This window comes from Haliotis cracherodii, unplaced genomic scaffold, assembly GCF_022045235.1.
Source record: "Haliotis cracherodii isolate W230 unplaced genomic scaffold, xgHalCrac1.p SCAF_11, whole genome shotgun sequence".
NCBI classification, from domain to species: domain Eukaryota; kingdom Metazoa; phylum Mollusca; class Gastropoda; order Lepetellida; family Haliotidae; genus Haliotis; species Haliotis cracherodii.
Window position 1 is genome coordinate 13,522,767 of NW_027266266.1, and position 144,179 is coordinate 13,666,945.

At 40.1% G+C, this 144,179-nt stretch overlaps 7 protein-coding genes and 4 pseudogenes across 7 annotated transcripts in view; 1 reads left to right on the forward strand and 10 right to left on the reverse strand.

Annotated features, from left to right (window-relative positions):
• Positions 1 to 6,442: 6,442 nt before the first annotated feature.
• LOC139454852 (uncharacterized) lies at positions 6,443 to 7,817 on the reverse strand (annotated as a pseudogene).
• A 2,851-nt stretch (positions 7,818 to 10,668) lies between these two features.
• On the reverse strand, positions 10,669 to 15,501 carry LOC139454853 (uncharacterized). Its single transcript, XM_071236472.1, has 4 exons — positions 15,345 to 15,501; positions 13,886 to 14,570; positions 11,824 to 11,957; positions 10,669 to 10,847 (listed from the first exon to the last, which is right to left on the reverse strand). The coding sequence occupies exons 1-4, from the start codon at positions 15,499 to 15,501 to the stop codon at positions 10,669 to 10,671; spliced, it is 1,155 nt and encodes a 384-aa protein (XP_071092573.1).
• An 8,378-nt stretch (positions 15,502 to 23,879) lies between these two features.
• Positions 23,880 to 30,551, reverse strand: LOC139454854 (uncharacterized). Its single transcript, XM_071236473.1, has 5 exons — positions 30,407 to 30,551; positions 28,936 to 29,602; positions 28,168 to 28,289; positions 25,509 to 26,220; positions 23,880 to 23,929 (listed from the first exon to the last, which is right to left on the reverse strand). Exons 1-4 carry the CDS (start codon positions 30,549 to 30,551, stop codon positions 25,520 to 25,522), a joined length of 1,635 nt encoding a protein of 544 aa, XP_071092574.1. The 3' UTR covers positions 23,880 to 23,929; positions 25,509 to 25,519.
• Positions 30,552 to 33,816: 3,265 nt separating this feature from the next.
• Positions 33,817 to 39,473, reverse strand: LOC139454855 (uncharacterized). Its single transcript, XM_071236475.1, has 5 exons — positions 39,329 to 39,473; positions 37,854 to 38,520; positions 36,709 to 36,834; positions 35,226 to 35,311; positions 33,817 to 33,833 (listed from the first exon to the last, which is right to left on the reverse strand). The coding sequence occupies exons 1-5, from the start codon at positions 39,471 to 39,473 to the stop codon at positions 33,817 to 33,819; spliced, it is 1,041 nt and encodes a 346-aa protein (XP_071092576.1).
• An 11,329-nt stretch (positions 39,474 to 50,802) lies between these two features.
• LOC139454856 (uncharacterized) lies at positions 50,803 to 52,113 on the reverse strand (annotated as a pseudogene).
• A 735-nt stretch (positions 52,114 to 52,848) lies between these two features.
• LOC139456235 (uncharacterized) lies at positions 52,849 to 59,684 on the reverse strand (annotated as a pseudogene).
• Positions 59,685 to 59,922: 238 nt separating this feature from the next.
• On the reverse strand, positions 59,923 to 75,572 carry LOC139456234 (uncharacterized). The gene is made up of 2 exons (XM_071237840.1): positions 75,489 to 75,572; positions 59,923 to 61,044 (listed from the first exon to the last, which is right to left on the reverse strand). Exons 1-2 carry the CDS (start codon positions 75,504 to 75,506, stop codon positions 60,196 to 60,198), a joined length of 867 nt encoding a protein of 288 aa, XP_071093941.1. The 5' UTR covers positions 75,507 to 75,572; the 3' UTR covers positions 59,923 to 60,195.
• Positions 68,742 to 73,280, forward strand: LOC139455960 (uncharacterized). Its single transcript, XM_071237495.1, has 2 exons — positions 68,742 to 69,058; positions 72,733 to 73,280. Exons 1-2 carry the CDS (start codon positions 68,932 to 68,934, stop codon positions 73,278 to 73,280), a joined length of 675 nt encoding a protein of 224 aa, XP_071093596.1. The 5' UTR covers positions 68,742 to 68,931.
• A 25,954-nt stretch (positions 75,573 to 101,526) lies between the features above and the next one.
• Positions 101,527 to 125,613, reverse strand: LOC139456237 (uncharacterized). The gene is made up of 6 exons (XM_071237842.1): positions 125,496 to 125,613; positions 108,783 to 109,920; positions 107,623 to 107,793; positions 106,414 to 107,092; positions 105,297 to 105,391; positions 101,527 to 104,925 (listed from the first exon to the last, which is right to left on the reverse strand). Exons 3-6 carry the CDS (start codon positions 107,777 to 107,779, stop codon positions 104,567 to 104,569), a joined length of 1,290 nt encoding a protein of 429 aa, XP_071093943.1. The 5' UTR covers positions 107,780 to 107,793; positions 108,783 to 109,920; positions 125,496 to 125,613; the 3' UTR covers positions 101,527 to 104,566.
• An 11,401-nt stretch (positions 125,614 to 137,014) lies between these two features.
• On the reverse strand, positions 137,015 to 138,341 carry LOC139454857 (uncharacterized; annotated as a pseudogene).
• Positions 138,342 to 139,098: 757 nt separating this feature from the next.
• LOC139454858 (uncharacterized) overlaps positions 139,099 to 144,179 on the reverse strand; it is a 5,830-nt gene continuing 749 nt past the window's right edge. Inside the window, exons 2-5 of the mRNA XM_071236476.1 lie at positions 143,313 to 143,997; positions 141,272 to 141,384; positions 140,708 to 140,824; positions 139,099 to 139,121 (exon numbers count right to left, since the gene is read on the reverse strand). Of these exons, the coding sequence (XP_071092577.1) occupies positions 139,099 to 139,121; positions 140,708 to 140,824; positions 141,272 to 141,384; positions 143,313 to 143,997 (938 nt within the window). The remainder of the gene's footprint in view (positions 139,122 to 140,707; positions 140,825 to 141,271; positions 141,385 to 143,312; positions 143,998 to 144,179) is intronic.

Below are 144,179 nucleotides of genomic sequence, written 5' to 3' on the forward strand. Positions count from 1 at the left end.
TCTGAAATACCAGGGGAGACGTGTGTTTCTGACAAAATATGGAACATATGTGTGTTTCTGACAAACTGTGGAACACATTTGTTTTTCTGACAAACTGTGGAACACATGTGTGTTTCTGACATACCAAGGAACGCATGTGTGTTTCTGACAAACTATGGAACACATGTGTGTTTCTGACAAACTATGGAACACATGTGTGTTTCTGACAAACTATGGAACACATGTGTGTTTCTGACAAACTGTGGAACACATGTGTGTTTCTGACAAACTGTGGAACACGTGTGTTTCTGACATACCAAGGAACGCATGTGTGTTTCTGAAATACCAAGAGAGACGTGTGTTTCTGACAAACTATGGAACACATGTGTGTTTCTGACAAACTATGGAACACATGTGTGTTTCTGACAAACTGTGGAACACATATGTGTTTCTGACATACCAAGGAACACATGTGTGTTTCTGAAATACCAAGGGACACGTGTGTTTCTGACAAACTATGGGACACATGTGTGTTTCTGAAATACCAAGGGAAACATGTGTGTTTCTGACAAACTGTGGAACACATGTGTGTTTCTGACAAACTGTGGAACACATGTGTGTTTCTGACAAACTATGGAACACATGTGTGTTTCTGAAATACCAAGGGAGACGTGTATTTCTGACAAAATATGGAACATATGTGTGTTTCTGACAAACCATGGAACAAATGTGTGTTTCTGAAATACCAAGGTACACATGTGTGTTTCTGAAATACCAAGAGACACATGTGTGTTTCTGACAAACCATGGAACACATGTGTGTTTCTGAAATACCAAGGGAAACGTGTGGTTCTGAGAAACTGTGGAACACATGTGTGTTTCTGACAAACCAAGGAACGCATGTGTGTTTCTGACAAACCAAGGAACGCATGTGTGATTCTGACAAACCAAGGAACGCATGTGTGTTTCTGAAATACCAAGGGACACGTGTGTTTCTGACAAACTATGGAACACATGTGTGTTTCTGACAAACCAAGGAACGCATGTGTGTTTCTGACAAACCAAGGAACGCATGTGTGTTTCTGAAATACCAAGGGATACGTGTGTTTCTGACAAACTATTGAACACATGGGTGTTTCTGAAAATCTATGGAACACGTGTGTTTCTGACAAATCAAGGAACGCATGTGTGCTTCTGAAATACCAAGGGAAACGTGTGTTTCTGACAAACTATGGAACACATGTGTGTTTCTGACAAACCAAGGAACGCATGTGTGTTTCTGAAATACCAAGAGACACGTGTGTTTCTGACAAACTATGGAACACATGTGTGTTTCTGACAAACCATGGAACACATGTGTGTTTCTGACAATCTATGGAACACATGTATGTTTCTGAAATACCAAGTGACACATGTGTGTATCTGACATACCAAGGAACATATGTGTGTTTCTGACAAACCAAGGAACACATGTGTGTTTCTGACAAACCATGGAACACATGTATGTTTCTGAAATACCAAGTCACACATGTGTGTTTCTGACATACCAAAGAACATATGTGTGTTTCTGACAAACCAAAGAACACGTGTGTGTTGTGGACATACCAAGGAACACTTGTGTGTTGTCGACATACCAAGGAACACTTGTGTGTTGTCGACATACCAAGGAACACTTGTGTGTTGCCGACATACCAAGGAACACTTGTGTGTTGTCGACATACCAAGGAGCACTTGTGTGTTGCCGACATACGAAGGAACACTTGTGTGTTGTCGACATGCCAAGGAACACCTGTGTGTTGTTGAAATACCAAGGAATACTTGTGTGCTGTCGACATACCAAGGAACACGTGTGTGTTGTCGACATACCAAGGAGCACTTGTGTGTTGTGTTACTGACGATGCAAGGTTCTCATATGCGTTACTGACGATCCAAGCTTCTCATTTGTATTACTGACGATCCAAGGAGCACATATGTGTTACTGACGACCCAAGGAGAACATATGTGTTACTGACGATCAAAGGAGCACATGTCTGTTACTGACGATCCAAAGAGCACATGTGTGTTACTGACGATGCAAGGTTCTCATGTGTGTTGCTGACGATCCAAGGAGCACATGTGTTTTACTGACGATCCAAGGTTCTCATGTGTGTTACTGACGATCCAAGGAACACATGTGTGTTACTGACGATCCAAGGTTCTCATGTGAGTTACTGACGATCCAAGGTTCTCATGTGTGTTACTGACGATCCAAGGAGCACATGTGTGTTACTGACGATCCAAGGTTCTCATGTGTGTTACTGACGCTCCAAGGAGCACATGTGAGTTACTGACGATCCAAGGTTCTCATGTGTTTTACTGACGATCCAAGGTTCTCATGTGTGTTACTGACGATCCAAGGAGCACATGTGTGTTACTGACGATCCAAGGTTCTCATGTGTGTTACTGACGATTCAAGGTTCTCATGTGTGTTACTGACGATCCAAGGTTCTCATGTGTGTTACTGACGATCCAAGGTTCTCATGTGTTTTACTGACGATCCAAGGTTCTCATGTGTGTTACTGACGATCCAAGGAGCACATGTAAGGCCGGTGTGTATTGGATATCCAGCATGTAATAGGTGAAATACTGTACACCCTTCTGATGAGTTATCGAAAAAAGTAAGCTGCCACTCCTTGTTATTTCTTCTTCCGGAAATATCTCTTAGATGTACACGTTATCTTTAATCAGTTTGACAAACATTTGTCTTGTTGACAAGACGAGGATAAAAATTCGGTGAATGGAAATTGAGATTGGTTCCAAAGCATATAAGATCCTATGGGACGCAATTCTGCACAGTACTTGTACCGTCTTAGAACCCTGTGCTCCCATATTCCGATACAACCTGTAACGTTTCACTGTTTGTTTGTTTGTTTGTTGTTTAACGATGCACTCAGCAATTAATGACGATGACATGACCACCCGATCCCGATCCCGAGCCTCTTACGACAAGCATGTACGCAATCATGTGTCACAGTTGATGTTTCGGATGACACTACCCAACGTTCATCACTGACCCAAGTGATGCTGTACTTTTTTACATTTCTTATTAAGTGATGCATACTCTGATGTGTCCGCGTCTTCTCTTAATTACAACACTTTTCAACTCATACACTCTTTGTAATACATGCATATGTAAATATATATTTACATTCATATATTTGTTAAATAGCTGATGTTTCATCTTTTAGTATTGTCAGAGGTCACATGATGTTGATATCCCCAACAGTACATCGAGACAAACTTGAGCAGCAGATACTTCCGAGCCTGGTGGTGCTGATCTTCTTACCAGTTGGTGCCTACTTGATTACAAGAGATCTCATGGTCAGCATTGTCGCACTGATAGTATTTCAATTGTATAGTTATTGGATACGGTGAGGGTTATTAGAGAATAATCTACGATCTATAAAGAATTACTGATTCTTTGTTGCGTGTGAATTGAGTGGGTCCCAAGCGAGACCTGTATAATCCGTAATTCGTAATTCATTTCGAACCCATTCCAACGCCCCAAGAACAATTGCTTTCATTTATATCATCTATATTTCATATATATCTCCAACATAAGTGCAACGTTATCATGTTACCTTCGTCGATTTCACCATGGAGGGCATAAACGATTTTACGAGAGCTTTACAGTATAGCAATCATGACATTTTTGAAAAAGTAAATAGATGAATAGAAAGACACTTTGGAGCTGGTGTTCAAAAGATGAATGGTAGTATTCAGAATGTGTTTTCATGTATTGATGCATGTTTCAAGGGCCTGGAATGTTTTTGCATGTAAAGAAGATCATTAAGAGTAAAAAGGAGTTTTGGTATCAAACGAGATGCTTTTGTAGTCAATGTATATATATCTTGGGAGTCCGAACCCCGTACATCCGCTGCCAGGAACGCTTACACGTATGAAAAGGGGCTATTCGTTGATAGTCCGGATTAACCAGGTTCAACTGTATTTTATAGAATGAACGTTTTTACTGTGTCCCTATAAGACACACGAGATCACGTTTAAGAACACGCCAATGGATCTAAAGAAACTTTTGGAATCATGTCAGAGTTCATATATACTCAACAACAAAAGTTCCTGTGACACCAATATTTTAGTGTATTTTTGAAACAAGTAAATGTTGTAGTACATGTTTTGAATCAAGTCACACAAAACGCAACTGCTACAGAAAAGCATGCATTCCATTCAAAAGTTGACTTTTATGCAAGCCCCATGCATTTCACTACCCAAGAATGGTATAAAAACATGTGCGTTAACGGGATTCCATATGCATTGTTTAGCATCGTGCTGACAACCACTCAGAAAAACAACAAAATTACGCAATTATTCAACATTACGAAATGCCATGCCTGTCCGAAAATGAGCGTCTGCGAGCCATTGGTATGCTTGAAGCAGGATCGAGTCAACGTGATGTTGCAAGACAATTTAACGTCCACAGAAACACCATTTGGTTTTTATGGCAACGTTGGCAACAGACGAATGCAGTCAGAGACCATCTTCGGAGGGGCAGGCCACGTCCAACCGATAATCGACAAGACAACTGGATTCGAACAGCCAGCAACAGTGACTGCAAGAAGCATCCCTGGCCTTCGACAAACGGTACGTCGCCGCCTCAGATGTGCAGGGATTGTCGCCAGAAGACCCGTCAGACGTCCCATTTTGACAGGAAACCACCGTCAAGCACGTCTACAGTGGTGGAGACAGCGTCTACGCTGGACGGCCATGCAGTGGGGACAAGTTCTATTCACTGACGAGTCTCGTTTTCACCTCAGCCACAGCGATGGACGGATTCGAGCGTACCGACGTCGAGGTGAACGTTACGTCAATCACTGTGGTTATGGAAGAAGATCGGTTCGGGGGCGGCAGCGTTATGGTACGGGGTTGGGATTACAGCAAGACAGAGGACCCGTTTGATAGTGGTAGAAGGAAAACTCAATAGACAGTGCTACCGCGACGAGATCATCGGCCCTGTTGTTCTACCGTTTTGTGCGTCGTCATGGCCCAGGCATTACCTTTCAACATGACAACGCCCGGCCTCATATTGCTCGACTTGTTCAGGATTCTCTGCAACAAAACAACCTGAATGTCATCCCATGGCCGGCTCGCTCCCCTGATCTCCCACCAATCGAGCACATGTGGGATGAGATGGATCAGCGCCTTCGACGTCAACCACGTGTTCCACAGACACTCCAGGAACTTCGAAACATGCTCCAGCAGATATGGACAGATATCTCACCGGACTTTGTGCGACGCCTGGTCCATTCCATGTGACGAAGATGTGTTGCTTGCATCGCAACCAGAGGTGGAGGTAAAAAGGAGTTTTGTCACTGAATCTTCATGCATTCATTATTAGATAATCAGCATCATTTGTCCGATCTCAGTATGTATTTCGCCATAAAAGGCTATTTCATTTGGTGCTTAACTTTTTTACAGGGGCATATAATTGAATGCGTTGGATGATTTTGTCTTGCATATTACAAATATTCTCAGATGATGATATCGAAGAGTGTTTTAATCGTCAACCTTTTCAAATCAACTTTCAACGTTACCCCTGTAGTGTACATCTATACTATTGTTAATATTCAAAATTACTTCATGTCAAAGACCCTGTCGTCTATGACGTCCATTTGGCCTATAGGGAACCGATGGTTCTGAGTTCGAATCCCACATAGGCTCGGACTATGGTTATTGGTAAGTCAGAATTGTTACCGTGGTCGTGGGTTTCTCTTATGTGATAAACGTCTAAGACCTCTATGACTTCCGGTTTCCTCACACATGAAGTTGACACGTCATGGTAAAACGTAACTACCTGGCACGTTGTGGTGCTTCTTTGATACCGTGATCAAAGCAATACTTGTTTATACCGCAGGTTACCGAGGTGTCACTTCCGGCCAAGAACACCAAAACCCTTGCATACACGAATATGCAAATATTCGTAATTAGGAATGTAAAAGGTACCTTGACATCTATTGACGAACTCAGGCCACTGCGATCGACTTTCATTTGTTTAAGCAATAGGTAGGGGGCATTGAGATTTTTCCGACTCTCTTGTATTTTATAACATAATTACTTAGCAAGCTCTAAGCGTGCGGTGATTGGTTTACAACTGTAATGCATTAAGTTAATATATATTTCTTCTAAAAAATATCCATTTGACCACACTGAAACAAAACAGACCTCTTTCAGAATTTGGCATTCATCAGCCATTTATGTGCACACAAAATGTGACGTCACCTTGATTCGTGAATTCCGTGGTAGATTATTATATCTCTACGTACGAAAGCCCAGTACCGTTACTGTGTAATATGTTTTTATGTATTCGAATCTATAACGACCAGCATTTCTGTGTCGGCTGATAACAGTTGAAGAGCATAGTTATTTAACACACAACTCCAAAACGAATCTTGTCAATAAAGTTATGTACACTATTTACAGGTAAGTTCGTGTCCTCTTTCAGTCCTACTCTTCCGATGGTTTGCATGGCAGGCCATGGCAAGGTCAATAAAACGTGTCATGAGTCCGAAGCACGCGCACTGGACAACAATACTGTAAGTGCACCCAGTGGGTACAGTCATGATACGTGCACTGCCCCCACTGTACGAAAAACAGTGATGTGCATTGGGCCAGTTCAGCGGGCTGAAAGTGATGACACACGCAACATCTTTCGTCATCGGATATTGGCGAATCCTCACCGTCACTGCTGTATAGTAGATTAATCGCACCGGATGGTCCCGCTGCTGGCTCGGTGGTACTTTTATGTTTCTTTTGAGATTGTTCACCTGATGTATGTGACTTTGCTTTTCGTTTCTTGGTTGGTACTGGCTGTTTAGAAGTTGAACTTTTAACATAGTTTTTGACTTGAATTTCTAACTCTGGTTCAGTTATGGCTTTGCCGCTAACGATCTTGTGGATAGATCTACGCTGTTTTATTTGCTTCTTCTGAATGACGTGAGGCTGGTCGTCAAAGAATTGGGTTTGGTCAAAGTTAGTGACGAGATTTTCCTTCTCCTCGTTTGTGTTGAAACGTGGGCTGTGTACGTCGTCAGTGGCTGGTACTTGCTGCGACTTGTCTTCATCGTGTGATGCGTGGATACGAGCAGCTGGTTGGAATGCAGATTTATCAATCATATCTGGCGAAAAGGGATAGATTCCTGACTTTCTGAATGCCGACTGCAAGTGACCAGGCGTTAAAGCAGCAGATGCCTTGCAGGCTACGGAGGCGACGTTATATCTGTTGACTGTGGTACCATCAGGCTTCAACGGTTTATGACATTCGGCATTGTAAATCTTTGTAAACGGGCCGAAACATCCCACGTCCATTGGCTGCAAAATGTGACTTGTGTGAGCCGGGAGGACAAACAACACAATATTGTGATCTTTTGCCCAGTCTATCAGAGACGGAGAAATGTGCGACTTGTGGCCATCGCACAAAAGAAGGAAAGGTCTATTCGGCGTTGCTTGAGTTGCATATCGAAGGAAATGCCTGTCCAAGTAATCTTGGAATATAACACCATTTGACCATCCCGATTCAGAAACAGTTCCGTCACTTCCCGCTGTACAGCCTTCAAGTAATTCACTGCGCATTCTAGCACCCGCAAATACAAAGAAAGGTGGAATAAATGTGCCCAGAGCGTTTCCACATCCCAAAAGTGTGACGACAGACGATCTCTCTGAAGAAATCTCGTAGGCCACGGACTTTCTTGAGACAACAATTTTCGGTGCGACATGGGACTGGTTGATTCCTTTCTCATCTACGTTATAAACTGCTTCTGGTCTTGATTGGAAACCGTATTTGTCCATAATCATGGCAAGTTCATCAAAATATCTATTGATGCAATCCTCTGAACTAGCTTTGGCACGAAGTTCCGTGAGAGACTTGGCACTTCTAACTTTCAACTCCGGACATCGCTCCAACAGACCATATAGCCCCTTGACAGATAATGGATGGCACAGGTCACGTTTTCCTAACTGACAAGCAAAGCTAGACCCTAATTGGACAACCTCTTTCCTGGTTTATCCGTATCCGATGGATGCCATGTATGTTACATGGTCAACAAGTCTAGTTTCTTGCTCTGCATCAAAAATTGGAGTCGCACCTGAATGTGTCAACATCGATCTTGCCTTTTATTCTGTCTCTCAGTGTTTTCTCGGGTACAGAGAAGTTTAATGCCGTTTTATGAACTGCAACTTTATTGTTTTTGACTTCTAGGTAAGCATTAGTCAAAGCTGTAGGCGAATACATTTTGTATCCCTGTCGTGAAGGCTTCGGTGAACCCTATGAAAATGAAAAAAGCTGTACGAGATGGCCCGAAAATGATTCCATAGATATATAATTTTAACAGACAGCAGCACCTCAAGGCACGTGACTTATGTTTATTGACATCTAGACAAGCAGACGACGAGAGGTGAGAAGGGTGGTGCTTACGGTATATATTTTATTTGATGTTTTGTAAATATGAAATTTGGTATTGGTGATCTAAGGCTATTTATCTCAGTGTTGGACATTTGGTTTTTCTGTACTTACATGTAATGCAGCGATTCGGAACATTTTTGTCAGCAGGGCGTGGCAGTGTGTGTACATCAAAAGTACCGCTGTGTGACATCATACGAGACTTAATTTACGAGATATCACGATAATTACCCCGATCCGCGAATCAAGGTTATCCACGAATTTAGGTAACGGTTTTGTATATGATAAATTATTAAACATTATTATGTACATAGCATATTTTGTCAAAACATGTTCTATTTAATTTTAAAATCGATATTATTATTATTATTATTATCATTATTATTATTAATATTATTATTATTATTATCATTATTATGTCACATGTCTTATGTCATCGTTCGATAAAATGATGTTGTGTCTATAAGTAGGAGCTAAAGGTGATTTTATTAAATACTTCATTCTGATAGTGCATATGTTTCGGAATGAAGTGATGCCCGCATTACAAGTATCACATTACTAACTTTTCTTGTGCCCTGTGTTCTGAAAAAAAACGACAAACATCGTTGGAACACACGTTTAGGCGACAGTAACTCATCCTTGCACTCGGGCGTTATGAAATACGGAGGAGTTTCTGAACTTTGTGACATATCAAGCTGACACGTCGTGATTAACTGAACTACTATTCAAATCCTCGTTAAACCGAAATCACTCACTCAATAGAATCTATAATATTTACGCTGGTGGCTGTGATTGAAATCCAAAATAGTCATGCGATCATTGACAGCACTGTTGTAATCATGTGCACTCAAATCAAAACTAAAAATAAACTTAAAATCTTACATTTATTCACGTTTTAATCAATAGAAAAAATCATGTTCAAGCAAGCAGACAATTGATTAGGCGGCTGTGATTAAAATCAAAAAGAGTCATGCGATCATTGACAGCACTGTTGTGATCATTTGCACTCATATTAAAACTAAAAATAAACTTAAAATCTTACTTTTATTCACATGTTTTAATCAATAGTGAAAATCACGTTCAAGCAAGCAGACAATTGATTAGGCAGCTGTGAATGAAATCCAAAAGAGTCATGCGATCATTGACAGCACTGTTGTGATTATGTGCACTCATATTAAAACCAAAACTAAACTTTAAATCTTACATCTATTCATATGTCTTAATCAATAGAGAAAAGAAGGTTCAAGCAAGCAGGCAGTCTGAGAAATAGGAACAGACTGTTGATCAATACAAATGTCATAACATGAGTACTTTCATATTGGACTAGTACAAGTCCTAGGTTTGTCATACTGGAAATCGGCGTTGCATATGAGAGACCTTGGTACCTTATCAAGCCAAAATGAAAACGCCAATATAATAACACTATAATATACACATATCAAAGATCACGTTAGTACATACACAGTGAAAACATGACTAAAGCAGAAACAAAACCTGCTTTCTAAATATAGTTGTTTTAGCTTCTATCTTTACTAATGTATCAATTTGAAAATAGGTTTCTAGGGATGACACAATTGTGGACAACGTTTCATACATGCAGACTCGATTCTAGCGAGATGTAACGTTCAAGTTCAACTCAAATGCACCTTCTTAATTTCGAGTATGTATATGAATTAGCATTTCAACTGCTTAAAACCATTACAGTGTGCAAAACCATGACTCATGACCATGATGTTTTCGACCTCTCGAACCTGACCATATGATTGGTCGTGAAGGAACGTATGGCAGAACACAGTATTACTCCACTGACGTAAATCGCGGACGCCATACCGCGGTAACGTGGGTAACGTAAGCGTCTATGCCCATTTGCCATTCTGATGACTGACACATTTTTGAGACTCGCTGATTTGAGGCTCTAACGGTCTGTGTTCACCTGTGAAGAGGATTTGAAGCTATCCCATAAAGCAAAGAGCTTTATTTCGCATCTCATCACAACGTCCTCAGTTTACCTGTAGAAGTTGCCCAGTCGTGACACCACACTAAAAGACTTCTGCTGCAGCGTGTCGCATAACTTTTCCGTACCACGAATACTGGCATGCAAAATCACTTGTATCATTCAATAAACTGTACACTGTCAGGATCAGACAGTAAAATGTCGAGAGGGGCTGCAATTGTGCCCTGATCACCACTTAAGTCTAAAGAATAATCTTATGAAGGATCTGTGTCGTTGTCATTATTTTCTTAATGGAGTTGTATCCAGTTTTTGGTCCTGACATTCTCATCTTCACTGTTGACAAATGAAGGCAACTTCACCGTCGAAGGAATCTCCTCTGGTTGTCCTGGGTCAGTATGATGAGGTGATGTTTCTGACTCAGTACACTGTACATTGTCACGATCAGACAGTGAACTGCCGACAGAGCCTGCAATTGTGTCCTGATCATCACTCAAGTCTAACACATAATCTAATCGCGAATTTGTGCCATAGTCAAGATTCAGACAGTGAACTGTCGACAGAGGCTGCAACTGTTTCCCGATCATCACTTGAGTCTAAACCAGAATCTGATGAAGGAGACATGCCGCAGATATTCACCAGATCGACATCTGGATGTCGTAGGCCTGTACGATGAGGTGGAATAGTTATGTTGTCTGACCTTGTGTTTTTTTCAGTTTCAGCACTGAACAAAGTACATGTAGCCACAGCGCTAGGTGTCTGAAGCATCTTACAAGTACAACGAAAGTTAATGTCATGGTCAGATATTAGCTTCCTGGCTATGTCTTTTGAATATAATTTGATGCTGTCTATGAATTCCGATCTCAGTTCTTCAGCGAAATTGACATAACGCCAGAGGCACTTCCAATTAAATGTACCAGTCAGTATCTTTTCTGGCAATAACTTCCTGTTAACAAGCACCCGTCCAAGTTTTTCACAATCTACAGATATTTCCAAGGAGCAGACTCCACACAGATTACCTACAAGAGAGGGAACAATGATAACATAAGAAGTAGTATAGATGTGCAGGTCTTAGGATTTGGAATAAATTGAATAGCTGTGCTTCAAAAGTGATTGAAATTGTCGTATTTACAATTCACATACGATATCCTATATATCACTCTGGGTTTCATCAGTTGTCGCAAGTATGTTATGACAATGTTGGAGAAGAACGCATTTAATTAGAACTTAATGAGAACAGTTAAGTACAAATGAATGACACTCCCCCCCCCCTCCCCCCCCAACTTTCCGTGATATCACTTTTCGATCAAATCTGTTCAGTAAAATATTGAGTCATGTCGGTATACACAACTCGGCTGATGAAAATGTGCTTACACCAATGGGATATTTGTCAACCCAGGTGTGTGCTGGTTTATAATAACATATTCAAATACCATTTGATTTACCTCTGAACAACCAACATTTGCCTTTGATGATTGGCAGCTGACAAAAATCAGACACATAGTGGAAGGTATCATCTTCAAGACAGTCACCTACATGGGGTGTAGCAAGCTCGGTCTTGTGCGGGATGGTCTCTTCTCTGAAAAGTAAATAACAATAAGAAAATATATAGAGCCAAAAGCAAATATGCTGATGAATTGTATATTATGATGCTCAACAATTATTGTATGGTATGCCTTCATTTTACAGTCAAATAGAGAAAATAAAGAGATATAGAGAATGCTAAACGAGCCCCCGTGTCATACCCATTTTATGAAGCGAGTGTAGTTTTCCTGGTGATGGGGGTGGGCGAGTTAGCTGATATAGATGTAAGGTATATATAAAAACTTTACGAATAGTAAATAGTGGATATTTGTCTTTTTGTCAATAACAGTGTTATCTCATCGAGTGACCTGACCCATTGATAGTTTTATTAGTAGCCTCGAGTAAAACTATACTATGAGATGATAAAAACTTGTTATTCAACAAAACAACACAGATGTTATACATATTTAGATGATCGTTTTCTTGTTGATTCTTATTGCTATTTCTCTGAAAACCATTGGGGCAAACTGAAAGTAGTTCTTGTGTTATTTCACTCGATTGAGATATCAAGTTTATGCTTTCAGATATACACAGTATTTCTCCACTTATGCGTATTAAATGTTTACCTTACTACAGTGACAGTAGCATTTTACAAGAACTACTACTACTGGTAGTTATTAATATGACAGCGCTTCCTTGGAGAAGTCCCATTCACTGTCTGGTCTGCGTGGAGAGGGGGCAAGGGCCCTGAGCTCATGATGACTGACAGTGCCAGGATCACCCAAACACTCTTCCCTGCATTTATTTATTTTAATCTGTTTATCACAATAAAAGGGACAAAACCCTTTCCACGGTAATAACATTACCCGATTCTGACCAAATCACGAGCAAGTGTTTATCATTCATTTACAAATAGTGGCAGGTGTATATTACCCCAACTGCAGAATTAGGCAGAAAAGACAACTTCACGTCGCAAACATATTTTGTGTCAGCCAAAGTGTGATCAGAAGGGCATGGAATCGATAGGAAATGTTTGGATCAGCTTCCCAGCGACTTGCAGGGCGGATGGGTAGCCTGGTGGTTAAAGCGTTGGCTCATCACGCCGAAGGCCCCGGATCGATTCCCCACTTGGGTACAGTGACCATTTCTGGTGTCCCCCGCCATGATGTTTCTGCAATACTGCTAAAAAGAAACACCCCAACATCCTGCAGGTGGTCGACATCGTTCCAACAGCCGGGAGACTGGTTTCTTCTGATTGCAACCATAGACCAGGACTGGACTCCACTACTTTTCATTGATGTAGCGTGATACTGTCTAGACATCACAGATCGTCGTGAGATCAGTAGAGCGAGACCAACTGATCTCCATGTCCTACATCGGGGCTTGGTGACAGCTCTGTGCTGCAGGGATGATATGCTTGATGTGTAAGTGAGACCGTATCTTGGTGCAATCAGACCGGACTTCATCCTCATCGCTGATGCCTTCTTAGAGCAGGGGACTTTTGTCTGCATGGATGGTCAGCCCGGTAACCAGAACTCAACCCAATCATACATATGTGGAATGATCTGCAGACTGCCCTCTCACGACGCCCTGTCCTTCCGTCAACTCTACATGAACTCGGCAAAGCTCTTACTGAAGAGTGGAACAATTTTCCCTTTGGCAACCATCCCGATACTTATTGGTGGCCATGAGACGATGGTACCAGGCCGTGATCGCATCACGTGGATCACATACGCAACACTGACATTTTTATTTCAATGAATTTGTTTTCGTGATTATTTGACATTTCAGTTTTGATCAAATGCGGTTATTTTGACTGTTGATCTAGCTGATTAGTTGGTCACATGTTGTTTGTTGGCATTGTGTGTCACATGAAAACGGACTTTTGTTCATTAAACGCAATATTGTCTTTGGCTATTTCAACAGATGCACACAATTTGACGTATTACCAACCAAATATCGCCTGTGTGATAAAACTCTCACCTTAGTGTTTTCATTCTCAGCACTGTTTTCCCTGATCTTGATAACCTTCTGGCGACTTCCTTCATCAGAGTAATTGCTCTTTCTTTGGATGCGTAATTCACAATTACATTTTGTTCATCAAGGTATTTTTCAAGAAGCTGATAGACATCCCATTTCAGCAGAACTATTTTGTCTGATGATGTAGGGTTAGATGTGTGATCTACAGCTGCTGCCACGAAGAAGGCTTTGCATAAATTTCGGCATTTGTTGGGATTCATGTGAAGAGATCTGGGATTGACATAACGACCAGACTTCTCAAAAATGGTATTTCTTTTGTCTTCAAAACCTGCACTGTCTTTCAAATCATCTATATCAAATACACCATTCAAAATGTTAAATTTTTCATTGGTAAATTCCCTTAAAGAATACAGGACACCTTTGGACAACTCGTCATTTCTTTGAATCAAGGTATCAAATTCGTCTTTTGACACGCTTCTGACAAAGGTAAGAATTTGAACTGGATGATCACATACGATAACGCATGCATCAAATACAACTCCGTCAATGCTTGTGTCTTTCAGTTGCAAATCTAATGTCTCTGCAAGAGATGTTGCCGTGTATATCAATCCAATCTTTGAGCTACCAAGAAGGATTTGCATTTCTTTGTTCCATCTTCTTACTGCACCCTCTGGGAGCATATGGACATCTAGAACATATGTTTCACATGTTAATCCTAATTGAACAACATACAAATTAAATAAAACAAGAAACAGTTACATTTTATGAAAAACGACATAAACAGAACACGGCTAGATGTGAAAATTAGTTTTTTTTACTAAAACCACCACCTACATTCATAAAAGTTGTCCCCCTTAAATATAATGAATCCAAAGGTTAAATGATGTCACCTAGAATTTGACCTTGAAGTATTGTACGGTTGTATGCGCATTACTTGAACAATTGTTATACTGCAAGTACACATAAAAATGACAAACCATGTAGACTGTGAATACTTGGCAAATTAGAAGTTCTGACTTTTACCCCAATTAGAAGATACCATCTCACAATCTGGACAAACTCCTTTCAGATAAGGAAGAGGATAAGCTCAGGGGCCCAAGGGCTACAGTCAGGACCCTCATTCATTCTATACAATGTAAGACAGTTGTTCAGGGGGGTCAAAGGGGATTTTTATGTTCACTCACATGACACATTCCTGATCTTACATTGCAGTACCCATACAGACGGGATATCCAGCGATGCAAAGCACATTTAACATACCAAAGCTTTCCGAAGAAGTTCTTTTCCTCATTTCTGGCAATATGTTTATTCTTACTATAAGAGTAGCAACAATGTTATATTTTGGGGGCAAAGTTATTCTGAAAAGGTAAGGTATGCTCCATCACTCATGTTGAATATATCATTGTGTTATTATGTAAGAATATGACATTAGCAACCTTAAGATAATGAGAGCAGTTCAAACCATTTTGAAGTCGGTTAGACAGTTCCTCCAAAAAGTTTTCAGTTGCATATACTGTTGGGCGGAAAGGATTGCTTGTAGCTATGGGGACTTCGGCAGTTAAGTCTTCCTCGATGGCGTCTGTTAAAACTACCTTGACAGGTAACTTCTCAGCTGACATATCTGTAAATATATCTGTTAACAGAGAGTGCCTGATTATCTATACGAATTGCATAAGTAAGTGCATATATGTAAAACATATAGGATGATAAGGATAATTTCTATTGAGATTGGCAAAATCAAAAGACGGTAATAAGTCCAAGAAGTTTAACTTACGCTTCAGGTATATTGATGATCTCATATCGTTCAATAACAATCAAGTAGTCAATTCCCTTCCACTGATTTACGCGTCTGGACTAGAAATAAAGGAGATCAGTGAGACCGCCTCACCTGTTTCATATTTAGACCTATGCATAAAGATTCATCGTGACAAAACACTCTCCATAAGACTGTATGATGAGAGGGATGACTTCAACTTTCCAATAGTCAACTTTCCCTTCAAGCCTAGCAGTATTCCAGTAGCTTCAACCTTTGGTGTTTACATTTTTGCAACTTTTAAGATACAATCGAGCACGTTCTATCCACCAAAATGTCAAAGAACGTCATACGACTCCTGCTCAGAAGTTGTTTGATCAAGGTAACAACATTCACGGCACCAGTAAAGCTTTCAAACAGTTTTATGGTAGACATGTGGAGGCAGTTCCAAATGTGAAGCATATGTTCCCATATTTTTCGGGTGAACAACTGACTCGCCTGTGCATGTGTTTGTGACGGGTGCCACCTATGGGGCAGGATACGCTCACCTTTTCGCGAACACCTGGTATCATTACTATTTGAAAGTGATTCATAAACATATGCTCATGTTATAGTCGAAATTGTACAATCAACTCTGCTTTATGTAGAGATTTCTATTTAAATATGGAAAGGGCTTTGTCGCTTAATTCACATTGTATACAGATTCTTTAAGGTAATGAATATGCAATATAAGCTAAGGATAATGGTATCTAAGACCCACTTGGTGATTTCTTCAGACATTAACGCCATGATAACTTAAGTGCTGTCAAGATGGTGTTAAGCTAAACTCATTCACTCTGAACATTTGCGTTGTGTTCCTCAGTTGATAATAACTTAATTCTATAAGGGTTACAAGGTAAGGACAACAATACCTTTCTAATGTTTTGTAACTGATGTTATTATGACCTTGAGCTCACACCGGGTATACTGCAGAAATGGTTCCCTATGTTCCACCTTGTATGCCTCTGGTCCCGTGTTATCATAAAACAATACACCTGCGATTGGATTTACTACAACTTCAAGCAATGCATGGTCCTTTCCAGTGATTTTATGAAAGTGAGCAGTGATGTGTTTGTCATTCCAATCTAAAATATCTCCCTTGTTGTCAATGTGGCACATACCACCTTTCAAACGTTGCTCTATTAATTGTTTTATTTCAGGATATTTGTCCGTGGGCAATTCGATTCCATGATCTTCAAATGTTTTAGACAAATATTGGACTGGCTTTCCTTTGATCTTGGTTTGAAATTTCTTTTCTTTTTCTCCTATGCCAAGAATAAATGACCCGCCTTCCTTTAGTTTTGCAAGTGCAGTTACATACAGAGGAAGACGCAGATCCCACAAGTGGTCAACAAATTGTTTTGTGTCTCCTAAAATTGCCTCCTTCTTCTTCTGTTCTTGCGTTGTGAAAACAAATCCTTTCAGCTGAATATCTCTTTTTTCAGTTATGGTTTGTAATGTCCTGTCATTTAAGAAAGGCTGTCTATGCTTGACCTCTGAATGATTTGAATTTTGCTGATCAGAGATGTGTTTCAGGAAGAACCGCAGTGCTTGTGCACTATCTTGTGTAAAGCCTTTGTCTATGATAAATTTAGTCTTGGGATCTGTTATGATTATTGTAGATGAAGGCTCAATGTCAATAACCACAAATTCCGGATCCTCCTGGAGTGTCTTTTTGTAGTAAACATCATCAAATGTTTCATCAGCATTTATGATAGTTTGAAGGTCATCATCTATGAACTCGTCAAAATTTCGCTTACTCCGGTCTTCTGGACTCAGGCCTTCTACGTGAACTAGAAGTTGTCCTCCTGAAGAATTCCTGAGGGCCGAGACAGACCGTTTTATCTCTTCTTTCTTCTTCCTTTTCCGTTCTGGGTTAGGGCGTCGAGATTTGTTTGTTTTGTAGTCCCAAATGGAGTTGAAACAAGTTACTTCAAGATGCACACAAAGACTGTTGTTCCTTTTGTTGAATTCTTTACTGTACTGTTCGCATTTTGTACATGTCTGAAATAAATAGTGTAACTAAAAAATCAGGAGTAACTGGTCAACATGAATGTGATCTTCACATATTCTATTTGTTAGAACCCCTGATCTTACTACTTCATTAATTTATTCAGAGGATTTGATTATATTTAACTGCTCAGGTTTAGTTTGATAGTTAAATATATATAAACGGTATGATGCGTGTAGCCATCCTAAAAATTGAATAATTTTCATTGTGTGAAAACGTACCTTTTCCTGCGAGATTACGCATTATTTACCTTTTGTTATTAGAAAGTACTCTGTGATCGCAGTTATGTACACATTGTACAGTCGTAACGTGTCCCAAAGAAGAAACCACATAGCTGACAGTTGGGGACATCTACACTCTTCAAAAAAAGAAACGCACAGGGAGATTTTTAGTAAATTTATTGTCATAGATACAAATATGAAATTTTGGAGCTCAAAAGTCACATGATGTTGTACAAATGCACTGAAAACTGTTCATTGTCATGTCACATAAGGCCACAAGTTTGCGCTGAACTCAGTATTTCGCATGACCGCCCCGGGCGGCAATCACGGCTCTGCATATCCTCGGCACTGACTGGATAAGAGTACGAATTCTGTCCTGCTGAATTCTGCGCCATTCTGCATGTAACGCGTTGGCCAGTTGTGGGAGTGTCCGCAGCGTGTTCTGACGTTGACGTACACGTCGATCGAGTTCATCCCAGAGGTGTTCAATTGGGTTGAGATCTAGAGCTCTCGACGGCCAGGGCAGGACGTTGACGTTGACCTTATGAAGGTAGTCTACCGTGATACGAGCTGTGTGCGGTGGAGCATTGTCCTATTGAAACAACTCCCTCTGGTGGTCAATAATTGGAAGAAGGTAAGGTTGAAGAATTTGTTTCATGTAGCGATTTGCTCTCAAATTTCCCTGAACCACAACCAAGTCAGATCTCGTTGTGTAGGATAGTGCTGACAAACCTAGAAACATAATCGTGGCGAACGATGATTCGAACCTACAATCATAGGTTTCTGGCGTACCCAAGGGACGCAACTCTGCACAGCGAATCGCGGCGCGTCAGACGACTGGGCCACCCGTGCCCCTAAACAGGGACGATAACTGGTCTTCTAGGTCGGATTCCAGCCTCGCGAAGATGGTTCCTGACAGTCTTGTCCGATATCCTCCTCAAAACAGGGATGCGTCCTGCAGTCTCCGTAGCTGTGGCATAGTGATGAGGAAGGTGGAACAGTCGAATGTAGCGATCCTGTGCAGGGGTGGTAACTCTTGGTCGGCCCGTTTCTCCGACGGTCTGCAGTTAAATTGAACTGTGTGTGTCGGTCCCAAAGGCGGCAAATGGTGCTTTGGTGGTCGTTGAAGTGGCGTTGAAGTGTAACAGAAGACTTCGATACCCCTCTTTGGATACGTCCTATGGCGATGTTCCGATTGGCAGCGCTGAGTCGCGGCCTTTTCGAACTTGAAACATGTTGACAATTGAATGACAAATTATTAACTTATGCTGGCCTTTTTTAGCCACTACCACGAGTTACGAATGCCATAACTTGCGCGTGCATTTTGCTTTACTGTTTTTTTTCTCCTTGACATTTTTGAATAAGTGTGAAAACAATGCCATTTAAGACATTGCAAATGGGAAATGACTGCGTTTTGACGTACCGTTGTCAAATATCGGGCCATCAATATTTTCCAAAAACATATATCCAATTTATATACCGGATTTTTTGTGTAGTCAGGATCAATGGACTACATACTACCTGTGCGTTTCATTTTTTGAAGAGTGTACATGTACCTATTTCAGTATAGGTATGCTTGCTACAAAGATTGGGGCGATGGGGTAGCCTAGTGGTTAAATCGTCGGCTCGTCACGCCGAAGATCCGTGTTCGACTGATCACATGGGTACAATGTGTGAAGCCCTTTTTCCGGTGTCCTCTGTCGTAGAATTGCTGGAATATTGCTAAAAGCGGTGTAAAACTACCATAATCATTCCCTGGTACAAAGATTGCAAGTGCCACATTTTTATAATCATTACTGAACAGCTATCCTTTGAGAGTACTTGTAACTATATTGTTTGAAACATTATCTATTTATGATAGAACATATCAGTGCAATGACTGAAGCGTCACATACTTCCTGGTCAAGACTCATCGTTGGAATTCCATCTACATTACTCAAGGTTTTGACTACTGCGCTGTTCTTTCACTGACAATCTATTGCACACACAATATTTTTTCCAGGACACTTTGATGTTACAGAAATGACATTAAATAGCGTTCATCTTGCTATCAGTACACACCAGGGCTTTATTCACTGGCGTGACTAGTTCGATAAGACTTAGTGGTGCTGGGAGATATACGCGACCGCTTGCGAGTCTTATTACTCGATCCATTAAGTCGGCACGTTCTTGATGGGGATCTACTCTAACCGGTGACACGAACATTTTGAACAATATGTCATGCTGACAACTGCACCATTTAAGCATTATATAAACTTCGAGTATACATGATCGGCATACAATTATTTTTAGCAGAGCGTAGAAAGCGGCAAATGTATCTGTATGCAATTTGATTTACATAGATTCATCATCACAACACTTTAGTTGATATATGTAGTTGAGCCGTTACATCGGTGATTCGTTTAGAAATTGATCGACCAGGTATTATCAAACAAGCAACCATGTATTGTGAAGTAGGACATTGAGATAAAGCTTTTGTTTGAGAAAGTTCAATTACAGTCTTCGCGTGGTAAAAGACAACGAACTTCAGTTATAATTTGACCGCTGTCAGTGATATTATGATTATTATCAAATACTATAGGTAATCTTGCAATCTTTGTAACATGCTAACAAACAACAATATGCTCAGGGAGAATTCTGTATTCGAACCCTTGCGGGATTCTCACTATTTAAGGGTGACAAATTTTAATATTTATATTCAATATATAAGAGTATCAAGCACTTTGCGATGGGTCCCAGAAAAATGAACAGAATCCACAAAAAATCATACATGTTTATTGTAAAAATGATTTATTCAGAAAACGTATAAACTAGGATCCAAAATACCTTTGTAACAGCCCATGTAAAAGTTCAGATATTTGTTTCATTGAAAGTCCATAAGTCACGTTAAGGATAAAACCCGACTCCGGGGTTTTGGTTGAAAGTGCAATAAATACCAGAATAAAAAAGGGATAAAGGGCGTCGACCAAAGTTGGAGCATGCGCACAAACTGAAGTCATGACATGTAAAATTTAACAACCTTTTACCAGTGTCCCCTTTTTCTTTTGTCAATAAACATCTGGAGGCAACCTCAAATTACAACCTCAATTAACAATAGTAACACAGTTATTGTGGATATATTCTGTACATGTACAGTGCACACTTTTGTTATTTATCGAGATGTATGACGGTCGAAATGCGTATAACGAACGACGAATATAACGATCTAAAATTAGCGGTCTTTTTGAGTTCGTTATAACCGTAGTTTACTATACTTTCTAGTTATTATACGTGTCACGTGTCACGTTCTCGACAGCTATTATCAAAACATCAGTAGTATAGTGCGAATATCACTTTTATAAAGCGCAGAGACCTTTATTGGATGGTAAAAACCCATGATAGTATACAGAACATTAAATAGTACATTAATATATAATTACTTTACTAGTTTAACGTTTGACATTCAGTGACTTACCTCATGGTCAAGACTCATCTTCCTTTGGCTGCATGTATATCATGGTTCAGGTCACATGACGACAGAGACATTAGCCTGGTGTATCGTGTGTTGACTCACGACGGTGCAGACTGTGAGCGGGGTGCAGTGTGACTGGGCTGTTTGTGACGCCGTAGAAACCACATATACGACAGTATCGCACTGCGCATTTTGTATGGGGTTATTTTTGTGTGGTGTAAGCAAGATAGTATGTGGTAACTGCGGTAGTAAAGTACCTGATCCATTATACTGAATATCGCGCCCATGGCGAGTTATTATTAACCATAAATTCTTATGTAAATCCTTCCTTGCACCAATATCTTACAGATGCAGGCGGCAGTACCAACTGCTGCACATATCCTGAATATATATATATATATCTGTCAGGTTAAGTGAGTGTGTATGTAGTAGGGTGTGTCAGATTAATGTGTCAGATTAATGGTTGTAAACGTTACTCACTTTTGACAAGCCCAATGTGCACTTGTTTGTTGCTGACAAACAAAAGAATACAAGTGTACATGTGTTGCTCATAAACCAAGGAACATATGTGTTTCTGACAAACCAAGGAACACTTTTCGGTTTCTGACAAACTATGGAACACATGTGTGTTTCTGAAAACTAGGGAACACATGTGTGTTTCTGACAAACTATGGAACACATGTGTGTTTCTGACAAACCATGGAACACATGTGAGTGAGTGAGTTTGGTTTTACGCCGCTTTTAGCAATATTCCAGCAATATCACGCCGGGGGACACCAGAAATGAGCTTCACACATTGTACCCATGTCGGGAAGTGTGTTTCTGACAAACTATAGAACACATGTGTGTTTCTGAAATACTATGGTACACATGTGTGTTTCTGAAATACCAAGGGATAACATGTGTGTTTCTGACAAACTATGGAACACATGTGTGTTTCTGAAATACCAAGAGACACGTGTGTGATTCTGACAAACTATGGAACACATGTGTGTTTCTGAAATACCAAGGAGACGTGTGTTTCTGACAAACTATGGGACACATGTGTGTTTCTGAAATATCAAGGAACACATGTGTGTTTGTGAAAAAACAAGGAACACATTTGATTTTCGGAAATACCAAGGAACACGTGTGTTTCTGAAAATAAACAAGGAACATATGTGTATTTTTGACAAACCAAGGAACACATGTATGTGTCTGACAAACTATAGAACACATGTGTGTTTCTGAAATACTAAGGGACACATATGTGTTTCTGAAATACCAAGGGACACATGTGTGTTTCTGACGAACTATGGAACACATGTGTGTTTCTGAAATACCAAGGAACACGTGTGTGTTTCTGAAATACCAATGAGACGTGTGTTTCTGACAAACTATGGAACATATGTGTGTTTCTGAGAGACCATGGAACACATGTGTGTTTCTGAAATACTAAGGGACACGTGTGTATCTGAAATACCAAGGGACACTTGTGTGTTTCTGACAAACTATGGAACACATGTGTGTTTCTGAAATACCAAGGAGACGTTTGTTTCTGACAAACTATGGAACATACGTGTGTTTCTAAAATACCAAGGAACACTTGTGTGTTTCTGAAAAAACAAGGAACACATGTGTGTTTCTGACATACCAAGGGACACTTGGAGGTTTCTGGAAAAACCAAGGAACACATGTGTGTTTCTGAAATACCAAGGAACACTTGTGTGTTTCTGGAAAAAAACAAGGAACACATGTGTATTTTTGACAAACCAAGGAACACATGTATGTTTCTGACAAACTATAGAACACATGTGTGTTGTCGACATACGAAGGAACACATGTGTGTTGTCGACATACCAAGGAACACATGTGTGTTGTCGACATACCAAGGAACACATGTGTGTTGCTGACATACCACGGAACTCTGTTCAGTGGGTATACTAGGGAGAGAGACAAAACCTTGGCATTCTTCTTTGGAATAAAACTATTCGAATCATTCGATAAATTGATGTTGTGTCTACAAGTAGAAGGTAAATGAGATTTGATTAAACAATTCATTCTAAAATGACATAATTTTCGGAAGGAAGTGATGCCCGCATGACAAGTATCCGATGACAAGTAACTTTTCTTGTGCTCAGTCTTCTGGAAAACCCACAAACATCGTTGGAACACAGGTTGCGGCGACAGTAACTCATCCCTACACTCAGTCGTTATGAAATACGGAGGATTTTCAGAACTTTGTGACACATCAAGCTGACACGACGTGATTAACTGAAATACTGTAAAAAGTCACTTAAACTAAACTCACTCACTCAATACAAGCTATAATGTTTACACTGCCAGACGTGATTGAAATCAAAACGGAGTCATGCGACCAATGACAGCATTGTGATCATGTGCGCTCATATTAAAACTAAAACAAACTTAAAAGCTTACATGTATTCACATTTATTAATTAGAAAAGTAAATCCCGTTTCAAGCAAGCACAATACATATGTTATAATATTGGTGTTGGTGTTTAATATTGGCCTGTGTAGGTCCTCAATTTGGCATATCGTCCCTCGGCTTCAGCATATGACAGACCGTGATCCTAAACCAGGTCAAAATGAAAACGCTCATATAATTACATAATAATTTACTCATATCAAAGTTCACACAGTTGAAAGCATGACTGAAGTAGAAACAAAATTTGTTTGCTTAAAATAGTCATCGCGGAATACATCTTTAAAAATCAATTTGAAAATCTGTATCTAGTGATGACACAATTGTGGAACCGTTTCAGTTCAATTGAAGTTGGGATTTTTGAGGAACAACATGCAGAATCAATTCTAGTGAGATGAAGTTGAAGTTCAGTTCAAACGCCACCTTTAAGATTTCAAGTACAGGTATAAGTTAGCATTTATATGGTTTCATATCAACTTTGCATGATAGTGTTGTACAAACAGTCTAAAATACAGCATAACCACAAATAACGGTAAACGTTAAAACTTCATCAGCACATCACAATACCAAAAGACAATACTAAACGATAGAAGTAAAACAATTACGAACAAAGCTTTTTTTTGAAAAATTAGTTAACAAACACGCGGTATTAATAATTGAACAGACCGTAATTCATTTGATAGACCACACAAAGAAATTGGCTTTGAACGCCATGTGAATTGTACACAACGAAATTACTGACCTGACATAATCACCATTATGCAAGACAGAATTTCTAAAATTGCCTGATATGGACAACCCTGTGATATGACATTAGTTCATGCCAAAAGTCTTGTTTAATATTTCTCTTTCCTTCCTAATTTACCACAAATTTACAAATAGCTACCTATCAGTGACTTTTAAATCCGGTTTGTAACTTTTCCGTAAAGATGGCCCGATTGTCTTGTTGAAAATTCTAGTCATTTAATATATATATTTCTACCAATCATCAATTCAGGGTCAGGCTCCATTTAATGTCAAAGTCTGTTATCATTTTCGAAATTTATTAGAAACTCTCGTGAAGTAGTACAAGGGTTATTGATGTACACTGATTTTGACTGATATTCACGTACAGGCGTTATTAGCGATGCATGTGAAAGTATAAGAACCACCACAAACATATGTTATTACATACATAAATAAGGATAAGATATATAGATGAACAACTTTTTTCGCCAATTGTAGCCTGTCCAGAATTGCACGGAATGTGGTACACTGTCTTCTAGCTTGTGGCTGGATGGTGGTTTTCCTGTGGTTTTATTGGTGTTCTGAATGCTGTGATTTCTATTGAAAACCACATCGATCGATGTTGGCCTGTTTCCTTAAGAGTCTCAGCAATTCCGTGCAATTGTGTACAGGCTTATATTGGCGCAACACCAAGGCCCCTCAAAAAACGAACTAAAGAACATCAAAGCTCAGTCTCCAAAGATGGTTCTAAGTCAGCTCTATAAGACCACGTCCGTGACAACCCAAGCAACAGCATCCAGTGGGACAAAATCAAAGCCCTCACCACCAACCAAAGACTTCCAAATCAGAAAACTTCAAGAAGCCATCAACATCAAAAGACTACAACCTTCAATCAACTGTGAGCAAGGCTATTACATACCCCCTGCATACCATCAACTCATAAAAGACCCTGTGATACTCCTTTTGTTAATATCAATGGCTTCACCGGTCAATATGTTTACCCTGGTTATTGTTACTTCCGTGGCGATTCACGTTCTTTATAGAAGAAACCAGTGACAGCTGCGTCCGCATCTAAGCTATGGTCTTTCCATAAATCATACCCCCCTGTGAAGGTCTCGGACTGTGTACTGTCGCCAGACTCTGTGTCTGAGTCAGATTGGTATGATTCCTGATCAGGCCCTGAATCTGATTCGACTGTTGATCTGACTGTTTCATTGTCATGGCTTGTTCCTAAACCAGAATCTGATAAAGGAGTGACACCATCCAACCACGTGTTGATACTTTCTCCCTTGGACATTTCTTCAACACTGATGACTGATGTGGAAAACCTGTCCGTGAAAGGAAAGGCTTCTAAATGTTGTAAGTCGGTAGGATTAGATGATCGAATCGTTGTGGTTTCTGAGTTTTTTTCTGTTTCTGTAGACCCATCACAAGGTATCCGACGTGTGTTACAGGTACAGTAAAATGTAGTTTTATGTGCAGATACAAGCTTCCTTGCTATTTCTTTTGAATGTGATTCTATGGTTTCTATGAAATCTGATCTTATTTCTTCAGCAAAATTAACATAACGCCAGAGACGCTTCCAGTCAAATGCACCAGTCAGTATCTTTTCAGGCAATAACTTTCTGTGAACAAGGACACGTCCAAGTTTTTCACAATCTTCAGATTTTTCCAAGGAGCAAACTCCACACAAATGATCAGCAGAAAGATTACCTACAAGAGATGAAACGATTGTTACACAACAATCAGTAAACATGTTGTAGGTTTGGAATATGGAATGAACTGGTCTGTTATCCTCTAACAGCTGCGTTCTAGACACACATGCAAACATATATAATTACCGCGAATATCCCATCTTTATTACATCATTGCCATACTTCCTATATAATCTCGGCTGTTGTCACACTCTAAAATCTTCATATTTTCAACAGAAGTCCTCTTCATTGTCAACTATCCACAATCAGTTTTGCTAGTAATATTATGTTGTGCAAGTGTCAACGAAATTGGTGACATGGCACATTTCTTTGTTGTCAAGCTATAATTAGATCTTCAGTTTAAAAAAAGATAATGGTTCAGCTGAAGAACATTATATATTTTTGTGTTTACCTCAGTTTCACGTCGTTACACAGTCGCTAAGGTTGTCATATTTAGGATCGTTATGGCGCTACCGACCCTATCTGCATCGACTTCGTGCAAGAGTGATATCTTCATGGTCATTGTGGAACCACACCGGTGCAGGACTAGGTGTTGCACAGAGGATATTGTCCTCTATGTCTGCGTTTTGGTAGAGACCCAGAAGCAGCTCCCGGCCAGGAGAGGGACAGTTGGATTTGAGGTCAAGTGCCACTTCCCAGAACGACCCTGAAGAATACCCCTCCAAGGACGCAAGACAGACACGGCCTTTGGTCGGGATGGACCGTTGGGCGTGGGTCGCCGAGAAGATATACTTTTCATCACTGATATGGGAATGTCCGCTCCTCCAGTACAATCTCCATACGGCAGCCGAATGAGTAGGATTCCTGACATTTTAGCCCATCAGGACCTGCTTGGCGAATAGTTGTTACAGAATGGTCTTTTCGTCCTGTTTTTTTTCAATTGGTGTAGGACACACTTCACCGGGGCTTGTTCGCCATGTCTCAACAAGTTTCTTGTGTATAGTAGCTTGTATCAGAACCCCAAGCTCTCATAAAGAGTCCCAGAATGTCTTCCACTACTTCAGGATAATCTCTCAAACGTTATGTACAGTAGTTTACACAGTATCCATCTTCTTGCCTACACCAATTCAGTCTTCGTCGCCAGATCCGTCCTCTTAAGTTATATATATCTCATGTCAAAGTCGCAGGAAGTAACGTAATCAGATCCGGAAGTGACGACATCAAAACCGGAGATGGCATCATCAGAACAATAAATGACGTCATATATGTTTTCGTGGGATCACTCGAATTTATAACATCTGACAACACAAATATAACGCTCAAGGTTTATAACGCAGTTGCTTGCTCCATAACATTCTTCCGAATTGAGTCACTGCTGATAAGGCAGTAAACAATCTGAAAGGTGCCATGATGACGTCACAAGTGGAAACAGGATTCACATATTACGGTAGTACAGCGGAAGTACAACCTCTATTACATCAGGAGTACTCCCAGCACTCTCCGTAATTATTTGCGTCAAAAGAACTGATGTTGGAAAGAAGTGAGGTTTCCCGCATTGCTTATGTGCAAGACGCTTGGGTAGCCAGATGCTATTGCTGACAAGATTGATTATGGCCATTTGACTGTGAATACTTCTGTTGAAAAGCTGGCGACATTATTCTGTGACGATAGCCAAAATACGAGTTTTATGGCAATGATGCTTGATGTTTTAACTCTTTGGGTTGTATTAGTTTACACAGTTTTTAGGACACCGTATTCTTTGGGGGACATTGAAAATAACTGGTATTTAATTAGAACTTCCTGTTACACCCAAAAGAAAGATTCCTTCTGTATTATTATTTTTAAAGCAATTGATTTCATTAAAGCATTCAAATAAGTCGGACAAAACAATCCGGATGATGAAATTAACTTACGCCAAATGGATAAATGTCAACCCATGTGTATGATGGTTTATAATAACCTATTCAAATACCATTTGATTTACCTTTGAACAACAAACGTTTACCTTTATTGGGTGGCATCTGCGAAGATGCACAAGAATCAGCCACATTGTGCATGGTATCGTCTTCAAAACAGTCACCATCATTTGGTGTTGCAAGCTTGTTTTTGTGCGGGATGGTCACTCTTCTGACAGTTAAAGAAATGAAAACCATAAAATGACATGTATTATGACATTTTGTTATTGTTAAAACTGATGAACTATTTATTATGATACTCACCAATTACTGTAAAGTACACCTATATGTTTCAGTCAGAGATTTAGAAGATATTGTTTGTATCTCATCGAATGACCAGACAGTTGATATTTTCATTTGTGACAATACAAATGTTCTTATCTATTACCGCTTTTGTATTGATTTGTAAGTCCCCGTGATCCCCAGTGAGGTGGCCTAGCTTTGGTTACTGGTGGCCTATAGCCCGTGTTTTAAAACTGTATTCATGATATTGTTATGCTGAAATATGTTCTGTAAATTGTTTTAAATATGGCTTTCCATAAATGACTCAATTGTAAACATATGAGCCTGGTCTCGTCGCAATATAGCTGAAATAATGTCGAAGCGACGTTAGATATTAACTCACTCACTCACTGCACATACGAAATGTGCCCTGTTGATTAATGTTATATATATCTGACTGCAAAAACAATTACATTCAGTCTACCTCAATGACTATTATCAGCACGAAAATACAGAAAAATATACATATTACGTTTCTTGTCAAATAACATATCTCTCTCATCTACTCATCTAGTGACTAGTAAATGAATTGTCACCTTTTTGTTTTCACTGTACTTCCTGATCTTGATAACCTTCTGTCGACTTCTTTCATCGCTCTTTCTTTGGATGCGTAATTCACAATTACCAGCGGTTCATCAAGGTATTTTTCCAGAAGTTGGTAGACATCCCACTTAAGCAGAACTATTTTATCTGATGATGTGGGGTTAGATGTGTGATCTACAGCTGCTGCCACGAAGAAGGCTTTGCATAAGTTTCGGCATTTGTTGGGATTCATGTGAAGAGATCTGGGATTGACATAACGACCAGACTTCTCAAAAATGGTATTCCTTTTGTCTTCAAAACCTGCACTGTCTTTCAAATCATCTATATCAAGTACACCATTCAAAATGTTAAATTTTTCATCAGTAAATTCCCTTAATGAATACAGGACACCTTTGGACAACTCGTCGTTTCTTTGAATCAAGGTATCAAATTTGTCTTTTGACACGCTTCTAACAAAGGTAAGAATTTGAACTGGATGATCACATACGATAACGCATGCATCAAATACAACTCCGTCAATGTTTGTGTCTTTCAGTTGCAAATCTAACATCTGTGCAAGAGATGTTGCCATGTATATCAATCCAATCTTTGAGCTGCCAAGAAGGATTTGCATTTCTTTGTTCCATCTTCTTACTGCACCCACTGGGAGCATATGGACATCTAAAACATATGTTTCATATGTTAATCCTAATTGAACAACGTGCAAACTACATAAAACAAGAAACACATACATTTTATGAAACACGATATAAACAGAACACAGCTAGATGTGAAAATTAGTCTTTTTACTTAAAGCACCACCTACATTTATAATAGTTGTCGCCCTATAATATAAAGAATCCAAAAGCTTTTCTTCACATTGATTTAATGATGTCACCTAGAATTTGACCTTGAAGTAGTGTACGGTGGGATGCGTATTACTTGAATAATTGTAATACTGATTTTATACTGCTAGTACAAATAGAAATGACAAACCATGTAGACTGTGAACACTTGGCAAATTAGAAGTTCTGACTTTGACCCCAATTAGAAGATACCACTTTACAATCTGGACAAACTCCTTTCAGAAAAGGAAGAGGATAAGCCCAGGGGCCCAAAGGCTACAGTCAGGAACCTCATTCAGAGACTGTCTATACATTGTAAGACAGTTGTTCAGGGGGGTCAAAGCGGACTTTTACATTCACTCACATGACACATTCCTGATCTTACATTGCAGTACTCATACAGACGGGATATCCAGCGATGTAAAGCACATTTAACATACCAATGATTTCCGAAGAAGTTCTTTTCCTCATTTCTGGCACTATGTATATTCTTACCATAAGAGCAGCAACAATGTTATATTAAGGGGGCAAAGTTATTTTCGGAAAAGGTAAGGTAAGCTCCATCATGTTGAATATATCTTTGTGTTATTATGTAAGAATATGACGTTAGCAACCTAAAGATAATGAGAGCAGTTCAAACCATTTTGAAGTCGGTTAGACAGTTCCTCCAAAAAGTTTTCAGTTGCATATACTTTTGGGCGGAAAGGATTGCTTGTAGCTATGGGGACTTCAACAGTTAAGTCTCCTCCGATGGCATCCTTGACCGGTAACATGCCAGCTGACATCTCTGTAAATATACCTGTTAACAGAGAGTGCCTGATTATCCATACGAATTGTAAGTGCATATGTAAAACATATAGGATAATGAGGATAACTTCTCTTCAGATTCGAAAAGTCGGAAGAAGGTAATTAGACCAAGAAGTTTAACTTACGCTTCAGGTATATTGATGATCTGATATCGTTCAATAACAATCAAATAGCCGATTCCCTTCAACTGATTTACCCTCCTGAACTAGAAATAAAGGAGACCAGTTTTATGGTAGACATGTTACAAGGCAGTTACAAATTTGACGCATATGTTCCCATATTTTTTTCGGATGTACACTTGACTTGCCTTTGCATGTGTTTGTGACGGGTGCCACCGGTGGGGCAGGATACGCTCACCTTTTCGCGACCACCTGGAATCATTACTATTCGATAGAGATTCGTAAACATATGCTCATGATATAGTCGGATTTGTACAATCGACTCTGCTTTATGCAGAGAAATCTATTGGATATGGAAGGGGTTTTGTCGCTTTATTTACTATCTAAACAAATTCTTTAAAGTAACGATTATGCAATATAAGCGTAGGATACTGTTAGCAACGACTCATTTGGGGATTTCTTCAGTTCAGACATTAACGCCATGATACTTTAAATGCTGTCAAGATGGTGTTAAGCTAAACTCATTCACTCTGAACATTTGAGTTTTGTGCCACAATAGAAATAAGACCATACCTTTCTAATGTTTTGTAACTGATGTTACTATGTCCTTGAGCTCACAGCGGGTGCACTTCAAAAATGGTTCTCTATGTTCTACCGTGTATGCCTCTGGTCCCTGGTTATCATAGAACAATACACCTGTGATTGGATTCACTACAATTTCAAGCAGTATACGGCCCTCTTCAATTATGTCGTGAAAATGAGCAGTGATATGTATGTCGTTCCAATCTAAACTTTCCCCTTTGTAGTCAATGGAGCACATACCACCTTTCAAACGTTGCTCTATTAAATGTTCTATCTGAGGGTATTTTTCTGTAGGCAGTTCGATTCCGTGAACTTCAAATGATTTAGACATATATTGGAATGTCTGTCCTTTGATCACAGCAGAAAATTTCTTTTCCTCCTCTCCTATGCCAAGAATATATGATCCACCTCCCTTGAGTTTTGCAAGAGCAGTTACATAGAGGGGAAGACGCAGATCCCACAAGTGGTCAACAAATTGTTCTGGGTCTCTCAAAATTTCCTTCTTCTTCTTCTGTTCTTTCGTTGTGTCGTTGAAGACAAATCCTTTCAGCTGAATATCTCTTTTTTCAGTTATGGTTTGTATAGTCTCATCATTTAAGAAAGGCTGTCTATGCTTGACCTCTGAATGATGGGGATTTTGCTGATAAGAGATGTGTTTCAGGAAGAACCGCAGTGCTTGTGCACTATCTGGTGTAAACCCTTTGTCTATGATAAATTTAGTCTTGGGATCTGTTATGATTATTGTAGATGAAGGCTCAATGTCAATAACCACAAATTCCTGATCCTCCTGGAGTGTCTTTTTGTAGTAAACATCATCAAATGTTTCATCAGAATTTATGATGGTTTGAAGGTCATCATCTATGAACTCGTCAAGGTTTCCCTTACTCGGGTCTTCAGGACTCAGGCCTTCTAAGTGAATTAGAAGTTGTCCGCCTGAAGAATTCCTGAGAGCCGAGACAGACCGTTTTATCTCTTCTTTCTTCTTCTTTTTCAGTTCTGGGCTAGGGCGTCGCGGTTTATGTTTTTCTTCGTCCCAAATGGAGTTGAAACAAGTTACTTCAAGGTGCACGCAAAGGCTGTTGTTCCTTTTGTTGAATTATTTACTGTACCTTTCACATTTGGTACATGTCTGAAATGAAAGTGCAACTAACGTACTAAGACCAACACGTCAATGTGAAATGATGTTCATCTGTTTTTATAATTGTCAGAAACCCTTAATCTTACTTCATTTGATATATTTCTGACAAATTGAACAGAATTCTTTGGTCAGATGTTGTATTACAGTAAAATAAACATACATGTATGTGTGTGAAGACATACTTGTATCCTAAGGATTATATACTTATTATCATTAGAATGTACACATTGAAAAAAACAAAACGTCATGTGTACCTAAAAAGAAAAGTAATTGCTGTCGACCTAGTTCAGTGAAGTCAGGCTTACTACATGCATGCATGCGCATTTTTTAATATTTATTTTAGGGCTGGCAATCGTTTGCACACACAACTGACTTTGCCAAGGCACGTTGATATTACAAACTCAACATTGAGTTGTTATCACCAATTAGCCAGTACAAAATAGGAAGTTATTGACTCAAGTGACAGGTTATCAAGTTGATCAGGAAGATATGCGTGGTCATGTGCTGATGGAGGGCGCTTTATCTGGTGTCATGGGCTGGCAATCGTTTGCACACACAACTGACTTTGGCCAAGGCACGTTGATATTTCAAACTCAACATTAAGTTGTTATCACCAAGTAGCCAGTACAAAATAGGAAATTATTGACTCAAGTGACAGGTTATCAAGTTGATCAGGAAGTTATGCGTGGTCACGTGCTGATGGAGGGCGCTTTATCTGGTGTCATGTCCATTATATCGCTTCGTATGGCACGTAGATATCTTTAGGGATCTACTGCGCACATAACTATGATGCATCGTGAACAATATGTTCTGCTGAAAAAACTGCACCATGCAACAATAACTTTTGTTTATTACTGACTAGCAATATCTCCTGCTCAGTGTAGGAACCTACATGCAGTTTTCTTAGCACTTCCATCCAAAGTCCACCATCCACGTTTAGGCCCCATTACACAGGGCTGCGACTTTTGTGCCACCCTCGAGGGATAAAAAACTGGCCAGGACGCTCAATGGTCGCCTGAACCCAGAAAATCATGTTTCTATGTAACAGACCACTGGGCCTTCATTCAGCAACAACGGCAATGCTTGTGCCTCCCTTCTGCCTCCTTTGAGCAACTAACCTCCTCGGCGACCTTTGTGCGACTGTTTTGAACATGTTGTCCGAACCTCCTGTGTACCACCTTGGAACCACCTAGGCAGCCATTCTGCCTCCTTTGAGCCTCCAACGACGACCTGACAAATTCTATGGTCGCACACGGGAGGCACAAAGGTCGCCATCCTGTGTAAAGGGCCCATTAGCATCTGGTTCCCTATTAATACTTTTATTATGAATCATTAGAATATAACTGATTATTTGTTCCATCATCCATTAATTGACAGTTTATCCCCTTTAGATAATACGTACCATCATTTACAAATCAGGACTGAAACAGGTATCACATGTTGGCTCATGTTCTCAAAACTAGTTCTAGTTTGGTGTAACACATATAATGAATAAAATGATTATGGAATCCTAGAGAACAAGGAGTGAGTTTGTGAGTATACTTTTACGCAGCTTTTAGCAATGCATGTATATTTCAGCAACACCACGGCGGGAGACATCAGAAATGGGCTTCACACGTTGTACCCATGTAGAGAATCGAACCCGGACCATCGGTGTGATCAGCCAACACTTTAACCACTAACCTGCCTAACCCTACCACCCAATAGCAAACAGGGAACCATTCTGTGTGTCTTTCAGATGGTTGATGTGACCGGGTTGAATACCTTTTGTTTCAGTTAACAAGCATCTAAGGAACCGCATGAACAGTATGCCATGCAAATACAATATACTGCCTTATGACTGCATCTGAACTAAAGAATACATTCTAGTTGTTGAACGGCTCACGTTTAACACAGCTTTTTTCAACATTTCAAAAGTAATATTTGAGTATCATTTTAAAAATGCGTAGAGACGTTTATTGGGCTAATTAAACCTATGGACGTGACGATCCTGGTAAGAAATGGCCATGAGCAACCCATGCGTCGTAAGAGGCGACTAACGGGATCGGTCTGGTCAGGCTCGTTGACGTGGTTGATGCATGTCACCGTATCCCAATTGCATAGATCGATGCTCATGGTGTCGATCACTGGATTGTCTGCTCCAGACTCGATTATTTACAGACCGCCGTCATATAGCTGCAATATTGGGGACAGCGGCGTTAACTAACAAATAAAAATAATAAAACATATGGTAGTAGTCTGAACAGTTATAACACACAACTACATAATTAGAATTAGGACACGTTTGACATTCAGGGACTTACTTCATGGTCAAGACTCATCTTCCTTTGGCTGCATGTATGTCATGGTTCAGGTCACATCACGAGAGAGACATTAGCCTTGTGTATCGTGTGTGGGTTGCAGTATTTCGGTGCATGATTATCTCCGTCTGGTCTGTCTGAACGTGTATGTAGCATGGTGTGTCAGCTTATCGGGTATATAGGTTGTAGACTTTTATCAGTTTTGATAAACCCGATGTGCACAATTTGGAACACAAGTGGTTTGCTGACAAACCAAGGAACACAAGTGTGTTTCCGAAAAACCAAGGAACACATGTGTGTTTCTGACAAGCCAAGGAACACATGTGTGTTGCCGACATACCAAAAAAACAAAGGTGTTGCCGACAAGCCAAGGAACACAAGTGTGTTCCTGACAAACCAAGGAATACATGTGTGTTTCTGACAAACCAAGGAACACATGTGTGTTGCCGACATACCAAGGAACACAAGTGTGTTGCTGACAAACCAAGGAACACAAGTGTGTTGCCGACATACCAAGGAACACAAGTGTGTTGCTGACAAGCCAAGGAACACAAGTGTGTTGCTGACAAGCCAAGGAACACAAGTGTGTTGCTGACAAACCAAGGAACACAAGTGTGTTGCTGACAAACCAAGGAACACAAGTGTGTTGCTGACAAACCAAGGAACACAAGTGTGTTTCTGACAAACCAAGGAACACATCTGTGTTGCGGACAAACCAAGGAACACATGTCTGTTTCTGACAAGCCAAGGAACACATGTGTGTTGCCGACATACCAAGGAACACACGTGTGTTGCTGACAAGCCAAGGAACACATCTGTGTTGCTGACAAACCAAGGAACACAAGTGTGTTGACGACATACCAAGGAACACAAGTGTGTTGCTGACAAGCCAAGGCACACAAGTGTGTTGCTGACAAACCAAGGAACACGAGTGTGTTGCTGACAAACCAAGGTACACAAGTGTGTTGCTGACAAACCAAGGAACACAAGTGTGTTGCTGACAAGCCAAAGAACACAAGTGTGTTGCCGACATACCAAGGAACACAAGTGTGTTGCCGACAAACTATGGAACACAAGTGTGTTGTCGACAAACCACGGAACACTTGTATGTTGCCGACATACCATGGAACACATGTGTGTTGTTGACAAACCAAGAAACACAAGTGTGTTGCTGACAAAACAAGGAACACAAATGTGTGTTTCTGACAAACCAAGGAACACAAGTGTGTTGTCGACATACCAAGGAACAGTTGTCTGTTGTCGACATGTCAAGGAACACTTGTGTTTTGCCGACATACCAAGGAACACAAGTGTGTTGCTGACAAGTCAAGGAACATAAGTGTGTTGCCGACATACCAAGTAACACTTGTGTGTTTCTGACATACCAAGGAACACAAGTGTGTTGCTGACAAGCCAAGGAACACAAGAGTGTTGTCGACATACCAAGGAACACTTGTGTGTTGCCGACAAACTATGGAACACATGAGTGTTGCTCTCAAGCCAAGGAACACATGAGTGTTGTTGACATACCAAGGAAAACACGTGTGTTGCCGACATACGAAGGAACACATGAGTGTTGCTGTCAAGCCAAGGAACACAAGAGTGTTGTTGACATACCAAGGAACACAAGTGTGTTGCTGACAAGCCAAGGAACACAAGAGTGTTGCTGACAAGCCAAGGAACACAAGAGTGTTGTTGACATACCAAGGAAAAGATGTGTGTTGCTTTCAGGCCAAGGAACACAAGAGTGTTGTCGACATACCAAGGAACACATGTGTGTTGCTGACAAGCCAAGGAACACAAGTATGTTGCCGACAAACAATGGAACACGTGTGGGTTGTTGACAAACTAAGTAACACATGTTGGTGTTGACAAACTAATCAAAAACAAGTCTGACAAAATAATCCGGATGATGAAAATTAACTTACGCCATGTGTATGATGGTTTATAATAACCTATTCAAATACCATTTGATTTACCTTTGAACAACAAACGTTTACCTTTATTGAGTGGCATCTGCGAAGATGCACAAGAATCAGCCACATTGTGCATGGTATCGTCTTCAAAACAGTCACCATCATTTGGTGTTGCAAGCTTGTTTTTGTGCGGGATGGCCACTCTTCTGACAGTTAAAGAAATGAAAACCACAAAATGACATGTATTATGACATTTTGTTATTGTTCAAACTGATGAACTGTTTATTATGATACTCACCAATTACTGTAAAGTACACCTATATGTTTCAGTCAGAGATTTAGAAGATATTTGTTTGTATCTCAGACAGTTGATATTTTCATTTGTGACAATACAAATGTTCTTATTTATTATTTTTTATTGATTTGTTGTCTTTCTCTGAAAACCATAGAGGCAGACTGAAAGTAGTTCTTGCATAAAATATAATTTCACACGATTGAGATATCTATCCTATGTTTTAAGATAAATACAGTATTTCACCATAAAATATATAATCATTAGATTTAACTAATGCAGTCACAACATCAGTTTGCCTGATTTTATCATACATGACTAGTCTTAACTTCCTCTGAGGTCTATACTCATTTTAGTTTCATTTCAACTATTGTATTCAAATGTCAATCTTAGCATACTCTCACAATTAAAATCTTAAAGCGTCATTGTTGGTTATGTTAGTTTAAATGGTAACATATACTTCCCAACGTCAACATATACGTAAATCCTGCTGGGGTATCATGCAGGAAGCAGAGGTACTGTAAGTCCCCATGATCCCCAGTGAGGTGGCCTAGCTTTGGTTACTGGTGGCCTATAGCCCGTGTTTTAAAACTGTATTCATGATATTGTTATGCTGAAATATGTTCTGTAAATTGTTTTAAATATGGCTTTGCATAAATGACTCAATTGTAAACATATGAGCCTGGTCTCGTTGCTATATAGCTGAAATAATGTCGAAGCGACGTTAAATATTAACTCACTCACTCACTGCACATACGAAATGTGCCCTGTTGATTAATGTTATATATATCTGACTGCAAAAACAATTACATTCAGTCTACCTCAATGACTATTATCAGCACGAAAATACAGAAAAATATACATATTACGTTTCTTGTCAAATAACATATCTCTCTCATCTACTCATCTAGTGACTAGTAAATGAATTGTCACCTTTTTGTTTTCACTGTACTTCCTGATCTTGATAACCTTCTGTCGACTTCTTTCATCGCTCTTTCTTTGGATGCGTAATTCACAATTACCAGCGGTTCATCAAGGTATTTTTCCAGAAGTTGGTAGACATCCCACTTAAGCAGAACTATTTTATCTGATGATGTGGGGTTAGATGTGTGATCTACAGCTGCTTCCACGAAGAAGGCTTTGCATAAGTTTCGGCATTTGTTGGGATTCATGTGAAGAGATCTGGGATTGACATAACGACCAGACTTCTCAAAAATGGTATTCCTTTTGTCTTCAAAACCTGCACTGTCTTTCAAATCATCTATATCAAGTACACCATTCAAAATGTTAAATTTTTCATCAGTAAATTCCCTTAATGAATACAGAACACCTTTGGACAACTCGTCGTTTCTTTGAATCAAGGTATCATATTTGTCTTTTGACACGCTTCTAACAAAGGTAAGAATTTGAACTGGATGATCACATACGATAACGCATGCATCAAATACAACTCCGTCAATGTTTGTGTCTTTCAGTTGCAAATCTAATGTCTGTGCAAGAGATTTTGCGATGTATATCAATCCAATCTTTGAGCTACCAAGAAGGATTTGCATTTCTTTGTTACATCTTCTTACTGCACCCACTGGGAGCATATGGACATCTAAAACATATGAATTATATGTTAATCCTAATTGAAAAACATGCAAATTACATAAAACAAAAAAACAGTTACATTTTATGAAACACGACATAAACAGAACACAGCTAGATGTGAAAATTAGTCTTTTTACTAAAACCACCACTACATTTATAAAGGTTGTCCCCCTATAATATAAAGAATCCAAAGGCTTTTCTTCACATTGATTAAATGATGTCACCTAAAATTTGACCTTGAAGTAGTGTACGGTGGGATGTGTATTACTTGAATAATTGTAATACTGATTTTATACTGCTAGTACAAATAGAAATGACAAACCATGTAGACTGTGAACACTTGGCAAATTAGAAGTTCTGACTTTGACCCCAATTAGAAGATACCACTTTACAATCTGGACAAACTCCTTTCAGATAAGGAAGAGGATAAGCTCAGGGGCCCAAAGGCTACAGTCAGGACCCTCATTCAGAGACTGTCTATACATTGTAAGACAGTTGTTCAGGGGGGTCAAAGCGGACTTTTACATTCACTCACATGACACATTCCGGATCTTAGATTGCAGTACCCATACAGACGGGATATCCAGGGAGGTAAAGCATATTTAACATACCAATGATTTCCAAAGAAGTTTTTTTCCTCATTTCTGGCAATATGTATATTCTTACCATAAGAGTAGCAACAATGTTATATTTTCGGGGCAAAGTTATTTTCGGAATAGGTAAGGTATGCTCCATCACTCATGTTGAATACATCATTGTGTTATTATGTGAGAATATGGCGTTAGCAACCTAAACAAAATGAGAGCAGTTCAAACCATTTTGAAGTCGGTTAGATAGTTCCTCCAAAAAGTTTTCAGTTGCATATACTGTTGGGCGGAAAGGATTGCTTGTAGCTATGGGGACTTCAACAGTTAAGTCTTCTTCGATTGCGTCCTTGACAGGTAACATCTCAGCTGACATCTCTGTAAATATACCTGTTAACAGAGAGTGCCTGATTATCAATACGAATTGTATAAGTAAGTGCATATGTAAAACATATAGGATAATGAGAATAACTTCTGTTCAGATTAGAAAAGTCAAAAGAAGGTAATTAGGCCAAGAAGTTTAACTTACGCTTCAGGTATATTGATGATCTGAAATCGTTCACTAACAGTCAAATAGTCAATTCCCTTTTACTGATTTACCCATTTGAACTAGAAATAAAGGAGTCCAGTGAGACCGCCTCATCTGTTTCATGTAAAGATTCAGAGTGACAAAACACTCTCCATAAAACTGTATGATAAGAGGGATGACTTCAACTTTCCAATAGTCAACATTCTCTTCATGTCGAGCAGTATTCCAGTAGCTCCAGCCTTTGGTGTCTACATTTCGAAACTTTTGAGATACAATCAATCATGCTCTTTCTACCAAGATGTCAAAGAACATCATACGACTCTTGCTCAGAAGTTGTTTGATGAAGGTTACAACATTCAAGGCACCAGTAAGACTTTCAAAAAGTTTTATGGTATACATGTGGAGGCAGTTCCAAATTTGACATATATTTTCCCATATTTCTTTCGGGTGAACAATTGACTTGCCTTTGCATGTGTTTGTGACGGGTGTCACTTATGGAGCAGGATACGCTAACCTTTTCGCGATCACCTGGAATCATTACTATTTGATAGAGATTCGTAAACATATGCTCATGATATAGTCGGAATTGTACAATCGACTCCGCTTTATGCGGAGATTTCTATTAGATATGGAAGGGGTTTTGTCGCTTTACTTACTATCTAAACAAATTCTTTAAAGTAACGATTATGCAATATAAGCTTAGGATACTGGTAGCAACGACTCATTTGGGGATTTCTTCAGTTCAGACATTAACGCCATGATACTTTAAATGCTGTCAAGATGGTGATAAGCTAAACTCATTCACTATGAACATTTGAGTTTTGTGCCAAATAGAAATAAGACCATACCTTTCTAATGTTTTGTAACTGATGTTATTATTTCCTTGAGCTCACAGCGGGTGCACTTCAAAAATGGTTCTCTATGTTCTACCGTGTATGCCTCTGGTCCCTGGTTATCATAGAACAATACACCTGTGATTGGATTCACTACAATTTCAAGCAGTACACGGCCCTCTTCAATTATGTCGTGAAAATGAGCAGTGTTGTGTATGTGGTTCCAATCTAAACTTTCCCCCTTGAGGTCAATGGAGCACATACCACCTTTCAAACGTTGCTCTATTAAATGTTCTATCTGAGGGTATTTTTCTGTAGGCAGTTCGATTCCGTGAACTTCAAATGATTTAGACATATATTGAAATGTCTTTCCTTTGATCACAGCAGAAAATGTCTTTTCTTTCTCTCCTATTCCAAGAATAAATGATCCACCTCCATTGAGTTTTGCAAAAGCAGTTACATAGAGGGGAAGACGCAGATCCCACAAGTGGTCAACAAAATGTTCTGGGTCTCTCAAAATTGTCTTCTTCTGTTCTTTCGTTGCGTCTTTGAAGCTAAATCCTTTCAGCTGAATATCTCTTTTTTCAGCTATGGTTTGTATTGTTTCATCATTTAAGAAAGGCTGTCTATGCTTGACCGCTGAATGATTTGAATTTGGCGCATCAGAGATGTGTTTCAGGAAGAACCGCAGTGCTTGTGCACTATCTGGTGTAAAGCCTTTGTCTATGATAAATTTAGTCTTGGGATCTGTTATGATTATTGTAGATGAAGGCTCAATGTCATTAACCACAAATTCCGGATCCCCCTGGAGTGTCTTTTTGTAGTAAACATCATCAAATGTTTCATCAGCATTTAGGATGGTTTGAAGGTCATCATCTATGAACTCGTCAAAGTTTCCCTGACACGGGTCTTCTGGACTCAGGCCTTCTACGTGAATTAGAAGTTGTCCTCCTAAAGAATTCCTGAGGGCCGAGACAGACCGTTTTATCTCTTCTTTCTTCTTCCTTTTCCGTTCTGGGTTAGGGCGTCGAGATTCTTTTGTTTTGTAGTCCCAAATGGAGTTGAAACAAGTTACTTCAAGATGCACACAAAGACTGTTGTTCCTTTTGTTGAATTCTTTACTGTACTGTTCGCATTTTAGACACGTCTGAAATAAATAGTGTAACTAAAATATTAGGAGTAACTGGTTAACATGAATGTGATCTTCACTTATTTTATTTCTCAGAAACCCCTGACCTTACTTCATTAATTTTTTTCAGAGGATTTGAACATATATTTAACTGCTCGGGTTTAGTTTGATAGTTAAATACAAATGAATGATATGATGCACGAAGCCATGCTAAAATTTGAATAATTTTCATTGTGTGAAGACATCCCTTTTCCTGCGAGATTACGAATTATTTACCTTTTGTCATTAGCAAACAGTTGGGGATATCTACACTTTTCAAAAGAAGAAACGCACAGGTAGATTTTTAGTAACTTTATTATCATAGATACAAATATGAAATTTTGGACAGTCACATGTTGTTGTGCAAAGGCACTGAAAACTGTTCATTGTCATGTCACATGAGGCCACAAGGTTGCGCTGAACTCAGTATTTCGTGCGGCCGCCCCGGGCAGCAATCACGGCTCTGCATCTCCTCGGCACTGACTGGATAAGAGTACGAATTCTGTCCTTCGGAATTCTGCGCCCTTCTGCTTGTAACGCGTTGGCCAGTCGTGGGAGTGTCTGCAGCGTGAACTGACGTTGGCGTGTTCGATTGGGTTGAGATCTGGAGATCTCGACGGCCAGGGCAGGATGTTGATGTTGGTTATATGAAGGTAGTCTACCTTGATACGAACTGTGTGCGGTGGAGCGTTGTCCTGTTGAAAGAGTTCCCTCTGGTGGTCAATGATTGGACGAAGGTGAGGTGGAAGAATTTGATTCATGTAGCAATTCGCTCTCAAATCTCCCTGAACCACAACCAAATCAGATCTCGTAGTGTAGGATATGCCCCCCACCCCGCCCCATGACACTACCGCCATCGAAATTATCGAATTCACGTACACAATGTGGGGCAAAACATTTATTTCGACGACGATAAAGACTTTGTCTTCCATCTCGTCGCTTTTAACAGTATGCCAGTTATACCACGGTGTGTCAGCTTAATGTAGGAGGAAAGCCCGAAGTGATACAGGTCTGATCTCGTAGTGTAGGATATGCCCCCCACCCCGCCCCATGACACTACCGCCATCGAAATTATCGAATTCACGTACACAATGTGGGGCAAAACATTTATTTCGACGACGATAAAGACTTTGTCTTCCATCTCGTCGCTTTTAACAGTATGCCAGTTATACCACGGTGTGTCAGCTTAATGTAGGAGGAAAGCCCGAAGTGATACAGGTCTGAGACGCTTACCACTTCGGTGAAACCCACTAGCACAGGTTTAGTGCTGACAAACCTAGAAACATAATCGGGGCGAACCGGGATTCGAACCTACAATCATAGGTTTCTGGCGTGCCCAAGGGACGCAACTCTGCACAGCGAATCGCTGCGCCTCAGACGACTGGGCCACCCATGACACCAAAACAGGGACGATAACTGGTCTTCTGGGTCGGATTCCAGTCTCGCGACAGTCTTGTCCGATATCCTCCTCAAAACAGGGATGCGTCTGGCAGTCTCCGTAGCTGTGGCATAGTGATGACATAGGTGGAACAGTCGAATGTAGTGATCCTGTGCAGGGGTGGTAACTCTTGGTCGGCCGGTTCTCGGACGGTCTGCAGTGGAATTGAATTGTGTGCATCGGTCACAAAGGCGGCAAATGGTGCTGTGGTGGGCGTTGAAGTGGCCTGCAACAGAAGACTCCCTTCCCTTCTTTGGATACGTCCTGTGGCGATGTTCCGATAGGAAGCGCTGAGTCTCGACATTTTCGGCAACAAAATGTTGACAATTGAATGACAAATTATTGGCTTATGCTTTCCTTTTTTTAGCCACTACCACGAGTTACGAATGCCATAACTTGCACGTGCATTTTGCTTTACTGTTTTCCTCCTTGACATTTTTGAACAAGCGTGAAAACAATGCCATTTAAGACATTGCAAATGGGAAATGGCTGCGTTTTGACCTACCGTTGTCGAATATCGGGCCATCAATATTTTCCAAAAACATATATCCAATTTACATACCGGAATTTTTGTGTAGTCAGGATCAATGGACTACATACTACCTGTGCCTTTCATTTTTTGAAGAGTGTACCTATTTCAGTGTAGGTATGCTTGCTACAAAGATTGGGGACGGTGGGGTAGCCTAGAGTTTAAATCGTCGGCTCGTCACGCCGAAGATCCGTGTTCGACTGATCACATGGGTACAATGTGTGAAGCCCATTTTCCGGTGTCCTCTGTCGTAGAATTGCAGTGTAAAACCACCATAATAATTCACTTGTACAAAGATTGCAAGCGCCACAGTTTTTTTGTAATCATTACTGAACAGCTAGCCTTTGAGAGTACTTGTAACTATATTGTTTGAAACTATCTATTTATGATAGAACATATCAGTGTAATGACTGAAGCGTCACATACTTCCTGGTCAAAACTCATCGTTGGACATACCATCCACATTCATGTTTTACTTAAGTTTTTGACTACTGCGCTGTTCTTTCACTGACAATCTATTGCACACACAATATATTTTTCAAGGACATGTTGACATTACAGAAATAATGCTGAACAGCTATCACTTTCCTACCAGAAAACACTTCAATATTGACTGAAGTGAGCGGTTTGACAAGTGTTTCGGGAAAATATAGGAGACCCCTTGCTAGTCTAACCACACGTTTTTGCTGGGGATCTACTCTAACCGGTACCACACACATCATAAACAATATATCATGCTGAAAACCGTCACCATTGAAGTGTTGTATAAACTTTGAGTTTACATGATCGGTATACAATTATTTTTAGCAGGGCGTAGAAAGCGGCTGATGTATCTGTATGTAATTTGATTTACATAGATTCATCATCACACCACTTTAGTTGATTTATGTAGTTGAGCCGTTACATCGACGATTCGTTTAGAAATTGACCGACCAGATATTACCAAACAACCAAGGAATGTTACAAAGAATAGAAACCCCAGCAACCATGTATTGTGAAGTAGGATATTGAGCTAAACCTTTCGTTTGAGAAAATTTAATTATAGTCTTCGCGTGGTAAAGACAACGAACTTCAGTTATAATATGACCGCTGTCAGTGATATTATGACTATTATCAAACCTTGTAATCTTTGAAACATCCCAAAGGGCCATGGCGAACAGTATCGTCCAAAACAATGGCCAATATAAGTGATTTTCTGATCTTTCCTTTCAATCATTTTTGTATTAATTGTAAATATTTACACCTATATTTATGGCAGAGGGCATTCTAAGTTGTGATAACTTGTGCCCACTTTCCATGGCAATAAGACATGTTTAAACTAAATCTAAAGTAACCATCACTGCTGAATATCTGCATATAATTTAATTGAGTGAGTGAGTGAGTTAAAACTTTACGTCACATCGGCAATATTTCAGCCATATAGTAACGAGAACATTAATAAAATTTCAACTTAGACGAATAAAATCCTGTCAACGACGTACAGTATAATAATTAGACTATCACAGTTTATAAGTGAAACTAGTTGTGAACAATTAAAAGAATAATCTATGATTCGACAACTGCTGGTGATTGTCGTCAATTTTAGTCACTATTTAAAATTAACAAATATTCTGCGATTAAAAATTACGGTAGGAATAACAAACTGAATGATTTGGTCTTATGATATCCTCTCAGGAGGACGATAATTTTACGCTACTTCAACCCCCTTCGAGGGCACAGCCACAAACAATCTAGGTTAATAATTATACTCTACTATTACGTAAAAAAATGATTATGTACATCAACATTTATCAATTAATTCTAGTTCTTTTAAAAAACTTATGATTGATTTAATTGAAGAAACATTTCTTGTAATCAAACGTCTCACGTCTACACATCTATTTTTAACTCAATTGGTAGTAATATGCAAATATCCCACGATAGTTTCCAGAACAATAAATAGTACATTAATACATGATAATTATTTTATTGAGTAACACGTTTGATATTCAGTGACCTACCTCATGGTCAAGACTCATCTTCCTTCGGCTGCATGTATATCATGGTACAGGTCACATCCCGAGAGAGACATTAGCCTTGTGTATCGTGACGGTGAGTTGACTGTTTGTGACGCAGAACAAACCCATATATTTGGACAGTAAATATGACAGTATCGCGGTGCGCATTATTTATAGGGTTATTCATGTGTGGTGTAAGCAATATAATATGTTGTAACTGCGAACTGTAAACCGTTTAAAGTAGTAAAGTACACTATCCACTAAACTGAATATGTTGCAAATACCAAGTTATTATTAACCATATATTCTTTCCTTTCACAGATATTTTACAAATGCATGATGCAGTACCAATTACTACACATTTCCTGAATATGTTAAGTGAGTGAGTATGTAAAGCAAGGTGTGTCCGCCCAAAGGGACGTAGGTTGTCAACGTTACTCATTTTTGACAAACCCAATGTGCACTTGTTTGTTGCTGACAATCCCAGGGAGGAGGTGTGTTGCTAACTAAGCGAGGAACACGTGTGCAGCTGACAAACCCGGGGTGCACATTTGCGTTGCTGACAAACCATGGGACACATGTGTGTTTCTGACAAACCATGGAGCACATGTGTGTTACTGGCAAAGCAAGGAGCACATGTGTGTTGCTGGCAAGCCATGGAGCACCATATTCCAAGGTTCTCATGTGTGTTACTGACAATACAAGGAGCACATGTGTGTTACTGACGATCCAAGGAGCACATATGTGTTTCTGACAAACCAAGGAGCACATGTGTGTTACTGGCAAAGCAAGAAGCACATGTGTGTTGCTCACAAACCATGTGACTCATGTATGTTGCTGGCAAGCCATGGAGCATTTGTGTGTGGCTGACAAACCAAGGATTATATGTGTTTTCGCCGACAAATGGAACACATATTCCAAGGTTCTCATGTATTACTGAGGATCCAAGGAGCACATGTGTGTTACTGACGACCCAAGGTTCTCATGTGTGTTACTGAAGATCCAGGGAGCACATGTGTGTTGCTGACGATCCTAGGTTCTCATGTGTGTTTCTGACTATCCAAGGAGCACATTGTGTTACTGACGATCCAAGGTTCTCATGTGTGTTGCTGACGATCCAAGGAGTACATGTGTGTTACTGACGATCCAAGGTTCTCATGTGTGTTGCTGACGATCCAAAGAACACATGTGTGTTACTGAGGATCCAAGGAGCACATGTGTGTAAGTTACGATCCTAGGTTCTCATGTGTGTTGCTGACGATCCAAAGAGCACATGTGTGTTACTGACGATCCAAGGTTCTCATGTGTGTTACTGACGATCCAAGGGACACATGTGTGTTACTGACGATCCTAGGAGCACATGTGTGTAAGTTACGATCCAAGGTTCTCAGTTATTGGATACGGTGGGGGTTATTAGAGAATAATCTACGATCTTTTAAGAATTACTGATTCCTTGTTGCGTGTGAATTGAGTGAGTCCCAAGAAGACCTGTATAATCCGTAATTCGTAATTCATTTCGAACCAATTCAAACGCCCCAAGAACAATTGCTTTCATTTTTATCATCTATATGTCATATATATCTCCAACATAAATGCAACGTTATCATGTCACCTTCGTCGATTTCACCATGGGGGGCATAAACGATTTTACGAGAGCTTTACAGTATAGCAATCATGAATATTTTGAAAAAGTAAATTGATGAATAGAAAGACACTTTGGAGCTGGTGTTCAAAAGATGAAAGGTAGTGTTCAGAATGTGTTTTCATGTATTGATGCATGTTTCAAAGGCCTGGAATGTTTTTGCATGTAAAGAAGATCATTAAGAGTAAAAAGGTTGGTTGGTTGGTTTGTTGTTTAACGCCGCACTCAGCAATATTCCAGCTATATGACGGCGGTCTGTAAATAATCGAGTCTGGACCAGACAATCCAGTGATTGATATCATGAGCATCGTTCCACGCAATTGGAATCGATGACATGCATCAACCAAGTCAGCGAGCCTGACCACCCGATCCCGTTAGTCGCCTTTTACGACAAGCATGGGTTGCTGAAGACCTATTCTACCCCGGAATCTTCACGGGTCAAGAGTAAAAAGGAGTTTGGGTATCAAACGAGATGCTTTTGTAGTCAATGAATATATACCTCGGGAATCCGAACCCCGCACATCCGCTGCCAGGAACGCTTACACGTATGAAAAGGGGCATCGCTTTGTTACAATAACAAAGATACACGAGATCACGTTTAAGAACAAGCCAATAGATCTGAAGAAACTTTTGGAGTCATGTCAGAGTTCATATATACTCAACAACAAAAGTTCCTGTGACACCAATATTTTAGTGTATTTTTCAAACAAGTAAAGTTTGGGTTGAAATATTGTAGTACATGTATTGAATCAAGTCACAAAAACGCAACTGCTACAGAAAAGCATGCATTTCACTACCTAAGAATGGTATAAAAACATGTGCGTTAACGGGATTCCATATGCATTGTTTAGCATCGTGCTGACAACAACCACTCAGAAAAACAACAAAATTACGCAATTATTCAACATTACGAAACAACACGCCTGTCCGAAAATGAGCGTCTGCGAGTCATTGGTATGCTATAAGCAGGGTCGAGTCAACGTGATGTTGCAAGACAATTTAACTTCCACAGAAACACCATTTGGTGTTTATGGCAACGTTGGCAACAGACGAATGCAGTCAGAGACCATCTTCGGAGTGGCAGGCCACGCGTAACCAATAATCGACAAGACAACTGGATTCGAGCAACACACCTACGAAATCGATTCCAGCCAGCAACAGTGACTGCAAGAAGCATCCCTGGCCTTCGACGATTATCTTCACAAACCGTACGTCTCCGCCTCAGATGTGCAGGGATTGTCGCCAGAAGACCCGTCAGACGTCCCATTTTGACAGGAAAACACTGTCAAGCACGTCTGTAGTGGTTGAGACAGCGTCTACGTTGGACGGCCATGCAGTGGGGACGATTATGATTATGTCTTGCATATTACAAATATTCTCTGATGATGATATCGAAGAGTGTTTTAATCCTCAACCTTTTCAAATCAACTTCCAACGTTACCCCTGTGGTGTACACCTATACTATTGTTAATATTCAAAGTTTACTTCATGTCAAAGACCCTGTCGTCTATGACGTCCTTTGGGCATGCAGGGAACCGATGGTCCTGGGTTCGAATCCCAGATAGGCTCAGACTATGTTTATTGGTTAGTCAGAACTGTTACCGTGGTCGTGGGTTTCTCTAAAGTGATAAACTTCTAAGACCGGCATGACTTCCGGCTTTCCTCACACATCAAGGTGACACGTCATGGTAAAACGTAACTGCATGGCACGTTGTGGTGCTTCTTTGATATCATAACGTGATCAGAGCAAAACTTGTTTATACCGCAGGTTACCGAGTTGTCACTTCCGGTCAAGAACACCAAAACCCTTGCATAAACGACTATGCAAATATTCGTAATTAAGAATGTAAAAGGTACCTTGACATCTATTGACTAACTCAGGCCAATGCGATCGACTTTCAGTTGTTGAAGCAATAGGTAGGGGGCATTGTGATTTTTCCGACTTTTATTGTATTGTATAACATAATTACTTAGCAAGCTCAAAGCGCGCGGTGATTGGTTTACAACTGTAAATCATTAAGTTAACATATATTTCTTCTAAAAAATATCAATTTGACCACACTGAAACAAAACACACCTCTTTCAGAATTCAACATAATTAGAAATTTGAAGACTGATTATAACTACATAAATTTTAGAAATAAATTGAGTGTTTTGCCGAGAATTGATGACAAGATATAACGATATAATTTTTTTGTGAACTACAATTTGTGCAAAATCTGTGAGAGGATGATGGCTCTCGTCAGATTAGATTTTCTTGAACCCTTCATTATACAATACTTAGCAAGAATAGCTAAATTAGTCAGTTCCATGCAATAAACATATGAATTATACAGAAACGAATATTACCCTCGAGTAACCTTGATTCGTGGATATAATGAAAGTTCACCCAAATTCGTGGTTTAAATGTCCGATTTTGTTTTGTATACTCACTGATTATTTAAATCATCTATTAAACTATAAGAAAATGACGAAGATTCCACTCGTGACTGAAAAGTTTGTTTACCGAAGCCATTTGCATTCATCAGCCATTCATGTGCACACAAAATGTGACGTCACCTTGATTCGTGGATTACGTGGTAGATTATTGTATCGCTATGTACGAAAGCCCAGTACCGTTACTGTGTAATATGTTTTTATGTATTCGAATCTATACCGACCAGCATTTCTGTGTCGGCTGATAACAGTTGAAGAGCATAGTTATTTAACACACAACTCCAAAACGAATCTTGTCAATAAAGTTATGTACACTATTTACAGGTAAGTTTGTGTCCTCTTTCAGTCCCTACTCTTCCGATGGTTTGCATGGCAGACCATGGCAAGGGCAATAAAACGTGTCATGAGTCCGAAGCACGCACACATGACAACAATACTGTAAGTGCACCCAGTGGGTACAGTCATGATACATGCACTGCCCCCACTGTACGAAAAACAGTGATGTGCATTGGGCCAGTTCAGCGGGCTGAAAGTGATGACACAGCAACATGTTTCGTCATCGGATATTGGCGAATCCTCGCTGTCACTGCTGTACATAGTAGATTAATCGCACCGGATGGTCCCGCCGCTGGCTCGGTGGTACTTTTATGTTTCTTTTGAGATTGTTCACCTGATGTATGTGACTTTGCTTGTCGTTTCTTGGTTGGTACTGGCTGTTTAGAAGTTGAACTTTTAACATAGTTTTTGACTTGAATTTCTATCTCTGGTTCAGTTATGGCTTTGCCGCTAACGATCTTGTGGATAGATCTACGCGGTTTTATTTGCTTCTTCTGAATGACGGGAAGCTGGTCATCAAAGAATTGAGTTTTGTCAAAGTTAGTGACGAGATTTTGCTTCTCATCGTGGGCTGTGTACGTCGTCAGTAGCTGGTACTTGCTGCGACTTGTCTTAATCGTGTGATGCGTGGATAAAAGCAGCTGGTTGGAATGCAGATTTATCAAGCATACGTGGCGAAAAGGGATAGATTCGTGACTTTCTGAATGCCGACTGCTAGTGACCAGGCGTTAAAGCAGCAGATGCCCTGCAGGCTACGGAGGCGATGTTATATCTGTTGACTGTGATACCATCAGACTTCAACGGTTTGTGACATTCGGCATTGTAAATCTTTGTAAACGGGCCGAAACATCCCACGTCTATTGGCTGCAAAATGTGACTTGTGTGAGCCGGGAGGACAAACAACACAATATTGTGATCTTTTGCCCAGTCTATCAGAGACGGGGAAATCTGCGACTTGTGGCCATCGTACAGAAGAAGCAAAGGTCTATTCGGCGTTGCTGGAGATACATATCGAAGAGATCCTGGAATATAACACCATTTAACCATCCCGATTCAGAAACAGTTCCGTCACTTCCCACTGTACAACCTTCAAGAAATTCACTACGGATTCTAGCACCCGCAATACAAAGAAAGGTGGAATAAATGTGCCCAGAGCGTTTCCACATCCCAAAAGTGTGACGACAGACGATCTCTCTGAAGAAATCTCGTAGGCCACGGACTTTCTTGAGACATCAATTTTCGGTGCGACATGGGACTGGTTGATTCCTTTCTCATCTACGTTATAAATTGCTTCTGGTCTTGATTGGAAACCGTGTTTGTCCATAATCATGGCAAGTTCATCAAAATATCTGTTGATGCATTCCTCTGAACTAGCTTTGGCACGAAGTTCGGTGAGAGACTTGGCACTTCTAACTTTCAACTCCGGCCATCGCTCCAACAGACCATATAACCCCTTGACAGATAATGGATGGCACAGGTCACGTTTTCCTAACTGACAAGCAAAGTTAGACCCTAATTGGACAACCTCTTTCCTGGTATATCCGTATCCGATGGATGCCATGGATGTTATATGGTCAACAGGTCTAGTTTCTTGCTCTGCATAAAAAAAATGAGTCGAATTTGGCTTGACTGTGTCAACATCGATCTTGCCTTTTATTCTGTCTCTCAAGTGTTTGCTCGGGTACAGAGAAGTTTAATGGCGCTTTATGAACTGCAACTTTATTGTTTTTGACTTCTAAGTAAGCATTAGTCAAAGCTGTAGGCAAATACATTTTGTATCCCTGTCGTAAAGGCGTCGGTGAACCCTATGAAAATGCAAAAAAGCTGTACGAGATGGCCCGAAAATGTTTCCATAGATTTACAATTTTAACAGACAGCAGCATCTCAAGGCATGTGACTTATGTTTATTGACATTTATACAGACAACGAGAGGTGAGAAGGCTGGTGCTTACGGTATATATTTTATTTGATGTTTTGTAAATATGAAATTTGGTATTGGTGATCTAGGGCTATTTATCTCAGTGTTGGACATTTGGTTTTTCTGTACTTTCATGTAATGCAGCGATTCGGAACATTTTTGTCAGCAAGGCGTGGCAGTGTGTGTACATCAAAAGTACCGCTGTGTGACGTCATACGAGACTTAATTTACGAGATATCACGATAATTACCGCGATCCACGAATCAAGGTTATCCACGAATTTAGGTAACGGTTCTGTATATGATAAGTTATTAAAGATCATTATGTACATAGCATATTTTGTCAAAAACATGTTCTATATAATCTAAAATCGATATTTATATTATCATTCTTATGTCACTCGGCACATGAAGGTGTAGAAAGTGGGAATTTCAGGAAAAGAGATAACAAAACTTGTCATTATTCTTTGGAATAAATTCATTCGATAAAATGATGTTGTGTCCATAAGTAGGAGCTAAAGGTGATTTGATTAAATAATTTATTCTGATATTGCATAATTTTCAGAATGAAGTGATGCCCGCATTACAAGTGTCCCATTACTAACTTTTCTTGTGCTCTGTGTTCTGAAAAAACGACAAACATCGTTGGAACACACGTTGAGGCGACAGTAACTCATCCTTGCACTCGGGCGTTATGAAATATGGAGGAGTTTCTGAACTTTGTGACATATCAACCTGACACGTCGTGAATAACTGAACTACTATTCAAATCCACGTTAAACCGAAATCACTCACTCAATAAAATCTATAATATTTACACTGGTGGCTGTGACTGAAATCAAAAAGAGTCATGTGATCATAGACAGCACTGTTGTAATCATGTGCACTCATATTAAAACTAAAACTAAACTTAAAATCGTACTTTTATTCATATGTTTCAATCTATAGTGAAAATCACGTTCAAGCGAGCAGACAATTGATTAGGCAGCTGTGATTGAAATAAAAAAGAGTCATGCGATCATTGACAGCACTGTTGTGATCATTTGCACTCATATTAAAACTAAAAATAAACTTAAAATCTTACATTTATTCACATGTTTTAATCAATAGAGAAAAGCACGTTCAAGCAAGCAGACAATTGATTAGGCGGAGAAATAGGAACAGACTGTTGATCAATACAAATGTCATAATATGAGTACTTTCATATTGGACTAGTACAAGTCCTAGGTTTGTCATACTGGAAATCGGCGTTGCTTCGATCATATGAGAGACCTTGGTCCCATATCAGGCCAAAATGAAAACGCCCATACAATAACACTATAATATACACATATCAAAGATCACGTTCGTACATACACAGTGAAAACATGACTAAAACACATAACTTGCTTTCTTAATATAGTTGTCTTAGCTTGTATCTTTAATAATCTATCAATTTAAAAATAAGTTTCTAGAGATGACACAACGTTTCATACATGCAGAATCGATTCTACCGAGATGTAACGTTCAAGTTCAACCCAAATGCACCTTCATGATTTCAAGTATGTATATGAATTAGCATTTAAACTGCTTGAAACCATGACAGTGTGCAAAACAATGACAGTGTTGTCAAACATGTCTCAACTTCCATCTACACATTACAATTTCATTTGAATACAACACCAAAATACAAATACTAAACCATACAAGTAAGACTATTGCAATAAAATAAAACACATTCAAAAAAGAAATTATTGTGTGTCTATGTGTGTGTGTCTGTGAGTGTGTGTGTGTGTGTGTGTGTGTGTGTGTGTGTGTGTGTGTGTGTTTAAGAATTAAAGCACAAACTCACGGAGCCAATGTCAGGGTATCAGTAACTGAAACGACCGTAATCGATGTGGTGGACCACACGAACCTGACCATATGATTGGTCGTGAAGGAACGTATCGCAGAACACAGTATTACTCCACTGACGTAAATCGCGGACGCCATACCGCGGTAACGTAAGCGTCTATGCCCATTGGCCATTCTGATGACTGACACATTTTTGATACTCGATGAATTGAGGCGAAAACGGTCTGTGTTCACTTGTGAAGAGGATTTGAAGCTATTCAATAAAACAATGAGCTTTATTTCGCATCTCATCACAACTTCCCCAGTTTACCTATTGAAGTTGCCCAGTCGTGACACCACACGAAAAGACTTCTGCTGCAGCATGTCGTATAATTTTTCCGAACCACTTATACTTGCAAAATCACTTGTATCATTCAATAAACTGTACACTGTCAGGAAAAGACTGTGAAATGTCGACAGAGGCTACAATTGTTTCCTGATCATCACTTAATCCTAAAGAATAATCTTATGAAGGATCTGTGTCGTAGTCATTATTATCTGAATGGATCCAGTTTAAGGTGAGGTGATGTTTCTGACTCAGTAAACTGTACAATGTCACGATCAGACAGTGAACTGTCGGCAGAGGCTGCAAATATTTCCTGATAATCAATGAAGTCTAACACATTTGAGAGATTTTGAGCCATCATCAAGATCAGACGGTGAACTGTCGAACGAGGCTGCAAATATTTCCGGAGCATCACCTGAGCCTTAACCAGAATCTCGTGAAGGATGTTTTTCAGTTTCAGCACTGAACAAAGTACATGTAGCCACTGCGCTAGGTGTCTGAAGCGTCTTACAAGTACAACGAAAGTTAGTGTCATGGTCAGATATAAGCTTCCTGGCTATGTCTTTTGAATATAATTTGATGCTATCTATGAATACCGATCTTAGTTCTTCAGCGAAATTGACATAACGCCAGAGGCACTTCCAATCAAATGTACCAGTCAGTATCTTTTCTTGCAATAACTTCCTGTTAAAAAGCACCCGTCCAAGTTTTTCACAATCTACAGACATTTCCAAGGAGCAAACTCCACACAGATGATCAGTAGCCTAAACCAGAATCTCGTAAAGGATTACCTACAAGAGAGGGAACAATGATAACATAAGCAGCAGTATAGATGTGCAGGTTTGAGGATTTGGAATAAAATGAATAGCTGTTTCAATAGTGATTGAAATTGTTCTATTTACAATTCAAATATGTTATCCTATATGTTCGATCACTCTGGGTGATCATCAGTTGTCACATGAATGTTATCACTATGTCGGAGAATTTTTTTTTTAAATTAGAACTTAATGAGAACTGTTAAATACAAATGAGACTGATGAAAAAAACACCCCCACCCCCCGTCCCCCTCCCAACTTTCCGTGATATCACTTTTCGATCAAATCTGTTCAGTAAAATATTGAGTCATGTCGGTAAACACAATTCAGCTGATGAAAATTATCTTACACCAATGGGATATTTGTCAACCCAGGTGTATGCTGGTTTATAATAACATATTCAAATACCATTTGATTTACCTTTGAACAACCAACATTTGCCTTTGATGATTGGTAGCTGATTAAATGCACACGAATCAGACACATAGTGGAAGGCATCATCTTCAAGACAGTCACCTACATGGGGTGTAGCAAGTTTAATTAGTAGCCACGAGTAAAACTATACCCTTTTTCAGGTCGTGAGATGAGATAAACATGTTATTCAACAAAACAACACAGATGTTATACATATTTAGATGATCCTTTTCTTATTGATTCTTATTGGTATTTCTCTGAAAACCATTTGGGCAAACTGAAAGTAGTTCTTGTGTTATTTTACTCGATTGACATTTCTAGAGAAGGCTTTCAGATATATACAATATTTCTCCTCTTATGCGTATTAATTGTTTACCTTACTGCAGTGACAGTAGCATTTTACAAGAACTACTACTACTACTACTACTACTACTACTACTACTACTACTAGTTATTGTAATGGCAGCGCTTCCTGGGAGAAGTCCCATTCGCTGTCTTGGCTGCGTGTAGAGGGGACAAGGGCCCTGAGCTGATGATGAACCTAACCAGACTGACGGTGCCAGGATCACCCAAACCCTCTTCTCTGCATTTATTTATTATAATCTGTAAATAACAATAAAAGGGAAAAAATCCTTTCCACGGTCATACCATTATACGATTCTGACCAAATCACGAGCAAGTGTTTATTATTCATTAACAAATAGTGGCAGGTGTATCCTACCCCAACTGCAGAATTAGGTAGAAAAGACAACGTCCCGTTGCAAACATATTTTGTGTCAGCCAAACTGTGATCAGAAGAGCATGGAATAGATAGGAAATGTTTGGATCAGCTTCCCAGCGACTTGCAGGGCGGATGGGTAGCCTGGTGGTTAAAGCGTTGGCTCATCACGCCGAAGGCCCCTGATCGATTCCCCACTTGGGTACAGTGACCATTTCTGGTGTCCCCCGCCATGATGTTTCTGCAATACTGCTAAAAAGAAACACCCCCAGCATCCTGCGGGTGGTCGACATCGTTCCAACAGCCGGGAGACTGGTTTCTTCTGATTGCAACTATAGACCAGGACTGGGCTCCACTACTTTTCATTGATGTAGCGTGATACTGTCTAGACATCACAGATCGTCGTGAGATCAGTAGAGCTAGACCAACTGATCTCCATGTCCAACAGCGGTGTATGGTGACAGACTCTGTGCTGCAGGGATGATATTCTTGATGTGTAAGTGAGACCGTATCTTGGTGCAATCAGACCGGACTTCATCCTCATCGTTGATGCCTTCTTAGAGAAGGGGACTTTTATCGGTAACCAGAACTCAACCCAATCATACATATATGTGAAGTGAGCTGCAGACTGCCCTCTCACGACACCCTGTCCTTCCGTCAACTCTACATGAACTCGGCAAAGCTCTTACTGAAGAGTGGAACAATCTTCCCTTTGGAAACCACCCAGATACTTATTGGTGGCCATGAGACGATGGTACCAGGCCGTGATCGCATCACTTGGATTCCATACGCAACACTGACATTTTTATTTCAATGAATTTGTTTTCGTGATTATTTGACATTTCAGTTTTGATCAAATGCTGTTATTTGACTGTTGATCTAGCTGATTATTTTGTCACATGTTGTTTGTTGGCATTGTGTGTCACATGAAAACGGACTTTTGTTCATTAAACACGTCTTCACGCAATATTGTCTTTGGCTATTTCAACAATTTGACGTATTACCAACCAAATATCCTCTGTGTGATAAAACTCTCACCTTAATGTTTTGATTCTCAGCACTGTTTTCCCTGATCTTGATAACCTTCTGGCGACTTCATTCATCAGAGTAATTACTCTTTCTTTGGATGCGTAATACAAAATTACTTTCTGTTCATCAAGGTGTTTTTCAAGAAGCTGGTAGTCATCCCACTTCAGCAGAACTATTTTGTCTGATGATGTAGATGTGTGATCTACAGCTGCTGCCACGAAGAAAGCTTTGCATAAATGTCTGCATTTGTCTAGGGTTCATCTGAAGAGATCTAGGATTGACATAAAGGCTACGTTTCTCGAACATTTTGTACCTTTTGTCTTCAAAACCTGCACTGTCTCTCAAATCATCAAGATCAAGTACACCATTCAAAATGTTAAATTTTTCATCAGTAAATTCCCTTAAAGAATACAGAACACCTTTGGACAACTCGTCATTTCTTTGAATCAAGGTATCATATTTGTCTTTTGACACGCCTCTAACAAAGGTAAAAATTTGAACTGGATGATCACATGCGATAACGCATGCATCAAATACAACTCCGTCAATGTTTGTGTCTTTCAGATGCACATCTAACGTCTCTGCAAGAGATGTTGCCATGTATATCAATCCAATCTTTGAGCTACCAAGAAGGATTTGCATTTCTTTCTTCCATCTTCTTACTGCACCCTCTGGGAGCATATGGACATCTAAAACATATGTTTCATATGTTAATCCTAATTGAACAACATGCAAACTACATAGAACAAGAAACAGTTACATTTTATGAAAAACGACATAAACCGAACACAGCTTGATGTAAAAATTAGTCTGTTTACTAAAACCACAACCTACATTTATAAAAGTTGTCCCCCTAAAATATAATGAATCCAAAGGCTTTTCTTCACATTGATTAAATGATGTCACCTAGAATTTGACCTTGAAGTATTGTACATTACTTGAACAATTGTGAAGAAGCATGTAAAACTGATTTTATACTGCTAGTACAAATATAGACAGACAGGATATCCAGCAATGTAAAGAATATTTAACATACCAAAGATTTCTGGGTTGAAACGGTTTTTTTTACATTCACTCACATGACACATTCCTGATCTTACATTGATTATATACACAGGCTATCCAGCGATGTAAAGCACATTTAATATACCAAAACTTCCCGAAGAAGCTCTTTTCCTCATTTCTGGTAATATATATTTTTTAACCATAAGAGTAGCAATAATGTTTTATTTTTGGGTCAAAGTTATTTTCGGAAAAGGTAAGGTATGCTCCATCACTGATATATCAATATGTTATTATGTAAGAATATGACGTTAGCAACCTAAAGACAATGAGAGCAGTTCAAACCATTATGAAGTCGGTTAGATAGTTCATCCAAAAAGTTTTCAGTTGCATGTACTGTTGGGCGGAAAGGGTTGCTTGTAGCTATGGGGACTTCGGCAGTTAAGTCTCCTTCGATGGCGTCTGTCAAAACCACCTCGACAGGCAACTTTTCCGCTGACATATCTGTATATGTACCTGTTAACAGAGAGTGCCTGATTATCTATACGAATTGCATAAGTAAATGCATATATGTAAAACATATAGGATGATGAGGATAATTTCTATTCAGATTGGCAAAATCAAAAGAAAGTAATTAGTCCAAGAAGTGTAACTTACGCTTCAGGTATATTGATGATCTGATATCGTTCAATAACAATCAAATAGTAAATTCCCTTCCACTCATTTACCCATCTGAACTAGAAATAAAGGAGACCAGTTAGACCGCTTCATCTGTTTCATATTTAGAACTATGCATGAAAATTCAGAGTGACAAAACACTCTCCATAAGACTGTATGATAAGAGGATGACTTCAACTTTCCAATAGTCAACATTCCCTTCATGTCAAGCAGTATTCCAGTAGCTCCAGCCTTTGGTGTTTACATTTCACAACTTTTGAGATACAATCGAGCACGTTCTTTCTACCAAGATTTCAAAGAGCGTCATTCAACTCTTGCTCAGAAGTTGTTTGATCAAGGTTACAACATTCAAGGCACCAGTAAAGCTTTCAAAAGGTTTTATGGTAGACAAGTGGAGGCAGTTCCAAATTTGACGCATATGTTCCCATATTTTTCGGGTGAACAACTGACTCGCCTTTGCATTTGTTTGTGACGGGTGTCACTTATGGGGCAGGATACGCTCACCTTTTCGCGAACACCTGGTATCATTACTATTTGATAGTGATTCATAAACATATGCTCGTGATATAGTCGAAATTGTACAATCGACTCTGCTTTATGCAGAGATATCTATTGGATATGGAAAGGGTTTTGTCGCTTTATTCACTATGTATACAGATTCTTTAAGGTAATGAATATGCAATATAAGCTAAGCATAATGGTATCTAAGACCCACTTGGGGATTCCTTCAGACATTAACGCCATGATAACTTAAGTGCTGTCAAGATGGTGTTAAGCTCAACTCATTCACTCTGAACATTTGCGTTGTGTTCCTCAGTTGATAATAACCTCATTCCATAAGGGTTACAAGGTAAGGACAACAATACCTTTCTAATGTTTTGTAACTGATGTTATTATGTCTTTGAGCTCACACCGGGTAGACTGCAGAAATGGTTCTCTATGTTCCACCTTGTATGCCTCTGGTCCCTTGTTATCATAAAACAATCCAGCTGTGATTGGATTTACTACAACCTCAAGCAATGCATGGTCCTTCGATGGCGTCTGCTAAAACTACCTCAGTTGCCATATCTGTAATTATACCTGGTAAAAGAGATTGATAAAAACCAATCAGCTGAATTGCCTAATTAAATGTATACGGGTAATATATCTAAGTTAACAAGGTGAAAACAACAATACCTTTCTAATGTTTTGTAACTGATGTTATTATGTCTTTGAGCTCACACCGGGTATACTGCAGAAATGGTTCTCTATGTTCCACCTTGTATGCCTCTGGTCCTGTGTTATCATAAAACAATACACCTGTGATTGGATTCACTACAACCTCAAGCAATGCATGGTCCTTTCCAGTGATTTTATGAAAGTGAGCAGTGATGTGTTTGTCATTCCAATCTAAAATGTCTCCCTTGTAGTCAATGTGGCACATACCACCTTTCAAACGTTGCTCTATTAATTGTTTTATTTAAGGATATTTGTCCATGGGCAATTCGATTCCATGATCTTCAAATGTTTTAGACACATATTTGACTGGCTTTCCTTTGATCTTGGTTTGAAATTTCTTTTCTTTTTCTCCTATGCCAAGAATAAATGACCCGATTTCCTTTAGTTTTGCAAGTGCAGTTACATACAGAGGAAGACGCAGATCCCACAAGTGGTCTACAAATTGTTTTGTGTCTCCTAAAATTGCCTTCTTCTTCGTCTGTTCTTGCGTTGTGAAAACAAATCCTTTCAGCTGAATATCTCTTTTTTCAGTTATGGTTTGTAATGTCCTGTCATTTAAGAAAGGCTGTCTATGCTTGACCTCTGAATGATTTGAATTTGGCGCATCAGAGATGTGTTTCAGGAAGAACCGCAGTGCTTGTGCACTATCTGGTGTAAAGCCTTTGTCTATGATAAATTTAGTCTTGGGATCTGTTATGATTATTGCAGATGAAGGCTCAATGTCAATAACCACAAATTCCGGATCCCCCTGGAGTGTCTTTTTGTAGTAAACATCATCAAATGTTTCATCAACATTTATGATAGTTTGAAGGTCATCATCTATGAACTCGTCAAAGTTTCCCTTACTCTGGTCTTCTGGACTCAGGCCTTCTAAGTGAATAAGAAGTTGTCCGCCTAAAGAATTCCTGAGAGCCGAGACAGACCGTTTTATCTCTTCTTTCTTCTTCTTTTTCCTTTCTGGATTAGGGCGTCGAGATGTTTGTGTTCTGTCGTCCCAACTCTTGTTGAAAATAGTTACTTCAAGATGCACGCAAAGGTTGTTGTTCCTTTTGTTGAATTCTTCACTGTACCGTTCACATTTTTTACATGTCTGAAATGTAAGTGCAACTAAGGTTATAAGACCAACACGTCAACGAGAAATGATGTTCATCTGTTATTTTAATTGTCAAAAACCCCTAACCTTACTTCATTTGATATATTTCTGTGTTGTATTACGGTTAAAAAAACATACATGTATGTGTGTGAAGACATACTTGTATCCTAAGGATTATATACTTATTGTCATTAGAATGTACTTTGTCCTCTCAGTTACCTAATAGACACGTCATGTGTACCTAAAAAGAAAAGTAACTGCTAACTGCAAGGGACATCGACCTAGTTTGCACACACAACTGACTTTGCCAAGGTAAGTTGATATTACAAACTCAACATTGAGTTGTTATCACCAAGTAGCCAGTACACAACAGGTAGGTATTGACTAAAGTACAGGTTGTTAAGTTTATCAGGAGGACATGCGTGGCCCCGTGATGATGAAGGATACCCTTTATCTGGTGTCATGTCCATTATATCGCTTCGTATGGCACGTAGATATCTTTCGGGATCTACTGCGCACATAACTATGATGCATCGTAAACAATCTGTTCTGCTGAAAAAACTGCACCATGCAACAATAATGTTTGTTTATTACTGACTAACTGACTAGCAATATCTCCTGCTCAGTGTAGGAACCGCCTTGCAGTTTTCTTAGCACTTCCATCCAGTGTCCACCATCCACGTTAGCAGTTATCTGGTTCCCTATTAATACTTTTATTATCAATCATTAGAATATTACAGATTATTTGTTCCATCATCAATTAATTGACAGTTTATCCCCTTTAGATAATACGTACCATCATTTACGAATCAGGATTGAAACAGGTATCACATGTTGGCTTATGTACTCAAAACTAGTTCTAGTTTGGTCTCACACATATAATGAGTGAGTGAGTGAGTTAATATTTAACGTCACATCGGCAATATTGCAGCCATATCGTGACGAGAGAAAATGTGACTTTAATAACATAAATGTAAACTGTATAAAATTCTGTCGACAAAGGACAGTAAAACAACTAGTTTATCACAGATGGAGATTGTAAAACTAGCATAGTATAATAAAATTCATAACAATTCAAAACAGTACACAATAAAAATGGGCTAGAGATCACCAATAACCAAAGGTAGGTCACCATACTAGGTACCATGGGGACTTACGATACTTCTGCTACCTACATGGTAACCCAGCAGGATTTACACCATCCCTCTGGCTACTGGTGATTGTTGGCAAGTTTAAGCCAAAACATTTAAAAACAACAAGAATTCTACGATTAAAAACATGGAAAATGAAAAATACTTTGAATGAAATGGGACTTACATACCATCTCAGGGGGACAATTATTTTACGTTACTTCAACCCCCTTTAAAGGTACAGCCACTAACAATCACAGTTATATAATCATTTTACCAAATTAAAAGCACATACTTTATACAATACATATCATAATTTATCAATCAATTCTATGTCTTTTAAAAAACCAAGAATTAAATGAGAATTAATATGATTAAAAAGATCCTTGATGGATGAAACTTTGAAATACTTATCCCTTGTGATGGAAAAATCAATACAGTCAAGCAGGACATGCTTGACCGTGATTCTTTCATCACAAGGGATACAGAACGGAGGATCTTCACCTTTTAATAAATATTCATTTGTATATCTTGAATGGCCAATTCGACATCGTCGTAAAATGACCTCTTCAAATCTGGACTGACAACCCAAGTAGGTGTAACCGATATTTGGCTTAATTTGATGTAATTTATTGATACCTACTTGGGTGTCCCACTTCTTTTGCATAAGATCTCTGATGTAACATCTGATCACAGGTTTGTAATCACTGTATGGAATTAGAAGTGGTGTCACAGATTTGTTGAGCGCTGCTTTAGCTGCAGCATCAGCCATTGTGTTGCCTTGTATGCCCACATGACTAGGCAACCAACAAAAGACGATGTCGTATTGGCCAGTTGAAAGATCATTATAAAGTTCTAAAATGTTTAAAATAGTTGGATGATTAGAAGAGACGTTTTTCAGTGCCTGAAGGCAAGATAGAGAATCAGAAAAGATTATAAATTGTTTACATGCAGACTGTTTCTGAATGTATAACAAGGCTGTAAGGATGGCATTGGCCTCAGCAGTGAAAATAGAGCTATTGTCTGGTATTCGAGATGATAAATGTTTTGATCCAATGACAGCAGCACTTGCTACTTTGCCACCGTCCTTGGATCCATCAGTAAAGATTGAACGGTGTGTATCGTATTGAGATCTTAAATGTAAATATTCCTGTTGATATACTAGTTGATTAGTGTCAGATTTGAGAAAACGAGTGAGGGAAATGTCTACCTCCGGCCTCACCAACTGCCAGGGAGGAGAAGACAAAAGACGGTAAGGAGAGATAATATCCAGATTTAAATTGGCAGCATGAAAATGAGTTTTGATCCGAATTCCAAGTGGTGGAACCAGCTTTGTTTTTTTCTGAAACAGCTCTTCAAATAGAGGATGAAAAACGGAATCATAAGCAGGATTGGAGGGATTGGAACGTAATTTAGTAACATACTGGAGAGACAATTTAATACGGCGTTGTTTCAGAGAGGGTTCATCAGCCTCGACATAGAGGCTGTCAACAGGAGAAGTTCGAAATGCACCAAGGCACAGTCTAAGTCCTTGATGGTGGATTGAATCTAACTGCTTTAGATTACTCTTGCAAGCTCCAGCATACACAATGGAGCCATAGTCCAGCTTAGAGCGAATTAAAGATCTATATAAGTGAAGAAGGGTTTTCTGATCACCTCCCCACTTTGAATTTGAGACAACTTTTAATAAATCTAGTGCCTTCAGGCATTTAGTCTTTAAATATCTGATATGTGGCAGAAACGTCAAATGGTGGTCGAAAATCAATCCCAGAAATTTGGCCTCTTTGACAACCTTAATTGGGGTACTATCTAAAGAGAGCTCCGGGTCTTTATGGGTTTTATATTTCCGACAGAAATGTATACAATTTGTCTTTGTCTGTGAGAACTTAAATCCATTCTGAAGACACCATTTTTGAATTTTATTAAGACACAACTGTAACTGTCTTTCAATGGTACGCATATTTTTACCACGACATGAAATATTAAAATCATCCACAAACAATGACCCATCGATTGAGTCATTTAAAACTTTAGATAAACTATTTATTTTTACACTAAACAATGTGACAGACAAAATACTGCCTTGTGGAACCCCCTGATCCTGATTATAATGATCAGACAGGGTTGATCCAACACGAACTTGAAATTGTCTATCTGTTAAAAACTGTGATACGAAATGAGGCAAGCGGCCTCTTAAACCAAAGTCATGTAAATCATTTAAAATGCCATGCTTCCATGTGGTATCATAAGCTTTTTCGAGATCGAAAAAGATAGATACAGCATGTTGTTTATTCACAAAAGCATTTTTAATAAATGATTCTAAACGAACCAAATGGTCAACTGTACTTCGGTTTTTACGAAAACCGCATTGGATATCACTGATTAGATTGTTGGTTTCTAAAAACCAAACTAATCGATTATTGACCATGCGCTCCATGGTTTTACAAACACAGCTAGTTAATGAAATGGGTCGATAATTTGAAGGATTGGTGTGATCACGTCCAGGCTTAGGTATTGGTACGACAATGGCTTCACGGCAGGAGGAAGGAAACACACCCGATGTCCATATGTCATCAAATATTAGCAGAAGGGTTTCTAAACAGGGTTCTGGTAAATGCTTCAAGAGTTGATAATGTATATTATCAGCTCCCGTCGCAGTATCATGGGCTTGGTCAAGTGCAGTATGAAGCTCATGTATGGAAAAGATTTCGTTATAATCTTCCCCATTGTCTGATTTAAAGTGTATAGTGTTCTTTTCTTGCTGTTTTTGGTATTTTTGGAATTTCGGGACATAGTTAGAAGAAGAAGAATGTTGAGCGAGGGTTTCTCCAAGCTTATTGGCAATATCAGATTTGTCATTTAATAGCTCGTCTCCATCCTTAAGATGATGGATGCTAGATTTTGAACCCTTACCTTTAATTTTCTGTATCATATTCCATACTTTGGACATGGGTGTTCGGGAATTTATTTTTGAAACATAATTTTGCCAAGTTTGGCGTTTATTTTGTTTGAATGTACGCCTGGCTTTAGCATTAAGAATTTTAAATTTATTCAAATTATGCACCATGGGATGGCGACGGAAATAATGTTCAGATTTCTTCCGTGCCTTTCTAGCTTGCTTGCACTTATCAGTAAACCATGGTTTACGAATGTGTGGATTTGCAGAGGACTTAGGGATACATTCATCAGCTATTTTGTTTAGTTCATCAGAGAACACTTTTATTGAATCAGGAACATCAACAAAACGATCAGGATTTAATTTTCTCGTACAGAGTAACTCGAACAAGGACCAGTTAGCTTTTGTGAAATTCCATCTTGAAGATGTAGGAACATCAGTGGGAGCTATTGTTTGAAGAATAGTTGGAAAATGGTCACTTCCACAGAGGTCGTCGTGGACTGACCATTCGAATTCATTTAGCAAATCTGGGGTTGTAAGTGATAAGTCAAGTGAGGAATAGGTGCCTGTACCAGGATGTAAATAGGTTTTAGAATTATCGTTAAAAATGCATAAATCATTATCAGAAATGAAATCTTCTAGAATTTTCCCTTTCTGGTTGGAATCAGCACTTCCTCAAAGTGGATTATGTCCATTTAAGTCGCCCATAATGACACAGGGCTTGGGGAGCTGGTCATATAGTGCTTGAAGGTCAGTCTGTTGGAGAGGAGAAGATGGAGGAACATAAAGTGAGCACAATGTAAACACAATGTTTAGAGTTAACCGGACAGCAACAGCTTGAAGAGGTGTATTTAGAGGAACAGGGCTATGTATAACACCCTGCCTCACCAAGATAGAGGATCCTCCAGTGGCTCTAGGTCCTGGAGGAGAGAAATAGTTGTATGAATTATATTGTCTTATCTGGAGTTGATCGGTATCTTTAAAATATGTTTCCTGTAAACAAAAGGCTGATGGTTTAAAATCTTGTATTAATAATTGTAAATCATTGAAATTATTCTTTAGCCCTCTGCAATTCCACTGAATAATATTATTAGAGCCATTCATGGTGGCTCAACTGGAGATAGTGAGCGAGATGAAGACCCTTTCCCATGGACTGGGACTGAGGGAACAACATCCATTGCTAAAGGTTCAAAAGGGTTATGAACCTCGACAGGGGTATTAGTAGGAGAAGGCACCTCTAAGTGCTGAAGTGCCCTGGCCCTTCTCATTTGCTTTTTCGTTTGTTTTTTGGACAAATTGGCTTTACCCTGAACAATTTCAATGTCATGTATCTTGTCTGAATCTGACTGTGTTGTAGACTGTGTAGTAGATGGGGAGAGATTCTCTGTTTGAGAAGCAGTTGTCAGTTGGCCACCAAGGTTTATGAGGTCAGCCTGTACCCAAGAGATGTCTGTTTGAGTAGATGCTGTTGACATTTTGGGAGCTGATTTTGTGGAAGACACAGCAGCTGAATAGGTTATGTTGTGTGGAGTCAGGGGTGGAAAAAGTAGCTTTTTTGCTTCTGTGTAAGAAATATTGTTTGTACATTTAAGTTTCAGTATTTTAGTTTCGCGTTCAAAAACCGGACAGGATTTGGATGAAGACAAGTGCTTTCCGTCACAGTTGGCACATTTGATGTCATTTGTGCAATCTGCGCTGTCATGAGTTCCGCTGCAACGGAAGCATCTTGTCTTGGCTGTGCAAAATTTAGCCCCGTGACCGAATTTCTGACACTTGAAACACCGGAGTGGATTTGGGACATAAACCTCCACTCCAATGGAAAAGTAACCAGCTTTTATCGTTTTGGGTAGTGTTGAAAGTGAAAACGTGAAAAGGTAAGTCTGAGTATTGACAATATGTCCATCTTCAGTTTTTCTAGTGAAACGTTTGACCGTAGTGACACCTTGGTTTTTCAATTCAGCTGCAATGTCTTCCTCCGTCATGTCTGCGAGACAGCGAGCACGATCTCTCACAATGCCTCTGCTTGAATTCAGTGATTTGTGTTCAGAAACAACAACCTGTGTGTTAACAAATTGCTGGAGACCCAGCAGATTAACAGATTGCTGCCTCCGAACACATTCCACAAGGATTGAGCCAGATCGTAGACGTGTGACGTTTTGTACTTCTCCACAAACACTTTGTATTCCCTTTGAAATTGCAAAAGGGTTCAATTTTAGGGGATTGCCATCAGCGCATGCGATGACAATGAACCTTGGCCATGAGTCAGTTACCTGTGAAGGGACATCTTCATCAGAAGAAAGAGAATCGACATGCCTACGTTTGTTTGGTTTAGATGAACCAGAGTGAGGATTTAAAGCCATGATGTAAGAAAATATTTCAGCACCCCTGCTCCCCACCCGCCATCGAGTGTCAACAAGGACAGAGCTACAGTGGAAACCAGTCTGGAACACCAGGGTTACAGGGGTGTTATACTCCAGAAATAAAGACATGAAAAGCTGTTGTTAGTAAAAGGACAAATGTCAGGCTGGTTCGGCCCATGGCATTTTCCTATAAAAACACAGAATTCAGAGGTCTGTATCACCAGATTGGCCCATGAGCCACCGCCTTCTGGCATAGGACTCTAGGCAAAATGTAAATGTACATAATCAAGGTCAACAAATATCCTGATCAAAAATGGTGTGATGACATTTTTAAATAATCAAGCATTCCATGCACAGGGCATGGCGTGACCAGCCGATTGATAGAATCGGGCCCATTCTACCACCCGTCTAGGTGAAGTTAGGGTCAAAGTGGTGTGTTGGGCAAAAGAACACTGTTCCTGGCTCCAGTGCCCTCAACCACCAGAATCCCGTCCTCCACCGACACAGGGGCGCAACCCACGGCAAACAGGTTGCCCAATTTGGTCGCCTTTTACGACCAGCAATGGGGTGCTGTGGAAATATTCTGCCCCGGTTCCACACGGGGGAAGAGCGATTAGCGTTACCCAGCACTCACCACGAGGAGGTTGCTCTTCACAAGTGCCCACACATATAATGAATGTTAAAATATATATGAAATCCTAGACAACAAGAGGTGTGTTTGTGAGTATACTTTTACGCCGCTTTTAGCAATGCATGTATATTTCAGCAACACCACGGCGGGAAACATCAGAAATGGGCTTCACACATTGTACCCATGTAGAGAATCGAACCCGGACCATCGGCGTGATCAGCCAACACTTTAACCACTAATCTGCCTAACCCTACCACCCAATAGAAAATAAGGAACCATTCTGTGTTTCTTTCAGATGGTTGATGTGACCGGGTTGAATACCTTTTGCTGTCTTAATTGTTTCACTTAACAAACATCTCAGGAACCGCATGAACAGTATGCCATGCAAATAGTTAGAATATACTGCATCATGACTGCAGAATGTCTACATTTGATGTAACTAAAGAATACATTCTAGTTGTTGAACGGCTCACGTTTAACAGAGCTTTTTTCAAAATTTCAACAGTAATATTTACATTTAGTACTAGCGACTAAATGTTTTTATTGCAGGTATATCATCTTATGTTTACAATTTTACTTACTTCCTGCTACGTCATCGCACGCGCGTGTTCTCGGAAGTTACGTAACCATCTCGTGGTGACGTAATCACTGTTTTTTTTCATTACGTAACCGTCTCTACTCTTCACTTTCGCACAGCTGTCAATCCGTGGTACATCGCATTGTCGCTCTCCGCTTTCTACGTTTTATCTCATCCTTCAATACTACATTCGCTGACGTTTAGTCATACCTTTCTCGCAACCGCCGATAGACCTATCTTATAGCTTCGCTGACGTTTAGTCATACTCCTATCAAAACCGCTGATAGATCATGCCCGCGAAAAGAAGAGCCGCCATCAACCATCGCTTGGTCAGGGGGGCCAAACAGGCACGAGTTGTCACCCCACCCCCAAGAGAGGTGAACGGGATCACCATCGAGCCAAGCGCTACAGCGGACGGTGAGTTACAATATTCCATAAATAATCGTGTGTCAATACCATCTGGTATTTTGGCTTCCACTGCGCCCGTGCCCAAACAAACTGATCACGTTTTGCATAATAATCAAACCGCATCAGTAGCGCAGCAGCTGCAACAAATCTGGGCGCTCTTGGGGCAATCGGGGGCCAATAACATGGGCCAACAACGTAGCACCGACAGTGCTGACATTCCCGCGCTTTCTCTCGATGCGTGCGGTCCAGGTGGGGTTAACCCGCCTTTTCAGATCGAGGCTCACGGTGACGTGTCACTACCGAACACGTCAGCCAATGAAAATCGTCCGTCGGGGGAATCCCTCGTCTTCAACTCAGAGTTTATCGATGCACACGTCAAACAACAAACCAGGGAAAAGGTATGGCGAGGTGAGTATGTGGACATCGGGACACTTCTACCCAACGACGCGGGCACCGAGGACAGCGAAGCGCTAACTATGGTCACAGATACTGCAGGTAAGGTACTATTTAAACCTGTCAAAGCGCCAACGAGGAAAATAACACTGGGAAGCTGGACATCCGCTTTCCATATTTACATGAACATATACCTTGCCAAACATTTCAGCCTACGGATAGTGCAAAGGCTATTATCGTACATGGAAACAATCCGTTCAGCGGCACTTAGATGTGGACCGGATGCCTGGTGTCTATACGACCAGCAATTCCGACATAGGATGGCTAGAGACCCTCTACGACAATGGGACAAACTTGACGGTGAGCTATGGCTAAAATACATGATCCCGCAGTCGGGGCGTCAACAGGTAGGTGGTACATTCGGTCAGCTGACTGCTTCAAGTGTTTCAGACCCTGTACTTAACCTATGCTACGCATTCAACAAACCTCATGGGTGTAAAAAGTACAGCTGCGCGTACTCCCACATATGCAGTAAGTGCGGCGAAACAGCTCACGGGGCGCCGACCTGCTTTCGAGGACAGGGGGTCACACGACCCCCCCCTCTCAATCAATAGCTCAAGCTCACGCTTTAATGGCTCAAGCCCACGCTTTAATGGCCCAAGGCAGTCAACCAGAGGAACTAGAGGTAAGGTCTTTGGCTCCTACTCCCGTCAAACTAGATAAGTTTACACCATGGTTGTGTCGTTATTCTCAGTTAAACGCAGAGGATGCGCAATATTTGCTCGATGGTTTTACATTTGGTTTCCAACTCGAGTTCCAAGGTACACGCCATAGTCGGCTAGCAGGTAATTTACAATCCGCAACCCATAAAGATAGGAGGGACATAGTTAGACAAAAGCTTAAAAAAGAACTGGATCTTAACAGAATGGCAGGACCGTTTAGCACTATCCCCTTTGTTAACTTGCAAGTATCCCCTGTAGGTCTAATCCCAAAGAAACAGGCAGAATCACAACAATGCCAAGGTGAGAAAGTCGATGATTTCCGTCTAATTCATCATCTGTCTTATCCAAAAGGAGGGTCAATTAATGACCACATAGATCCGCAAGCATGTTCAGTCTCTTATGCCAAGTTCGACGAAGCTGTACAGATGGTGCAACACTTGGGAAAGGGAGCACTGCTTGCAAAGTTCGACATCAAGTCAGCATTCAGAATTATACCAGTGCACCCGGATGATTTCGAACTGCTGGGTATCCAATTCGAATGTAAATTTTACTTTGATAAATGCTTACCATTTGGATGCTCGATATCATGTGCTATTTTTGAGACCTTCAGCTCATTTCTCCAATGGTGCATAAGTCAGCGTATCCCAGCAATACCGATTATGCATTACCTTGATGACTTTCTGACGGGGGGACAGCAGGGCACAACACAATGCCAATCCTATTTGCAGTCTGCATTAGAAATGCTAACTCATCTTGGTATTCCCATCGCCCAGGATAAAACAGTAGGTCCAGTGTCTCAACTTACATTTCTGGGCCTCGAAATAGACACGCTAGCTATGCAGGTGAGAATACCGGAAGGTAAGATCAGTGAAATCACAGCCCAAATTCAGCACATACTCGCCACATCAAACTCTAAGGCAACAAAGAAAGAATTACAGTCACTCATTGGTAAGCTCAATTTTGTGTGTAGGGCCATCCCAATGGGTAGAGCATTCTGTCGAAGACTCATCGACCTCCTCTGCCAAGGTAAGCAACCTTTCCATCATATTCGAATCACAGAATGGGTAAAACAGGATCTTCAAATGTGGCTTACATTTCTCACGAACTTTAATGGTGTATCAGTATTTCAGGACAAGCTGTGGGTGGACAACTCTCACCTTCAGCTTTACACAGATGCAGCAGGGAGCATAGGTTTTGGGGCCTACCTTCAGGGCAGATGGTTCTGCGGTAGATGGCCTGACCATTGGGTTAAGGATGGGACAACACTTGACATGACCTTTCTGGAGCTGTTTCCCATCGTCTGCGCCATTCAACTATGGGGAACACAGCTGATGAACAAGAAAATACTGTTCTACTGTGACAACCAGGCAGTGGTGGCAATCATCAACAAGCAATCAACCAAAGCCCCTCGGGTGATGAATCTTCTCCGCCGCCTCATCCTCCTTTGTCTTAACTATAACATTTTGTTTAAGTCAAAATACATTGCAACTAATTCCAATGTTATAGCCGATGCACTCTCGAGGTTTCAGTTCAATCGTTTCCGGGCAGTAGCACCGGAAGCAGAACCTGCGCCAACGCCGGTTCCAGACAACATATGGCACATCTGAAGCAAGAAGTTGACAGGCTACTACTACAGTCACTGTCTGAAAATACCTGGTCGACTTACAGGACAGGCATCAACGCGCTGAAGCAGTTCAGATCGGTGCATCAGCTTCCAGAAACGTGGCCAGTCCCCCTAGATCAGGTCGTAAACTTTATTGCTCATTTGTCAGTCACCAACACAGTAAAAACATATATCGCTGGTATATCCGCCAACCATAAATTTAAAGGTATGGAAGACTGTACCAATCATTTCCTGGTTACTAAACTAATAACAGGTATGTACAAGTCAAGAGGGCGCCAGGACACAAGGAAACCTATTACTCTGGATCTGTTGAAGGTGGTCATCAACAATCTCACACAGGTTTGTTCTTCGTCATACGAGGTATGCCTTTTCAGAGCTGTCTATTGTATAGCCTTCTTTGGCTTCTTTAGAGTAAGTGAACTAGTTCAAACTAAGATGTCACAGCCAGGTTGCTCCATCAATAACGTAAGTATATCAGGCGAACCGGAGAAAGCTACGATCCACCTTCCACACTCCAAAGGTGACCAACATGGGTACGGCAATTCAGTGGGTATAGAGCCGACACCAGGTAAATCACCCTGCCCAGTGGCTGCCCTTAAGGCATACTTAAAGGTACGCCCATCTGGCCCCGCCCAAGCATTTATCCACTTTGACCATTCACCGCTAACCAGGTATCAGTTCCAAGCGGTCCTAAAAAAGGCCTTGGCCCTCAGCTCAATAGGTACTGAAAGTTATTCTTCCCACTCTTTCCGAATCGGGGCAGCAACAACGGCAGCTATCAATGGGGTACCACCACATCTCATCCAGCAATATGGCAGGTGGAAGTCAGAATGCTATCAGTCGTATATACGTCTTCCTGTGACATAATTCTTCATGTTAGTTAACAAGAACTAAAGGCAAATAACTAATAACTGCCAAATGCTACTATAGTACATTTGTTCCAGTCTGGATGGTGGGCTCAAGCTTTATGACAAGGGCGAGGCAACAGCTGTCCCCACAGCGCCCGGAGCTGGTGCCCCACAAAAAGATTTTGTGGTTGGCAAGGGGCGGACTGCGGTGGAACGACCTGGACAGGGTGATCGACGCTCAGGTGGAGGCAACGCGGCGCAGTCCTTCAGCTGTCGTAATACACTTGGGATCCAATGACTTGGGCTCCACGAAGACCAGCCAGCTCCTCATAGATATGGAGACGTCAATCATGCGGATCCAGGCACACCTACCAAACACCCATGTCTGTTTTTCCGGTATCCTACAACGAAGGTATTGGCATTCCGCACGCGACCCACGTAAGGTGGAAAAGAGTAGATCTAAGCTCAATAGGCGGTTAGCCAATCGTCTCCGCGACCTTCCTAAGTTCTCATTTATCCCCCATCCTAGAATAGTGGCCACTGACCGGTCCTGGTTCCAGTGGGAGGGAATCCACCTTAGTTGTAAAGGGATAGTAGCTTTCGTAAAGGATATCGATCATGCCTTGGTCCAAATCTTCAAGTAAGTAAATATAAAGGTAAGACATCTTTCTTATGAGGCAATCATGGCGGGCACGCGTATCATCATCCGCGGCCGTGGGGTGTGGGGTAGCACTTTGGTGCTAAGTGGCGTGGTTCTTCTGGGCTACCTCCTATATCATCATAATTTATATTGATATATATACTAATTAGGGTTTCCGGTTACCTGCTTTCCAGCGGGAACCCAGACTGGGTTACCTTCTTACCAGTTGGAACCCAGTCTTTCCCGGGTTTTCACTCGGGAATCTAGTAACAATTATATTTGGCAACGCAAGTTGCCACATAGCTGGGCCTGGCGGCGTTCGCTCCCATTTAGACCCGCAGCGTTGGTCGGGTTGCGTCGTTTCCGTCATTTGGGCCGTAGCATTAAGTATATATTAACAATTAAATTTGGCCTGGCGGCGTTCGCTCCCATTTAGACCCGCAGCTGTGGTCGGGTTGCGTCGTTTCCGTCATTTGGGCCGTAGCATTAAGTATATATTAACAATTAAATTTGGCCTGGCGGCGTTCGCTCCCATTTAGACCCGCAGCTGTGGTCGGGTTGTGACATTTCCGCCATTTGGGCCTTACCATTAATTATATATTAACAAATATGTTTGGCGACTCAAGTCGCCACATAAATACTATTTATTCCATTGCTAAATTGGGGTAGCCCTTTAGAACCTCCACACCCTCGGCCATTAAATCCACTGTTGCGTCTTTGTCATTCTTTCAACATAGCCCACCTTCCTCAGGGAGGTGGGCCATCGCTGTAATATCCTGCAATAATTACATTTAGTACTAGCGACTAAATGTTTTTATTGCAGGTATATCATCTTATGTTTACAATTTTACTTACTTCCTGCTACGTCATCGCACGCGCGTGTTCTCGGAAGTTACGTAACCATCTCGTGGTGACGTAATCACTGTTTTTTTTCATTACGTAACCGTCTCTACTCTTCACTTTCGCACAGCTGTCAATCCGTGGTACATCGCATTGTCGCTCTCCGCTTTCCCACCCGCCCGCCCTGTTTGCCTCCATCTATCTCATTTCCATTGTACATCAATTTTATTGTCTATGACAGGTACCAGGCACAACAAATTGTACATATCTAATTATATATCTCTCTAATATTGTACATATCTTGACAATGTGAATAAAACAAGTCGTGGAGTGGCGTGGTTCTTCTGGGCTACCTCCTATATCATCATAATTTATATTGATATATATACTAATTAGGGTTTCCGGTTACCTGCTTTCCAGCGGGAACCCAGACTGGGTTACCTTCTTACCAGTTGGAACCCAGTCTTTCCCGGGTTTTCACTCGGGAATCTAGTAACAATTATATTTGGCAACGCAAGTTGCCACATAGCTGGGCCTGGCGGCGTTCGCTCCCATTTAGACCCGCAGCGTTGGTCGGGTTGCGTCGTTTCCGTCATTTGGGCCGTAGCATTAAGTATATATTAACAATTAAATTTGGCCTGGCGGCGTTCGCTCCCATTTAGACCCGCAGCTGTGGTCGGGTTGCGTCGTTTCCGTCATTTGGGCCGTAGCATTAAGTATATATTAACAATTAAATTTGACCTGGCGGCGTTCGCTCCCATTTAGACCCGCAGCTGTGGTCGGGTTGTGACATTTCCGCCATTTGGGCCTTACCATTAATTATATATTAACAAATATGTTTGGCGACTCAAGTCGCCACATAAATACTATTTATTCCATTGCTAAATTGGGGTAGCCCTTTAGAACCTCCGCACCCTCGGCCATTAAATCCACTGTTGCGTCTTTGTCATTCTTTCAACATAGCCCACCTTCCTCAGGGAGGTGGGCCATCGCTGTAATATCCTGCAATAATTGAGTATCACTTTTAAAATGCGTAGGCTAATAATTATTGGACGATCCTGGTAAGAAATGGCCATGAGCAACCCATGCGTCGCAAGAAGCGACTAACGGGACCGGTGTGGTCAGGCTCGTTGACGTGGTTGATGCATTTCACCGTATCCAAATTGCGTAGATCGATGCTCATGGTGTCGATCACTGGATTGTCTGCTCCAGACTCGATTATTTACAGACCGCCGTCATATAGCTGCAGTATTGGGGACAGCGGCGTTAACTAACAAATAAACATAATAAAACATATGATAGTAGTCTGAACAGTTATAACACACAACTACATAATTAGTAATTAGGACACGTTTGACATTCAGTGACTTACCTCATGGTCAAGACTCATCTTCCTTCGGCTGCATGTATATCATGGTTCAGGTAACATCACGACAGAGACATTAGCCTTGTGTATCGTGTGTTGACTCAGGATGGTATGGACTGTGAGCGGGGAGCAGTATCTCGGTGCATGATTATCTCTGTCAGGTCTGTCTGAACGTGTATGTTGCATGGTGTGTCAGCTTATCGGAATGAACGTAGGTTGTAGACGTTTATCAGTTTTGACAAACCCAATGTGCACAGTTTTGTTGCTGACATACCAAGGAACACATCTGTGTTGCTGACAAACTATGGAACACATGTGTGTTGTTGAAAAACCAAGGAACACTTGTGTGTCGCCGACATACCATGGAACACTTGTGTGTTGTCGACATACCAAGGAACACTTGTGTTGTTGACAAACCATGGAACACATGTGTGTTGTTGACAAAAAAAAAACACTAGTGTGTTTCTGACAAACCATGGAACACATGTGTGTTGTTGACAAACCAAGAAACACTAGTGTGTTTCTGACAAACCATGGAACACATGTGTGTTGTTGACAAACCAAGAAACACTAGCGTGTTTCTGACAAACTATGGAACACATGTGTGTTGTTGACAATCTAAGTAACACTTGTGTGTTGCTGACTAGCCAAGGAACACATGTGTGTTTCTGACATCCCAAGTAACACTTGTGTGTTTCTGACATACATGTACCAAGGAACACTTGTGTGTTGTTCACAAACTATGGAACTCATCTGTGTTGCTGACAAAGCCAAGGAACACAAGTGTGTTTCTGACATACCAAGTAACACTTGTGTGTTTCTGACATACATGTACCAAGGAACACTTGTGTGTTGTTCACAAACTATGGAACACTTGTGTGTTTCTGACATACCAAGGAACACAAGTGTGTTGCCGACAATCCAAGGAGCACAACTGTGTTGTCGACATACCAAGTAACACTTGTGTGTTGCCGACATGCCAAGGAACAGTTGTGTGTTGCTGACAAGCCATGGAACACATGTGTGTTGTTCACAAACTATGGAACACTTGTGTGTTTCTGACATACCAAGGAACACAAGTGTGTTGCTGACAATCCAAGGAACACAAGTGTGTTGTCGACATACCAAGGAACAGTTGTGTGTTGTTGACAAACTAAGTAACACTTGTGTGTTGCTGACAAACTAAGTAACACTTGTGTGTTGTTGACAAACGAAGTAACACATGTGTGATTCTGACAAACCAAAGAACACATTTGTCTTTCTGACAAACTAAGTAACACTTGTGTGTTGTTGACAAACTAAGTAACACTTGTGTGTTGTTGACAAAGTAAGTAACACTTGTGTGTTGTTGACAAACTAAGTAACACATTTGTGATTCTGACAAACCAAAGAACAGATTTATCTTTCTGACAAACTAAGCAACACTTGTGTGTTGTTGACAAACTAAGTAACACTTGAGTTATTGCTGACAAACTAAGTAACACTTGTGTGTTGCTGACAAACTAAGTAACACATTTGTGATTCTGACAAACCAAAGAACAGATTTGTCTCTCTGACAAACTAAGTAACACTTGTGTGTTGTTGACAAAGTAAGTAACACTTGAGTTATTGCTGACAAACTAAGCAACACTTGTGTGTTGTTGACAAAATAAGTAACACTTGTGTGTTGTTGACAAACTAAGTAACACTTGTGTGTTCTTGTCAAACCAAAGAAAACATTTGTCTTTCTGACAAACCAAAGAACAGATTTGTCTTTCTGACAAACTAAGCAACACTTGTGTGTTTTTGACAAACTAAGTAACACTTGTGTGTTGTTGACAAACTAAGTAACACTTGTGTGTTGTTGACAAACTAAGTAAGTCATGTGTGTTGTTGACAAACCAAAGAACACATTTGTCTTTCTGACAAACTAAGTAAGACATGTGTGTTGTTGACAAACTAAGTAACACTTGTCTGTTTTTGACAAACTAAGCAACACATGTGTGTTGTTGACAAACTATGTAAGACATGTGTGTTGTTGACAAACTAAGTAACATTTGTGTGTTGTTGACAAACTAAGTAACACTTGTGTGTTGTTGACAAACTAAGTAAGTCATGTGTGTTGTTGACAAACTAAGTTACACTTGTGTGTTGCTGACAAACTAAGTAACACTTGTGTGTTGTTGACAAACTAAGGAACACTTGTGTGTTGTTGACAAACTAAGTAACACTTGTGTGTTGTTGACAAACTAAGTAACACTTGTGTGTTGTTGACAAACTAAGTAAGTCATGTGTGTTGTTGACAAACCAAAGAACACATTTGTCTTTCTGACAAACTAAGTAAGACATGTGTGTTGTTGACAAACTAAGTACCACTTGTGTGTTTTTGACAAACTAAGCAACACAAGTGTGTTGTTGACAAACTATGTAAGACATGTGTGTTGTTGACAAACTAAGTAACATTTGTGTGTTGTTGACAAACTAAGTAACACTTGTGTGTTGTTGACAAACTAAGTAACACTTGTGTGTTGTTGACAAACTAAGTTACACTTGTGTGTTGTTGACAAACTAAGCAACACTTGTGTGTTGCTGACAAACTAAGTAACACTTGTGTGTTGTTGACAAACTAAGGAACACTTGTGTGTTGTTGACAAACTAAGTAAACTTGTGTGTTGTTGACAAACTAAGTAACACTTGTGTGTTGTTGACAAACTAAGTAACACTTGTGTGTTGTTGACAAACTAAGTAAGTCATGTGTGTTGTTGACAAACCAAAGAACACATTTGTCTTTCTGACAAACTAAGTAAGACATGTGTGTTGTTGACAAACTAAGTAACACTTGTCTGTTTTTGACAAACTAAGCAACACATGTGTGTTGTTGACAAACTATGTAAGACATGTGTGTTGTTGACAAACTAAGTAACATTTGTGTGTTGTTGACAAACTAAGTAACACTTGTGTGTTGTTGACAAACTAAGTAAGTCATGTGTGTTGTTGACAAACTAAGTTACACTTGTGTGTTGCTGACAAACTAAGTAACACTTGTGTGTTGTTGACAAACTAAGGAACACTTGTGTGTTGTTGACAAACTAAGTAACACTTGTGTGTTGTTGACAAACTAAGTAACACTTGTGTGTTGTTGACAAACTAAGTAAGTCATGTGTGTTGTTGACAAACCAAAGAACACATTTGTCTTTCTGACAAACTAAGTAAGACATGTGTGTTGTTGACAAACTAAGTACCACTTGTGTGTTTTTGACAAACTAAGCAACACAAGTGTGTTGTTGACAAACTATGTAAGACATGTGTGTTGTTGACAAACTAAGTAACATTTGTGTGTTGTTGACAAACTAAGTAACACTTGTGTGTTGTTGACAAACTAAGTAACACTTGTGTGTTGTTGACAAACTAAGTTACACTTGTGTGTTGTTGACAAACTAAGCAACACTTGTGTGTTGCTGACAAACTAAGTAACACTTGTGTGTTGTTGACAAACTAAGGAACACTTGTGTGTTGTTGACAAACTAAGTAAACTTGTGTGTTGTTGACAAACTAAGTAACACTTGTGTGTTGTTGACAAACTAAGTAACACTTGTGTGTTGTTGACAAACTAAGCAACACTTGTGTGTTGTTGACAAACTAAGCAACACTTGTGTGTTGCTGACAAACTAATTAACACTTGTGTGTTGTTGTCAAAGTAAGTAACACTTGTGTGTTTCCAAACAAACTAAGTAACACTTGTTTTGTTGACAAACTAAGTAACACTTGTGTGTTGTTGACAAACTAAGTAACACTTGTGTGTTGTTGACAAACCAAGCAACACTTGTGTGTTGCTGACAAACTAAGTAACACTTGTGTTACACAAGTGTGGTATTTTATTTATTACCCACGTTAAATATATATTTAAGTGTAAATACTTAACAACTTTCGTTATTTGACAGACCAAACTGAAACCGGTTGCAAAATCTGGATCCGCATGAATATTGATATATGCCCAAATATGGGCATTGTTGACATTTCTGTGCATCCGCATTAACAACATGCGCCTGCAGTTGTGTTTCCAAATAAAACAGCACCGACGTTCAAGATCCTTTTGGAAGAAATTCTTCAACTTATGGTAATTCAAGCGCCATGTTGTAAGTACGAAGGACGCCTGTAAGAAAAGTTGAAAAGTCACATTAGCGCCGTGCATTAAATATCGGACTAACAGCCGGTGTCCCGTCTGTGCAATCAAAAAGGTTCAGTTTCCTTGATCTATCAGCTGAATTTATATCATCTTCGTACCATTTTGGAAGAGGGAAATCGAAGTGTTCGCCAAAGACATTCATGTTAACTGTACCACCCTGAAGAAGTGAAAATCAACAAACTCAAGTCTGCTTGCATGTCAGTGACAGCTTCGAACAATCGAAGGGTCACCATCGGAATAAGAAAAGACAACCGTGATCTACTCACAGCGTTTTACGCGAGAGATAGGGAATGTTATTGTTCACATTTGGAATGTTTGGGGCCACAAAATCAGAAGTCAGGCACACTTCCCCGGAGTTTTCGAAGGATTTGTATCACAACTGTTCACTTTTAGTGATCTGGTCGTGCACTCGTGTTCGTTCATTCATGAACAACACCCCCCCAAACATCGCCACAAAAACACTTCGAAGGGGACACTGATGGCACAACCGGATCATCCCAAGTAAGTCTGGATATCTGCCCAGATAGTTTAAACAGACTTCATTTCACCACGCTTATCCTTTTACGTTAAATCAAATTGAAAGTTTCGACAGCGGTCGGGTGCGTCGCACTCATGGGGACCCTCGCTCTAATGATCTGGATATAGCTCGATTATATAATGTCTGTAGAAGCTCTATGCATAACTTATATATAATGCAAACCAAATTTGATGCGTGTGACTATTTTGTATGGCTTAATAAAGTGTTTGTAAATATCTCTCATTCTCATTAATGAATGACGTCTCGCGCTTTTTAATGAATGAAAAAAGTAATCCCGGTGTAACAGAGGTCACGGTTATCCAATCAAAACGAATAAAACAAGGTTGACCTTGTACGACACACGTGTGACGTACGGATTTAGTATCTTACCACTTGTATCCTCACCACGTGGGTAATAAATATAGAATACTAAACGAGCTCCCGTGTAATACCAATTTTATGAAACGAGTGAATAGTTGTGGTATCTGACGAGCGAAAATTGGTTTTACACGGGAGCGAGTTTAGTATTTTATTTATTACTTGCTATTTATAACGGGGTTTTTAATTATACTGTTGAGTATGAATAGGCTGACACCTACACGATCCACGGCATAGTCCAATTGATTTTAACAGAATAATACTTCAAACAGGTCAAAAGTTGAAACGTATGAATTTAATACCATACAACGGTCCACCTTTAGAATTCACAAAATTATCGTGGGGCTAAGACTATCGCAACTCACATACTTTAACTTAGACTAACGACTATCGTTGCGCTACAATACGATCGCCTTGTGGAACGGGCCTTGCACCTCAAAGTTTACAAGAACGTCACAATACCCGATGACGTAATTTCTGGAATTTTGTTGCAAGATCCATCGGCGAAACAATGCCATGTGACGTCAGCCTAGCAACAAGGTTGCTGGGGTCATCGAGTGTGCATAAGCTCCTCTCAGTGATCTATCAACTCCACACGCAATGTCGTTGAATAAGCCAAGGGATGTTGAGAGCTTTCAATATTTGTTCCTGAAACGTGTTCCGAGAGTACATAAGCACGCGTTTTGGTATTACACAATGTGTAATACAGCTGTATGTTTATTAAACGGGTGATCTCTTCACGGGCAAGTAATAATAAGATTTACTGCAATTGCTATAAAAGGAACACGTTTCAGAAACAAAGCTAAATATGAATATGGTTAACATTGTTCTAATTATTACGTTCATCATTGTGTGTTGACATTGGTTCATCTGTAATTGGGTAAATACTTATTCGTAAATATGTAAACATCGCACAAATAAACAATACATTCAATTCATATTCAGTCTCACCAGAATTACAATTCCTACGAATGGCAGCTAACTGATCAACAACAATATAATTAACGGATATTATTAACATTAAAGTTAAATTTGTAAAATACCCTAATTAACGCCTTATCATGAAACTTTGTGATGGACATTTCTGTTTCAATGATGCTCTGCTATCTGAATAATGTGTTAAACAGTTTGAAGTACATATTGATTGGTGCCAGTTTTGAATATAAATATCTTTAGCTGTTGGCGCAGTTATAGATATAAACAGCTCTTCGTCACCAACATTTTGTACAAGCCATACACAGGTCATCTGTGGGACAATCCCATTTATAGCTAAAATGGATAGCATTATCATTAAACCGCCCGCATGTTATCAGAAATGAGCGGGCCACTGTAACTTGATAACGACCTCATATTGCTTGACGACGGACCACTATCACGCCCGTTGTTAGGTGACGTCTGGCAGATAATTTAGAAAGTATGATATCATTGTTGACAATGTTACGTTTATCTCATCAGATAACAAACACGAATTGGTGTAATTATTCACACTGACCTTTGTACAATTTATGTTGAGGCATTGAAGGGACTATAGCCAACGTGGGGCTATAACACTGGATAGTGGGTGTGAACATGTAGTTGTTTGAGCAGCCGTGCATGCATAACAGTAGTTGTCAAGCAAAGGTATACCTCAATAAAGAAACGTTCCATTGTCTATCTATACTAGGGGCGGTCGGGTAGCCTAGTGGTTAAAGCGTTCGCTCGTCACGCCGAAGACCCGTGTTCGATTCCCGACATGGGTACAATGTGTAAATCCCCTTTCTGGTGTTCCCCTGTCGTGATATTGCTGGAATATTGCTAAAGGCGGCGTAAAACCAAACTCACACACTCACTATAACTATGCTGAACAAAAAAAATAAACGTCGGACTTTTTTAAATCAAAATTATATTTCATTGTCGTGATGATGTAAACTATGATATAATAGTCCATAGCATGCAATGTTTCTTTAGTAGATATTAACAGAAATCAGTCACTGAAACATCCGTGGAACTATGTGGCTGACGATATTGAGGAAAGTCAGAACTGTGTGTGGCCACCGTCTGCATCAATCAGACTCTGCATCGGCGTCTCATTAACGTCACTAATGTCTGGATTTCTTGTTGTGGAATGTTATTAAAATTCCGCAAACAAGGCAGTTTCAAGTTCCCGGATGAGGATGAGGATGATTCTGACGTTGTCTTACACGTCTGTCAAATTAAAGTGTTCCACATATGTTAAATTGGATTCATGTCCGGACTTTTGGTTGGCCAAAGTATGACATCCACGTGGTTAGCCTGCAGGAAGTCCCGTGTGATGCCCAAACCGTTACAGATCCAGCACAAGCGTCAACAAAACGTTCATTCCTCCGTCTGTACATCCGTTGTCGACCGGCACCACTGGAGAGTTAAAAACGGGATTCATAACTAAAGAACACACCCTGTCAGGCACCCGAGTACAACGCAGATATGCACGAGCTCACGCTCAACTTTGACGTTGTACATGACGTTGGGTAAGAACTGGCCCAACGTATGGCCTCCAGGCTGTCAGACCATGCCGTCGTTGACGAATGTGAACAATTTGAGCGCTGATTCTGTTGTTATGAGTTCCTTGAGTGGTCTAGCCAGTAACAGTTGCTGGGAGAAATCGATTTGCGTAAATGTGACGTCACAATATAGCGGCCTTCAGCTGGTGTTGTCACACGTGGACGTCCACTTCTCGAACGATCAGTGGTTACTCCAGTTGCATTGTAACACTTCCTAGAACGTTGTGCTGACCTCAAATACGCACCAACTTGTAATGTAACGTCTGCAGTACGCATTCCTACAAATCTTCTTCAAATCTAGATTGACAAACCAAGTAATTGTAACATGTTTGTTGTTGACAAATTTGATATAATTTGTTAATACCCACTTGATGGTCCCACTTCTTTTACTTTAGATCTCTGATGTTACACCTAATCACATTATCACAGTATGAAATTAGAAATGTTTTCCTAGATTTGTTGATGACCAATGATTCCAACATGGCTTCGTACCCAAGAAAAAGACAATGTCATATTTGCCAGTAGCAAGGTCATTGCATTATTCTGTAATTTCACGTGGACGTTGATGTTGACGGGACATTCTTGATGACCTGAAGACAGGAAAGGAAGTAAGAAAATATCATGAACTCTTTATGTTTAGATTGAGTGTTTATATATTTGAGAGCTGTTTGATTCTGCTTTTAGTACTCTTGATGATATTGTTTTGGATCAAATGCTCCACCATTCTTGGATCCGTCTGTATCTATGGATTTGTAAGTTCTACGTGTGCTTCTTTACTCAGTATGTAAATTAACTGATTCTTTACTTTGGTTAACGCCAGATCAACCTGTGGCTTTATTTACTGTCACAGAGAAGAATACACAATTGGAGATATAATTGTAAGGTTAATATTTGCATCCAAGTGGGTTTTATTCTTATTCCAAGTGGTGTAATAAGTCAAGGGCCTTCGGGTATTTATTCTTCACATATGATATGACATCGAATAGTATTGCCCCAAACTATGGTTCAGTGTCCTTCTATATCATTTCCCGACACATTTTTTATTTCCAGTGTATCCTATATATTTGTCCTCTGATAGATAGGTTGGACCATCCTTGCCGTCGTAGCTTCGTATCTAAAGCGACGTTTGTATCTCCATTCCATCACTAACTTAAATTAGCACATTATTTGTCTTTCTTTACATGAGTGACGGTAGACGAGTCCTTTAGTATGATACTTCCAGTGGCTGGAACTACCGAGGTTCTGCTCTCCGGGCGACGCTCACCACAGAGACGGTTCAAAGAAGAACAAAGAGATTGTGTCATAGCGACTGATTAAGACTACCATTGTCTGAAGTACATTTGTCTCCAAAGGCTAATTACCCTGTAGCCATGTCTCCATAACTTAATTGTCATTACGTTTAGGCGCTAATCCCCGTTGTTAATCCTCACCACCATTTCATTGTATATTGACTGTCAGCCAACCTGGGCGACTATATCACTTCCCGTTAATTACTGCACACACCACCTAACACATCGAACCGCATTACAAACCACTCTCAATCTAAACAAGGCTCTCACTCTAGAAGCAATACTAAACCAACAAAATAAACTAGAAAACTTCAAGGCCTTAGGCGTATTCTTAATCAAAACGGAACTAATAAAACGCATCTAAAAACACTATAATCTACCAACTCAAAATTACATAAACAAACAAACATCCACCATACCCAGTTCCCTTAGTTCTACTCCCCAACCCCATCGGCATCTATTCCAAATCTCAAAATTCCAAAATTCTGTATAAGCAACCCCTAAAGCCCCCTCTTGGGTTGCACACACCACTTTCGCCCCTTTCGGAAACACATTAAATGGCCTGGCCAGGCCCGTGTGCGAAATACGCATCAGTCGGAAAGCGTACGTTAAATCTCCAAAGTAAGTAAGTGCTGGTGTAGGGACGATCTCGAGCAGGATTTGCCGCTCGTAGGAAACGTCCTGAGGTGAGCTGGAGGTCCGCTCACCTCGTGTATACCTGAGCTGGAAGGTCCGCTCATCGCTGAGTTTGTGTTGTCAGAGCAGGTATTCTGCTCATTGTGCAATTGCGGTTTATTATTGACATGTTGTGCATAAAGCGTTCTGGGACAGTGATGTCGATGTTGTCCTTTATTCCCCTAAGAGCTAATTTCCCGTCACCATGCGCGTTGACAATTGCATGGGTGTTTGTACTTGGCAGAATTCCCACTGCATATTTAAACATGTTTTTCGAACGAGGGAATAATTTTTACAACTCGGCTCTGTTATCGAATGGATCTATTAATATAACTGGTTTAACCACAAAAGGAATGGTAATTTAAACGAACAATCCACTTCACGTTTTCACATTGTTTTTTTTTCTAGCCAACAGCGTGAGGGCTCGGCACTGGTATCAATCGTTTTGTTTGTTTGTTGTTTAACGCCGCAAACGGATCGGGTGGTCAGGCTGGGTCACCTGTTATCCTTCCCGACGCCGTGGGATGTTGATTATAATACCAGTCACTGGATTGTCTTTCTTACTTACTTACTTATATTGGAGATTTAACGTGCGCTTTCCGACTGCAAGCGTATGTCGCACACGAGCCCGGCCAGGCCATTTAATGTGTTTCCAAAAAAGGGGAAAAGTGAGTTTGTGTAAACCAGGAGGGGGGCTTTAGGGGTTGCTTATATAGTAATTTTGAGATTTGGAAAGAATGCCAAGAGTGGGTTGGGGACAAACTAAGGGAGCTGTGTGTGTTGGGATGTTGTTAGATAAGGTAGTTTTGGTTTTAATATTTTATGTGGGGTTTAAATGCGACTAATTAGTCCTGATTTTATTAGGTATATGCCTAAGGCTTTGAATTTTTCTAATTTATTTTGTGGATTTAGGATTGATTCTAGTGTAAGTCCGGTTTTAAGATTTAGGGTGGTCTGTAGTGTTGTTCGGTGTGTTTGGTAGTGTGTGCAGTGAATGAGTACGTGTTCTGGTGTTTCTTGTTGTTTGCAATGTGGGCAGTTTCCTGTTGTGAGTAGATTAGCTATTTTACGGTGATTATTTAGTTTGGTGAGGCCTGTTTGTAGTTTAGAAATTATTCTGTCGATTTTTTTGGATGGGTGTAGTATTTTTGGTTTATTTAGATTTTTTTTAGTACTTTCCTGATTTGGCTATTTGAGTTTTGGTATATATTTTGCCATTTTTTGTTGATTTTTTGTTTAGTGACACTTTTGATTTCTGATTTTGAGCTGGGTAAGTTTAAGCTTATTTCTGGGAGTTTAAGGGATAATTTTGCTGCTTTATCTGCCTTTTCATTTCCAAAGACTCCTACATGGGCGGGGATGTTTACCTACCTTAGTTAAGTTGTTTGAGCTATTGAGTATTTGATTTATTAGTTTGGGGCGGTTTTTAGTGTTTTTTTTATTTTTGAGGGCTTGTAGTCCACTGAGGGAGTCGGTGGATTGTCTGGTGCAGACTCGCTTATGTACAGGTCGCCGTACAACAGCTGGAATACTGCTGGAATACTACTAGAATACTGCTGGGTGCGCCGTCAACAACGTCTATGAGAGAGATATTTGGAGATTTTACGAGCGCTTCAGCCTCTGGCTATTTCGCACTCGGGGCAGACGGTTCTTATAAAATATAAAATAATGGGAATAAGTATAAACGTCTAGCCCAAAAAACTGTAAGTGAAGGGGGATAAAGTAATGAGAAGAGAGGTTGAGGTTTTAGTGGCCATAGATAGCCGAGGATGGATAAAAAGTTCTACATTAGCCAGGTTTATTTGGGGTATGATAATTAGGATAGGTAGAGTGATAGAAGTAATCAGTTAAGCTGATGTATAACTACTACTAATAAGAATAAAATAAATTTATAGGGGGGGGGGGGGGGGGGGGGGGGAAGTAATGGATATGTGTAGGTAACCTAAATTAAAAGCAGGGGCCTAGCGCAGCGGCCGGGTGGTGCGGGCAAGGTTGTGTGTCAGCGTGAATGGTAGTGGGCTTGTTGTTGTCGGCTATGGGTGGATGGCTGGTTAAACGGCTATAAAGATACTATGAATGGATATGTGGGTTTGTAGCGCGGACGTCGGAGTAGACAATCCGCGCTATGGGTTGAGTGTGCGGACGTCACTGTGGACAATATGCTATAGAATTTTGAGGCGCGGACGTCGTAGAAGACACCCCGCGCTGAGAATTTCGATCCCGATCCGAATCTAGAGTTTTGCTGTTAATGTTAGAGTTACTAGCTGAGTTTGTTTGGGAGGGTCTAAATTTTTTCTATTAAGTTGGTGTCCTTAAGAAAGGTGGCTATTTGTAGGTAAGTTTGTACTCCAAGCTAGCAACACCTCCTCAGCCTACGAAGCAACCCAAGCCATCCAGCCACCAAGCCAACCTCACCTAGCAAGCCTCCCAAGCCAGCACAGTTTCCACTGATAGCCAGCCCAAGAGCAACACCTCGGTAATTATGACAACACACCCATACAACTTAGGTAAAAATTACTCACACCCAAGCCCACTTAAAACACCAAACCCACCAAAACCCCTAGCTAAGACAAACCACTACCCTAAACCAATCTGTGACTATCACAACACACCCTTTCAATTCTAGGCCAAAGTATCTCACACCCAAGCCCACTACAAACTCCTAAATCTCTTAAACAGAACAAACAACCACTCCAAACCTACCCAATTAGAGTAGAAACCAGTCAAACACAACTCACCCAGGCACTCTCTACACACAAACCCCTCTCCTAAGCTCAGCTCACTCTCCTCCTCCCCCCCAAACAAAACCTTAACACCACAACCGCTCACACACACAAAGTTCAATATGTCCGATACACGTACCGTCACCCAGGCAGACATCCACCAGACTGACACTCCTACACCATCGGAGGCCCACAACACCTCCGATCGGACACCCGAAACCCTCATCCCACATGATTTCGGAAACAAATCTACAGTCGCCCCTCCAACTAAGACTTCCGAAACGCCGGCAACCACCACAAACCCTAAAAAACGGAAGTTGGACTCTTCCAACACCTCATTCACACCACCCACCCTCACTGCATCAGTGGTCACCTTCGCCCTTTACTTCTGTGCGGCAGGCCCCGTCAATACGCTAACTAAGGTACTTTCAGCAAACAAAGTAGGACTTTGGTTTAAAAAACAAAAAATAAACTATGACAAAATCAGAGAAGCACACAAAGGCTACCAAATCATCTTTCCGGACCTAGATTCACTCAACGCAGCTAAAAAAGTAACGGAGATCTTCCAATATACTGTAACACACCAAACCCCAAACTGGCAACTATACACTAGAGGCGTAATTAGAGTTAACCCTAGGGAAACAGATGAAGACCTAGCACTATACACTAATGAAGCCAACCTAAATACAGACACCTTCCCTCAACCCCAAATAACCAGCACTAGAAGAATAACCTCAAATAGAAACGGTAAAACCTCAAACACACCAATCGTCATCGTAAACTTTCAAAAGTCAACAAAATACCCTGAAGCCCCCAATATATCTTTCGGCGCATCAACTAAACTAAAGGTCAAACCCTACATCAAACAGGTCAAACAATGCTCCAATTGCTTACAATATAATCATACAGCTAACGGTTGCAAATTCCCAAAAAACAAATGTAGGACTTGTGCCCAAACTCAATGCCCAGGGGCCTGCGCTCCCTGGTGCATACACTGTAAAACAACAAACCACTCCTCACTCTCCAACAAATGCCCCCACAGACACACCCTCACTCAACAGGCCAACAGACACATCGACATTGACTCGGCCAAACACCAAACAAGAAAACCAACACAGCACCCAAACAAACCACTCCTACCCACGCCGCAACCAAACAACCCCCGACACCTACAATCCGCATGGGATGGTATCCCAAAGGAAGTACACCAAGCAACAACCACACTCATCCACCACCCACACAACCCCCAAACATTCGCCATACCGCAGCCACTCTCTGCATTCACACCCGCACGCAAAACAAACCGCAACATACCCGCCATACCCCAACCCAACACCATACAACCCTCAGCCATCAGGGCAACAACAACCACACACGAGCAAGCACAACCCGAAGACTCAAACAGTTACCAACCCATGGACATGCCCAGCACGCACACGCATACACTACCGAACACTCAAACAACCCCCATGGAGAGTGAGGAAACTAACCAAAGTAACTTAGACGATTACGAATTCGAAACTGAAGATGATATCAACGAAATTACACGCTCAGCCCCCGAAATACCCCAAAACCGAAAACGTAAACCTCAACCTCAACCCCAACCACCCATAACTACCAAACTAAATAGCATAACAATCCTACTAGCCTACATGCTCAAACAAATCAAACCAGAGGCTAGCTCAAAAAACCTACATAAAGTAGCACAAAACCTAAAACTCACCACTCAGAGTTACAGTGAATTCCAAGCAAACTTTTCACTAGCAACCGCAGGACTATAAGCCAACCAAAAACAAAACCATAATCTCCAAACACTAAAAGCCCAAATAATGACAGGCCTAAATATCTTCCAGTGGAATGCGGACGGGCTTAACTCCCACAGCCACGAATTAAAAGCTAGATTCAAACTAAAACAAGGACCACATGTAGCGTGCATCCAGGAAACTAAATTCTCAAATAAATCCAAATTCAACCTACCAAACTATAACATAGTCAGATAAGATCGACCCAAATCCAAAATAATTAAAGCATCAGGAGGCTTACTTATACTAATTAGAGAGGATATAAGCTACGAAGAAATCAAAGTTAATACCCCAAACCTAGAAGCCAATGGCATCCAAATCACCTTAAAAAACCCAAAAAATAAACATCATAAATATCTATCATTGGCAGCAACAGAAAATCCAACCGGAGGATCTAAATATTCTCAAACAAATAGGCAACAAATCTACTATCTTCCTATGAGACTTTAACGCCCACCACCCCTCCTGGGGCACGGGGGATAAACTAGATAATCACGGCAAACTAATCTCAGAATAAATAGAGGCCAATGACCAAGTACTACTAAATAACAACCAACCCACCAGATACGATAAAAACAATAGAGGCATGTCGGCTATCGACCTAACTATCTGCATAGCAGACCTAGCTCAAAGTACCCAATGGGAAGTTCACGACGCCCTCCTAGGAAGTGACCACTTCCCAATAAACATAACCATAGGCAACACTAACGTCCCCAACCAAACCGAAAGCTCAGAACCCAAATTTAACTACAATCAGGCTAACTGGGATAAATTCCAAAACATCTGCAACCAAGCTAACCTACAAGAAATAGAGAATAGTGACCCAGAAATATACTGCCAAAACCTGACGGACTACATAGTAAACGCAGCCAAAAGCTCAATCCCCTTTAAAAAACCCAATAAATCAGGTAGGCCCTCTGTACCCTGGTGGAACGAGGAAATAGAAGTAACTAGACGAAAACGTAAATCAGCCTTCAATAAAGCCAAACGCGACCACAACCACATTCCAGTAGCTCACCAACTAAACTACCAGGTCCAAAACCTAGTTAAAATAGCAAAAACCAGAGATTGGAAAAAATTCTGCGAGGGACTAAACAACCGCATAGATGCCAGAACGGTCTGGCGCAAAATTCACGCCGTTAGAGGCCTAAAACGTCACAAAAAAACACCTAACATAAACAACTCAACAACTCCTAGCGAAAAAGCAGATAACCTAGCAAACCACTCCTCGGCCACAAGCAGTAATAACAACTTCAGTGATAAATTCCAACAAAAACTCAAAGCAGAAGCCAAACCTATCCAAGAACCAAATAATGATACCCTAGAAATAAACCAACCGTACACAATAGAAGAACTCAACTACGTACTCCAAAATAGGAAAAAGGGAACAGCCCCAGGTCTAGACTTAACTTCCTACCAAATAATACCCCCCCCCCCCCCCAACCCAAACTACTTCAGGCACTACTAAAACTATATAATCTAATCTATCTAAAAGGCCAGGTACCAACTCCTTGGAAAGAGGCTCTAATCATACCCATCCCTAAACCCGGTAAACCAACAAACCAAGCAAACTCCTATAGCCCAATCTCTCTTACCTCCAACCTATGCAAAGTAATGGAATCCATGGCCAAAAATAGACTACAACACTACCTATCCCAAAATAACATAATAAACTCAGACCAAAGCGGTTTCACTCCTGGCCGCTCAACCTTAGATAACCTCGCCCGTCTTGAACAGGATATCAAAACAGGACAACTAAACAAACAATACACCACAGGCATCTTTCTGGACTTCTCAGAAGCATTTGATATGGTATGGCACAACGGGCTAATCCAAAAACTTAAAAAAATAGGACTAAAAGGTCAAATCGTAAATTACATCCAAAGCTTCCTTAAAAACCGCAAAATTACAGTGGGTATAGACCAGGCCTTGTCGGACCAGTGTCCCCTAGAAAACGGCACCCCCCAAGGCAGCATTCTTAGCCCCACACTATTTAACATAATGATAAATGATCTCTTTGATGGCTTATCCCCTAAAATAAACACTTCCAAAGTTGCGGATGACGGTGCCCTCTGGATCCGCTCCAAAAGTATCCTAATATCCCAGGATCTACTCCAAAAATCCCTAAACAAAATTCAACAATGGGCAGATAAATGGGGCTTCTCCCTCAACTCTGAAAAAACTACAGGAATAGTATTTAAACATAAAAATATGAGAAAGGCCACCCCTATCCTCAAACTAAACCACAAACCAATCAAGTTCCAAAAACAAACTAAGTTCCTAGGCCTAATCTTCGACGAACATCTCTCCTGGGATGCGCACGTCGAAAACCTAACCACCAAATGTAGCAAAGACCTACATACACTAAGATGTCTAACCGGCTCCAACTGGGGTGCCTCCAAAGATACTCTCCTCAGTCTCTATACATCCCTAATTAGATCCAAACTAGACTATGGCTGTGCCATATACGACACCTTAAACGAAACCTTAACCAAAAAACTAGACTCAATACAATACCAAGCCCTTAAATTAGTCACACGTACCCAACATGGCACCTCTCTCACTTCACTTCAGGCCCTAACAGGAGAAATGCCACTAAATCTACGTAGGCAACATCTAACACTAAACTTCTGGGCAGCGTCCCAATCAAACCCTCTCCTCCAAAACCTACTAGACCAAAACATACGTCCCCAAAACCAGGCCCTAACCAGGAAACACCCTCTACTCACTCCGATATCCCAACGAATAATCAACTACCGTAACGAACACCAAATAGGAAACCAAAAACAAAACTGCAAAAAATCCAATGTATTCACTCCAAAACTTAAAATCCCCAAAATAGACACACCTCTAGCAAACTCAATAAACAAACAAACAGATCCAAACATAGCTAAATCCACCTCACTAGCTTACATACATCAAAACTGGCCAAATTGGTGTCACATCTACACAGACGGATCTGCTGATCCGATCACAAATCGCACAGGTTTCGGAGTCCACATAGCCCAACCAATTAGAAATACGCAATCCTACCGACTCCCAAACAACCAATCCATCTTCACTGCAGAGCTTATGGGTATGGCCACCGCCCTCCATAACCAGTACACTAAAAACCAAAAAAAAATCCTAATACTCACAGACTCGCTAAGTGGACTTCAGGCCCTCAAAAACAAAAACACCAAAAATCGCCCCAAACTAATAAACCAAATACTCAAGAGTATAAATAACTTAACAGAGGCAGGCAAGGAGATAGTACTCATCTGGATCCCAGCCCACGTAGGAATATACGGAAACGAAAACGCCGACCTAGCCGCTAAACAATCCCTTAAAATTCCCGAAATAAGCCTAAAGCTACCAATATCTAAAGCAGAGATCAAAAGTATCAACAAACGTAAAATCACCCAAAGATGGCATAACCTCTACCAAAAAACAAACACCCAAATCATAAAAATCCTCAATAAACCCCTTACCAAACCAAAAATCCTCCACCCCTCCAAAAAAATCGATAGAATAATCACCAAACTCCAAACAGGTCACACTAAACTAAATAAACATCTCCTAAAACTAAAAAAACACGCAACCGGGAACTGCCCACACTGCACACACCTAGAAACAATAGAACACGCACTCCTACATTGCACCCACTACCAAACCCACCGAACAACACTAAAAACCCACCTAAACGTAAATACAGCTCTTACCCTAGAAGCAATACTAAACCCCCAAAATAACAGAAAAATTCAAAGCCCTAGGCATATACCTAACAAAAACAGACCTAATAAACCGAATCTAAAAATAACCAAACCACCATAACCTAGCATATAATACAACAAACTCACCTCTACACACTCCCTTAGTTCCAACCACACCCCCAAGGCATGTATTCCAAATTTCAAAATTTCCAAAACTTATATAAGCAACCACTAAAAGTCCCCACTCTGGTTGCATCCCTCTCGTTTCCCTCCAAACTTCACTAAATGGCCCTGCCGGACCCGTGTGCGAAATACGCTTCAGTCGGAAAGCGCACATAAAATCTCCTAATGTAAGTAAGTAAGTAAGAGACCCGAAAGTGACCTATATACGATTCCCGCACCAATTGATGCCCCCTCCCATATATATTTTTTAACCGGTGGTGTAATGACAGCAGACGAAATTGAATTATGTTCTTGTATGAACACAATTGAAAACAGGCAATGATAATGTATAGCATTTCGTATTTAATCCCGTATAATCAGTAACATGACAATGTCTGAAATAATATAAATATAGACGAGTGCATATTTTAACACGATACAGTTGTATATTGATCGATCAGAAGGGGATTAGCCAGTGTGAGCCAGTCGGTGGTCAGACTATGTCCACAACTAAGCGGTTTTAGTCACCTGCATCACAAGTAGGTCCGTGCTGTTTCATATTGAATATATGTTGTTACCGTTTAGCAATTACTATTTTATGAACAAATATCCATGCAGGACGTAGTAGTTGATGTCATGTAGACTAATGCAACTGTTCAACAATTGTTAATTCATTCGTCATACTTAGATTTGTCAAGCGTGATCATAACCGTTTATTCATCCACACTAGACTAAAGTTATGGATCTGCTGACGAAAAGGTTTTCGTCCTTAGTTCAATATGTGCATTCTTTCCGTGGACCTACTGGATGGGGATCCGAAGTTTTTCCAGTCACTACACACGCGTCGGTGTATCCTGTAGTGGTATTTTCCACAATTTATGGGTAAGTAAGGAACTGTAGCAGCGTACTAGTTCAATTTCTATTCCGCTACCAAACTTTATTTTAAAAGCGCATGCGTGTAACCACAAACGTTAGACGGATGACGTGTTATGCTACAACAAATATACTACTGATAATAGTTGATGTCATTGATTCGACGGGATTTGGGAATATAACATATGCCGAAACAACTCGACTTACCCTAATGGTTACTTGACAGTTCTGAGGCTTGCGAAGTAAAGATGAAACCAACACTTGTGGAACATGCAACCGTTCAAAGATATCATAAATTTTCATAAATGGTCTACAAATAGCTATACACACAGCATTCGATGTATTCGAAATAACTGAAAAACAGGTATTCAACAATTGGATGAAATCGACATGTCTTTTTTTTATTCTGCAGATATCATGCTTTCCGGGTATAACCACCAATCGCCTTGCCGTTGAACATGATGAAGATTCACCAAGAACCGGGCAACCCATTGGGCAGTATCCTAAGCCCCACCCTCTTCAATATAATGATAAACGATCTATTCGAGGGCCTATCCCCTAAAGTAAACACATCAAAATTCGCGGATGATGGAGCCATCTGGATCCGCACTAAAAGCATGAACATGGTCCAAAATTTACTCCAAAAATCTCTTAATAAAATACAACAATGGGCTGACAAATGGGGCTTCTCCCTTAACTCAGAAAAAAACAACAGGAATAGTATTCAAACATAAAAAACATGAAACCTGCCTCCCCAATCCTTCTGCTAAACAATCAAACAATCAAATTTCAAAAACAAACCAAATTCTTAGGACTTATTTTCGATGAACATCTCACCTGGGATGCTCACATCCAAAACCTAACAACTAAATGCAGTAAAGACCTAAACACCCTAAGATGCCTAACTGGCTCTAACTGGGGAGCCTCCAAAGATACCCTCCTCTCTCTCTACATATCACTAATTAGATCAAAACTAGACTACGGCTGCGCCATATACAACACCCTAAACAACTCTCTATCTAAAAAACTTGACTCAATACAATATCAGGCTCTCAAACTAATTACACGCACCCAACATGGCACCTCCTACACCTCACTTCAGGCCTTAACAGGAGAAATGCCACTAAGTCTACGCAGGGAACAGCTAAGCTTAAATTTCTGGGCCGCGTCCCAATCAAACCCTCTCATCCAAAAACTTAATAAACCAAAACATCTGCCCCAAAAACCAAGCTCTAGCTCGTAAACACCCCTTACTTACCCCAATATCCCAAAGAATAACAAACTACCTAAATGAACACCAAATTAAAAATCTTAAACAAAACTGCAAACAATCAAATATCTTCACCCCTAAACTTCAAATACCCAAAATAGACACAACACTAGCTAGCCAAATAAATAAACAAACCGACCCAAACATAGCTAAAACTACCACACTAGCATACATACACGAAAATTGGCCAAATTGGTGTCACATTTACACGGACGGATCCTCAGATCCGACCTCCAAACACACAGGTTTCGGAGTCCATACCACACAACCAACTAAAACCACACAATCCTTCCGACTCCCAAACAACCAATCAATATTCATGGCAGAACTAATGGGCATGGCCTCAGCCCTCCATAATCAAGAACCCAAAAAACACAAAAAAATCCTAATACTTACCGACTCCCTTAGTGGACTGCAAGCCCTCCAAAACAAAAATACCAAAAACCGACCTAAATTAATAAATCAAATACTTAAAAGCTCCAACGATCTAACTAAGGCAGGCAAGCAAATAACCTTCTTGTGGATACCCGCCCACGTAGGAATATACGGTAATGAAAACGCCGATAAAGCAGCTAAACTATCCCTCAAAATCCCAGAAATAAGCTTAAACTTACCCATCTCAAAATCAGAAATTAAAAGTTTAAACAAGCAAAAAATCACAAAAAATGGCATAACCTATATCTAAACCCAAATAGCCAAATAAAAAAAGTGCTCAGCAAACCACTAACCAAACCAAAAATTCTCCATCCATCCAAAACAAAACGACAGAGTAATCACTAAACTCCAAACAGGACACACCAACCTAAATAACCACCTAAAAAATTAAAAAAAACACACTACAGGTAACTGCCCACATTGCAAACAACCAGAAACCCCAGAACACGCACTCATCCACTGCACACACTACCTAACACATCGAACGGCATTACAAACCACCCTCAATCTAAACAAGGCTCTCACTCTAGAAGCAATACTAAACCCACAAAATAAACTAGAAAACTTCAAGGCCTTAGGCGTATTCTTAATAAAAACGGAACTAATAAAACGCATCTAAAAACACAATAACCTACCAAATCAAAATCACATAAACAAACAAACATCCACCATACCCAGCTCCCTTAGTTCTCCTCCCCAACCCCATCGGCATCTATTCCAAATCTCAAAATTCCCAAATTCTATATAAGCAACCCCTAAACTCCCCTCTTGGGTTGCACAGACCACTTTTCCCCCATCGGAAACACATTAAATGGCCTGGCCGGGCCCGTGTGCGAAATACGCATCAGTCGGAAAGCGCACGTTAAATCTCCAAAGTAAGTAAGTAAGTAAGTAAGGCAACCAATTCGACACCTCGGCCATCAACTGCTGCTACCAGATGGACAATGTGTGGGTAGGGTCCCAAAGACCTGGCGTCATCACGTCAGCGATGAATGATGGATCTCTGCAGAACGCTACTCCGTTCATTCACGATAAATTTAGTGCAGTAAATACACCACGGCAGTGGTCCAAAGTTAATCCCTTTCAAGTCTCCAACAGGCACACGCTTGAGCAAAAACCGAAAACTGGCAGGATTCCAGAAGAAGACTCTTACTGTTGAGACAGACACACATGTATATTATCATGATATTTTTGTCATTGTATATTTTTATGAATAAATAAGTCTTGGTAACAGTTGTGTCAATTACTATCCTCTGATAATCCCATTATGACAGAACACTTAACCGGTGCTTATACAAATTAGTTAACCTCAATACGGGTCAATTCCAATCCAAGTTGAATCACTACTCGCATCAATCGGCAGCATATCAGGGACGTGTACTGATTTCGCTTAGCAACTCGAATCACACATGTGTGCTGTCCATTGTAGTAAAATATATTCTAAAACATATTCCTTGAGTATATGTAGGTTTTCATATATTACGCAAACATGTAGGCTGTGTCAGCCATATCCAAAGGAAGCCAGCGAAATTTATTCAAGCACGGTTTCTGCGAAGTCTTTGATAGGCATATATAATGGTTTACATCGCTTTAGCATAAATGACCTAATAAAGTATAAATAAATCAATCCCAGGTGGGGGGTGGGGGGGGGGGGGGGGGGGGGGGTACAAACCCACAAGCAAATCCAATTTTATTTTTACTTTACCGCATCTATGGGGTATGTTGTCAGTAATGAAAAAATAATATTTGGAATTGTATATTGTATTTGGAAATATACATTGTATGCGCGCGCACACACGGCCAGTCCTTCAGGGCCAAAGGGCGATGTATAGGTACGGGGAGGGACCTGTAGGATTTATGACCACCTCAAATTGCACTGAATATACAGGCAGTCTCGGCAATTAGGTAAAACAGGTGCGTTGCAGTAGTATATTCTATATAATAGTGTATTCTGCGTGCGTGATAGGCCGTTTGGACCAGATTATATAATTTCCTGTCCACCTGTGCTCGGGTATATTTTGTGTATAAAGAAAGTTTATCGTGTCATACATGTTCCAAGACATCATCTCACAAATTAATGTATATTCTGTCCTGAATATTGATCTGACAGTCATTAAAAGTGCCGATACGTCGATCGTTCGCGAGGCAAGATTGACAAACAATTGCCGATAACCCCCGAGCTCACTCGGCCATGCTCGCCTTATTTTCACCCCCCACTGCGGGTGTGCAGGGTATCACGTGATCGAACCTTTCTCTTATTAGTAAACTAACGCACCTATTCTGAAATAAGAGTGAGCGAGTTAATTTTTAACGTCACATCGGTATTATTTCAGCCATATGGCGACGAGACCAAGTTCATATGTTTACATTTTGAACAGAGGTGCCTAATGCATGCCTTTCGGACCGCTTCAAATATTGTTTTATATTGCGAGCAGTTTGAGGAAAGTAGATATGTGTCAACGCGCTGGCACATAGGTGTGCGTTCGTGTGCCCGAAAAAGTATATATATGTAGTTACACTACGACAAACAACCTTTAAGAAAATACTGAAATTATGTTTCTGAAGAATATGCACATAGGAGAAAATCGCTGTCCAAAATCGGCACATTTGGCTCCAATTTCGTATATTTCTCTCCAAATTTGACTCTTTTCATTTATTTTTCTACTTTTTATATCGTTCGATAACAAGCATCTAGCAGTCAACTACGTACATTTGTTTATATAATCACGTAGGAAGCGTGTAGAAACGGGTTGTTTGTGTTGTCACATGCAGACATCTGTAAAGCATCGACAGGCAGTCACGCCTACAAGTGACTCTCTCTCAGGCCGTCTTTCACTGCTTGTTCGGAGAGCCGTCTCTCGTACGCGTAACCGGGCTGTGGGACGACTTGTTTAGCAGTTGCGAGCAGTTTGAGGAAAGTAGATATTTTTCAACGCGCTGGCACATAGGTGTGCGTTCGTGTGCCAGAAAAAAGTATATATATGTTGTTACACTACGACGAATAAGCTTTAAGAAAATAATGAAATTATGTTTCTGAAAAATATGCACATCGGAGAAAATCGCTGTCCAAAATCCCCAAATTTGACTCTTTTAATTTACTTTTCAATATTTTATGTCGTTCGATTCCAAGCATTACTCATTATTTCACAGAAATACTTTGTTTTCCAACATTTTAACTTCCACCTAAAAATATTTTACCCACTGCCAAGTTGTTTTCCTAATACGTGATCAAAATACATTTCCTCCTTGTTCTAACCACGAAACTACGCGCTAAATAAATATCGTGCATATTATACGCATCATTCTGATTCAGACACATTTAGTGTAACAAGACGGATGTTCCGATTGAACATTTTAGTCAGGCATCGGTTACCTCCCTTTATCGGCTTGTCGACCAGTCACTTGTACGCGAAACGGTTCGCGCAGTTTCGAAGAAAGTAAACATGTTTCAACGCGATGGAAAATGGGTGTGCGTTGGTGTGCGTGAAATAATATATATATTTTGTACGATGAATAAGCTTTTAGAAAATACTACGTCTTAGTTTCTGAAAAATATGTACATAGGAAAAATTGGCTGTCAAAAACAGAACATTTTGCTCGATTTTTGCACATTTTTCTCCCAATTTGACCGTTTATTTTTTTTCTTATGACATTTTTTTCATGTCATTCGATAACTAGTAGAATGATCAATAACTGTACTTAATTTTGTTTTATTATTTTCACAAATAACGCTTGTAGAGACATTTTTGTGCAACATGCAGAAATCCATGGTCCACTGACAGGCCGTCACGCATACGAGTGACCCCCTCTCACTTGTACGCGAGACGGCTCTCCCGTCTCGCGTACAAGTGACCACCTGAGAGGGGTTACACGTTACGTCCTCTACTGATAAACGGTAAAGATTATTTAGTTGCGCAATATGCAGATGATATAGAACTTCTTTTGGACGGTTCTAAGAGATCCTTAGAGGCTACTATAGACACTCTTGATATCTTTGCAAATATTTCTGGATTAAGACTAAATTTTGATAAAACTCAAATAATCTGGATAGGCTCCAAGAAGAATAGTAATATCAAATTTAGACGAGACTTAAACCGTTAATGGAACCCTGAAACCCTTAGAAGTCTATGCATAATTTTTTTTACCAATCGAGATAAAATGATTAAATTTAACTTTGAAAGCCAAATCTTTGAAATTGAACAAACCATTAGGAGATGGATGAAAATAATTATAACCCCATTAGGCAAAATTGCAATTATCAAATCAATGCTCATTTCAAAACTTAATTTCCTTATCCTTACCCTTCCTAGTCCCCCAGATGAATTCCTTAAAAAGATAAATACTATTCTTTTCAAGTTTTTTATGGGATAATAAACCAGACAAAATAAGAGAACAGTTGCTTGTAAACCTATTTCCCTTGGAGGACTTGGTATCATAGATATTTTTGCATATGTTGACTCTTTGAAAATAATCTGGATAAAAAAGTTACTAAATGTTGATTTGGAAAAGTAATGGGAAATTTTAATGACTAATACTACTCCTGAATTTCCTGATCTACTATTTATGGGAAGTGATTTTCCACTTAAGCTTGCTAAAAAACACAAAAACCAATGTTGGAAAGATTGTTTTACTGCCTTTTCTAAATATAGAAATACAATAAAACCCAATAATTATGAAGAGTCTTAAGGGAACCTCTGCTATACAATAAAAATATTATTATAAATGGCAAATCATTAGATAACAAAACCTTTCATCTCAATAACATACACAGCATACATTGCTTGCTAAACAATGATGGACATTTTATGACATTGCAACAATTCTGTAATAAATACTTCAATATAAATTTCCTTGAATTTTATGGTATTACAAGATCAGTAAATAAATACATGATACAATTAGGCATTAATAAAGACCTGCATCTGGAAACAACAAACAATACAAATATATCTATTGCCAATCTCTTTTCATGTAAAAAAGGCTAAAAGAAATATTACTATGTAATAAGTCAAACCGATGAAAGTTTAAAAGTTATTGACAAGTGGGAAGAGGAACTTTTAATGGATATGAACTGGCCTAGCTTATTTATCAGAACACACAAAACTACTTCAGACCCTAAATTTAGATGGTTTCAGCTTAGATTGCTCCACAGAATTCTACCTGTCAATACTTATTTACTCAAGATGCATATTGTTGACAACTGTCTGTGTACTTTCTGTAATGCCGAGCCAGAATCTATCCAACATCTGTTTTGGGACTGTAGGGTAAGCAAAAACTTCTGGATAAGATTTTCACAATGGATTGAATCCAAGTGTCCACATACTGGCAAGATAAATCTTACTTCAGACCTAATTCTTTTTGGCTTTTCAAAACATTTCCACACTGATGATATTTTTGATCTGATACTCTTATTGGCCAAATTTCACATTTATAGATGCAAAATGAAAAATAACCAACCAACCATTACACATTTCCAAAATGAGGTTAAATATTATTACCAAATAGAAAAATATAGACACTTTAATAAAGCCAAACAGACTGAATTCTATACGAAATGGGCTCCTAATGAAAACCTTTTGAAAATATTCAAAAACTTTACTAAATATATATCCTGCATTCTGTCTTCATAAATACTAAAGCTTCTAGTGAATGGAATGTGTGTATGGATGTGTGTGAATGATATGTACTTGCTTAAAAAACCCTGGTCATGTACATAATGATTTCTACCAAAACATGATGTACTTTTACCAGGAACAATAACACACAAAAAATAACAAAAAAAATAAAATATATTGTAATAGATGAGACATGAGTAAACTATTCAGGTTGAAATAATGAAAAAACAATATGAGAATTGTGTTGTGCAAGAAAATGGAAGGGTTTGTAATGTTGATGAGTTAAGTCAAAAATAAAATTGCTTATTCCATGCCCTGTCTATCTCATTTAATTTCTAAAATGATAAAAAACACATAAACGGTGGACAAATATTTAATGAGACTTGATTAGATCTAAATTTGATAAGAATACATGTCATAATATATGGGAAGATGTATTTCATAAGCACTACAAAGATAAAGAATTTAATAATTGTTATTCAAGGGCAAATATATGTACACAAAGTCAAAGTATGAAGCAGCTCTAATTTATAATCATTTATAATATTCTTATAACAAACAACTTCCTATACACAATTGGATATATGGATTCAAACATTTTGCCCTATTTTATCTAAATCAGTTATTTAACACACTTCATGTGAAGAGAATTTGTAATAGTTTGACCAGTTGGGTAAGAAAGATATCAGAAAGAAGTGCTAATCCAGTGTATAATCGAAAACATCATTTTTGAATGTAAAGGTAAAATTAATAATCCCTTAAACGTCATATTTATAAAACAAAATGGAAACCAAATTAAACCATACTTTCTATTTCAAGAAGAAATAGTAACATATGATTAGGTAAGAACAGACATTGTTTTTTCCAACTGTAAACAGGTCAAATTATATACCTCCTGGTCATCCTTTCACATGTATGTATGTATGTATGTATGTATGTATGTATGTATGTATGTATGTATGTATGTATGTATGTATGTATGTATGTATGTATGTATGTATGTTTTCAGTCATTAAGTATCTATTCCTTTGTTTGCAAATCTGAATATACGATCTTTTTTCTGATTTTGTGGGCTCTATTTCTGGTGTGGATATGTCAGGCCGAAAAGGTCTCCAATGGCTCTCTGTCTCTTTTAGAGGTACAGCTAACCTTCTTGAAGCTGTCCCATCGTCTCGAACGATCCAGTCTGCCATGTTAATGTGCGGATAAGTGTTAATTATAGTACCCAACCATACTGGAAAGCTCCACTCGCCGTCGTTGTCGAATTCAGTGCAAGACTCGGTATTTTTTATAACTAGTATTTTAATATTTTGCTGCCACTGACAATTACTACACGCATATTTATACAAAAACTACTTACACATAACAATAAATACACATGTGGAAATGTTAAGCACTGCTCCTTCTGCATTAGAAACATCTACATGTGACATTGATATCAGCTTGTTGAATAATTAAGATACCACCGGCACCTGCTTGACAAGTTGTCTATACGTTACTCCAAGTGGTCATAAACATGATGTAGTGAAGGAGAAGAAGCGTTCTAAAGGGTAGTCGAATACCAGTTGCCACTGTAGAGTTACATGACAAGTCATCGGATAATCGACTTCTGATTTTGTATTTTTCAATAACAGTATGTCACTTTGTAAACAAAACAACTAGTTTGTTTCAGCAGAAATTTGATACAAGCTGCAATTTCAAAAACGGTTATTTTATATGAAACATAAAGTAAGCAGCGGGTATAGTTTCTATCAGGTGTACATTAAGCTATATGATATGGCTACGCTATAAATCGAAAAGACCAAAAAAGAACGAAGCGTGGGTTTTTTTTCACGATAAAACATTGTTCTATCATGACGTCATTTCTGGAGATTCGAATATGCGCTTGCAATTTGATGCGCCACTCATGGTTTATTCTCCCTGCAGTGTTTTATTGTACGATAAACAGCTCCCACCCGTCGTTTTGTTCTTAAATACAGCATAAAGGAGAATACACATCTTAATTCACACTCGAAACTTCCGATTCCTATGTTCATTCCAACAAAAGTCACTCCACCACCAAGTAGTTTTAATATGGTCACGGGAACTAATAGCTCAAATTGACCAAGAATGATATATAAATTGTAACGGAACTATTTCTTGAATGTTCAACACAGTCACAAAGCGGCTCGCATCTCCAGGTTCTCTCCAAAGATTATTAGTAATCAATCAATATGAACAAAATAGTAATACAAAGGCGAAACGTTTTCACTCAAATTCACAAACATTATTGAAAGCTACATTGCTGTATAATATCTGATACATTAAATGTATTATCATCTGGATACGCACACATTCTATTTTAGGAGTAGAGTCTCCGTCAGTGGCGATCAGTTATTATTTCTTCATGATTGAGACTTCAGACTTACATCAAGGCGCGCAAAAGCACGACAAGTAGATTTATACAAAAAATAAATATAGGCTCTGCGACTACATATACCTACATGTACTTGTTTTTGTTGCTTCTGGGACGATTCCTATCCTTAAAATGACATACCCGTGACACCTACATCCGAATCCAAGCCAGAATCAATTTATCCTTCAGTCAAAATGGAAATCACTTCAATACGTTTCTTGAAAGTTTCATTTATAAAAAAATACCGAACTGTTTCAATGTGCACCGAAATTGTGTCTACTTTATCTGCAGATATATTCAGCAATGATTCGGTGTGTCAAATCATATGCGCCCTCCTGGTAGGACCCTTGATCTCAAGCACTATCTATAAATGTCACCTCTGTACGTCGCCGGATCGTTCATATGCACATGTACGTGAGTCACTGACCTTGCACCAAATTATGCAATACATCTACATACAAAAACCGATCAACCTGGTGAAACAGAAAGACAGGCCCAGATAATCGACTGAAGCGGACAGATTGTACGGCTAGTTGCGGCATCGGTTACGGCCGTCGCATCAACAACGACTGCGTCAATGATGTAGAAACGCGTCCATCTTCCTGTATGTGTGTCCATTCAGTCCCGGTTTGCGTTCTGTCGAGTGATTATCAACCTGTACCTTTCGACTTTTATTCACCTGTCCATCATAACCCTGGCTGGTGTCGCTTAAAACTTTACCACTGCGTTTTGTCTTCGGTCGTACGCCTGAGCCACAAACCGAGGGCCAAACAGATGCTCTTGGACAATTCCTGAAACTATCCATATCTATCGAGACAGCAGACCGTGTACGGTGCATGGAATCTTCGTTTGAATTTGATTTGATTGATCCCTCATCACAACTTGGTAATATACCAGCATCTGGTGAACCTGTCAAATAATCATAAGGATTACCTGAAAGAGAAAGATAACAGTGGTTACACAAGAATCAGTATACATGTGCAGGGTTTTGGGTGTAAGGGTGATTTGGTCAAATGTGTTTCAATAGTCATTTAAATTGTTCTAGTCACAATTCACATAGGTGAACCTACATGTTTGACCTCTTTAGGTTTTATCAGTTATCACATTTATGTTGGATACTACTGTATTCTTTTTGGGACATTGAAAAAAGGATTTTAAATTCAACTTCATTTTACATACAAAAGATAAACAACAACTTTCTGTGATATCACTTTTAGAGCAATTCTGTTCAGTACAATGTTGAATTAATTGGGGAAACACAATCCAGCTGGTGTATGATGGTTTCAAATAACATGTTCAAATACCATTTGATGAATAACGAAACAACCAGGATCTGCCATTGCTGGCTTGCATCTGTGACGACGCATCATCTTCAAAACAGGCAAGGACGGTATCTCCTCTGAAAATTAAATAACAATAAACAAAACATGTGTGATAACATTTTGTCACTTTTGATGCAGATGAACACAATTTTACGTATGCGTGACTTCATGTTTACACAGACAGCCATACACCATCCAGTTGTGTACCGGAATAAAATAGCTCCTCAAAAGGGAAGGTCACATGAGCGTACATGTACATGTGTATGTAAGGTCAAATTGCGTTACAGTAACATCTTTTGTAGTTTGGTTACAACAACTATATTTAAATAATATCATCATTAGACGAGAAAGGTGTGCCAAGAACAACCTAAGGAAGTCAGACACACTGACAGCGCTTCGTAATACATTACATGAAGTACATGACGTCAAAATGGCCGACATGATAAACCTGACGAGAGCGTTTTCCGAAGTTAATGAACCTGTGGCGGTAACATGTGTTAGTCATGCTTTGTTTGTTTGTTGTTTAACAGCGCACTCAGCAATATTCCAGCTATATAACGGCGGACCAGACAATCAAGTGATTAATATCATGAGCATCGATCCACGCAATTTGGATACGATGACATACATCAACTAAGTCAGCGAGCTTGACCATCCGATCCCGTTAGGCGCCTCCAACGACAAGCATAGTAAGTCATCATTGATAAACTGAACGATCATTGAAAGGTGAATAAAAACAGGTGCAAATAGAAACTGAGGTGAAACGATAGATTGTTGTAGACTGTCACGGTCAGTCCAGACACGGATCGAGTCCATAGTTTAGATGTGCATATATTTAGATGTGGATATCGTGTAATCTTCATGTTATTTAATATTACTATTAATCTTATATTTATGTGACTTAATATAACTACCTTAAACACTAACTCATTCACTATTATCTGCACAATATAATTTTACTTTCTTGTAAAATAACATGTCCATCTCATGTACTAATCTTTTGAAGTTGGCATAAAATATATCATTTCATTCAGGTCACACGATGAGATAAGCATTTGATTAGCTAAGCCAAGTATCCTCTATGTTATGAACCTTTCACCTCTGTGTTTTCTCTGTATGTACTGTTTTCCCTGATCTTGATAACCTTCTGGCGACTTCTTTCATCAGACCAGCCACTCTTTCTTCGGATGTGTAATTCACAATTACGTTTGGTTCATCAAGGTATGTTTCAAGAAGCTGGTAGTCATCCCATTTTAACAGAACTATTTTGTCTGATGATGTAGACGTGTGATCTACAGCAGCTGCCACGAAGAAAGCTTTGCATAGATGTCTGCATTTGCTAGGGTTCATCTGAAGAGATCTAGGATTGACATAAAGGCTACGTTTCCCGAACATTTTGTACCTTTTGTCTTCAAAACCGGCACTGTCTCTCAAATCATCAAGATCAAGTACACCATTCAAAATGTTGAATTTTTCATCAGTAAATTCCCTTAAAGAATACAGGACACCTTTGGACAACTCGTCATTTCTTTGAATCAAGGTATCAAATTTGTCTTTTGACACGCTTCTAACAAAGGTAAGAATTTGAACTGGATGATCACATGCGATAACGCATGCATCAAATACAACTCCGTCAATGTTTGTGTCTTTCAGTTGCAAATCTAATGTCTCTGCAAGAGATGTTGCCATATATATCAATCCAGTTTTTGAGCTACCAAGAAGGATTTGCATTTCTGTCTTCCATCGTCTTACTGCACCCTCTGGGAGCATATGGACATCTAAAACATATGTTTCATATGTTAATCCTAATTGAACAACATGCAAACTACATAGAACAAGAAACAGTTACATTATCTGAAAAACGACATAAACAGAACACAGCTTGATGTGAAAATTAGTCTCTTTACTAAAACCACTACCACTACCTACATTTTCTTTTCTTCACATTGATTAAATGATGTCACCTAGAATTTGACCTTGAAGTATTGTACTTGTATGTGCATTACTTGAACAATTGTGAAGAAGCATGTAAAACTGATTTTATACTGCTAGTACAAATAAAGACAGACAGGATATCCAGCGATGTAAAGAATATTTAACATACCAAAGATTTCCGAAGAAGTTCTTTTCCTCATTTCTGGCACTATGTATATTCTTACCATAAGAGTAGCAACAATGTTATATTTTGGGGGCAAAGTTATTTTCGGAAAAGGTAAGGTATGCTCCATCTCTCATGTTGAATATATCATTGTGTTATTATGTAAGAATGTGACGTTAGCAACCTAAAGATAATGAGAGCAGTTCAAACCATTTTGAAGTCGGTTAGACAGTTTCTCCAAAAGGTTTTCAGTTGCATATACTGTTGGGCGGAGAGGATTGCTTGTAGCTATGGGGACTTCAGCAGTTACGTCTTCTTCGAAGGCGTCTGTCAAAACTACCTTGACAGGTAACTTCTCAGCTGACATATCTGTAAATATACCTGTTAACAGAGAGTGCCTGATTATCCATACGAATTGCATAAGTAAGTGCATATGTAAAACACAAAGGATAATGAGGATAACTTCTGTTCAGATAAGCCAAGTCAAAAGAAGGTAATTAGGCCAAGAAGTTTAACTTAAGCTTCAGGTATATAGATGATCTGATATCGTACAATGACAATCAAACAGTCAATTCCCTTCCACTGATTTACCCATCTGAACTGGAAATAAAGGAGACCGATGAGACCGCCTCATCTGTTTCATATAAAGATTCAGAGTGACAAAACACTCTCCACAAGACTGTATGATAAGATGAATGTCTTCAACTTTCCAATAGTCAACATTCTCTTCATTCCAGTAGTATTCCAGTAGCTCCAACCTTTGGTGTTTACATTTCGCAACTTTAGAGATGCAATCGAGCACGTTCTTTCTACCAAAATTTTAAAGAATGTCATTCAACTCTTGCTCAGAAGTTGTTTCATCAAGGTTACAACATTCAAGGCTCCAGTAAGGCTTTCAAAACGTTTTATGGTATACATGTGGAGGCAGTTCAAAATTTGACGCATATTTTCCCATATTTTTTTCGGATGAACAACTGACTTTGCCTTTGCATGTGTTTTTATGACGGGTGCCACCGGTGGGGCAGGATACGCTAACCTTTTCGCAAACATCTGGCATCATTACTATTTGGTAGAGATTCGTATACATATGCTCATGATATAGTCGGAATTGTACAATCGACTCTGCTTTATGAAGAGATTTCTATTGGATATGGAAAGGGTTTTGTCGCTTTATTTACTTTCTAAACAAATTCTTTAAAGTAACGATTATGTAATATAAGCCTATGTAGTGGTATCAACGGCCCATTTGGGGATTTCTTCAGTTCAGACATTAACGCCATGATAACTTAAATGCTGTCAAGATGGTGTTAAGCTAAACTCATTCACTCTGAACATTTGAGTTGTGTGCGACAATAGAAATAAGACAATACCTTTCTAATGTTTTGTAACTGATGTTATTATTTCCTTGAGCTCACAGCGGGCGCACTTCAAAAATGGTTCTTTATGTTCCACCTTGTAAGCCTCTGGTCCCTCGTTATCATAGAACAATACACCTGTGATTGGATTCACTACAATTTCAAGCAATACACGGCCTTTTTCACTTGTGTTGTGAAAGTGAGCAGTGATGCGTATGTCGTTCCAATCTAAACTTTCCCACTTGTAGTCAATGGGGCACATATCACTTTTCAAACGTTGCTCTATTAAATGTTCTATCTGAGGGTATTTTTCTGTAGGCAGTTCGATTCCATGAACTTCAAATGATTTAGACACGTATTGGACTGACTTTCCTTTGATCACAGTGGAAAATTTCTTTACCTTCTCTTCAATGCCAAGAATAAATGACCCACCTCCCTTGAGCTTTGAAAAAGCAGTTACATAGAGGGGAAGACGCAGATCCCACAAGTGGTCAACAAATTTGTCTGTGTCTTCTAAAATTTCCTCCTTCTTCTTCTGTTCTTTCGTTGTGTCGTTGAAGACAAATCCTTTCAGCTGAATATCTCTTTTTTCAGTTATGGTTTTCAATGTCTTGTCATTTACGAAAGGCTGCCTATGCTTGACCTCTGAATGATTTGAATTTGGCGCATCAGAGATCTGTTTCAGGAATAACCGCAGTGCTTGTGCACTATCTGGTGTAAACCCTTTGTCTATGATAAATTTAGTCTTGGGATCTGTTATGATTATTGTAGATGACGGCTGAATGTCAATAACAATAAATTCCGGATCCCGCTGGAGAGTCTTTTTGTAATAAACATCATCAAATGTTTCATCAGCATTTATGATGTTTTGAAGGTCATCATCTATGAACTCGTCAAAATTTCCCTGACTCGGGTCTTCTGGACTCAGGCCTTCTACGTGAATTAGAAGTTGTCCTCCTTTAGAATTCCTGAGGGCCGAGACAGACCGTTTTATCTCTTCTTTCTTCTCCTTTTTCAGTTCTGGGCTAGGGCGTCGCGGTTTATGTTTTTCTTCGTCCCAAATGGAGTTGAAACAAGTTACTTCAAGATGCACGCAAAGGCTGTTGTTCCATTTGTTGAATTCTTTACTGTACTGTTCGCATTTTTTACACGTCTGAAATAAATGATATACGTAATTTACAAGGAGTAACAGGTCAAGATGAATATGATCTTCATATATAAAGAAGAAACCATATAGCTTAACAGTTGGGGACATCTACCTATTTCAGTGTAGGTATGCTTGCAACAAAGATTGGGGGCGGTGGGGCAGCCTGGTGGTTAAATCGTCGGCTCGTCCTTGTTCGGCTGCTCACATGGGACCAATGGAGCTCATTTTCCGGTGTCCCCTGCTGTGATATTCACTGACAATCTAGTGCACACGTTGACATTACAGAAATAACATTGAATAACTATCACTTTGCTACCAGTACACACCAGGGCTGTATTGACTGAAATGACAGGTGTGACAAGTGTCTAACCACTCGATCATCCAATCCCGTTGTTCACCTCTTACCACAAGCATAGTCGCCTTTTACGGCAAGCATGGGTTGCTGAAGATCTGTTCTACCCCGAATCTTCACCCGGTGGCTCAGTGGGAAAACAGTGGATTACAAAACTAATCGCGATATGTGAGGTTGCTGGTTCGATTCCCGACATCAATAATGAAATAGTTTCATTTCTTGTCTTCTATTTTAGAACATTGGAAACACTCAATCTAAGTTCCCTTTGCTAATCAACAAACAGGTCTTACTTGGAAAAATGTAAAACCTCTACCAAGTCTTATTTGGAAAAAGTAAAACCTCCCAAAAAGTAATTCCAAAAAGTACCGTCTAAACAATGTCTAATATCCGTGATGGGTTTATAAAAGCGACTTGGTACGGTCATTATTGTTAATTGTGAAAGATACTTGTGAAAGTTGGCAATGCAGTTTTACCTGATCATGGGAACGAAATATTTTTAGAATTGTACATACATATATGAAGAAAACCAAAGCGTTATGAGTGAGGAATGTTAATGTTCATACGACTGTCTATTTCTGCTCTTTCCTTTCTGTCATTTTTGTATTAATTGTAAATATTCACACATCTAAATTTATGGGAGAGGGCGTTCTAAGTTTTGATAACTTGTGCCCAATCCTTTCATGGCAATAAGATATGTTTATACTAAATCTAAAGTAAACCATGACTGCAAAATATCTGCATTTCATTTAATAAAAGACAACACGTGTCACCAATCTGCCAATCAAAACATCTGCGACCAAGCGTGGCTGTTCAAAGCGTCAATAAACAACTGGAGGCAATTGATTTAGTCTTAAGCACTGACACCTTGTCCTCAATTACACCCTCAATTAACAATAGTAACACAGTTATTGAAGTGGATATATTCTGTATATGTACAGTGCACACTTTTGTTATCTATCGAGTAACATGGTGTCACATGACTTGATAAAAGATGTATGACGGTCGAAATGCGTATAACGAACGACGGATATAACACAGACATGCCCTAACACAACAGGCCAAAAAACACATAAACATAGATTCGGCCAAAATCCAAACAAGACAATATGCACCACCTACATCCAAACCTCTCCTCCCCACACCACACTCACACACCACACACAAACTCTCGGATTCAATCTTGGGCAACCACATAGAAACCGCACCCACCACTTCCACACATCACCTCACACAGCTACCTACCAACTCCCCCATAACATCAACACCCGCATGCAAAGCAAACAGCAAAACCACAGACACACAACGACCCTCAGCCAGACACTCTACAGCCCGCAAGGCAACAACACTTCCCCACAAGCAGCCACAACAAAAAAACTCAAACACTGAGGAAACCACAGCTACACCCAACACGCAAGCACAAACTCAACACCCCACACCACAAACACCTCAACAAGCCTCCCCAATGAAAACTCAAACAATAAAAACCAACCTAACCGACGAAGACGAGTATTCTTCCACCGAGGAAATGGTTACAGGCCGGCAAAGCCACATTTCGAAAATAGATAGCCCAAATTGATGTGGCTCTCGCGGCAATGGTTATGGTTGCGTGATTGTATAATGTGGCTCTCGCGGCTATGCTGTCAAAACATGCTTTGTGATTCTAACAGGTTACTGTATATAACAAAACAAGTCTTGTTTTCTCATTTTTTATTCAACAAGGATAACATATTCATCAAAACTTTACATTGATGAATATGAATAGCATATGAATATCATAATGGATTTAATGTCATTACTGCAGATGAAGGGGGTCGCCCACGTGGTCAGCATATTCCATCTCACACAGGTGTTGGTTCAGGAGCTGGATCTTGGGGGACGCAATACGTGCATCGATTGCCTTGTACTTCTTTCTTCGTGAAGGTTCTGACCACTGGTGTGCCACCCTTCCAAGTGATTGTTGGTACGGCGGCCTTGGTTTTCGAAATGGTTCCAAATCTCTGGCATGAAGGCCCCTCCTTGAACCCAACTGGTTGTCACGTAGTCCATGAAGGCAGTCACTTTAGGGCCAGCAGGAGAGTCAGCAATGGCATCAATCCACACATCATCCACTTTGTCACGAGGTACTAGAGGGAGGGCAGCAGTTCTTCTCACCAGCTTCTTACTTACTTACTTACTTACTTTGGAGATTTAACGTGCGCTTTCCGACTGATGCGTATTTCGCACACGGGCCCGGCCAGGCCATTTAATGTGTTTCCGAAAGGGGCGAAGGTGGTCTGTGCAACCCAAGAGGCGGGTTTTAGGGGTTGCTTATATAGAATTTGGGAATTTTGAGATTTGGAATAGATGCCGATGGGATTGGGGAGGAGAACTAAGGGAGCTGGGTATGGTGGATGTTTGTTTGTTTATGTGATTTTGATTTGGTAGGTTATTGTGTTTTTAGATGCGTTTTATTAGTTCCGTTTTTATTAAGAATACGCCTAAGGCCTTGAAGTTTTCTAGTTTATTTTGTGGGTTTAGTATTTCTTCTAGAGTTAGAGCCTTGTTTAGATTGAGGGTGGTTTGTAATGCGGTTCGATGTGTTAGGTAGTGTGTGCAGTGGATGAGTGCGTGTTCTGGGGTTTCTGGTTGTTTGCAGTGTGGGCAGTTACCTGTAGTGTGTTTTTTAAAAAAATTTAGGTGGTTATTTAGGTTGGTGTGTCCTGTTTGGAGTTTAGTGATTACTCTGTCGATTTTTTTGGATCGATGGAGAATTTTTGGTTTGGTTAGTGGTTTGCTGAGCACTTTTTTGATTTGGCTATTTGAGTTTAGATATAGGCTATGCCATTTTTTTGTGATTTTTTGCTTGTTTACACTTTTAATTTCTGATTTTGAGATGGGTCATCTTCCTTATAGTCCATCACCAGACCTTCTTTCTGCACCACACTTTGTAATTTAAATGTGGGACACTCATATAAAGGTATCGGTAATCGGATTAATTAATTACCCGCTAGAATAGGTGAAATGCACTCAGCTGAAAATGTGGCTCTACCGGCAATAGCCATTTCTGAAATGTGGCTCTCCCGGCTAGACACCGAGGAAATAAATGAAATCACTTTCTCAGCCCCTAAAACCAACAAATACTTCAGGCGCAAAAATCCTCAATTAACCAGCACTAAAACTCTTAATAACCTCACACTACTCCTAGCCTACATGCATAAGCAAAACTCACCAAATGCTAGTACTAAAGCTTTTCACTTAGTAGCGCAAAAACTAAAACTCACAACTCTCTCCTTTGAGTTATTTCTCTCCCAACTTAGGGAAGCAACCAATTAAACAAAACCTAAAACTCAAAACAAACTAATAACCTCTCATCCCCCAAAATGGAAGGACTAAATACATTTCAGTGGAACGCCAACGGATTAGCCTCCCACGGCCAGGAATTAAAAGCTAAATTCAAACGAGACAAAGGTCCACATATAGTCTGTATACAGGAAACGAAATTCTCTACCAGATCTAAATTCACCCTACCAAACTATAACTCAATAAGAACTGACCGAGCCAAAACAAACCCAGGTAGAGCCGGAGGCGGCCTAATCATATACGTCAGGGAAGATTTAAGCTACAAAGATCTAAAAATAAACACACCAAACCTAGAAGCAAACGGTATCCAAATAACAAATAACAACCAAAAAATTAATATCATAAATATATACCACTGGGTAGAAAAACAGGTCAAACCTGAGGATTTAAACACCCTCCTCCAAATAGGCAATAAATCTACAATCTTCCTAGGAGACTTTAATGCCCACCACCCTACCTGGGGTATAGAAGATAAAATAGATAAACACGGAAAACTCATCTCAGAATGGATAGAACAAAATGACCTAATACTACTAAATAACAACCAACCTACTAGATACGACAAAATACACCACAAAATGTCGGCTATCGACTTAACCATATGCACCCCAGATTTAGCCCAAAGTATTCAATGGGAAGTACACGGGGTACCACTAGGTAGTGACCACTTCCCCATAAATATAACTATAGGAGACGTAAACATCCCAACACCAGCCCCAAACCAGGAACCTAAATTCCACTACAACAAAGCCGACTGGGACAAATTTCAGGACATTTGCAACCAGGCTAACCTAGCTGACCTAGAAAGTAACGACCCCGTAATCTACTGTAAAAACCTCACTGACTATATAATAAACGCAGCTAAAAACTCCATTCCTATCAAAACAACCAGCATAGCCAAACCCTCGGTTCCTTGGTGGAACGAGGAGATAGAACAAACTAGGCGTAAACGCAAATCCGCATTCAATAAAGCCAAACGTGACTTCAAACACCTAAAGATAGCACATGAACTAAATCACAAAGTACAAAGCTTCGTTAAAACAGCTAAAACAAGAGACTGGAAAAAAGATTGCGAAGAAATTAACCATCATACAGACGCCAGAACAGTTTGGCGCAAAATCCACGTCATTAGGGGCATTAAACGTCATAAAAAAACTCCCAACGTAAACAATTCAACAAACCCCACTGAAAAAGCTATTAACCTAGCAAATCACTTCTCGGCCGTCAGTAGCAATAGCAACTTCAACAAAAAATTCCAGGAACAACTAAAAGCAGAAACCAAATTTACCAAAGAGCCAAAAGATAATAACCTAGAAATTAATCTCCATTTCACAATGGAAGAACTACTCCACGTCCTACGAAATAGGAAAAAGGGCACAGCCCCAGGCTTAGACCTTACTTCATACCAGATAATTAAACAACTACCACCCAAACTACTACAAACTCTTCTGAAACTCTATAACCTCATATATCTAAACGGACAGTACCCATCACCTTGGAAACAAGCCCTGGTCATACCAATCCCCAAACCCAATAAACCAGCTGACCAGGCTAATTCATACAGACCAATCTCCCTAACTTCTAACTTATGTAAAGTAATGGAATCAATGGCCAAAAACAGGTTACAACACTACTTAGAACAAAACAACATAATAAATCCAGACCAAAGCGGTTTCACTCCTGGACGCTCAACCTTAGATAACCTCGCCCGACTAGAGCAGGACATTAAAACAGGCCAACTTAACAAACAATATACTACAGGCATCTTTCTAGACTTCTCCAAAGCATTCGACATGGTTTGGCATAACGGGCTAATACAAAAACTACAAAAATAGGACTTAAAGGTCAAATAATTAACTACATCCAAAGTTTCCTAACAAACCGCAAAATCACCGTGGGCATAGACCAAACGCTATCGGACCAATGTCCCCTAGAAAATGGCACTCCCCAGGGCAGCATCCTAAGCCCAGCACTCTTCAATATTATGATTAACGATCTATTCGAGGGACTATCCCCCAAAGTAAACACATCAAAATTCTCGGATGATGGAGCCCTCTGGATCCGCACTAAAAGCATTAAAATGGCCCAAAACTTACTACAAAAATCTCTAAATAAAATACAAAAATGGGCTGACAAATGGTGCTTCTCCCTAAACTCAGAAAAAACCACAGGAATAGTATTTAAACACAAAAATATGCAACCCGCCACCCTAAACCTCCGACTAAACAACAAACCAATCAAATTCCAAAAACAAACCAAATTCTTAGGATTAATCTTCGATGAACATCTCACCTTGGATGCTCACATTAAAAACCTTGTAACCAGATGCAGCAAAGACCTAAACACGTTAAGATGCCTAACCGGCTCCAACTGGGGGGCCTCTAAAAACACCATCCTCTCACTCTATATATCACTAATTAGATCCAAACTAGACTATGGCAGTGCCATTTACGACACCTTAAACAACTCTCTCATTAAAAATCTAGACTCAATCCAGTATCAGGCCCTAAAACTAATCACACGAACTCAACATGGCACCTCTTCCACCTCACTCCAGGCCTTAACAGGAGAAATGCCACTTAAACTACGTAGGGAACAACTTACCCTAAACTTCTGGGCCGCGTCCCAATCAAACCCACTAATCGAAAACTTAATAAAACAAAATATTAGCCCCAGAAACCAAGCCATAGCCCGGAAACATCGACTACTTATTCCAATTTCCCAAAGAATAACCAATTACCTAAACGAACACAAAATAAATAATCTTAAACAAAACAATAAATCATCCAATATCTTCAGTCCAAAACTTTAAATACCAAAAATAGACACAACACTAGCCGATACACTAAATAAACAGACCGATCCTAACATCGCTGAAACCACCACACTAGCATACATACATGAAAATTGGCCAAATTGGAGTCACATATACACAGACGGATCCTCAGATCCGATCTCAAAACACACAGGTTTCGGAGTCCCTACGCACAAACAACCAAAGACACACAATCTTACCGACTCCCAAACAACCAATCCATATTCACGGCCGAACTAATGGGCATGGCCTCAGCACTACACAATCAGCAATCTAAAAAACACCAAAAAATCCTCATCCTAACCGACTCCCTCAGTGGACTACAAGCCCTCAAAAATAAAAACACTTAAAACCGCCCCAAACTAATAAATCAAATACTCAATAGCTCAAACAACTTAACTAAGGTAGGTAAACAAATAGAGTTCATTTGGATCCCCGCCCACGTAGGAATCTTTGGAAATGAAAAGGCAGATAAAGCAGCAAAATTATCCCTTAAACTCCCAGGAATAAGCTTAAACTTACCCAGCTCAAAATCAGAAATCAAAAGTGTCACTAAACAAAAAATCAACAAAAAATGGCAAAATATATACCAAAACTCAAATAGCCAAATCAGGAATGTACTCAAAAAATACTACACTACTAAACCAAAAATACTACACCCATCCAAAAAATCGACAGAATAATTACCAAACTACAAACAGGCCATACCAAACTAAATAATCACCGTAAAATAGCTAAACTACACACAACAGGAAACTGCCCACATTGCAAACAACAAGAAACACCAGAACACGTACTCATTCACTGCACACACTACCAAACACACCGAACAACACTACAGACCACCCTAAATATTAAAACCAGACTTACACTAGAATCAATCCTAAATCCACAAAATAAATTAGAAAAATTCAAAGCCTTAGGCATATACCTAATAAAAACAGGACTAATTAGCCGCATTTAAACACCAAATAAAATATTAAAACCAAAACTACCTTATTTGATAACCACCCAACACACACAGCTCCCTTAGTTCGTCCCCCACCCACTCTTGGCATTCTTTCCAAATCTCAAAATTTCAAAATTACTATATAAGCAACCCCTAAAGCCCACCTCCTGGGTTGCACAAACTCACTTTTCCCCTTTTTGGAAACACATTAAAAGGCCTGGCCGGGCCCGTGTGCGACATACGCTTGCAGTCGGAAAGCGCACGTTAAATCTCCAATATAAGTAAGTAAGTAAGTGCACACTTTTGTTATTTATCGAGTAACATGATGTCACCTGACTTGATAAAAGATGTATGACGGTCAAATTGCGTATAACGAACGACGGATATAACGATCTAAAATTAGTGGTCCCTTTGAGTTCGTTATAACCGTAGTTTACTGTACTTTCTAGTTATTAAACGTGTCAGCTATTATCAAAACATCGGAAGTATAGTGCGAATATCACTTTTAAAAAGCGCAGAGACGTTTATTGGATGGTAAAACCCATGATAGTATACAGAACAGTACATAAAACTTTTAAGAATTGAACGTCAGTTTGGGTGGGTTCATAACCAGCGCTTTTAAATCGTTCACACTTCAAGAACCCATCCAAACTGACGTTCAACTCTTAAAATTTCATACTTTGTAGTTAACTGGTCTCGCCGAATAATATCGTAACAATATTTGCTTAAATTTGAAGTCTTTTGGCTTCGCCGAAGAACACTGCAACAATGGTATTTTGTCGGTATTTGCCGGCTCTCGGTCACATACGTTTCCCCACTCAAACTCAGTTACGCAAAGAAAATTAGTTCTTTGAATATATACAACATAATCTAGAAATATGTCAACATAATTTCATTCTCTGAACAGATTTACAAACAATATTTGGGATAAATCAAATCTTAAAAATAGGTTACAGGAAGTTGAACAATAATATAAACATGACCATGATGCACCGAGGCGAGGTCAACCTTCAAGCGCGGATTTACATATGACGTCACATTAGTTTGTAAAGAGGTGCATTTCGAGTCGAATGGGAGCATGAGGATGAAATTTTATACTTAATGCTGTTGAAAGTGACGTTTTTGGAGCAGTTATGGAAAACACCCCTCATGGCACGAGCAAATTGGGAATATCACCGATTTATGCATGTGTTGCTTGTGTTTGGATAATCGCAAACCAATTCGGACGATGCGGAATGGACTGGAGGGGATTGAACCGAATGCTCTGAAACTTAAATAATTGTGTGTTTTGTGTTAATTTTCAACATCAGGGTGTGTCATATTTGGAGTTAGGGATTTGTCGCGTGTGCTGTCACCTAAGATGGACCAACTGTATGACCTGATGCCAGCTTCATTTCTGTGCCCCGTCACTCCTCATGTGCCCACGCTTCTCGGCCGAGAATGCACGGAGAAGGTCGGCCAACTCAGAAACCGGAATAGTAGATTTCTAATTCCGTCTATGGATATTTTCTCGTCTCCGATGACGGGTTATAGCGAAAACGGCACCTCAGCAAAACGTCACCGATTGGCGAAAACGGCACCTCGACTCAAGCGAAAACGGCTATTATTGCCTGGCGAAAACGGCACCTTATTTCTTTAACCTTGGTCAACTAAGTGATATTAAATTTACATAGTTACTTGCAAACACCAATAATTGTGAGATGTTTACATTAGAAATACGCCTCTACTCCAACTATAATCCAACTTAGCTTATACGCAATTCAATTTATTGAGAAAACATAACATGCTTTGAAGAAAAATGATAGAAATTAAACTCACATCTTCTCTTAAAAAAACACATATTTGTGAAATTGTAAAATTAAACAAGTAAGAAATTAGACCCCTACTCCAATTAATTCGCCGACTCTGATTGGGAGGCGCAGTGAACTTATTTTGAAAACACTATACGCTTGTAACGACCAGAAGTGGGATTCGACCAGAACTGGGATAAATAGTCCATAGTTTCGTGAAACCCCCATTTACTGCAGTAATGCTTTCGGTTAGCTCTTAAACGTATGGCGATATATATGCGGAATATGATTTAGTTTATGTTGCCCAACCCTGTTTAATATCATGATCAAAGATCTTTTTGACCATGTCAACTCTCCTACCCAAACTTCTTAATTCGCTGATGACGGAGCAATATGGGTAAAGCACAGAGATATCTCACAAATCAGAAAAAAACTCCAGTCAGCCCTGGACGGAGTACATCAATGGTGCAATAAATGGGGATTCACCCTTTCAAGTGAAAAAACTGTTGGAGTTCTATTCAAAGGCCGGGGGAAAGATGCTATGATGCCCCATGTCTCCATAAAAGGCAAACCTATCAAATTCGAAAAATCTGCAATATTTCTTGGGGTGATCCTTCATCAACACCTCACATGGCGCAAACATATAGAATATGTGGAAAACAGATGTCAAAAAGACCTGAACGTATTACGGGCAATTTCAGGCACATCTTGGGGCACATCGCGGGACACTCAGCTGAACCTCTACAAATCTCTTATCAGATCAAACATTGACTATGGTTGTGAGGCTTTTCATTCAGCATCAAATACTGTCTCGAGGCGCCTAGACAGAATACAATACAAAGCCCTAACGCTGGCCACAGGTGCAGCAACAGGCACCTCACTAGAAGCACTACAAGTAGAAACGGGAGAACTCCCATTGAAACTAAGAAGAGAGCAGGCAATATTATCGTTCTGAGGCCGAACATCAAACCCTTTGGTTAAAAAGACATGGCAAGACAAAAACACTCGAGATGAAGCCCTAGCTCGAAAAAATCCCTCAGTAAAGCCATCTGGGATATTAGTACGTGAACTCATTGGAAGTCACAATTGTGATGACATTCAGCCTCCAGAAAGTCACTACAAAGGGTTACACCCTCCCTGGACTTTAAAAACCCAAAGTTGACACCGCATTAACATCAGAAGTCACTTAAAAAGAAAACCCAAACCTACTACGATCAGTAGCTATCACTAAAATTCAAACTACCTGGTACAACTGGGCCCATATATACACTGATGGATCCAAGAATCCTATCAACAACAGTGCTGGTTACGGGATCCATATCCACAGCTCCAAACCCCAAGCACATTCAGTTCGCTTGCCTGATGGTCAGTCAGTAATCACGGCTAAATTAGAGGCAATTCTTCATGCACTCAAACTCATACCGGAACTTCCGGAAGCAAAGGCAGTCGTCCTATCAGACTCGCTAAGTGCACTTCAGGCCATCAGTGGCAGAAACTCAAACTCCAGGCCAAACACAGTCAACAATATTCTATACGAATATACAAAACTATCGGACCAAGGGCAACAGGTGGAGCTGTGTTGGATCCCCTCTCACATAGATATTCATGGAAATGAAAATGCAGACTCACAGGCGAAGCTAGCTCTAGACAAAGCGCATATACAACCTATTACCTTTAGTAAACTAGAGATATAAAGCAAAATCAAAGCCTCCATAGCAGAAAGATGGCAAGCCCAATGGGACGCAAGTAAGATCGGCAGATGGCTATACAAAATTCAACGCAAGGTCAAACAAAAGTCAAACTCATACTCAAATGAAAGGAAAATTGAAATTGCTATCTCACGCCTCAGACTTGGTCACAAAAAGCACTATGACAAGGTTTGTTCATCTTGCAATCAGGCTGAAACCATTGATCACGTGTTACTAGAATGTCAAGACCATGCCCCAGGCCGGGCTAGGTTAAAACAAGAATTGCAGTTAGATCCGCTATCTGTCATAGATCTCCTAAAGCCAAGAGATGCAATAGCGAAGGCCAAACTAACTCTATTTCTGAGAGATGGACAGCTACTCGAACGTATATAAACAGAGCAGCCAAGGATAGAAATGAAATTATATCAATATAAGAAAATAGAAGTCATATCAATACAAAAACAGAAATTATGTGAACACCAAACTCACAATAGATATGTGTACCCTGCTTACACACAGGAGTCCCAAAGAGGGACAGGTTAGCCGAAATTGCCTAGGCAGAAGGCGACCTCTTAAACACTTAATGCAACAACAACAGTTTATTTTATTTTGGGGGACCATACTGAACATGATCTTTTGTATATTTTCATGTTCCGTGTCAGTCAGTGCTTTTGGTTGTAGTTGACAAGGAAGTTTGTAGTAACGTGTTTATCTAACTGCAGTTTTATGAGGATAACTGGACTACTCAGTGTTATGTTAGGAAAGTTAGGTGTGGCAGGTTAGTAAATTTTCCTGGTTAGATTATTAACACTGAATGACAATGCGTAATAAAGAAACAGGTGTGATTGATTATTGCTTAATAAATGTTCTGGCCTGTTTGACAATATGAGGAAGTGAATAAGCGAAATATGTATCCTTACGTTTTTTGTTCCTTGTTGGTCTGCAGGCTGCAGCAATAATTGCGGCATGAAATTATTGCGAGTGTGTGTCGCTCGTAATTTTTCCTTCTTGCAAAACTTACCAGAATTACAGTATTTGAAAGGCTGGACTTCCTCATAAATAGCATCTGTGTGAAATGTGGGGATAAGACATTCAGCTATTTTGTAGGAAAACACTGTGTTCAGCAGTGGCCAAGATAGTTATGTAACAGAAAGTTTTCTCTGTTATTAAACATGTCACCACCTCACGAAGGTTATGATATGACAGACAATCCAATAATACATGTGGGAGTGATATCATGGTTAGAAAAAAACAACATGCTTTATCATGTGATAACAGTGACCATGTAAATAAACCATATATATTACTACAAAAAACATTCTTATCATTATTAAAAATAGAGGTGACGTTTTCGCCCGACACATAGCTGTTTTGGCCAAATGCGGTGCCGTTTTCGCTAGAAAAATCGGTGACGTTTTGCTGAGGTGCCGTTTTAGCCTGCACCCCCGATGACCAATCGATAAAACAGGTCGGCAAGTTTTTTGTTTTTTTCAAATTCAAGTTTAATTTCTTTCCTTCCCTTTTTATGGTTTCTCAAAATCTTAGATTTTTTCCCCGATACGATAGTCAATGGGATTATTGTTTGGGATTGATCAGGAGGAGTCGCGATTGCTCTGTGTCAGCGGCCACATCTGAGCAGGGTACGACATTGTTTTCACTGGTGCTAGATTCCTGTCATTTCCGAAAACGAGGCATCAAAGTCAATATCGCTCATTCGTTCACCTCAGTAATTTTACAGAATTAATTTTCTTCACTTGCGTTATTAGTATTGAAAGATGGCCATTCCATATCCAAATCACCGCAAGGACAATCCATTTTGTTTTTATCTAGCAGCTAGACGAGATCAATCACCAGAACCAACGCATTTATTTATTTATAAGTCAGATGAAATGTTACAAGACCAGGCAAAAATACTAAATTAATTATATTGCTGATAAATGCAGGCATTAAAAGCAAATAGAACAAGCGTATAGTTGACAAAGTCATTTATATCCCCCGCCCATTTTACCACGTTATGGTCCCAAACCAGGTAACTGACCCAACATTTCTCTTAGCCCATGTCAAAAAAGCTGCAATGGAAATTCTAAAATAAACATTTCTAAAACTCCTTAATATCAAATGGCACTAGTTCAGCATGCGCTTTATATATAGACATGCAATGTTTGGCAAGGAAATATTTAACAATTTATTTGTTATACTACTTAAGTAAACCAATCCTATATTAAAACTTAAATCCAACTTGTTGTCATGGAAACATAAACAATAAACATTTCTAAAAGTGATATATATCAAAAGGCACCAGTTCAGTATGTGCCTGGTAGACATGCAAAGTTTTGTAAGAAAGTATTTAAGGGTTTTTGAGTTACGCTCTGGAAACGAACACCACCCCTGTAGAACCTAAGTCCAACTTATTGTCATGGAAACGTGAAAAATAAAAATTTCTTAAATTCCTAAATAGCAAGAGGCACCAGTTCAGTATGTGTCTGGTAAACATGCACAGTTTTGTTGGAAAGTCTTGAATTGGTTTTGAGTTAAGCTCCGGAAACAAACAGCACCCTTATAGAACCTAAGTCCAACTTGTTGCAATGGAAACGTAAAGAATAAAAATTTATAAAACTCCTAAATAGCAAAAGGCACCATTTCAGTATGTGTCTGATAGACATGCAAAGTTTCGTAGAGAAAGATTTAACGCTTTCTGAGTTATGCTCCGGAAACGATTTCGGGACGCACACGAGCACACACACGCACGCACGCACGCACGCACGCACGCACGCACGCACGCACGCACGCACGCACGCACGCACGGATGGACGGAACACACACACACACACACACGCACGCACGCACGGACGGAACCCATCTCTATATCCCCAGCCAACTTCGTTTGGGCGGGGGATAAAAACGTGTTGATCGTAGACACCGATCGAGAATTCGGGGAACCCCCGGAAAGTAGTTCTGGCACGATCAATTTCACAAAAAATTGTTCACATTGTGTGAACTTTTTTGTCCGTTCACAGGTGTGTGAACTCAAAATTTATGATCACGTGACTACCCCTTCAGCCAATCAGCATGAAAGAAACAGTGTAAACTTCAAAGTATGAAATTAATAATATACTCTTCAAAAAAGAAACTTGACACTGACTTTCAAAATGTAATATAATGCGGTTGTTTCAAAATAGGACACAGAAACCATAATTGAAACACTGTTTGAAGATCAATGTACACAATTTTCAAAACATTAATCGTGTCACCTAAACAGACACACGTACACAATACAGTTAATGTCACAGTGGTACAGAAAATGTCAGTATCGGTTGTGCCCACCACGTGCATCAATCACCGCTTGACACCGACGACCCATAGATGCAACACGCTGTTGGATGTGCTGCCATTCATGCTGAAGTGCATCAAGAAGCGCCGGAAGTGTTTGGGGCGGTGGATTCCTTCTGCGAACGCGTCGATCCAACTCGTCCCACAGATGCCCAATCGGGGACAAATCTGGTGACCGGGCTGGCCAAGGTAATGTCTGGATGTTGTTGTGCTGTAAGAAGTCCTGACAAACACGTGCAATATGCGTTCGAGCGTTGTCCTGCTGGAACTGGCCGCCATGAACGTTGACGTGAAGAAGAACGTAAGGCTGTAGGATCTGTAGTAGTCTCTGTAACGCACACCTGTCAATGCACCTGCCACATGCACGTGAGGCTTCCTACCACCGTGATGAATTCCGGCTCATACCATGATACTCCCCCCGCCAAATGGGACAACCTGCTGCACACAGTTGGGGGCGTAACGTTCACCCCGACGTCTGTAGATACGTGCGCGTCCATCAGCAAGTGTGAGTAGGAAACGGGACTCGTCAGTAAACAGTACATTTCTCCACCTTCCACGTGCCCATCTAACCCTCTGTTGGCACCAAAGCAGACGGTCCGCCAGATGACGTGGGGTCAATACATGACGTCGAACAGGTCTTCGTGCAAAAAGTCCAGCCCCCCTCAGTCTGTTGCGTACCGTTTGATCTGATATTCTGCGTACCCCAGGGATCTGTGTGGTTGTAGACGTGGCTGTGGTAGTGCGGTCTCGGAGGTGTCGCAGCCGGATGTATCGATCTTGTGCTTGGGTTGTCACCCTTGGTCTTCCTGACCTTGGTCTGTCGTCAACTCTGCTAGTGTTGTTGTTGGTGTCTGTCTGGATACGCCAAAGTGCCTGGCCACTTCTTGCTGAATTGCTCCAGCTTGTAATCTCCCAATGGCGTTGTTCCGTTGAGCTGCATTCAGTCTTGGCATTCTGTCACCGCCTCTACTGCCGTTATAAGGACTGTATGAACAGCCGTTGATGTGGATTTTTATACCCATTCATCAGGGTAGCCTGCATGCCTAAATGCAGGATCCTGTGCTGCACGTTTTTTTTACAGGCGGTTGCGTTTGGATGAAGTTGTAAAATAGATCCCAAACGCCACGTTTATGTGCTTTGCATGTGTTTTCGCGAATTATAGACACATCATCTTTCTGTTTGACTTATTTGGTTCTCATTTAATGTAATTATTTTAGAGATTTGGCAAAAAGTGGTTTTATATCTATGTCAAGTTTCTTTTTTTGAAGAGTATATATAATTACTTTACTAGTATAACGTTTGACATTCAGTGACTTACCTCATGGTCAAGACTCATCTTCCTCTGGCTACATGTATATCATGGTTCAGGTCACATCACGACAGAGACATTAGCCTTGTGTATCGTGTGTTGACTCACGACGGTGCAGACTGTGAGCGGGGTGAAGTGTGACTGGGCTGTTTGTGACGCCGTAGAAACCACATACACGACAGTATCGCACTGCGCATTTTGTATGGGGCTATTTCTGTATGGCGTAAGCAAGATAGTATGTGGTCACTGCGGTAGTAAAGTACATTATCCATTATACTGAATATTGCGCCCATGGCGAGTTATTATTAACCATATATTCTTCTGTAAACCTTTCCTTGCACCAATATCTTACAGATGCAGGCGGCAGTACAAATTGCTGCACATATGCTGAATATATATATAGTTTATCTGAATATGTGTATATCTGTCAGGTTAAGTGAGTGTGTATGTAGCAAGCTGTGTCAGATTAATGGTTGTAAACGTTACTCACTTTTGACAAGCCCAATGTGCACTTGTTTGTTGCTGACAAACAAGGAACACATGTGTGTTTCTGACAAACTAAGGTACACATGTGTGTTTCTCACAAACTATGGAACACATGTGTGTTTCTGACATACCAAGGAACGCATGTGTGTTTCTGACAAACTGTGGAACACATGTGTGTTTCTGACAAACTATGGAGCCCTTGTGTGTTGCTGACAAACCAAGGAAAACATGTGTGTTTCTGACAAACTGTGGAACACATGTGTGTTTCTGACAAACTATGGTACACATGTGTGTTTCTGAAATACCAAGGGAGACGTGTGTTTCTGACAAAATATGGAACATATGTGTGTTCCTGACAAACCATGGAACACATGTGTGTTTCTGAAATACCAAGGGACACATGGGTGTTTCTGACAAACTATGGGACACATGTGTGTTTCTGACAAATCAAGGAACGCATGTGTGTTTCTGAAATACCATGGGAAACATGTTTGTTTCTGACAAACTATGGAACACATGTGTGTTTCTGACAAACTATGGAACACATGTGTGTTTCTGACAAACAAAGGAACACATGTGTGTTTTTCGAAATGCCAAGAGACACATGTGTGTTTCTGACAAACCAAGGAACGCATGTGTGTTTCTGAAATACTAAGGGACACGTGTGTTTCTGTCAAACTATGGAACACATGTGTGTTCCTGACAAACCATGGAACACATGTGTGTTTCTGAGAAACTATGGAACACATGGGTGTTTCTGAAAATCTATGGAACACATGTGTTTTTCTGACAAACCAAGGAACACATGTATGTTTTTGAAATGCCAAGAGACACATGTGTGTTTCTGACAAACCAAGGAACGCATGTGTGTTTCTGAAATACCAAGGGACACGTGTGTTTCTGATAAACTATGGAACACATGTGTGTTTCTGACAAACCATTGTACACATGTGTGTTTCTGACGAACTATGGAACTCATGTATGTTTGTGACAAACTATGGAACACATGGGTGTTTCTGACAAACCAAGGAACACATGTGTGTTTTTGAAATGCCAAGAGACACATGTGTGTTTCTGACAAACTAAGGAACGCATGTGTGTTTCTGAAATACCAAGGGACACGTGTGTTTCTGATAAACTATGGAACACATGTGTGTTTCTGAAATACCAAGTGACACATGTGTGTTTCTGACATACCAAGGAACATATGTGTGTTTCTGACAAACCATGGAACACATGTATGTTTCTGAAATACCAAGTGACACATGTGTGTTTCTGACAAACCAAGGAACACATATGTGTTGCTGACAAACCAAAGAACACTTGTGTGTTGTCGACATACCAAGGAACACGTGTGTGTTGTCGACATACCAAGGAACACTTGTGTGTTGCCAACAAACCAAGGAACACTTGTGTGTTGTCGACATACCATGGACCACTTGTGTGTTGTCGACATACCATGGAACACTTGTGTGTTGCCGACATACCAAGGAACACTTGTGTGTCGTCGACATACCAAGGAGCACTTGTGTGTTGTCGACATACCAAGGAGCACTTGTGTGTTGCCGACATACCAAGGAACACAAGTGTCTTGTCGACATGCCAAGGAACACCTGTGTGTTGTTGAAATACCAAGGAATACTTGTGTGCTGTCGACATACCAAGGAACACGTGTGTGTTGTCGACATACCAAGGAGCAATTGTTTGTTGTCGACATACCAAGGAACACTTGTGTGTTGTTGACAAACTAAGTAACACATGTGTGTTGTTGACAAACCAAAGAACACATCCACATTAGGTGATGCAGCTGAAGATTTTTCCATGTACGCATATGTCTTGTTATTATTTCTGTTGGACAACCTCCGTGGTCTAGTGGTGGATCCAAGGAGCACATTTGTGTTACTGACGATCGAAGGTTCTCATGTGTGTTACTGACGATCCAAGGAGCACATGTCTGTTACTGACGATCCAAGGAGAACATGTGTGTTGCTGACGATCCAATGAGCACATGTGTGTTACTGACGATGCAGGGTTCTCATATGTGTTACTGACCATCCAAGGAGCAAATATGTGTTGCTGACGATCCAAAGAGCACATGTGTGTTACTGACGATGCAGGGTTCTCATATGTGTTACTGACCATCCAAAGAGCACATGTGTGTTACTGACGATCCAAGGTTTTCATGTGTGTTACTGACGATCCAAGGAGCACATATGTGTTACTGACGATCCAAGGAGCACATGTGTGTGACTGGCGATCCATGGTTCTCAAGTGTGTTACTGACCATCCAAGGAGCACATGTGTATTACTGACGATCCAAGGAGCACATTTGTGTTACTGACGATCCAAGGTTCTCATGTGTGTTACTGACGATCCAAGGATCACATATGTGTTACTGACGATGCAAGGTTCTCATGTGTGTTACTGACGATCAAAGGAGCACATGTCTGTTACTGACGATCCAAAGAGCACATGTGTGTTACTGATGATGCAAGGTTCTCATGTGTGTTGCTGACGATCCAAGGAGCACAGGTGTGTTACTAAAGATCCAAGGAGAATATGTGTTTCTGACGATCCAAAGAGCACATGTGTGTTACTGACGATCCAAGGTTCGCATGTGTGTTACTGATGACGATCCAAGGAGCACATATGTGTTACTGACGATCAAAGGTGCACATGTGTGTTACTGACGATCCAAGGTTCTCATGTGTGTTACTGACCATCCAAGATTCTCTTGTGTGTTACTGACGATCCAAGGAGCACATGTGTGTTACTGACCATCCAAGGAACACATGTGTGTGACTGACGATCCATGGTTCTCATGTGTGTTACTGACCATCCAAGGAGCACATGTGTGTTACTGACCATCCAAGGAGAACATATGTGTTACTGACGATCCAAAGAGCACATGTCTGTTACTGACGATCCAAGGAGAACATGTGTGTTGCTGACGATCCAAGGAGCACATGTGTGTTACTAAAGATCCAAGGAGCACATGTGTGTGACTGACGATCCATGGTTCTCATGTGTGTTACTGACCATTCAAGGAGCACATGTGTATTACTGACGATCCAAGGAGCACATTTGTGTTACTGACGATCCAAGGTTCTCATGTGTGTTACTGACGATCCAAGGAGAACATATGTTTTACTGACGATCCAAAGAGCACATGTCTGTTACTGACGATGCAAGGTTCTCATGTGTGTTGCTGACGATCCAAGGAGCACAGGTGTGTTACTAAAGATCCAAGGAGAATATGTGTTTCTGACGATCCAAAGAGCACATGTGTGTTACTGACGATCCAAGGTTCGCATGTGTGTTACTGATGACGATCCAAGGAGCACATATGTGTTACTGACGATCAAAGGTGCACATGTGTGTTACTGACGATCCAAGGTTCTCATGTGTGTTACTGACCATCCAAGATTCTCTTGTGTGTTACTGACGATCCAAGGAGCACATGTGTGTTACTGACCATCCAAGGAACACATGTGTGTGACTGACGATCCATGGTTCTCATGTGTGTTACTGACCATCCAAGGAGCACATGTGTGTTACTGACCATCCAAGGAGAACATATGTGTTACTGACGATCCAAGGAGCACATGTCTGTTACTGACGATCCAAGGAGAACATGTGTGTTGCTGACGATCCAAGGAGCACATGTGTGTTACTAAAGATCCAAGGAGCACATGTGTGTGACTGACGATCCATGGTTCTCATGTGTGTTACTGACCATTCAAGGAGCACATGTGTATTACTGACGATCCAAGGAGCACATTTGTGTTACTGACGATCCAAGGAGAACATGTGTGTTGCTGACGATCCAAGGAGCACATGTGTGTTACTAAAGATCCAAGGAGAAAATGTGTTTCTGACGATCCAAAGAGCACATGTGTGTTACTGACGATCCAAGGTTCTCATGTGTGTTACTGATGACGATCTAAGGAGCACATATGTGTTACTGACGATCAAAGGTGCCCATGTGTGTTACTGACGATCCAAGGTTCTCATGTGTGTTACTGACCATCCAAGGAGCACATGTGTAGTACTGACGATCCAAGGAGCACATGTGTGTTACTGACGATCCAAAGAGCACATGTGTGTTACTGACGATCCAAGGAGCACATATGTGTTACTGACGATCCAAAGAGCAGATATGTGTTACTGATGATCCAAGGAGCACATGTGTGTTGCTGACGATCCACAGAGAACATTTGTGTTACTGACGATGCAAGGTTCTCATGTGTGTTACTGACGATCCAAGGAGCACATGTGTGTGACTGACGATCCATGGTTCTCATGTGTGTTACTGACCATTCAAGGAGCACATGTGTATTACTGACGATCCAAGGAGCACATTTGTGTTACTGACGATCCAAGGTTCTCATGTGTGTTACTGACGATCCAAGGAGAACATATGTTTTACTGACGATCCAAAGAGCACATGTCTGTTACTGACGATGCAAGGTTCTCATGTGTGTTGCTGACGATCCAAGGAGCACAGGTGTGTTACTAAAGATCCAAGGAGAATATGTGTTTCTGACGATCCAAAGAGCACATGTGTGTTACTGACGATCCAAGGTTCTCATGTGTGTCACTGATGACGATCTAAGGAGCACATATGTGTTACTGACGATCAAAGGTGCACATGTGTGTTACTGACGATCCAAGGTTCTCATGTGTGTTACTGACCATCCAAGGTTCTCTTGTGTGTTACTGACGATCCAAGGAGCACATGTGTGTTACTGACCATCCAAAGAGCACATGTGTGTTACTGACGATCCAAGGAGAACATATGTGTTACTGACGATCAAAGGAGCACATGTCTGTTACTGACGATCCAAAGAGCACATGTGTTTTACTGACGATCCAAGGTTCTCATGTGTGTTACTGATGACGATCTAAGGAGCACATATGTGTTACTGACGATCAAAGGTGCACATGTGTGTTACTGTCGATCCAAGGTTCTCATGTGTGTTACTGACCATTCAAAGTTCTCATGTGTGTTACTGACGATCCAAGGAGCACATGTGTGTTACTGACGATCCAAGGTTCTCATGTGTTTTACTGACCATCCAAGGTTCTCATGTGTTTTACTGACGATCCAAGGTTCTCATGTGTGTTACTGACGATCCAAGGTTCTCATGTGTGTTACTGACCAACCAAGGTTCTGATGTGTGTTACTGACGATCCAAGGAGCACATGTGTGTTACTGACGATCAAAGGAGCACATGTCTGTTACTGACGATCCAAGGAGAACATGTGTGTTACTGACGATGCAAGGTTCTCATGTGTGTTGCTGGCGATCCAAGGAGCACAGGTGTGTTACTAAAGATCCAAGGAGAATATGTGTTTCTGACGATCCAAAGAGCACAAATGTGTTACGGACGATCCAAGGTTCTCATGTGTGTTACTGATGACGATCTAAGGAGCACATATGTGTTACTGACGATCAAAGGTGCACATGTGTGTTACTGACGATCCAAGGTTCTCATGTGTGTTACTGACGATCAAAGGTGCACATGTGTGTTACTGACGATCCAAGGTTCTCATGTGTGTTACTGACCATCCAAGGTTCTCATGTGTGTTACTGACGATCCAAGGAGCACATGTGTGTTACTGACGATCCAAGGTTCTCATGTGTGTTACTGACGATCCAAGGGGCACATGTGTGTTACTGACGATCCAAGGTTCTCATGTGTTTTACTGACGATCCAAGGTTCTCATGTGTTTTACTGACGATCCAAGGTTCTCATGTGTGTTACTGACGATCCAAGGAGCACATGTGTGTTACTGACGATCCAAGGTTCTCATGTGTTTTACTGACGATTCAAGGTTCTCATGTGTGTTACTGACGATCCAAGGTTCTCATGTGTTTTACTGACGATCCAAGGTTCTCATGTGTGTTACTGACGATCCAAGGAGCACATGTGTGTTACTGACGATCCAAGGTTCTCATGTGTTTTACTGACGATTCAAGGTTCTCATGTGTTTTACTGACGATCCAAGGTTCTCATGTGTTTTACTGACGATTCAAGGTTCTCATGTGTGTTACTGACGATCCAAGGAGCACATGTGTGTTACTGACGATCCAAGGTTCTCATGTGTTTTACTGACGATTCAAGGTTCTCATGTGTTTTACTGACGATCCAAGGTTCTCATGTGTTTACTGACGATTCAAGGTTCTCATGTGTGTTACTGACGATCCAAGGAGCACATGTAAGGCCGGTGTGTATTGGATATCCAGCATGTAATAGGTGAAATACTGTACACCCTTCTGATGAGTTATCGAAAAAAGTTAGCTGCCATTCCTTGTTATTTCTTCTTCCGGAAATATCTCTTAGATGTACACCTTATCTTTAATCAGGTTTGACAAACATTTGTCTTGTTGACAAAACGAGGATACAAATTTGGTGAATGGAAATTGAGATTGGTTCCAAAGCATATAAGATCCAAAGGGGACGCAATTCTGCACAGTACTTGTACCGTCTTAGAACCCTATGCTCCTATATTCCGATACAACCTGTACGTAATTATATGACATTTATACCCACTAGAATGTGTGTCAGCATATTGTATGATTCTCTTGATAGCGGCAATTACATAGACATAAGAAGCAAAAAAACATTTAAAGATTATTTCGATAACGATAGCTGTATGATTTCGGTTTCTGTATGTGAATGTAAGTATGACAATTTGCAAGTGTATGTTTCACTGTTTGTTTGTTTGTTGTTTAACGATGCACTCAGCAGTTAATGACGATGACATGACCACCCGATCCCGATCCCGAGCCTCTTACGACAAGCATGTACGCAATCATGTGTCACAATTGATGTTACGGATGACACTACCCAACGTTCATCACTGACCCAAGTGATGCTGTACTTTTTTACATTTCTTATTAAGTGATGCGTACTCTGATGTGTACGCGTCTTCTCTTAATTACAAACTGTATGAAGTAGCATCGCTGGGTTTCACTTTTCAACTCATACACTCTTTGTAATACATGCATATGTAAATATATATTTACATTCATATATTTGTTAAATAGCTGATGTTTCATCTTTCAGTATTGTCAGAGGTCACATGATGTTGATATCCCCAACATTACATCGAGACATACTTGAGCAGCAGATACTTCTGAGCCTGGTGGTGCTGATCTTCTTACCAGTTGGTGCCTACTTGATTACAAGAGATCTCATGGTCAGCATTGTCGCACTGATAGTATTTCAATTGTACAGTTATTGGATACGGTGGGGGTTATTAGAGAATAATCTACGATCTATAAAGAATTACTGATTCCTTGTTGCGTGTGAATTGAGTGAGTCCCAAGAAGACCTGTATAATCCGTAATTCGTAACTCATTTCGAACCCATTCCAACGCCCCAAGAACAATTGCTTTCATTTATATCATCTATATTTCATATATATCTCCAACATAAGTGCAACGTTATCATGTTACCTTCGTCGATTTCACCATGGAGGGCATAAACGATTTTACGAGAGCTTTACAGTATAGCAATCATGACATTTTTGAAAAAGTAAATAGATGAATAGAAAGACACTTTGGAGCTGGTGTTCAAAAGATGAAAGGTAGTATGCAGAATGTGTTTTCATGTATTGATGCATGTTTCAAGGGCCTGGAATGTTTTTGCATGTAAAGAAGATCATTAAGAGTAAAAAGGAGTTTTGGTATCAAACGAGATGCTTTTGTAGTCAATGTATATATATCTTGGGAGTCCGAACCCCGTACATCCGCTGCCAGGAACGCTTACACGTATGAAAAGGGGCTATTCGTTGATAGTCCGGATTAACCAGGTTCAACTGTATTTTATAGAATGAACGTTTTTACTGTGTCCCTATGAGACACACGAGATCACGTTTAAGAACACGCCAATGGATCTAAAGAAACTTTTGGAATCATGTCAGAGTTCATATATACTCAACAACAAAAGTGCCTGTGACACCAATATTTTAGTGTATTTTTGAAACAAGTAAATGTTGTAGTACATGTTTTGAATCAAGTCACAAAAAACGCAACTGCTACAGAAAAGCATGCATTCCATTCAAAAGTTGACTTTTATGCAAGCCCCGTGCATTTCACTACCCAAGAATGGTATGAAAACATGTGCGTTAACGGGATTCCATATGCATTGTTTAGCATCGTGCTGACAACCACTCAGAAAAACAACTAAATTACGCAATTATTCAACATTACGAAATGCCATGCCTGTCCGAAAATGAGCGTCTGCGAGCCATTGGTATGCTTGAAGCAGGATCGAGTCAACGTGATGTTGCAAAACAATTTAACGTCCACAGAAACACCATTTGGTTTTTATGGCAACGTTGGCAACAGACGAATGCAGTCTGAGACCATCTTCGGAGGGGCAGGCCAAGCGTAACCGATGATCGACAAGACAACTGGATTCGAACAGCCAGCAACAGCGACTGCAAGAAGCATCCCTGGCCTTCGACAAACGGTACGTCGCCGCCTCAGATGTGCAGGGATTGTCGCCAGAAGACCCGTCAGACGTCCCATTTTGACAGGAAACCACCGTCAAGCACGTCTACAGTGGTGGAGACAGCGCCTACGCTGGACGGCCATGCAGTGGGGACAAGTTCTATTCACTGACGAGTCTCGTTTTCACCTCAGCCACAGCGATGGACGGATTCGAGTGTACCGACGTCGAGGTGAACGTTACGTCAATCATTGTGGTTATGGAAGAAGATCGGTTCGGGGGCGACAGCGTTATGGTACGGGGTTGGGATTACAGCAAGACAGAGGACCCATTTGATAGTGGTAGAAGGAAAACTCAATGGACAGCGCTACCGCGACGAGATCATCGGCCCTGTTGTTTTTTGCGTCGTCATGGCCCAGGCATTACCTTTCAACATGACAACGCCCGGCCTCATATTGCTCGACTTGTTCAGAATTCTCTGCAACAAAACAACCTGAATGTCATCCCCTGGCCGGCTCGCTCCCCTGATCTCTCACCAATCGAGCACATGTGGGATGAGATGGATCAGCGCCTTCGACGTCAACCACGTGTTCCACAGACACTCCAGGAACTTCGAAACATGCTCCAGCAGATATGGACAGATATCTCACCGGACTTTGTGCGACGCCTGGTCCATTCCATGTGACGAAGATGTGTTGCTTGCATCGCAACCAGAGGTGGAGGTAAAAAGGAGTTTTGTCACTGAATCTTCATGCATTCATTATTAGATAATCAGCATCATTTGTCCGATCTCAGTATGTATTTCGCCAGAAAAGGCTATTTCATTTGGTGCTTAACTTTTTTACAGGGGCATATAATTGAATGCGTTGGATGATTATGTCTTGCATATTACAAATATTCTCAGATGATGATATCGAAGAGTGTTTTAATCGTCAACCTTTTCAAATCAACTTTCAACGTTACCCCTGTAGTGTACATCTATACTATTGTTAATATTCAAAATTACTTCATGTCAAAGACCCTGTCGTCTATGACGTCCATTTGGCATATAGGGAACCGATGGTTCTGAGTTCGAATCCCACATAGGCTCGGACTATGGTTATTGGTAAGTCAGAATTGTTACCGTGGTCGTGGGTTTCTCTTATGTGATAAACGTCTAAGACCTCTATGACTTCCGGTTTCCTCACACATGAAGTTGACACGTCATGGTAAAACGTAACTACCTGGCACGTTGTGGTGCTTCTTTGATAACGTGATCAAAGCAATACTTGTTTATACCGCAGGTTACCGAGGTGTCACTTCCGGCCAAGAACACCAAAACCCTTGCATACACGAATAAGCAAATATTCGTAATTAAGAATGTAAAAGGTACCTTGACATCTATTGACTAACTCAGGCCACTGCGATCGACTTTCATTTGTTTAAGCAATAGGTAGGGGGCATTGAGATATTTCCGACTTTCTTGTATTGTATAACATAATTACTTATCAAGCTCTAAGCGTGCGGTGATTGGTTTACAACTGTAATGCATTAAGTTAATATATATTTCTTCTAAAAAATATCCATTTGACCACACTGAAACAAAACACACCTCTTTCAGAATTTGGCATTCATCAGCCATTTATGTGCACACAAAATGTGACGTCACCTTGATTCGTGAATTACGTGGTAGATTATTATATCGCTATGTACGAAAGCCCAGTACCGTTACTGTGTAATATGTTTTTATGTATTCGAATCTATACCGACCAGCATTTCTGTGTCGGCTGATAACAGTTGAAGAGCATAGTTATTCAACACACAACTCCAAAACGAATCTTGTCAATAAAGTTATGTACACTATTTGCAGGTAAGTTCGTGTCCTCTTTCAGTCCTACTCTTCCGATGGTTTGCATGGCAGACCATGGCAAGGGCAATAACACGTGTCATGAGTCCGAAGCACGCGCACATGACAACAATATTGTAATATGACACAGCAACATGTTTCGTCATCGGATATTGGCGAATCCTCACCGTCACTGCTGTATAGTAGATTAATCGCACCGGATGGTCCCGCCGCTGGCTCGGTGGTACTTTTATGTTTCTTTTGAGATTGTTCACCTGATGTATGTGACTTTGCTTGTCGTTACTTGGTTGGTACTGGCTGTTTAGAAGTTGAACTTTTAACATAGTTTTTGACTTGAATTTCTATCTCTGGTTCAGTTATGGCTTTGCCGCTAACGATCTTGTGGATAGATCTACGCGGTTTTATTTGCTTCTTCTGAATGACGTGAGGCTGGTCATCAAAGAATTGGGTTTGGTCAAAGTTAGTGACGAGATTTTCCTTCTCCTCGTTTGGGTTGAAACGTGGGCTGTGTACGTCGTCAGTGGCAGGTACTTGCTGCGACTTGTCTTCATCGTGTGATGCGTGGATAAGAGCAGCTGGTTGGAATGCAGGTTTATCAATCATATCTGGCGAAAAGGGATAGATTCCTGACTTTCTGAATGCCGACTGCAAGTGACCAGGCGTTAAAGCAGCAGAATATGCCCTGCAGGCTACGGAGGCGATGTTATATCTGTTGACTGTGGTACCATCAGGCTTCAACGGTTTGTGACATTCGGCATTGTAAATCTTTGTAAACGGGCCGAAACATCCCACGTCCATTGGCTGCAAAATGTGACTTGTGTGAGCCGGGAGGACAAACAACACAATATTGTGATCTTTTGCCCAGTCTATCAGAGACGGAGAAATGTGCGACTTGTGGCCATCGCAAAAAAAGAAGCAAAGGTCTATTCGGCGTTGCTGGAGTTGCATATCGAAGGAAATGCCTGTCCAAGTAATCTTGGACTATAACACCATTTGATCATCCCGATTCAGAAACAGTTCCGTCACTTCCCGCTGTACAACCTTCAAGCAATTCACTGCGCATTCTAGCACCCGCAAATACAAAGAAAGGTGGAATAAATGTGCCCAGAGCGTTTCCACATCCCAAAAGTGTGACGACGGACGATCTCTCTGAAGAAATCTCGTAGGCCACGGACTTTCTTGAGACAACAATTTTCGGTGCGACATGGGACTGGTTGATTCCTTTCTCATCTACGTTATAAATTGCTTCTGGTCTTGATTGGAAACCGTATTTGTCCATAATCATGGCAAGTTCATCAAAATATCTGTTGATGCATTCCTCTGAACTTGCTTTGGCACGAAGTTCGGTGAGAGACTTGGCACTTCTAACTTTCAACTCCAGCCATCGCTCCAACAGACCATATAACCCCTTGACAGATAATGGATGGCACAGGTCACGTTTTCCTAACTGACAAGCAAAGTTAGACCTTAATTGGACAACCTCTTTCCTGTTATATCCGTATCCGATGGATGTCATGTATGTTACATGGTCAACAAGTCTAGTTTCTTGCTCTGCATCAAAAATTGGAGTCGCACCTGAATGTGTCAACATCGATCTTGCCTTTTATTCTGTCACTCAGTGTTTTCTCGGGTACAGAGAAGTTTAATGCCGTTTTATGAACTGCAATTTTATTGTTTTTGACTTCTAAGTAAGCATTAGTCAAAGCTGTAGGCGAATACCTTTTGTATCCCTGTCGTGAAGGCGTCTGTGAACCCTATGAAAATGCAAAAAAGCTGAACGAGATGGCCCGAAAATGTTTCCATAGATTTATAATTTTAACAGACAGCAGCACCTCAAGGCACGTGACTTATGTTTATTGACATCTAGACAAGCAGACGACGAGAGGTGAGAAAGGTGGTGCTTACGGTATATATTTTATTTGATGTTTTGTAAATATGAAATTTGGTATTAGTGATCTAGTGCTATTTATCTCAGTGTTGAACATTTGGTTTTTCTGTACTTACATGTAATGCAGCGATTCGGAACATTTTTGTCAGCAAGGCGTGGCAGTGTGTGTACATCAAAAGTACCGCTGTGTGACGTCATACGAGACTTAATTTACGAGATATCACGATAATTACCACGATCCACGAATCAAGGTTATCCACGAATTTAGGTAACGGTTTTGTATATGATAAATCATTAAACATTATTATGTACATAGCATATTTTGTCAAAAACATGTTCTATTTAATTTTAAAATCGATATTATTATCATTATTATTATTATTATTATTATTATTATTATTATTATGTCACTTATGTCTTATGTCATCGTTCGATAAAATGATGTTGTGTCTATAAGTAGGAGCTAAAGGTGATTTTATTAAATACTTCATTCTGATAGTGCATATGTTTCGGAATGAAGTGATGCCCGCATTACAAGTATCACATTACTAACTTTTCTTGTGCCCCGTGTTCTGAAAAAAACCGACAGACATCGTTGGAACATACGTTTAGGCGACAGTAACTCATCCTTGCACTCGGGCGTTATGAAATACGGAGGAGTTTCTGAACTTTGTGACATATCAAGCTGACACATCGTGATTAACTGAACTACTATTCAAATCCACGTTAAACCGAAATCACTCACTCAATAGAATCTATAATATTTACACTGGTGGCTGTGATTGAAAGCAAACAGAGTCATGCGATCATTGACAGCACTGTTGTGATCATGTGCACTCACATTAAAACTAAAAATAAACTTAAAATCTTACATTTATTCACATGTTTTAATCAATAGAGAAAAGCACGTTCAAGCAAGCAGACAATTGATTAGGCGGAGAAATAGGAACAGACTGTTGATCAATACAAATGTCATAATATGAGTACTTTCATATTCGACAAGAACAAGTCCTAGGTTTGTCATACTGGAATTCGGCGTTGCTTCGATCATTTGAGAGACCTTGATCCCATATCAGGCCAAAATGAAAAAGCCCATATAATAACACTATAATATACACATATCAAAGATCATACACAGTGAAAACATGACTAAAGCAGAAACAAAACCTGCTTTCTTAAAATAGTATTCTTAGTTTCTATCTCTAATAATGTATCAATTTGAAAATAGGTTTCTAGAGATGACACAATTGTGGACAACGTTTCATGCATGCAGAATCGAATCTAGCGAGATGTAACGTTCAAGATCAACTCAAATGCACCTTCATGATTTCAAGTATGTATATGAATTAGCATTTAGACTGCTAGAAACCATGACAGTGTGCAAAACCATGACAGTGTTGTCAAACATGTCTAAACTTTCATCTACACATTACAATTTCATTTGAATACAATACCAAAATACAAATAGTAAACGATACAAGTAAGACTATTGCAAAAGAATAAAACACATTCATTGCTTTTGGCCCCACTGATTGCGGTGATATGTGGGCAACAGGCGTCCCTAAATTGTTCTTAAATTGTTATTGACATTACAATGTATCTATCAACATGCCGAAAGTCACACACAGGTGTGCTTCTCCTGGTTCTTGCAAAAGTTGCGAATCAGTATGAAGAAATATTGATACGAAAGGAGCATATTACGCAAAATCAGTCTTTGTTATATTGTTTCTATAACTGATTTATTGTTATCATGATGTGCAATAAGGGTGTCTTCATAAGGTCCGTCAAATTAACCTTTCTTAATTGCGCGGATTGAGACATCAGGTTACATCAACATAGCAGGATGCAAAAACCACGCGTACTTGCATGTACGTCTAATCTAAAATCACTTGTATCATTCAGTAAACTGTATACTGTCAAGATCAGACAGTGAACTATCGACAGAATAATCTTATGAAGGATCTGTGTCATAGTCATCATTTTCTGAATGGAGTTTTAACCAGTTTCTGGTACTGACATTTGTATCTACACTTCCGACTAATGAAGGCAACTTTTCCGTCGAAGGAATAACCTCTGGTTGTCTTGGGTCAGTAGGATGAGGTGATGATGAAATAGCTGTGTTTTCTGACTCAGTAAACTTTACAATGTCAGGATCTGACTGACGTGACTGACCCGACCGGACTGACCCTTCGATCTGAACCGTAACAACCAGAATCTGATGAAGGTTGCCTGCCGCAGAAAATCGGAAAATCGGCATATATGTGTTGTAGGTCTGTACGATGAGGTGATGATGGAATAGTTGTGTTTTGAATGTTTTCTGACCTTGTGTTTTTTTCAGTTTCAGCACTGAACAAAGTACATTTAGGCACTGCGCTAGGTGTCTGAAGCGTCTTACAAGTACGATGAAAGTTAGTGTCATGGTCAGATATTAGCTTCCTGGCTATGTCTTTTGAATATAATTTGATGCTGTCTATGAATTCCGATCTTAGTTCTTCAGCAACATTGACATAACGCCAGAGGCACTTCCAATCAAATGTACCAGTCAGTATCTTTTCTGGCAATAACTTCCTGTTAACAAGCACCCGTCCAAGTTTTTCACAATCTACAGACATTTCCAAGAAGCAATCTCCACACAGATGCTCAGCAGAAGGATTACCTACAAGAGAGGGAACAATGATAACATAAGAAGTAGTATAGATGTGCAGGTCTTAGGATTTGGAATAAATTGAATAGCTGTGCTTCAAAAGTGATTGAAATTGTCGTATTTACAATTCACATACGATATCCTATATATCACTCTGGGTTTCATCAGTTGTCGCAAGTATGTTATGACAATGTTGGAGAAGAACGCATTTAATTAGAACTTAATGAGAACAGTTAAGTACAAATGAATGACACTCCCCCCCCTCCCCCCCCCCAACTTTCCGTGATATCACTTTTCGATCAAATCTGTTCAGTAAAATATTGAGTCATGTCGGTATACACAACTCGGCTGATGAAAATGTGCTTACACCAATGGGATATTTGTCAACCCAGGTGTGTGCTGGTTTATAATAACATATTCAAATACCATTTGATTTACCTCTGAACAACCAACATTTGCCTTTGATGATTGGCAGCTGACAAAAATCAGACACATAGTGGAAGGTATCATCTTCAAGACAGTCACCTACATGGGGTGTAGCAAGCTCGGTCTTGTGCGGGATGGTCTCTTCTCTGAAAAGTAAATAACAATAAGAAAATATATAGAGCCAAAAGCAAATATGCTGATGAATTGTATATTATGATGCTCAACAATTATTGTATGGTATGCCTTCATTTTACAGTCAAATAGAGAAAATAAAGAGATATAGAGAATGCTAAACGAGCCCCCGTGTCATACCCATTTTATGAAGCGAGTGTAGTTTTCCTGGTGATGGGGGTGGGCGAGTTAGCTGATATAGATGTAAGGTATATATAAAAACTTTACGAATAGTAAATAGTGGATATTTGTCTTTTTGTCAATAACAGTGTTATCTCATCGAGTGACCTGACCCATTGATAGTTTTATTAGTAGCCTCGAGTAAAACTATACTATGAGATGATAAAAACTTGTTATTCAACAAAACAACACAGATGTTATACATATTTAGATGATCGTTTTCTTGTTGATTCTTATTGCTATTTCTCTGAAAACCATTGGGGCAAACTGAAAGTAGTTCTTGTGTTATTTCACTCGATTGAGATATCAAGTTTATGCTTTCAGATATACACAGTATTTCTCCACTTATGCGTATTAAATGTTTACCTTACTACAGTGACAGTAGCATTTTACAAGAACTACTACTACTGGTAGTTATTAATATGACAGCGCTTCCTTGGAGAAGTCCCATTCACTGTCTGGTCTGCGTGGAGAGGGGGCAAGGGCCCTGAGCTCATGATGACTGACAGTGCCAGGATCACCCAAACACTCTTCCCTGCATTTATTTATTTTAATCTGTTTATCACAATAAAAGGGACAAAACCCTTTCCACGGTAATAACATTACCCGATTCTGACCAAATCACGAGCAAGTGTTTATCATTCATTAACAAATAGTGGCAGGTGTATATTACCCCAACTGCAGAATTAGGCAGAAAAGACAACGTCACGTCGCAAACATATTTTGTGTCAGCCAAAGTGTGATCAGAAGGGCATGGAATCGATAGGAAATGTTTGGATCAGCTTCCCAGCGACTTGCAGGGCGGATGGGTAGCCTGGTGGTTAAAGCGTTGGCTCATCACGCCGAAGGCCCCGGATCGATTCCCCACTTGGGTACAGTGACCATTTCTGGTGTCCCCCGCCATGATGTTTCTGCAATACTGCTAAAAAGAAACACCCCAACATCCTGCAGGTGGTCGACATCGTTCCAACAGCCGGGAGACTGGTTTCTTCTGATTGCAACCATAGACCAGGACTGGACTCCACTACTTTTCATTGATGTAGCGTGATACTGTCTAGACATCACAGATCGTCGTGAGATCAGTAGAGCGAGACCAACTGATCTCCATGTCCTACATCGGGGCTTGGTGACAGCTCTGTGCTGCAGGGATGATATGCTTGATGTGTAAGTGAGACCGTATCTTGGTGCAATCAGACCGGACTTCATCCTCATCGCTGATGCCTTCTTAGAGCAGGGGACTTTTGTCTGCATGGATGGTCAGCCCGGTAACCAGAACTCAACCCAATCATACATATGTGGAATGATCTGCAGACTGCCCTCTCACGACGCCCTGTCCTTCCGTCAACTCTACATGAACTCGGCAAAGCTCTTACTGAAGAGTGGAACAATTTTCCCTTTGGCAACCATCCCGATACTTATTGGTGGCCATGAGACGATGGTACCAGGCCGTGATCGCATCACGTGGATCACATACGCAACACTGACATTTTTATTTCAATGAATTTGTTTTCGTGATTATTTGACATTTCAGTTTTGATCAAATGCGGTTATTTTGACTGTTGATCTAGCTGATTAGTTGGTCACATGTTGTTTGTTGGCATTGTGTGTCACATGAAAACGGACTTTTGTTCATTAAACGCAATATTGTCTTTGGCTATTTCAACAGATGCACACAATTTGACGTATTACCAACCAAATATCGCCTGTGTGATAAAACTCTCACCTTAGTGTTTTCATTCTTAGCACTGTTTTCCCTGATCTTGATAACCTTCTGGCGACTTCCTTCATCAGAGTAATTGCTCTTTCTTTGGATGCGTAATTCACAATTACATGTTGTTCATCAAGGTATTTTTCAAGAAGCTGATAGACATCCCATTTCAGCAGAACTATTTTGTCTGATGATGTAGGGTTAGATGTGTGATCTACAGCTGCTGCCACGAAGAAGGCTTTGCATAAATTTCGGCATTTGTTGGGATTCATGTGAAGAGATCTGGGATTGACATAACGACCAGACTTCTCAAAAATGGTATTTCTTTTGTCTTCAAAACCTGCACTGTCTTTCAAATCATCTATATCAAATACACCATTCAAAATGTTAAATTTTTCATTGGTAAATTCCCTTAAAGAATACAGGACACCTTTGGACAACTCGTCATTTCTTTGAATCAAGGTATCAAATTCGTCTTTTGACACGCTTCTGACAAAGGTAAGAATTTGAACTGGATGATCACATACGATAACGCATGCATCAAATACAACTCCGTCAATGCTTGTGTCTTTCAGTTGCAAATCTAATGTCTCTGCAAGAGATGTTGCCGTGTATATCAATCCAATCTTTGAGCTACCAAGAAGGATTTGCATTTCTTTGTTCCATCTTCTTACTGCACCCTCTGGGAGCATATGGACATCTAGAACATATGTTTCACATGTTAATCCTAATTGAACAACATACAAATTAAATAAAACAAGAAACAGTTACATTTTATGAAAAACGACATAAACAGAACACGGCTAGATGTGAAAATTAGTTTTTTTTACTAAAACCACCACCTACATTCATAAAAGTTGTCCCCCTTAAATATAATGAATC

Excerpts from the sequence above, each read along its gene's own strand:
- LOC139454853 (XM_071236472.1), bottom strand. The coding sequence starts at position 15,501 with ATGTCAGCTGAGAAGTTACCTGTCAAGGTAGTTTTAACAGACGCCATC. Across the intron at positions 11,958-13,885 it reads CTGAGAATGAAAACACTAAG|AGAAGAGACCATCCCGCACA; the intron begins GTGAGAGTTTTA and ends TTTACTTTTCAG. Across the intron at positions 10,848-11,823 it reads CAAATGTTGGTTGTTCAGAG|GCTCTGTCGGCAGTTCACTG; the intron begins GTAAATCAAATG and ends ACACAATTGCAG.
- LOC139454854 (XM_071236473.1), bottom strand. The coding sequence starts at position 30,551 with ATGTCAGCTGGCATGTTACCGGTCAAGGATGCCATCGGAGGAGACTTA. Across the intron at positions 28,290-28,935 it reads AGTACAGTGAAAACAAAAAG|AAGAGTGACCATCCCGCACA; the intron begins GTGACAATTCAT and ends TTTAACTGTCAG. Across the intron at positions 26,221-28,167 it reads GCAGATGCCACCCAATAAAG|GTAATCTTTCTGCTGATCAT; the intron begins GTAAACGTTTGT and ends CATCTCTTGTAG.
- LOC139454855 (XM_071236475.1), bottom strand. The coding sequence starts at position 39,473 with ATGTCAGCTGAGATGTTACCTGTCAAGGACGCAATCGAAGAAGACTTA. Across the intron at positions 38,521-39,328 it reads ATCTAACCGACTTCAAAATG|ATGTCCATATGCTCCCAGTG; the intron begins GTTTGAACTGCT and ends CATATGTTTTAG. Across the intron at positions 36,835-37,853 it reads AGTACAGTGAAAACAAAAAG|AAGAGTGGCCATCCCGCACA; the intron begins GTGACAATTCAT and ends TTTAACTGTCAG.
- LOC139455960 (XM_071237495.1), top strand. The coding sequence starts at position 68,932 with ATGCCCGCGAAAAGAAGAGCCGCCATCAACCATCGCTTGGTCAGGGGG. Across the intron at positions 69,059-72,732 it reads GCCAAGCGCTACAGCGGACG|TCTGGATGGTGGGCTCAAGC; the intron begins GTGAGTTACAAT and ends CATTTGTTCCAG.
- LOC139456237 (XM_071237842.1), bottom strand. The coding sequence starts at position 107,779 with ATGTCAGCTGAGAAGTTACCTGTCAAGGTAGTTTTGACAGACGCCTTC. Across the intron at positions 105,392-106,413 it reads CATACAGAGAAAACACAGAG|AGGAGATACCGTCCTTGCCT; the intron begins GTGAAAGGTTCA and ends TTTAATTTTCAG. Across the intron at positions 104,926-105,296 it reads GTTTCGTTATTCATCAAATG|GTAATCCTTATGATTATTTG; the intron begins GTATTTGAACAT and ends TTTCTCTTTCAG.